This window comes from Lonchura striata, chromosome 1 (genome assembly GCF_046129695.1).
Source record: "Lonchura striata isolate bLonStr1 chromosome 1, bLonStr1.mat, whole genome shotgun sequence".
In the NCBI taxonomy this organism is placed as follows: domain Eukaryota; kingdom Metazoa; phylum Chordata; class Aves; order Passeriformes; family Estrildidae; genus Lonchura; species Lonchura striata.
In genome coordinates, this window is record NC_134603.1 from 114318651 (window position 1) to 114426062 (window position 107412).

General features: G+C 40.8%; 2 protein-coding genes across 7 annotated transcripts; one reads left to right on the plus strand and one right to left on the minus strand.

Annotated features, from left to right (window-relative positions):
* Nucleotides 1–7143: 7143 nt before the first annotated feature.
* Nucleotides 7144–39087, plus strand: CAPN7 (calpain 7). Of its 4 annotated transcripts, none has more exons than XM_021543359.2 (21): nt 7144–7364; nt 11254–11362; nt 12005–12162; nt 14362–14429; nt 15522–15722; nt 16123–16209; nt 16906–17032; nt 17361–17446; nt 19114–19207; nt 20706–20852; nt 22464–22570; nt 24122–24242; nt 24497–24641; nt 26154–26253; nt 27913–28048; nt 28476–28551; nt 30711–30856; nt 31575–31637; nt 34014–34144; nt 35308–35400; nt 35481–39087. In XM_021543359.2, exons 1-21 carry the CDS (start codon nt 7263–7265, stop codon nt 35623–35625), a joined length of 2442 nt encoding a protein of 813 aa, XP_021399034.1. In that variant the 5' UTR covers nt 7144–7262; the 3' UTR covers nt 35626–39087. The 4 variants fall into 4 exon arrangements, with proteins under 4 accessions (XP_021399034.1, XP_077643027.1, XP_021399035.1 ...); XM_021543360.2 differs by lacking the exon at nt 7144–7364 and adding an exon at nt 7664–7743; XM_077786901.1 differs by lacking the exons at nt 27913–28048; nt 30711–30856.
* Nucleotides 13699–91450, minus strand: SH3BP5 (SH3 domain binding protein 5). Of its 3 annotated transcripts, XM_021543364.3 has the most exons (10): nt 91354–91450; nt 89010–89072; nt 78934–79062; nt 59859–60023; nt 51735–51865; nt 47793–47835; nt 45661–45880; nt 42292–42552; nt 37361–37428; nt 13699–13735 (listed from the first exon to the last, which is right to left on the minus strand). In XM_021543364.3, exons 1-9 carry the CDS (start codon nt 91432–91434, stop codon nt 37388–37390), a joined length of 1134 nt encoding a protein of 377 aa, XP_021399039.1. In that variant the 5' UTR covers nt 91435–91450; the 3' UTR covers nt 13699–13735; nt 37361–37387. The 3 variants fall into 3 exon arrangements, with proteins under 3 accessions (XP_021399039.1, XP_077643036.1, XP_021399038.1); XM_077786910.1 differs by lacking the exon at nt 13699–13735 and having other exon boundaries at nt 36882–37428; XM_021543363.2 differs by lacking the exons at nt 13699–13735; nt 37361–37428 and adding an exon at nt 40160–41608.
* Nucleotides 91451–107412: the final 15962 nt, after the last annotated feature.

Genomic DNA, 107412 nt, shown 5'->3' on the forward strand with positions numbered 1-107412 from the left:
GTCTGAATGTTAATTTTTCTTCAAAAGGGAAATAAAATATCAGCCAATACTAACCCTTTAGGAGTTGCTTCTGGTAAAAATTTGATATCCTATAAAGAATAAGGCTTTCTTTACAGAAATGTTTTTCAACAGATGACAGAGACCCATTTGAGCATCTATTTTATAACTTTTCTGTCCTTGAAATTGAGAAAATTAACTTGGACTATGTTAAATATTTTGATATATTATTACCAAGATATATTTCTCTATTCCCTCTTTCTATAATAAGGATCACAGTCCCTGTCACCATGACTGTTTTGAAACAGATGCCACAAATTACAGCCCAGAAAACTGAGAACTAGTGTTTTAAAAGTGTAAGGAGGAACATTTTTCTTTTAGAAAGCTGTATAAACAAACAAATCAATTTTGGAGGACTGCAATGATCTCTGCCGAAACTGTGTTACTTACTAAAAAAATCTACAGAATCTATAGTAACATGATTTTGTATTTCATACTGCTATTTCTCTAGTGTTTAGGGGACAGGGGGACCCAATATTTCTGACCAGTCTGAATACTGGATGTTTGACTATAAAAAACAAATCTAATTCTCTGTGAGAGAGTGAAGAAAACTTCAAAAGCAAAATTAACTCAAGCAACTTTAACTACACTCATAGGTAAATCAGAGTAAAACTAAAAACGTATTTTTTCAATTCCTGTTCTTTTAACCATGCAAAAAATTCTAACTTCAATCTAATCATAGATGGACACCTAGTGGTATAATATAATTGATTCCTTTATTCAAATGGTTTCATAAATCTAAAGCAAGCCCTATGAATAGAAGGGATTTCTAGCATATTAAGAACTAAAATATCATATACAAATTTAAAGGCTTTATTTTCACCTATGTTTTCCCTGACTTCTTATTTTCATAAAAGTACCATCTGCAGCAATCAGAGATCTAGGTTCATATTCAGAAGCCTTCAATCAAGGAAAATTTAATTTTCTAGCGAAAAGACTTTAATATAATCAACAGGTAGGGGCTCAGTCCTGAAAATACAATACTTAGATAGCCTATGTAACAACACATTTGTGATACTTTGCACAAAAATAAACCAAGATCAGTTAGTCTGTTTAAGAAAACATTTTATGCACTGAAGAATATAAACAGGCTTGCTCTGGAGCAGCCAAGCAAACCAGGCCCATAAATATAAAGAGTTGCTCATGCATAACTGAAAAATATGGGCAAAGTTTCCCCAAATTATTGCAGAATCCATTTAACATTTGTGTATACGCATTCAACAAGTTATTGATGAAACAGGTATTGATATTTAAAGATGTTCTGAACAAACAGCAGCCATTCTTTAGTGAGCTATTTTACCTTCCTTAACTTCTTGTCACTTTGCTCCATACCTCTAACTCCTAGCTCTCCCCAAGTCTTTAAAATATAAACCATCGCATGTCTAAAATAAATTAACCTGATATTTACTGTATTGAATCAAACTGGAAAACACAAACCTATAATCTTTTAATGTAGGATGAAGAGATTATTCAACACACTTCAATTATAAAAATAATACAAATTACATTAAGGGGGAGGGGGCCAATGGAGTAGTGATTAGTTTTATTTATTTTATAGTAGTGACGACTACCATTCTCTTGCTGTACTTGGAACTATAAAGGAAGAGATTACCTATAGTCTGACTACATATGAAACAGCACAGACCATGGAAGCAATGAGAGAACACTGTCCTGGCTAAGCAACAGTGTCAAAATATGAACAGTACTTCAGGTAGAAGGTTTGGAAAGCAACTTGTAGAAGAGAGCACTTGGAAAGGATATTCATAAGAGAGAAGAAATCTGGAAGGCATTTCCATACAGGGACATTTATAGTTTCCCACACAGTGGTCTTCTTTAACAAGTAGAGGAAAAAGTAACCATTGATAAAATATATGGGATGCTGATTTTTAAAATGGCGAAGGGGGAGGCCCATATGGAATGTGAACACAGCATATCCAGCTTCTTTTCTGAACAAGGTGGTCATCTATTGCAAAAATTCACAGGTTACATAAAAATGGCAAGAAATAAAAAGGAGAAGAGCCAGTGCTGCATCAGAGGATGCAATTTGGGAGAAAATAAACACTCTTGCCTTTCAGCTAGTCCTCAGAGATCAGAGGTGCTGGGTGCAGGTAGTCTGAATTTCTGATGATAACCAATTTGGCCCTGTAAGTCTAGTCACATTCAATAAGAACTTTTACAATCACAAATTCTTGAATGGTACAGTTTATTGGAGCAACAGAAATAATGATTTGAAGTAGACATTGATAAATGCACTTATTGCATTAGTGATAAATATATGAAGGCTATCTGGTGATTAATTGAGCTAAATTAACAATTCAACCTAAAGCAACAAATTCAGCTTTCCACTAAGCTTAACTTCACTGCTAATTAGCTTGGTTTCACCAGAGTATGCTCTGACACAGTCAGCATTGCAAATCTTACCAAAAAAAGGCCTACCTGTTTTGGGGAGGAGAAAGGAACAAGCCTAATAACTAGTCTGTGAGCTGGGGTCATATTGTCATCCTCTCCATGGAGGATTCCAAATGTCAGTGTTATATTTTTGGGTAAAAAGGGGTGGGACTGTAGTCAAATATAACTGGTCAAATGTTGCTACTGATATAGGTGGGGGGGAAGCCCCTTTCTCATTTTCATATTGATCAGTGTATTTTTTCACATGAAAAGGAAGGATGATGAGAGGCTTTTTGACCTTTGGTCAAGCTGAGCTATGGGACTTACAGAAGAATCAAAGGCAGAATAGACACTTCAGCATTGCTTCCTCTCCCAAAAGTCAAAGTAGCAGTAAAGGCCCAGTAGTCTGCTCCCATCAGCATGTTAAAAACATACATAATTGTCTCCTCAAAGGACCAGATACACACTTCTAACAAGGCCTGTTACACCTGGGTGAGGAGGATTCACATCTCTGGGTCAACATCCCTGTACAGAGGTGTCAGGGCTCTTCTGTGCTTCACTGAGACAACTTTGGACTGGGAGGCCTCTGCTTCACCCCACACATTATGCTGGTAAGCCTTGCTCTATCCAGGTGCAAGACACGTGTCTCAGCTCACACTGGCTCAACCAGCCTCAACAATTCTCCACAGCAAGCCTGGCAATTTTCCACAGCCAGTGATAGTCTGGTTTGGGACAGCCTGGTACAGAAAATTGTGCAAGGATCTCCTGTGTATGTATTTAACAGCCTATGAAATTAAATGCTGTCAAATCACAGGGGAAAAAAACACATTAGGTACATAATGACAGATGCTGAACGATCAATCCTTTCTCAGAAAAGCTGAGTCATTCTGCAGAGTGCTCAGAACTTGGGTCAATGCTAACCAGTGGTTAAAAGTATAAATAGTGTTAGGAATCATTAGGAAACAGAATAAAACAATGCAAAAGGATACAAAATTAATAAGACAACTCTAATACTGCACACTATTCTGCTCACTCCATGTCAAAGGAAACATTGTGAGATTAAAAAGAGTTTAAATGTGTGACAAAATAAAATAATGGTAGAAAGATATAGTAAAGAACACAAATTTATGGGCAAATTGAAAAATGTGAGTGATAGGATCATAATTTTTTATAAGAAGGGGAGACAATGGAAAAACACACTGAGAAACAGTATGGAAGTTGGTTTATTATTTTGGTTTTTGGTTTGGTTTTTTTTATGGAATGTTGTACAACAAATTTAAACATTCCCACAAATATTTTGAATGCCAAAATCAAAATGTGCTAAAGCAACAACTACACTAATTAATTGAAAATAAGCCCAGCAAGCAGTATCAGAGGCAATAATGTGAGTTCAACCCACTGCCTACGGAAGCTGAGACAAAACACTACTTTGACTTTATCTTGTTCCTGTGCTCTTTCAACAGGCACCAACTGCACTCCAGTCAGAGGAATAAAGGACCAGAGTAACTCCTGTTCTGACTCTGTATTGCCTCAACAGAGTGAAAGTAACTGTGGAGGAATTCACAGACCAGATCATATCAAAGGTTTGTGTCTTTGGGGGTTCCAGTGCCGCACTGAGAGCATTATAAAGCATGAAAAAGCTTTGGCTGCAGTAAAATGAAAATAGGTATGGCAATAAGCAAAATTTAGGTAAGAAGCATCACCATCATGCAAATGTCTATCCCTATGAAAAAATGAGGAGAAGAAGAGGCAGAGAAGCAAGAATCAAAATCAGGAGGTAGGAAGAGGAGCTGGGAGAGTGCAAATAACAGCATTATATGGGACAAAAGGAAAAGAGGGACAAAAGTATCTTCAGAGGAAGAACAAATAAGAATGAACTGATTCTGTCTTGTTAGAAATGAAAAACTATGACACAGAAACAAAGACCTGAATTTGTTCATCTGATACTGCCTCTGCAAAAAGGCATGGGCTTGATGGAATAATATTAAGATAACACATAAAGCTATGATCTTCCCAGAAAATATTGACTGCAAAAGGCAGGCAGGAAGGAAAGAAAGCAAGCATAAAATGAGATTAGGAAGGAAGGCACATAAGGCAAGTAAAATGTGGGAAGTAGGGGTTACTCAGAAAAAATATCACCAAAGGGAAGAAGAACTGAGGCAGAAGAGGACCTGGATGTGGAATTGCGATTTGTGATAGTGGAAAAAGGGATTTAATAATCTTAGTGGAAGTGGTTTTCTGTACAGCATCTGGGGAGGCAAGAATTAACCATATAAAAATTTAACTGTCTAGGATATATCAACATGAATTGAAAGAAATTTTTCTTCCTCATCTAGAAAGAAAATGGGTCAATTTTAATATCTGGCTCCAAAAGTGAACCACTATGTGCAAAAGGCAAAAAAATTTATATATGTGAAGTCTTAGCTGCAGTCATGACCTTAATAACTTACTGTACCTTCTGTCCATTTAAAAGCCTTTTGCAGAATTTTAGAGAGGATTAGTAAGAAACAGAAACACACAAGCCATTTATTATCTGAAAAGGGCCAATCATAGTGACCATCAAACAGTGAAAAAATAATTCTTCAAAGTGACATTTTTGATTAGCTGGAAGAGGTCTTAGCTTATGTTACAGAATAAGTTGTTTTGGCATGTAGATTTAAGTAAGGAACAGCATTATCTGTGGTTTGCTCAGTTCAGCCTCCTTTTCATCATGCATGTCACTCTGAATACTGCAGAGTTGCATTTGATTAACGGTTAATCTGAAGCCATGATACACAAATTAATTTTAGGCTATGCAAGTTACACCACTATGTCTGAACACCAAATTGAAGCAGACCCTGACTGAAACTGCTTCATTTTCACAGTATCATTCAGGAAATATGGAACAAATAGAGCTTTATTCAGAAAAACCCTTTAGTGTAATGTGAATCTTTCCTGTGCTCAGACAAAATCCATGAAATATACTTTGAAAGAAGAAGAAAACTCAAAACAAGTAACTTTATAAGGAGCACAACCAAAAAGGAAAGCTATGAAGAACATAAAAACTTCCCCCTACATGGTAGAGCACAAAAACAAAGTTCCTTTTTGCACTAAACATTACTGTGTTTATATAAGTGCAGTTGGTAAAGCACAGAACGGCTAAGGAAGAGAAGATGGAATGGGAACACTTAACTCTGTATTTAAGAAAATTATAGGGAAAACAACAGATTTCAGTATTTCAAGTACCTAGTACTTCTGCATTTAGCTGTACCTCTAACTAAATCTATAATCAGAAAACAGGCTGAAAAGACACACACAAAAGGATAGCTGCAGAACAACTTGCCAGACAGTATTTTTATATCTCATGAAAACAGTGCCTTGCAATAGGCTGTATTTTCTGGCAGAAATAAAAGCCTTTAGAATTTTTCAGGTGAGAAGAAACTTTGTCCAATCTTCTGTGGGAAGGGGAGCATAGATGAGACTAGCAACCTGCCTATATCCTCTTGAAAACCTCCAGCAATGTCCCCAGGGAGGCTGTTCCAATAAATGGTCAATGCTTCGATAAAAATTTTCTTTCTTATCACAAGACGAAACCTCTCCCAGTACAACCTGTTCCCATTACCACTTGCCATGTCCCTCCCTTGTGGAGGGACTCCTCAAGAATCCCACCCCTCAGATTTCCCCTAACTGCCTCTTATGGTAGAAAAAACAAAAGAAAATCCTGGTAACATCCTAGCTATGCAATCTAGGTTACAAAACTGCTAACCTGTTTTTTTTATTGGGTTTTTTTTGTAATCAGGATTAGAACAATAAACACGGGATTTCTGTTTGCTTTCCATTTTCCACCTATATGACAAACAGATGCACACGGAAAATGCTCTCCTTTAAAGGATAGAAAACCCTGCCTCAGGGGGATTAACCATGTCTACCTCTATTAAAAATTGAGAAATGGAAAAAAAAGAACAATCCCACTCTGCAAACCCTGAGCTGCACCTGCTTCCTTCACCCGTGACTGACAACCATGGGAGAGAAGGGATGGTAGGGAATCCAGGGAAGTGATTCTTCACATGTACTCGGCAGTGCTGAGTGCTGTGTCCAGCTCTGGGCCCATCAGTTCAGGAAGGCATTGAGGTGCTGGAGTGAGTCCAGGAAGACAATGAAGCGATGGAGCTGGTGAAGGATATGGGACACAGATCCTGTGAGGAGCAGCTGAGGGAGCCTGCAGAAAAGGAGGAGAGCCTCTCCTCTCTCCGGGAGGACCTTACTGCTCTCTACAGCTGCCTGAGAGTGTATCCAGGCAGGGTCTGTCAGCGACAGGACAAGAGAATGGAGTCTTAACCTGTGCCAGGAGAGGCCCAGGTTGGACATCAGGAGGAATTTCTCCACCGAAGGAGTGATTAAACATTGGAACGGGCCGCCCAAGGAGGTGGCGGAGTCACCGTCCCTGGAGATGTTTAAGGCTGGACTAGCGTCCCAGTGTGTTTGACACGGTGGTGTTGGATCACCTCAGCGATCTTTTCCAACCCGATTCCGTGATTGTGTAATTCAGTAATCACCTCCGCGCGCGCACCGCCCCCTCGCGCCCGAGCACGCGCGGCGCCGCCGGAGCGCGCGGGCGCGCGGTGGGCGCGGCCAAGCGAGGCGGGCGCGGCCGCGGGCGCCACGGGCCGGCGCGGGGCGTGGCCAGGCATGGGGGCGCGGCCGGCGGGCGCGGTGGGGTCAGGGAGGCGGGGAAGAGGCCGGGCGGGCGCGGGGCTGCCGGCGGAGGCGGGGACAGAGGCAGGGTGGGCTCGGACGGAGCTGCCGCCGCTGCCGCCGGCACCGGGAGGGCGCTGGCCATGGACGCCACCACGCTGGAGCTGGACGCGGTGAAGTTCGCGAAGCTGGCGGTGCAGCGGGACCAGAGCGGGCGCTACCAGGAAGCGGTCTTCTACTACAAGGTACGGCGGGGACGCGCCGGTTCCCTCGGGGCGCCGCTGGCCCCTTCCCCTCGCCGCGGGCTGCATGATGGGCTTGGGCTGCGGGAGGGTTCGCGCTCCCCGCTCGGCCCCGCCGAGGCCGGAGAGGAGTGCTCGGCGCCCCGCGGCCCGGCACGGCCCTGCCGGCGGACAGAGACGCGCCGGGTCAGCGCGGCCGCCCCCGCCCTGCCCGGCGGGTGTGCCCCGGCAGCGAGCTGCTCGGGCCCGGGAAAACGAGGCGGTGCCCGCCCAGACGAGAGCGGAAGGACGGGCGTGAGCGTCGAAAGTTTGTCAGGGTTCGGAGGAGCCGCGTTCTTCGGGGCGAGTTGCGAAACGCCTTTTCCCTGCGTCCTGGTTTTAGGTGGGAACGAGCGCTGCCCGTGCGCCGATGTTTACCGACAGGCTTAGGGATAGCACTGCAGGCACTGCTGAAAAAACGGGAACGGGTGCTTCTTCCAGCCGCTGGAGACACAGCCCCTTCAGTGCTTCTGGGAAGATTCATCGTGACCTAAAAATGTCTCTGCCCCGCTGGTTCTACACGTTCGTTCCTGGCCTCTCCCCAAGCCCTGCCAGGCCAGAAAGACTGATCAGTTTTATGCTGGCTGTGTAAGCGCTGGGCATTTTGGAGACCCACGAGTGGGCATACTGCCGCTCCTGGTGTGCAGCTGGGAGCAACTCTCTTGTACAATCACCAAATAAATAGAGAGGTCTGTGGTGAAATATAAGATGCTCAGCAGTAAGACAGCTTCAGGTCACAAGCTATCAGTGATAGGCTTTTAACGTCGTGTGAATATTCTTTCCATTAGGAACCAGATTTGATTGTTCCAGTAGAGTTTCAGGTTGGTGTAGCTAAGGGTTTATTCAGATATCTATAGGCTTACTGCTAGTATTTAGAAGTTTTTGTGCAACCATTAGGCATTTTTCGCCTATGTAAATTGTCGCATTTTGTTGTTTTATGTGTCGTAAAGTTACATTAAAGTTCCCTATCCCATTGACTTCTTACCTGCAAGAAGGGATCTCTGAAGCCTCTGTTTATCCTTATCACAGTAATCATTCTTCAGATTCCATTATGCTGACAAAGTCATTCTCTTCCAATGACTTGTTAAGGGATCTTTAGTTGGCCTTTTATTTCATGAGTACAAGGTGTCTATGAAATGTTTAAAAAGCATAGTGTTACTATCTTGGTGGCCTATGCATATAAGTGTGAAAGAATAGGAAGAAGAGTTTTGGGGTATTTTTTAACCTAGTTGTTAATTTTGTGGGGGCTAAATTTATATATGTAAATGTTTTAGTTGCCCATAATAACACAAATAAGCTCTGTGTTCATCAGCAGCAGTGTGTGCGCATGGTCTGATAACCATGTGCAGTACTTCTTTAGTACTGTGTATTTCTCCTTTTATGTGGAAAAAATTACTCCATGCTATTCAGAATGAAAATATCTTTTTGTGTAAATAGTCACCCTTGTATGCTTTTGAACATACATGTGTGTGGAAAATATTTTTTGCATACTGTATACAGGTGATAGTCTTGCTAAGTGGAAAAATGTACCCATGGCATTCTTGAGGCCCTTGAAGCTATGCGAGACAAGAGAATAACCTAGATACATTTGGCTTTCTGGATGTTGCTTGAAGAATCACTGCCATGTTAGATTATACAAAATAGTTACAAAATGTCATTTATTATTTCAGGGATACTTTATTTATCTATTTATTAATTTATTCCAGCACAGTAAAAATAAGCTCTGGTCTGTCACCATCTTTCTTATCAACTGCTCTAAGAAGTTCAGAGCCCACTGGTGCAATTAGTAAGCATGTGGGAAAGTTTGGGTACTGACCTGGCTTCTGCAGGAGCTTGACCTTAAGGATGAAATATGGAAAATGCTACAGACAACACTAAAATGTGTGAATGGAGTTCCTATGGTTAGCAAGTGTGCTTGGCTTCCTGCTACCATGTAACTTTGATAGATGCCTAGCGGAGTGCTGCATGTGAGCCAGCTTCGGGCAGTTTGCTAATTAATTGTGCTCTGCAGAAATGTCAGGATCATATTTGGACACTGATGACTTCAGCCAAAACTGCTGAAGGCTGTTGCTAAGTCTGGCTGTTGACCAGTCTAGCAGCTTGCAGACTGATCAGTAGTTTTCTTAGTGTGACTGTGACAAACAGTAGTGACATTGGAGAGATCATAAATGCTAAGTCTGAATTGCACATCCATCTGGTCACTGGAAACAGCTGGCATGCTGGCTCCACAAGCATTCTGTCATCTGTTTCAGTCCTTTGCAGGTTTGGTTTGTAAAATACTTGTTTCCATTAGATTTACATCTTAAAACCAGGCAAAACCAATTGTGCTTGAAATCACAGAAGCAACATAAATTATACACTGGTTTTGTAGCACTGGTTTGGTGATCCAGATTTGTTCTTTGCCTCTTATGTAGACCACATACCTGTGTGATACAGCACCTGTTTTGTCAGTCTGTACTTGAAGTATGTCACAGACAAATCTACACATCCCTTGAGCACATAACTGTAGTGTACTTTTTTCCCCTGCAAAAAATAGTTGTGTGCTAGACATTAATGGTAGTTTATTGCTGCATATAAATGGTACTTCTGCTTACTGTTCAGTGGCTGTGAATGTTTTGTGTGATGTAACATGGAGATGGATGCTGGCAGGGAGCACGCAGTACTAGGTTCTGTGATGTTTCTCAGTGAAAATTCATCCTGATAAAAAATACAGGCTGTATCAGGATCAGTTTTAAGTTTGGGCAAACTCAACAGATGGATATGGGAGCAAACTGCTAAGCTTGACCAAAATAATGTCCCTAAAACACACAAGGGAGCCATGGCCATGGGTCTGTGCAGGACAGCCCCCCTGAGCACCATCTCTGTGAAGCAGCTCTCTAGTTACTCTTCTGCTTTCTGCCTTCCCAGCCTGCCTGCTACCCAAACACCTCCTCTGCTGCTGGTGGGAAGGTGAGCACTGCCACAAAAGTGGGGGTTTTCCCATGTCAGTAATGAGGACAAAACAAGGTTTCTGTGGTCATTTTTGTGGGGTGACAAATGTTGATTCTCCGTATGGTTCGGAGACTGTGTCAGCTCTGGCTATTTATTGCAACCCTGCCAACCCTTATGTGTTTTTCATAAATTCAGTGAAGGGATAGACAGCTTATGCAACTGAAGGCGTTTTTTCTTAATAGATTTGTACAGGATGGAAAAAGCCTTCATGTGGGTAATGTACTGTACTTCTGAGCCAGAGGCCTATGCTCTCTCCTGAAAGCAGACTTCCATCCAGTATTTTGTGTACCTACAAATATTTAAAAAAACAGGTTTGAGAAGCTAGGAAGCCTCACATTTGTAGATGTTTCAGATTGAATAGCTTTATCTGGAGTAATAATAATTTTAAAAAAATGCTTTCTAAACAAAAATTATTGGCATTTGATTTTAAAAAGCTTATATATTTGTTCACTTTTGTTATTACCAGATTAAATGCAAATAACTGGAATAGCTACTTCTTTCTCCTAACCTTAAATCCTCAGCTTTAAAACCAAACTGATTTCAGTCCATGCTTGAAGAGTTTTACTTAAAATCTCCTAATTTCATACATTACTATATAAACAGGCCTAAGATCTGATCATACAGAACTTCTGAATGTTTTTCTAGTCTTATAGGTTGTCCCAGTTATGAGAAATTAAACATAATTTAGCTTATAACTTGAAACTTTTTCTTTTGAGCAGAATTTCCCTGCAGCCACTGAGTCTTTTTGCAAATGTAAGGGCTTGCTTTCATGCAACTCATGGCTGCTGTAGGCCCTCTGTTTATGGTAAGTAATTTTCTAGGCAGCAAACATTAACTTTGTCTCCAATTCTTCTCCCTGCAGGAAGCTGCACAAGCCTTGATTTATGCTGGGATGGCTGGGTCCAACTTGGAAAATATTCAAGAAAAGATAAATGAGTACTTGGAGAGAGTTCAAGCTCTCCATTCAGCAGGTGGGTAAGGAGCTTTCTAATTAAACCTCTGCTTAAATTAATTGAGTTGAAAGTTGTTTGCTGCTGTGAAATACATATAAATAGTGTTTGCACTGTTTTTATTATTCTGATTTTCTTGTCCTTTGTGAAGAACCACAAATCCAATGAGCACATCAGTGCTTTGAATTCTGATGCATCATAAATTAAGCAGAGGCTGACTTTCTAAGGACCTGGGTGTGGGTGTTCTTTGCTTTTAAATATTCTGAGGAGCCACATCTATAGAACAAATGTGAGACAGGTCATTAATAAAGGTATTAAGTGACATGGACACCTAAATATATTGTCATAGGTGATGTATTTTCACATATGATCCAATATTTTCCATAATTAAACATCCTTGTTCTCCATGTAGTATGAAAGAGATTTTATTTACATTATTTCACATCTGAAGTGTCCTGGAAGCTAACCACTACTTCAGGGAAGTGTGATGGTGTTTCCTTGCCCTTGCATAGATGTTTTTAGCAAAGTTTAGAAAGATTTTCTTACCAGACAAGAAAGAGACATTAGTAATCTGATTAGAGCTGCTAATGTTGTGGTGACATGTTCAGGATGTTTTTGCATGTCTGCTGCTGTAGGAGGCTAAATACTGTTTTTTTCATTTAGTTCAATCACAGAAGACAGACCCTCTGAAGTCAAAACAACAGTTGGACTTGGAGCGTGCTCACTTCCTAGTTACACAGGCTTTTGATGAAGATGATAAAGGCAATGCAGAAGAAGCTATAGAGTTGTACACAGAAGCAGTGGAACTCTGTTTGAAAACAGTATGTTAAGCTACAGGTTAACTTGGTGGAATTATGTGATGGTAAGAAATTCTTCCACTCTCATAAGTGACTGACCCTTAAAGACTGGCTTGAAAATGGAGTACCTGTATTTGTAAAAACTACCTTTTAAGTTTTTTTGTTGTTGTTGTTGTTTCACTGTATTTTTTTTTTAGTGTTTCTTCCAGTCTTTGTTATGTTGCTATACAACACTGTAAATTTATAGGGACTTGTCATTTATGTGGGTTTTTTCTGAACTGGAATATTTTTCGTGTTGATTTTTGCCCTGGAGCAAATACCACAAAAACAGAAATTAAAAGCTGTTAATAATAAAGATGACTTGCCAATGTGTCAGCTGTATTAATTTCTGACTACATTAAAGGAAGTCATTTAAGGGCAGTTTGTGTGTGTAACATTTTCTGAAGACGTAACAGTCTGTTGATGCCAAAACTATTAAAAATACTACTTGATTACTCAAGTGTTTAACACTGAAGTTGTTATGAGTGAATTCAATTCACATTGAAATTAATAAGGATGAATTGGCCATTACATAAACAATGAAGAATATAATTACAGGTACTGCTTTTCTCCCTTAAGTCCAGTTGCCTTAACTAACTTATTACAAGAAGAGCTCACCATCATAATGTAACTCCACCAAGTCTGTTTTTCTTTCTCTTCTTTTCAATGTTATAATGTAAAAATATTTTTAGGTTGTTGAGGGTATTATATTACTGTTGCTACATGCTTGAGTAAATAATTTCCTCTGAATTATGTTAACAGGTTTTACCTAGGCTAAAACCCCTGGTGATACAGTGCAACCAGATCAAGAGTTAGTAGAGCTGCTCTAGTTTTTCCACTTTAGCTGTTGGAGCAGAACATTTTCATTTTCTTACTGCAGCGGCATGCTCCTTTTTCTCTATGTTACTCCTTCTGTTGTGTCAGTGCATGCAAATATTACTGAAGTTGGTCTGAAAATATCTCATATTAACAACTGCATTTATTGGGTATTTCATTACGTACAAGATACTGCTGAAGTTTCTTTTAATCTTGACTAGCATATTCTTTTGTTGACATGATGGTGAGGTTTGTTCCTTGGGGTGACCCAAAAGTACTTTCTTCTTCTCAGGATGAAAGGAAATTTAAGGAACTCTGTTATCCTGAAGCTTTACTCCTGTCTTTCTCCTCAGTATATTCAGGGGGAGAGATTTGTTTCTTCCTTACCCTTGAAGTACTCAGACAGCAACCATTACTCCTCTTCTGTGGCTGATTCCTAGATGAGTGTGCTGGTGTTCTATCTCCACTACTTACCTTCATAAATCTTTAAAAGTCTTTTCCAACCAGGAAACACAGAGTGTTATTTATTTGCATATAAAATTAGTTGCTTACAGAGGATGTTTCTAGTTTTGTTTCTTGGGGTGAGAGTATCTTGCTTTTTGTATCCTCAGTTGACATCCCTGACCTGGAATAATTGGTCAAGGTACAAAACTAGAGCCTGAAACCTGCTTGTGGGTGCCACAGGAGAAACCACACCTCATGTTGTGCCTCCTGCAGATTGGCTGCAGAAGCTGTGCTTCATCTGTAAGGAAGACAAAAGTATAAACTGTCATAGTTGACCTTCCAAATGGGAACAGAAGTTAACACTCTTCACATCTTTGTCATCCTCTCCTAGGTTATTTTATGCTTTTGATTGCAAGTTTAAAATGTTGTTCTTGCACCTTTATCTTGTTTGTTTGAAACAAACTTATTTTATGAAAGTAAATATTTACCTTTTTTTTTCTTAAGTTACCATGAGCATTTTAACACATTTGGGGAAAAGAATCGGAACACATCCAAGCTCAGCAGTATATGCAATATTTTGTTATGTCTTCTTTCTGCCAATAGTGTTTTAATACAATTAATTCTTCTGGCAATTCTTTTTGTATGCACTGTTTTCCATGCTGAAGGATTTTAGATATAACTTCCATTTTATCAAAATTGCACTAGAACAGCAAAATGGTATTTGCTTACATAATATGTTTTTTATGCTGAGTTAAAAAAAAAAAAACAACAACAAACAAAGCAAAATATTTGCTCATTTCAAAAAGAGAATTGGAAGAAATTGCTAGCTACTCTTTGCTGTAATCTAGAAGTATGACAACTGTGATTATAAAACATGTTGGTGGTTTTTGGATGTGTAGATTTTTCTTTAATTTTTCACTTTAGGCTACTGAAACCTCAGAAGCCAGCCTCCAGTCCAAACTGAAACAACTGGCTCGACAAGCACTGGATAGGTGAGTACTGCTAACATTAGTAAACATACTTGCTGTCAGATCTAAGTGCACCCTCTGAGCTGGGATTCTCAGTCTAACATGTCTGTGTGGATTCTGTGTAGACTAAGCTCCTGCAGAGTTCACCTTGGAGCTCGTTGCCAGCTGCTTCACTGCTGAATGTGGCAGCTGTTGTGACAGCCCTCTGGGAATCTTGGGACATGCAGAAATAGAAAAGGATTGTGTGCTTGTTAGAACAAATGCAGTACTTCAGAGATATAATCCAGAGTACTATAATTACTGGCCTCTATAAAAGATGCTGAACTCAGGCTAGCATGAAGTCAAGGTATCAGTGCCCCTCCATAAGGAAGACAGCTTGGAAACTGGGAAGCATTTTTCTTTACAATAGCAATCTAATTACATAGGATACATGCAGTGAAATCTCTGAAACAATTTATACAAGTATAAGGTCAATGTACCTCTTTTTAAATCGGCTCTATGATGGTGAATCCCAGGCTATGTTGGGCTAGATTTCAGTATAAGCTGGGTTTTTGCACTTCTCAGTCTGTGTTCAGAAAAAAATCCCAATATTTTGCATGTGTGTGACTATCCAGAACCTTAATGCAGCAGTAACAAAATATGGCTCCTGTATACACAGTGTTCAAGCAGTTGAGAGTCTGGGTTGTGAGAATACCCATGGGTTTTATTACCATTGTACCTGCTAGACTAAATAAATCTGGAAGGTATGAGAGGATCCAGATCATTTTTTTCTCAGTGTTTCAGTGATCTTGTTCTGAGATTCCATATAATGAAAACTAACACAAATTACCCTATTAGCATAATTTAGAGGCAAAAAAAATCTAATGGGTTCTGTCAAAAGTAGCTTGTATAAGTTGGAAATGCTATATTTTAATTTATTCAATAACAGAAAAATAAAGAAGTACCAGCATCAGAAATCGATTTTTTTGGTTTTTAGAAAAAGCAGTGTTTGTCAACTTGGGCATTTGCTCATTCCATTTAACATATGTGGGAACACGAACCAAGAAAATCAGTAATTGAACTGTAATTATATTTTTATCACTGTTCTAAAGAAAATGCATTCTTTATTTGCTTTAGAGCAGAAGCACTGAAGGAATCTATGTCAAAGTCATCACAGAAAGAAAAGTCAACTGCAGCCAAACCAAATCAGCCAGTCAGAACGTTCTTTCCATTGGGACCTGATTTTTCTTTAAATGATAAACCACAGACAATCAGAGCAGTACAAGCTAGTGAATCCCAAGGTCAGAGATACACTGCAGAGGAGATTGAAGTACTCAGGTAAGTCTAGGATTTTCCAAAATGAGTTCATGGAAGTCTGGCTCCGAGAGGCCAAAGTGCAAAGTTGTTTTTATAGATTATTCAACTGCTACTTCACTGGAAATAAAAGGAGCATAATATTTTATATGACTCTGCCTTCTATTCCATCCAGTTCCTTTTACTTTGCTTTTTATTGTAGGTGAAATAAGCTACAAATAATCCATAAAATCATTAACTGAAATTGTGACTTCTGAAAACTATCAAATATATACTGTTCAAGAGGTAGTGGTCTTGTTTTCAGAAGCATTGTGTAATACTAGTTTTTAAAAACCTATTTTATTGTTACCTTCTGCAAGTTAATTATCAGAAGATGATTGATAAGTTTGTAACTCTTTTTTGTTGTTTTTCTTTTGACTTGCAGGAAGACTTCAAAGATTAATGGCATTGAATATGTACCTTTCATGAGTGTTGATCTGAGGGAACGTTTTGCCTTCCCTATGCCTTTTTCGTAAGTATGCTTCAGTTACTGAACTTCATTTTTTGTTTATATTTTCAAAGCTTTTCCATATTTGGTATTTCTGTATTTTCTTTTTCAAGGTTTAATATTGTTTACATAGGCTTTTAAGTATAATTCAGGCAGAAATATTTAAATACTACCACTTCATTCTTCCACTCTGAACTTAAAACTTTATTGTAACCTGATCCTGCTCTGTAGTACTTTTGCACTGTGTCTTCAAACCTATAAGGATATTATATTTGGCTTTTTTGATTCTTGGGCTGGGCTGGCAGCTTGAGTCTGTTTTCTGATGCTGCTCCATGCTAATGAATTTAGCTCAGTTGCCTGTAAAATGCAGAAATGCAGGTGATAGCTGTTTCCTCTGTAAAGGGCTATTCCAAGGAAGAGTGATGTATAACAGCTAGATTTGCATTCATAAGCAATCATAATAAGATTACATAGCCATAATAGACAAAGACATTTGGGGTTGGTTGATTTTTTTTCTTTTTAACGTTTTTGCCTTTTTCGTCCTTAAAAATCACAAACTTAGAAGCAGCATACCTTGGAATAGCTCTTGTTTTACAGCTTTGTAATTGTTCTGTGCATATTTTGCACCATCTACCTGGCATATTTAAGACTGCACATACCATAAAAAGCTCTTCTAAACTGCTATTGATTTTTACTACTTTTTCTCTCTCTTAAATCTAGTGATAAGTGTGGGAAGCTACCATTATCCCCCAAACAGAAAGCAATGTTTGCCAAGTGGGTGCGACCAGATGACATAACAAATAACCCTACGATGATCTATACTGTATCAAGTTTCAGCATAAAGCAGGTAAATTGTTCCCAAGGAAAAATATCTGCTGCTAGTGGTTTTTCATGGGGCACTTCATTGTTCAAAATGGAATCCCCAAATATGAGAGTGCTTTCCTTGGCTCTTATGGGGTCAAATAAATGGAAAAAAAATTGCTCTGTAGGGGCCTCATTTTGAGCAAGCATATTTTTTCTGCCTCTTTATTAGTGGCTTTGCTTCTTCTGGTTAAAATCCTTCCCTTTTGAAGGGAATTATTAACTGACTGTTTTCCTTCCCTCCACACACTGCATTCATCTCTCAATATCTGAGTTTTTAGTGAATGTCCTCACTGGTTTTCTTTTCTTTATAGACAATAGTGTCAGACTGTTCTTTTGTGGCATCACTAGCTATCAGTGCAGCATATGAAAGAAGATACAACAAAAAACTGATCACGAGGTAAGTAGCTGTTGCTTTGTAAGATCTTTTCAGACTTAATACTGTCAGGCTTTTGCAGTATGTTCTGTGACAGCTGTACACAGTGAAAAACAGCATTTGTTTCACCTTCATCTCCCTTGGACTCATGGTTTCAGCACTTCTAAGCTGGTAGCCAACTTAATATTGAAACAAAAGGTTTTAGTCTAACAGCAAAAAGCTGTTAGACAAACATTCCTAATAAAAATTTTGAGTCAAAATTTGGAACAGATTGTGAATGTAGTCAACCTAGACGTGTTCAAAGAAACAACAGTTTTCAGACATTTACATACGCTCTAATATTCAAGATTTTTTATAGGTATTCCCAAAAGTCTGCCCAATTTATTGCATCATGCTATATGTGTTTTGTTTCTTTTATTACTACCAGAACATCTCATCATCTTTGTTTAATGGATAACCCAAGTTTTATCCAGCTAAGCAGCACTTTATTAAATTTGCTGTCCTGGGGAGACAATAACCATTGACTAAGTTTCCTGGGGTGTAACAAACCTATGAAGTGGCTCCCTTACTGTACCTGCAGTGTATTTATCAGGTTTTCTGGGGTGTATAGGCCTTTGACTCCTTAACTTGCTCAAGATAGCTTTCTTTTTCTATGACATGTTATTATCTCTAGTTATATGATAACCATTCAACAATTCTTTATTGAATTTTGTTCTTCAACTGTTGATTGCGTTCTCTGAGGGGTATGGGTTCATGGAGTTCCTTTCTGCAGGTGCTGTGAGATAGTATCTGAGGTTTTTCTTCTGATACTCAGCCAACACAAATTTAAATCAAAAAAAGCTAAAATCACAGTCAAACATTCCTTAACTAATTAAGCATAGTTCATTACACAATTCTTTTAAAATCACAGAACTCCTAGCTAAGATATAACTTCCTGTCAATATAGATTTGTATTCACACACTGGAGTCTTAACTTCAGATGTGCTTTGAGGAGTAAGAAATAGTTTGGAAGGATTTTTTGTTTGTTTGGGATTTTTAAAATATAAACTTTATTTATAATGCCTTCTGGTTTCATTTTTCTAATTTGTTTGCTGCTGTGCAACAGGTGGTCTATTTTACAACTCATTGTAGAATTAATGTTAACACTATCTCAGCTCCACTCAGTTGGCATCCTGTGATAAATTTGTCATGGATTTTCTGGACTTTGCTAGGATGCTGTTGTCAGACCAGTGTATGAATGTTTTTGGATTGTTTTGTTTAACGTATTCTTTTTGGAACTGAATTTGTATTTTTTTCAAAGCTCTGCACTGCCTTCTCCTTCAAAAGTTTGACTTGTCATTCAGGCAAATATTGTATTTATATCAGAGATTTGTAAATACTGCTTGTTTAATCATAAGATAAATTTGTTTGCCTTGCTTCTGTTTGAGAAACAGGTTATTTATGTTCTTTTTGCTACTATATTAAGTAGAAAGCTGCAGCAAGAGCACGTCCTGAAAAAATAAACCCTATTTAAACATGATTATTTTTACTAAATTTGAGTTGCTTTTCATTAAAATGCCATATTTCTGTTCGGTGTAAATTCTATAAACAGATTATGTTAATCCCACTTTTGTCATTATAAGTGTAAGTACAGCCAAGTCATTTATGTCATAATTTGCTCCTTTTTTTTTTTTTTTTTTTTCTGTTAACAGTATAATTTACCCTCAGAATAAGAAAGGAGAACCAGAATATAATCCATGTGGTAAATACATGGTGAAGCTTCATATCAATGGTGTTCCTAGAAAGGTAAATTTTTTGGGGGAACTTACTAATGTTACTGCATAAATCATGTGTTTTAAAGGTTTGATCAGTTTCACTATGAGGTACTTTAGGCAGGTGTTTATGGAAAGCAGTTTTTAATTGTTAAACCTTTTTGAGATTCATTTTTGGTTTTAAAGTATGCAACCACACACTTCTTCTGTCTGTACTTCTGTACTTCTATAGACATTAATACCAACAACCTTACATTAAATTAATGTAAAAATGCCTTATATGACTTAATATAATTGTGAAAGGCAAACAGGAACAAAGCTACGTATCCCATATTTATGAATTAGATGTGCACTTCTCCACTCTATCTTAGAATTAAAAAATACAGAGGGGGATATCAGGAAGAGCACAGATATGAAATGACCATAGAGAAATAACATAACTCATGCAAGGCCTTGCTCTGCAGATTTTTAGTAAGAGGAAATGCCTGAAGATAAAACTGCACAAACAAGTGCAATAAATAAGAACATAAAATAATGTGTTTCTCTACATCATACTTAATTGTAGTACAGATCACAATGACTGATGAATGCTTATGAGAGTTCAGAAGCTGAGGGGTAGTATTCATCGGGTGGGGAAGTAGGGGAAACTCCTCAAAGACTTTTAATTGTTAAAATATAACCTCTGGGTTAGGAAGTCCTTGAGTTGCAAAATTCCGGAATCTGAATGTTCCAGGAAAGTATCATTTTTGTATCTGCCTTGCTCTTAATATTCTTTCCAAAATATCTCCTAATGGCTGCCTTTTGTTAGGATGAATGGCCATTTGCTCTCTTATGAAGAGATCTATTCATTCCTGCTTAGATAGGATTTGACCAGAGAATGTGCTGTGTTGGTAGCCTGTATTTGTAATGGACCAGTGCCAACAGGAAACTGAAACATCTATTCACAGAAACTGTTTCAGATTACTGCAAATACACAGTAAGACTCTGTAATGATGAATATATATTACCTAATTTAAAGAAATGTTAATATCGTCAGAGCTGCTGCTTTGAGGTGTTTTTCAAAGAGAAGAAACTTAAATCTGGATCTAGAAGCTATGAAAGTGATATGACAAAATTTTTTTCCTTAATATTAATAAATATTTATTTCTCTGCTGGCTATCACATCATCCATGCTCTGATTCCTAATTAGATGAGGCAAATTGTTAGGCTTTTCTTTTTATGCTTGTAATTGCATGGAACCTTTCTGAAAGTGCCTTTTGCAGTAACTATTGCACACTTTATAAGAGTATACTGTCACCATCAGTCAAGGCAGCCACTCACATGTCAGCCAGTTAGACCGGTGTAATCAAGAGCTGGCAATGGAATTTTTTTCACTTGGGCAAACCACTACATAATTGATAGAGGTTCCATACGTGAGAATAATGGTCAGATCTGGCTGTGTCTGAAAAGCTTTGTATTAATGAGGATTTTGTTTTATTTTCTGATTGCTTTCAAAATACTTTATATGATGATTTTTCATTCATTTCACACAGGTAATCATAGATGACCAGTTACCTGTTGATCATAGTGGGGAACTTCTCTGCTCTTACTCCAATAATAAGAATGAATTATGGGTGTCACTAATAGAAAAGGCTTACATGAAGGTCATGGGAGGATATGATTTTCCTGGATCAAATTCTGTAAGTATGAGATTATTTTTAAGAGGAAAAAATGCACATAAATAATAATGGGTAAAATAATTTCATTCTAGTGAAATCGAAGTGAATAGCTTGGGAGACAAGTCTGTGGTTTGACATTTTCTTAAATATTTTTCTGTTTCTTTCACAAATATTTTTATCTGTACTTAATGAAATTATTCCATCAAAATAGAATGAGAGACATCTCGATGGTCAAAGTTAATCTTAGTTCTCAGACTTCAGCATTGATGCTTGTGGGTAGGAAGTGTTTATATAGAGTCTAGATGGAGGTGTTGGGTGAAGTCAAATTCTCTTTGCCTATATCAATGCTGCTGATTTTGGTTTCTAACTCTTTCAACAAATAGGGCAGTTTTCCCCAATTAGGTAATGGAGTCAGCGAGGAAATGAACAGTCTAGACATTTAGAAGGTCTACATAGAGGAAGCAAGTACTTTGATCTATGCAAGTTTGTCTATCAGATTGTTCCACTCGGCTCCATAAATATGCATTGGGTTTCTATAGTGTGGTTACTAAAGAAACAGTAAACATACATCATACAAGTGACACGCAAGTTATTCTTTTAAAGGGGGATGGTTTGCTGAAGTGAGTAGCCCACATAATTTGGTACTTGGGAAGCCTTTCAGATTTTAACTTTATACTATTCAAATTTAAATATTTTTTTGTAAATTCATGGTGTTAATTCGTGTCTTGACAATCACATTCTTGGTGGATATATTTGGTAATCATCACCTCTTGAAAAAGTGTTATGGAGACAAATGTGGCTTTTGTAAATGTGGCACTCATTTTTAAGTGTCAGGCTGCTTTGTTTTGAAGGACGAAAGCTGGTGAGAATAATGGTGTTTTATTCCCACTGTCATCCTCTAACTTGCTATCTGGAAAAACAGTTTGACTGGTGACATTTCATCTCCACTTTCCTGCCCCCTCCAGTTCCCACTGTATTACAGTTTCCTTCTGTAATCAGGGTTACTTACAATCAGGCTGTCTTGTACTTGTAACTCCTCAAGTTCCCACCCCCCAGTGCTTCAAGCATAGACAGTCTCTGCTTTTGCTTTGAGGAGTACAAAGCAAAAGAATAGGAATTAAGCAATATTTCAAGGAGTTGGGAGATTACAGCATATTTTTATGGAAATAGATGTCAGTGTCAGCTTTACCAAAAAGAATAAAAGACCCAAACCCTGAGCTTCAGAAATAAAACATAAATTATTTAAAATGCATATATAATAGCAAGGTACCAAATAGTGCTCCTGAGATACGCTTTAAAAATCTGTAAATCAATGAAATAAATAGAACACATCACACAATTGAGCATGACTGATGATTCTTGATTCTGATATGTTTCTGTTGCTCTGGAATTCCAGTTTATTTCATCAGTTCACTTTCCAGCTTTTTTTTTTTTTTTTTTTTAATGGAAATGTCCTTGTCTAATCAAAGAAATTTTTGTTTGTTAGTCTTAATCTTGACCCTTTTATGTGTAGAGCTGTACTGTAATTTGTGTACTTGATTTCTTTCAAGGTGTTTTATAAGTTGTGTACAGACATCATATGCTTATATATGGATTATCTGTTCTGATTTCTTTTGAATACTTGCATTTCAGAATATTGATCTCCATGCACTGACAGGTTGGATACCTGAAAGAATTGCTATGCACTCTGACAATCAAGCCTTCAATAAAGATAGCACTTTCAGAATGCTTTATCAGAGGTAGACATTTGTTCTTTCCTAAGTAATTAAAATGCTTGCTGTGTAGTAGCTGTTAGCACTGTAAAAGCAGTACAGTCACCACAGATACTTCAACAGCATTTTGGTACTGCTACAAATTGTGCTTTATAAAACCTCCATATGCTTTCTGGAAGAAGAAAAATTGAGGTATTGGTGGCTTTGTTAGAACAGATTAAAATACTGGGGAATTTTGTGTGATGGCGTTCTTCTTCTATATGTATGAATAAAAAAATAAACCTTTCCTTGATAAAGAAAATAAACTATAAAGTCAGAGAAGAGCAGTTTGGAACCAATATACCAGTTATATTCTAACTGGTACCAGTTATAATATATACCAGTTAATTGTTTAAAATTAAGAAAGGTATGTGTTCTGTATTTCCATACAGTTCCCCAGAACTATATTATATCTGCTTATATCTGCTGTCCTTGGCAAGCAGATACAATACAGTTTTTATAATTGTATTACAAGGTTATGCCCCATCAGTAAACCTCTTGGAGGAGCAGCAAAAGTCTATCAAAACTGAAATACTGGTTTTCAGACCTACCATCACAGTTGCATTTGATGGTCTTAAAGGTCCATCCTTAAAATAAATTATTCTATTATTTTGCTTATGGTGAAAGATACAGCTGTAAATTATAAATGCCAGGTATATCAACTACTTTGATTTCTTTCAAAATGGCTCTGTGCAGCCAGTGTCTTATGTATTTCAATACAGTAGAAGGGGGTTATTCTGTTGACTGAAACATCTACATCCATCATAAAAGAGTCTTTCTACAGAATTTTTTCAGTTGCTTAGGAGCTCTCAGAGCTGTCAACAATTTTTCAGATGTTCCTGTGTTGTAATTTGAAGATATGACTGAAGTTAGGATGGGATCTATCCATTGGAACTTTGCTATTGTTCACCTGTGCTAGAGGGAAAATATGTTGACCCATGCAGTCCAGGTGATCCTGTAATCTGTCTAGGGACACCGAGTATGGACTTGGATTTTTAGCGTAGGCTGGAAACATGTCAGTGTGTTTTCACAACAGTAATTGTTCCAAAATTAACAATTGCTATTCAGAACACTAAACTTGAGTATAAACACCTGCAAAAGTATAGAAGTGTCAATTTCTCCTTCTTCAGAATCCTGGGGGTGTGACAGACTTAATAATTTGCTATATGCAGTCATTAACTTAATGGTGAAAAATCACATTTGTGCTCAGCTGTGGATCTGTGAAGAGTATCTTAAAAGTGACACAGGCTGAGCTTGAGGCTGATAAATGCAGAATTTTGTTTATGAAGATATGAAATGATATTAAAATAATAATTTTAAATTGAAACTATATACTTAATTGTGAAAGAAAAATAGTTCCACTTTTTAAATTTTTTTTCAGGAGTGATTTCTGTTGACAAAAGCCCCTATATCCCAGCTTTTATAAAGCAGGTTCATGCTAATGGGCAGTCTACAACCATGCTATTGCAGTGTCTGGCAAATGTTAGATTGCAACTTGTGGGATTTAATTAAGGTATTTTTTCACCTCTTTTTGAACAGATTTCACAAGGGAGATGTCCTTATCACAACAGCAACAGGGGTGATGTCTGAAGAGGAAGGAGAGAAGTGGGGTTTAGTTCCAACCCATGCATATGCAGTCTTGGATATAAGAGAATATAAGGTATCAAATGAAACTGCAGGCATTTTCAAACTCCTGTTTGCAACCTACATGTGTTTCTAGGTTTACCCTAGATGGGTTGCTACTGACTTTTTTACTCTAATGGCTAATATATTTTATTTTGTCTTGGACTCCACTGGGAAATTTCAGAAAACTTAATAATTCTGTGTTTTCGTGATCCATATAAAAGCCACTTTCAATGTGTAAAAATTACCGTGACAAGATGAATTGACAATTTTACTTTGTGTTTGTATTAGGGACTTCGATTTCTTCAGCTAAAAAATCCCTGGAGCCACTTGCGTTGGAAGGGACGATACAGTGAAAATGATACAAGAAACTGGACCCCAGATTTACAAAAATACTTGAACTTTGATCCCAGAACAGCTCAGAAAATAGACAATGGTAATAAGATTTTAAAAGTCATTATCTTTTCAAATAGTATAGATCTTTGTTGTGTATCCCTGCAGGAAGGTGGAAAGGACTGCTTAAGCTCAGGGAGAGTAAAACAAATACTAGAAACTAAATAGTCCAAAAGTCTAGGAAGTATTTGTGTATTTAAATCTGTCATTTCAGGTTTGTCTGTGGTTTAAGTAATCTAGTTAAGTTAAATATATATCTCAAATTCATTGACAAAAAAGTACCTCCTTGGTTAAGTGTGCTGTCTCAGTATGTGGGAGTTCAGTGCAAAGAGAACATTTAATAAGCTGTGCAATGCAACTTTTTAATACGTGAATGGATTTCCTGTGGGTTTGTTCCCCCTGCAAAATTTTCAAATATGTATCAACATGTTTACTGTAATCAGTATTTAAATCAGTCTTTCTGGTACATCAGCTGCATTTTACTTTCAGAAAGATGTTTCTGCTTTTTACTGTGTCCTAGTTGCTGCCTGCAGATCTCTGAGGGAGTCCTTTTGTTCACTGCCACTGTTTTTACAACACTGTGCCTCCAAATCCTTAGATTATAGCATTTATTGATAAGCCTTGTGCAAATACTTGATGAAAACATTTGATTTAAACATAAAAATACCAGCTCTGGATTTGTGACAGTTACGAGATAATAGCTTGTTATTTATTTACCAATTCATTTAGTAAGTAATTTGTAGCATCTGGTTGTTAAAATTTCATATGCCATTACCTTAGTAATTCTAATGGAGTTCTTTCTTCTAATTGGATTTACACTTTTTTCTTCTTGTTTTTGTGTAATTATTATTACTGTTTTTTAGTGCTGCAAGATCTGCAACTGCCTATGTCAAAGACATCATTTATAAGGCTGCTACCATTTTAAAAGTTCATTCCACTAGGAATTTGTTGGTTTGCAGGCACTGTTGTTGGCTGGAGTTGCAATTAAGGGAACTATGGAGAATTAGAATAAATGCATGAGAATGTTGCAAAGATAAAGCAAATTTAGGGTGCAAAAACAAGTGACATAGGTGTTGGATGAAGTATCTTAGAAATACATGTAAACATACTCACATGTTGGTTGAATACTTGATTGTGCTAGATAACTGCTGAAGTAGGTTGTTGAATTGCAGGAACCTGTTTGACTCTGTATTTTATTTTTTTTTTTATTTTAGAAACCTAGGAAAGGGGAAATCAGGTCAGAATCGCCTAATGATGTCTCTTTCAAAATAGCAGATTTTCTCATACCTTCTGCTTAGTGCTTAAGAATGGCGAAGCATTCTGACAACTTCAGAAAGTCCCTGATAATAAGCACAGACTAATTTGTTTTTTCTTGCTTTAACTTGGTTTGGGGGCCAAGTTTAAATTTAGCAATTTAGGCAGTGTAGACATTACTACTACATTTTGCAGAAATGTGTGCTTATATAAGCTGTATCATTTGCTCAGAAAGAGACTTTTGAGAAACAAATAAAAGGTATATAGTAAGAAAATAATAATACTAGCATTTCCTTTTCAGGCATTTTCTGGATTTCCTGGGAGGACCTGTGCCAGTACTATGATGTTATTTATTTGAGTTGGAACCCAAGTCTTTTTAAAGAATCTACATGTATTCACAGGTTGGTCCAAAAGATAAAATTTTTGTTTCAAAATCGCAGTAAGTGTTCTGTTGTGATGTTTCCTTCTTTCAGTTCTTCCAGGTTACACCTAGGGGCTTGAATTCCAACCCTGTTCTTTTGAGCCTGACTTTACACTTTCTCAGCCCAGGTTTTGTTTTTGATTAATTCTGTAACATCAGTAGAGCTCAGTGACCCTTGTGACGTTTCTGTGAAACTACAGCTGTGTAACCAGATTCTGACCTCAGTCCCACATCTCCCTATCAGAATTAAAATCAGATTTTTGTTCAGTCCATCTCTAAGTATTGCCCAGAGAGTGGTTAAGTGACCTAGTTATTATTTGGAATTAATTTTTCTGGCCACTTGCAAATGAGCTGTGTGGCATGTGTTGTCTGTATAGGGTGTGTTCACTGACATTAGGGTAGTTCAACCAGTTCTGGGTTTTAGCAGTTGTAGTTATCATAAATAATCTTCCTTGCCTGCTGATTTGTTTTCTGAGTGTGTCTCTTACCAAATATCCATTACATTCAGAGAGTTTGTCTCCCAGTTTGGGGATAAGTGTGTAAGTGTATGTATCTGTGTCTTGGTTTTGGAAAGCAAGGGTTTCTGTACTTTTCCACTCCACTAGACTGCACTTTGACACTGCTTCCACACTGTCCCTGCATGTGTTAGCTCTGCACAAGCTCCTTCATCCACAGTGTGACTGCTGAGCTTATCTGTAAAGGCTCCTTCCATCTTTGCACTCCAGTTATTTCTAAAACACACTGTGGTGATGTAGCAAGATGAGATAATGTGTATGCTAATGTCAGAGCACACCTACTATCTGTCTGTCCTTACGTTGTCAGTGATTGTCTTCCCTCTGTGTAGGGAAAAGCCTTAGCACACTTGCAGTTTTCATAAAATGGAGAGTAGCAATGGTGATTATTTGAAACTTTTTTACTGCAACCTTCCACACATGCTGTTCAGTTTTACAAGTGTGAGAGGGACAAGGACACTTAGGAATAGCTGTATACACTTCTGTTTCCAGTGTGCCACACTTTGTGTTCAGTCATCATCACCTTTTGTTTTTTTCTCACTGTGTTTTTCTTGTCTAGACACTTCACAAGGCAACAGGCAGATTCTGCAGTAGGGCACCTCAAACATCTTTAACACTTCCTGCAGGGCACCCTTCTAAGCATGAAACAGGACAAATTTCAAAATAAAAATTGCCTCAGGATAAAAAAAGGAGGAAAAAATTTGGCAAGCTTTTGAAACCAACCATAGCAGATAGATAGATTTCTACAGTTACAAAAGTATGTGTTTTTCATTTGATATTGGTGTGTGCATTCATTGCTATGCTTGTGTAGCCCAGGCTGCTAAAATGGTTCAGCTTTTTCTGTGCTTTGTGTGGTTGCAGTCACCAGCCAGGCTGTTGGTATTTAACATTTTTTATTATCATACATGTATTGTAATGAACTTCTTTATAAAACAAGGTTCTAAGATAATGCTTCTGATATGATTGTGTTATGTAACCACTGCCATAGATTCCAGTAGAAAGCTAGGCTTTGGTAACTTGTTACTGATAATTAATATCACACTCTGCATATCTGTAGGATTTGGAGTTCGTTTCAAAGCACAAATTAGTTTCTTACTGGTCTAATAACATGTCTGTATCACTTCCAGTACGTGGGATGCAAAGCAGGGCCCGGTGAAGGACGCCTACAGCCTGGCCAACAACCCTCAGTACAAGCTGGAGGTGCAGTGTCCACAGGGTGGTGCTGCCGTCTGGGTCCTGCTCAGCAGGCACATCACTGACAAGGTGCTGGCTCTGCACTGCGAGCTCTGCCACAGCTTCTGTAAATTTATGTATTGTTAGATTCTCTTGTTAGTATATTACTGCCTGTCTTCAGCTCTGTATGCCTGTGTACATGTGGAATTTTTTAATTCAGCAGGTACATGTACCTCCAGTTGAAACAAATTAAAATTTGAGCTAACTGATTCTATTCCACTGTAAAGGTTCTGAGGTAACTTTGAATCCTGGGGCCTGAATAAGTTAAATTAGTGCATGTTTACTTGAGGCATTTGAAAAAGAATTCTGTTGGATATCCCAGTAAATATCAGATCATATTGTGTGCTGATCAAAAGGGATGGTAGAAGGTGTACTTGACTCTGATTAAGCATTCATGATGTTTCACAGAATTGCACAATTCTGATTTGTGTTTTTTTTGTGGGTTTTGTTTTTATAGGATGACTTCGCACACAATCGGGAATTCATTACAATGGTTGTATACAAGACTGATGGTAAAAAAGTTTACTATCCAGGTTAGTGTACCTTAATTGTCAAGAAGCTGATGTTATAAATAAATGACAAAGCACACAGAATTTTTTGGGGAGGAAAGGCACTTTTTTTTTTTAAACTAGATGCCTCATTAAGAGGTCAGTCTTCTGAAATCGTTGTCTTGCTCTATGTGATCCTACTTGAAGTCTACACCGAAGAAATAAGCCGTTCTAAAGATGCTGTAAGCACTTTCAAGAGGTCTACATAGTCCTGCTGACATTTAATTCAATGCAACATTTTCTGTATTTTTTTCTGGTTATTTTTCAGTGCCAGTAGTTAATGCTTAGAGTGCGTTAATTTCTCTGATAGCATAATTATTTCCTACATTTGTGAAATTATTTAAAGGTCTACAGCTTCCACAAAATGAAAATAATCAGGGTTAATTGTCTCAGGAACTTGGCTTAGTAAAGTACCTAACTTCAACATATTTCCAAGTATCATGTATGGAATGATAAAAATGTTCAAATGTTATCAAAGTCTCACTGTTGGTCATTATATGTCAGATTATTTCCATCTTGAGGAGAAGAGGTTTGCTGTAGCTGTGAAGTAGCCAAATATGCTTTATTTCAAGAGATAGCAGATCTGAGACACAGGGATAAATGTAATGCCCAGGCTGAATGGATAGACTGAAGCTTTAAAGTAGAGCTAGTAAGATCATATTTTTATTTATTCTGTCTGTTAAGTTAGAGATTGCTAGAAATATTCCTTGGAATTATTCAATGAAAGTGCATCCTAAAACAAGTGGGATTTGTCTGGTTGCTTTTACAGATAGGAACCTTTTTAGAACCAGGTTTGCATTCAGGTAACTGCTCATACAACAGCTCCCTTAGTAGATTTTTAAAGCTTTTTTTCACCAAAGAATGGAATTTATGGGATTTTTTCTATTGGAATGGCTAATAAGCATTGCATTGTTTGCATCTGATCTTGTTCAGTGAACTCTGGTGACCAATTCCCCCAGAATCCAAGCTTCCCTGAGAACCCAAATCATTCTGTGGAAAGATCTGTTGACACCTGACATCATCTGGTTTTGCAAGAGCTCCTCTGTGAGGAGAAATAAACGCCCAAGTTGCTTCTGGTGTTCCTGGTAGTTGTAGCAGTGCTTATTTTACACGTGTGTCTCACTGAAAATGTTCTTAACTGGGTAAACCCAAACACAATTGTACAGTAGAGGGAATTGTTCAGTAGTGCTTGAAGAAGACAGCCTGGCAAGTCCAGTAGGAAAAACTGAATGATTCATATGTTTTGTCTTGCTACACAAACTCCTTTAAAAACTTCTGATCTCACGAGCTCAAACTTGTTTAAAACCTTTTTCCATGGAAATAGATTGGTCAAGCTGCAGTATTATTTTTAACCATCTGTTAAAATGAGATGAGAACAAAGCAGCTTAATCCTTTGGCAGCAAGGCCGAGATTTCCCATTCCTAAGCTTCTTATTGTTTTATATTAATCCTTTCCCTTCTCCCATGTTGCTTTGTAGAAGAAAATAAAAGGACCTGATCCTGGGCCTATTGAACTAATTGGCTAGACTTGGTCCTGCTTCACTGAAATTAAAAGAAGTCTGGAAAGAACCAATTATAGGCCAAATAACAAATTACACTGTCTAATTATAATAAAAGCAAACATTTGGGATCTTTCTAAGTACCACATGTGGCATTGGTATTGGGGTGCAACTGCATTTGTGTAATGATCACAGGGATTTGAAGAGAGAGGGACAGAAAGCGTGTGTGATTTAGTTAAAGGAATTAAAATGTTTTGAAGTATTATTTACGAGGTGGCCAAAGTTTTGGCAGCTGGCATTCTGGAACTGTCCAGCCAATGGAAAAAGAGCAGACAATTCAGAGATTTTCAAAGAGTGCTTAAACATGCATTATCTTTCTCTTGAAATTTCAACATAATTACAGCAGTCTTTGAGTAGTGACACTGGTGGAGATGGATAAGCAGTCCTTGCAAGTCTTGGGATTTAAGCTGTACCTTCAAGAACAGAATTTGTGTCTTGTCATGTGTGATGTACCTCTCCTGAAAACAATAGTTGATGAGGCTCTCATCTGTTCAGAGCACTCAGGTCTGATCAGTCTAATCTTAGAAGTTTACCAAGCTAGGAGGTTTTTTGGTCAGGAAAAAATGTTCATCCTTTTCTTTTTTAGCTGATCCTCCTCCTTATATTGATGGTATTCGGATTAACAGTCCTCATTATCTGACCAAGATAAAGCTGACCTCTCCAGGTTCCCATACATTCACCTTAGTGGTGTCCCAGTATGAGAAACAAAACACCATCCATTACACCATCAGGGTATGTGCTCTTGTTTCATAATCACTGTAAGCAATTAAACTGTAAAGTGTTCTTTGTTTTTAAATTTGATTAAAAGGGTACTTCTGAATTAATATTGCTATCTTGGGGAGGGAAGCTATGAGTGATGGAGCAGAACCAGTGGATGATGTGTTTGATAATAGTCTACATTTATAGTAACATTTTAGTAACAAAATCAGCTGAAAAATACAATTACTTTCTAGAATAAAAAGTATCTATGTACAGGCAGATCATTGGCTCTCTATGTATCCAAAACAAACCTATTTTAGATCCTGGTTAAGATTCAAACGTTTTTTTGACTTCTCTAGGTCTTAACTTACGATTTGGGTTTTTCTGTTAACTGCTGAGTCAAATAATGATCAATGCTAGCTTTTTTTTCACTGAAAAAAAGAATGAAATGCAGATTGTTTCTGTTTTGCTTTTTTGGTTTTTCTGGTTGGGTTTGGGTTGGTTGGTTGGCTTTTTTTTGGGGGGGTGGGGAGCAGGGTTTTAAAGAAAATTAGGTAGAACTAAGTCTTAGTCCCAGCACTGTTCTTAATTTTGAGTTTGACACAGGGTCATCTGATGGATAATACAGACAAGTAGTGAACAAGTATCTAAAAATGTTGTGTAGACAATTCTGCTTTCTTTTAATTTGTCATGATTGCCTTTGAAAAGTGCAAGATGAATGTGTGACCTGCTGCTTCTTTTTACAACACAGGTGTATTCCTTGTGCAAGTTCACCTTTTCCAAGATTCCTACGCCTTACACCGTTTCCAAACGGGTAAAGAAACATTTTCTTTTATGCATCACTGGCTTGGCTTTTCCATATTTGAGATGTACAAGGTTTTTAAATATATTTTGATATTACTGCCCCACCTCCACTACAGAGTGTATTGCAGCTGTGCCATTGCAGACATGCTGCAAAGCCTTTGTAGAACAGACTGGCTTTTGGAACAAGAACACATATCCTAATAAGTCATCACTCTGCAGAAATCAGGTTGTGCTAGTAATGGTGCAGAGTGAAAACCCCCCAGAAGTATTGCTCATTTATCCTTGGGAGAATTGCATGATTTTCTTGGAAGAACTCCTGGCATGATGGGACAAAATTAGCAATGCCAAACCAAAGGCACCAGTAGCAAGACCATAAGAAACAAACTTAGGATGGCAATATCACAACACATAACTGTTCCTAAATTTTGCAAAGATACCTCAAGGGTCTGTAACAATTGGAATAAGCACTCCTACTCCCAGACAGGATCAAGGAAGTATATCCATTGTACATTTCCTGAGAAAGTATATCCCTCCCATTGTACGCTCCCTGAGAGTATAGGAAGACGGGGGAAGAGTAAAAAACTTGACTGAAACTAGGTCAGAAGCTCAGGCAGTGTTGGGGCCAGCTGCCATTCATACTTCAGCTGTCAACATGAGCTGCAGTTACACCTTCAGCTGAAGTATAAATATAGCCAAGAGCTCAGAGGATAAAGTAACTTGCATGTATTTTCATGTTTTAGCATTTTTATCCTCAGGAAAGAATAAACCAGCAAGCAGCTTTACCTCTGTACCTACCATGCATACCCTAGGGAATCCTGCTGTAGTCAGAAGTCTTCTGTCCAAACAGAAATTGTTTAGGAAGAGAGAAATAAGGGAGTTTGAGCCACAGTGGAACAGTCCATTTTCTAGGACATTTGTGCCTGAAGCCCAGGACTGCATTACTTGGCAGTGTGGTCAGGGGGACAAGCTGCTTGCAGCTTGGCTCTCGGGTTCAATGTTCCATACCAGCTGTTATTACTGGAACAGTCCCTTGAAGCCTGTTCTAGGGAATGGTGAGTGAATAGAGAGATTCCTGGGAACAGCAAAATTATTTGTTTGGCTCTTCCAGAAATCATTGTCCTATATAGCTATTAAAAACTGGGCTTACTTTGAGGAAGTGTTTTAAGAGGTCAAAAACATATTCAAGGTGAAAAGCCTGTTTGAGGCGGACATCCATTTTATGTTGTAATATGTTTGAAAAGAGAAATAGGTGTGTAGAAAACTCCTGTTGATTATTTGAACATGCCTAGTATGCAAAAAAAAAAAAAAAAAGGTATATTCTATCTATCCAATGCCAGTCCTGTCTTTAGGATTGAAGATTGAATACAAAAGGTTAGTTGCCTGTATTTAATGCCTGTTTGTGATCACTTAGCAGTCATCACACTCAAAAGCAAGCAGAGAAACAAATCACAGTTTAGCAGTAAAAACGGGTTCTGTTAGATGTCCTATACTGGAGTCAAGTGGTCACCTCTGGAGCTCACCAAGCCCTGATGAGATTCCTGGAATTAAGTGCAGCAGAAGTGGAAAAGGTCTAGAAAGCTCCACAGCAGACAGCAATTCTAGGTCCCTGGGTAGTAGCATGGTAGGGGGAGAAATTCCCCTTGGTTTTGTACTTACCATGTTTGAGGGGTTGGGCACTGATTGGAGAAATTAAATCAGAAGGGAAAATGATTTGACAGAGACAGGAAAGAAGCAACAAGAGACATGGATATCAGCTATAAATCTGTGGGAATGCCTGGCATGCCATATGATCTAACCTTTCAGTTTAATGACTAGCAAGAGGAGCTTGGAAACAGACGGCCTGCTTCTCAGTCTGAGCAGCACTTTTCCTCTTGAGTGTCTTTATCCTTGCAGAATCTGTTCTTGTGGTTATCTTGTCATTGCAGTGCTGGTTCACAGAGTGCATAGAGGTGATGGACAGGGCTGGAGGCAGAGATCTTTAAAAGCAAAAGCTACAACACTATTAGTGTTGTACTGCTTGTATTGCTGCTGTTTCTCATTTAACCCAACAGAGAGTGTCTGAGGACAAAAAAAATAAACTGTGTAGTCTAGTAGGCGTGGGACAGATGGGAATGTGGGTCTTCTGCTAGCTGCATTTTGTCGCAGTCATAAACAGTCACTCAGTGCTTGTTTAATGTAAGCTGGAAAAATACAGTACATTTATCAGGGATGTAAGTCTGATCGAGGAGACAAGACTTCATGAATGCTTAACACCATCTTTCACTTCACTTTAAAAATTAGGAGAGTCAGTAATCTCTAGTGAGAGGACCCTCTAACCTTGTTTGTGTGTATATATAAGCAATAGAAATCCTCAGGATCTGTTTTCTGTACTTTTGACTTCTTTCAGGTTAATGGACAGTGGAAAGGTCACAGTGCTGGAGGATGTGGAAACTTCAGAGACACCTACAAAAATAACCCCATTTATCAATTCCAGCTAGACAAGAATGGACCATTGCTAATTGAACTACGGGGGCCAAGGTTTGTAGAAAGTACTTATGCTTCAATACAATGAAGGCATTGCATGCCAAAGAGAAAGCTTTGTCAGTATCCCCTTGGGGAGGGTGGGAAGCTCATGGAAAATCCAGAAAAGGTGTTGACTCAGATTTACTACTATTTGTTTCTATCTTTACCACCAATAATGTTTTAAATCTACACATTAACTACTGAGGGAAATCCTTGACCTATAAGGAAAGCATCCTTCCTTTCTCTTTAAGTTTTGGGGTCTGAGCAGAGCTAGGGAAGAAGGTGTAAAGGATTGCTAATTAAAACTGATTATGATCATAATTCCTTTTATTTTGTAGTAGAGCTAATATGCAAGATACTAAACCCTTACAACTCTCAAACACCTCTGAAAGTGCATTTACTCTGCTACTAGCAGGACAGGAGAAGTGCTGGATGTCAATGTCCCATAAAATAGACTTATGCAGGCCAAATTCCTTTGGAACAATTAATGATTACCTCAAAATACCAGAATTCAGTACTTCTGAATAGCAACATCTGACCTGCAGTCAGCTGCTTATCTTTTGCAAAGCTGTACAGTGGGCCCTACAAAATGGCAACACTTTTCTATCTCTCCTACCCTCTTTGAGGAAACTCCTTCTCTCATGAAATGAAGATGAAGGCAGAGGCTGCATGGTTCCATGAATTAAGCAGTTCTTTGTTTGCCTTTTTCCCTGCACTTGCACATCATAGTTGGGTAGTTTGAAGGACAGGGGCAGTGGTGCCTGTCACATGCATTAACAGGAGCAGACGAAGTGTCCCAAGTTGTATTGCAACATGAGAAATTCTGCTGAGGTCACTGACACTGAGTCCTCCAGTGGCAATCTGATCACACCCCAGGATCTCTGCCATGTGGCACAGCAGTGTGTCACAAGCTTAACTACTTGAATTCTGCTTGAGTGCACAGGCAGGCTTCTGGCAGGCATTTTCCCTATAGTCTAGTTTTAAAACTGAACCGAGTTCTCTCTTCCTCCAAATACTACATTCATGTCATGGTAAATTTGACTTAACATTTTTGTCATAAATGTGGCAAAAGTTTTAGATGTCTTTCAGTTATACTGTATAATTTTTAATAACTAGCCCTCTTCAAGATAATCCTGATGACCCAAGTATCTAAAGCAAGTTTGTCATGTCACTTGCAGGCAATACAGTGTTGGCTTTGAACTTGTCACCGTCTCAACAGTGGGAGATCCTGGTTCCTATGGCTTTCAGAAAAAAAGCAGTGGTGACTACAGGTAACACTTAATGAAGTCTGTACAGAGGTTTGAAACATACTTAAGATCCCATTTCTAACAGGTAGTTTTCTTTATCATAGGTGTGGATTTTGCTACTTGGAGGTGGAGAACACATTTGCTGGAGTTTACAACATTATCCCCACCACATTCCTGCCTCAACAAGAAGGGCCTTTTTTCTTAGATTTTAACAGTACTACTCCTCTTAAGGTGTCACAGCTGCAGTGAGGAGACAGAACTGTGTAGTGTTGTTTAAGGAGATGGTTTTGATCTGTCCAGCAGCCTGAGAACAGGTGAAGAACCCTTACTACACATGCACAAAAGAAAATTACATCCTGATTTATAGCCAAAAGCATGGAATCACAGATTGCCAGTTAATTATGGCAGGGAGTTGGCTGTGGGTTTGCTGCTGTGGTCTAGGAGTGAGCACTGTTCAACAGGCTTGGGAATAGGCTAAAATGCATATATTCAAATGAACCAGCAGAACTCAATTTATTGCAGTTTTTCCACACTTTGAATCAAAGTCTACTGAGTTACAAGAAAAACTAGCATTGAAATTCTCTCCTCCCCACATACAAGGTATAGGAGCTAAAGATTCTATTCTTAAAAGTAAACATGTAAGAAAAAATATTCTTGTGTATTCTGCTTATTCAGTCTCAGGACCAAATAGCTTTTATTACACATTTGTGCTGCTATCTGTAATGTTTTCAGCACTGAACGGGTTCTCAAATCTAAATGTAAATGTACTACTGCTGAGTCAAGAGTATTCCATGTGTCATCTTATCTGGAATATGTATATAGGAATAAAGGAAAAAGAAGGTTCCAGCTTTAGCTATTTCTAAAAGCAAAGCAAGTGCTTTGCTTATGTTATGTGTACCTTGAGAGCTGTTACTTCATATCTGTATGACTTTAGCACATAATACAGCATGAGGTTCTGTGGCTTTCTTCCTGCTATCTGCCAGACCTAGGTTGATCCTGAGGAGCAGGAAAGACAGGAGATCATCCAGCAGTAGTGATCAGGCAGTGCAGCACAGCCTTCTATGAGCAGCTGTGAAAGGTTTTCATCTGAAGATCCCCTGTATGATTCACTGTATCCACTGAGGGTAGTCTCAGTTACTGGTGCAGGGAGATGGGGAACTGCCCACCATCAGCAGCTCAGCAAAGAAATGTTTTATTTTCATCACTTTTGTAAGTATGTGTCATGTAGGGAAGGATCATTTAAATCTCTCTCCCAATACACCACAGCTTCAAGGAAGGCACTTGCTGATTCAATTATACAAGACATCTTTGAAAATATACTTTTTTCCTTTTAAAATGACACCAGTGAAGGAATTGAGCACAAGGCCAGTGTCATCAATAGAAGCAGGGTCACAGTTCTTAAGAAAATAGTGGAGGTGGGATTAATGCAGAACAAGTTATTTTTTTAGAAGTTCCCCCTGTATGTGTTCTTCCTCTAGATCTGTATAAATTGTATCTGAAGTGAATTCAAGATGAGCAGCTTTTATTTAATACCAACTGCCTGACAGATCCCAAAATTGATTAAATTTTGTCATTTTTACAAAATTTACAGTATTTCACAGCTGAGGGAGAGGGTGTTTTTAAAACAGCCATGGGAATTTTGCTGCCATTCACATTGGTTTGGCAGTTTTCCAAGCAAAAAGGTAGCATTTAAATCTTGCTTTAGATTACAGGTGTCACTTAGCCACTGGGAAACTGAACATACATTCTACAATAGCACCAGAAATAGCTGTGGGCTAAAGTTATTCCCACAGAAATCTGCTGTTTAGTCCTCTCCTCTCCTTTTGTTTCATTTCCTTCATCAGACAGCTGCTTAACAAGTATCTGGCTCTGAAAGGGCAGGGATAGCTCCTGCCTTGGAAAACACATGCCTTGCTGACTGGAGTTCTCTCAGAGACCATCTGGGCTAGGGAATTCATGACAAGTTTGTCACAGAGTGACTTACCTTCTTTTGCAGGTAAGTCTCTGATGTTTAGTGCAATAAATCAACAGAAGGAACAGCATGGTTGCAAGCTGAGAAGAAAACAGATTAGGTTCTTTGTGGTTATGCTTGGCTTTTGGAGTATGTGCCAAGGACTGCTTCATCCATAAAATATGAAAATTTCATTCAACGCCCATTTTCCCTACAGATTTCTGTTAAGTTTTTAGCCGAGGCTAAACCAGAGTAGCAGGAGAGTCCTCCATCTTATCACCTCTAAAGTTGGAAGTAGTGGGGAAGTATGAACTGAGTATCTTTTTGGCAGTACAAAAGGCAGATGCCAGAAGTGCCAGCTTTCAGCAGCAATTTCTTGCACATTCTCTGCTGTTTGAGATCAAGCTGGTAGACTTGCCTACAGGAAAATCTGTTGTTGTTCTTCAGTAGTTGGTTCCTACTCGGAAGGAAGGAGTTTTCCTTTCTCTTTCCCCCTGAGCACAAGTTAGTGCCAAAGCTTATGCTGCATGAAATGAGCAGAAGGCTCAGCTTCCGTACTGTGCTGAACTTAAACTGAACTGAACTAAAAAGTAAGAAATGTACTCACTTTCCTAATGCCAGGCAAAAACATTAAGGCCAAAGGATCCTGTCCCCACCAGGATATGCCAATATTTCTTACGCATTCAGAACAGTCAGTGGATTTGGCTTATCCCCATTAGTGCATAGGACTTAATCTTACTGTCAATCTTATATATATAAAGCAAATTCTATTCAAATATTGCATCTGGATAGGCTACTAGAATGCCATCACTGTGCACTTCCCTTCAGATACAGGACAGAACACTCAGGTGAAGTATTTCAGAGGTACTACAAAATATCCATATAAATTGCAACCTAGGGATTCTGGTTATGGCAAATTTATTTTACAACGAAATTTTCTTGTCCTTTTTTCTTAAGAAAAAGCATTGATGTAAGCATTAGGATTTGCTTTAATATTTTCTGTCAAATATATACTTTTATATATTTTCCACAAGTAAGTCTAGAAAAATTATTGCAAAGTGAACTGATCCTTAGATTTTAACACAAACTCAGACCACTAAGTTAATATTTTCTTTTCCCTGTACTGTTTAGCACTTTTTGAACCATACGAGAGAGAATGTAGTTTGTTGTGTTAGGAAGACACAAGTTAGCCCTTGGTTGATCCGATCTCTCCGTTCTCAAAGATGCAGTGAGACATTGTACCATGGATGAATGGTATCAACACCTGCCCCAGACTGTGAGTCTGAGTTCAGTCCTAGTCTCCTGCTGCAAGCTTCATGTAACTATTTTGTACAGTAATTATGCATTTAACCACACAATGTCTGCAGCCTTTGAACAGCCACCTATTTAGATCTAAGTGTGTGTACATACAGTAGAGGTTTTCATTGCTTTATCTAAAAGGACATTGAAATCGTTTGATAATACCAAAGAGAAGTAGAACTCCTAGGTTAATACTGGCTTTATACATTCTCACATCAGGGCAGATGAAGCAATCATGTATACTTTGATACACCAGAGGCTTATTTTTATACCCATGAAGGCAGCTACCATCATGTTACACTTCAGAATCCACGAAGAGTTTAAGTAAAAACTAACTGGAGAAAGCTTGTTCCCTTACTTGTACTACATAGCAATGTGTGTTCATTTAAGTCTGTCATATTTATGATTATGGCTTTTATGAAGTTTAAAATAAAATGAGTTTTCCATTAATTTATTAGACACACAGTTCTGCCTGTTTGCTTGCACATTTGAAGGGTGATTTACATGCCAAGTCTGAGGCTCACCAAAGGACGAAGGCTGCACCACAATCTTTCAGCAACCCTTGCAGCAGGGTGGTAGAAAAGGGTGGGCAGAATGGTTTCCACACCCTTTCAAACTTCCAAAACAATGGTTTATGCAGTTGGGAGCTGAACCCAACCAGGACATAGGCAAGGCCACACACACACAAAGTGTGGGAAGTTTGGGTTTCCAGTCAGAACTGGCAAGATGAGAAGGAATTTGATAACGAGAGGTTAAAAAAATAAAAGGAAAAAAAAAAATCACCACCAAAGGAACCATTCAAAGAACCCAAGAAAATGTAACAGATGTTGACTGGGAGGTGTGCAAAAGTGAATTCAACCACAAAGACCTCTGCCAGTTTTTCTAAATGCAACACAGACAATAGCTTGGCTATGGAAGTGTAAATAAAACACTTAATACAATGTGCCACTCCTGTACTGCTTTTCATATTTAATACTGTCTATCCCAAATTCTTCCCAGGTAATGGTCACATCAGAAGTTGGAACCACAGATTTCCTTCCTAAGCATTTTCTGGGCCAGGGAACTGCTGGCAGTGAAAGGTTTCAGCCTTAAAGTCTTCAGAAGATGCAAATATATAAATGCCTAACACAATTACAGCTTAACAGCTATAATGTGATTAATCTATTTCACTATAAAAACAGGATTCTTTGCCTCCAATTCTGCACAGCTTTACAGCCAATTTCAGCAGCATTAGGTACAGAGGTCTTATGTAACAGAATACCTCCCTCCTCCTGCAGAATAAGGAGGTTTTGGAGAGCCTGACTGAAGTTGTGGTCTTGTGGCACAGTTCAGAATAAAAAGTGAGTCACATATGCAGGGATTTGGAAAGCTGGAAAGAGGCACCAGTTGCTCATGTACCACAATGGATTCTAACACCAGTGTGACCTCAGCCTGCAGTCTTCAGCTGGAAGTGTATATTTGTAGGCTAAACTTGCTGTGGGAGAAGATTGGTTCCTAGCACTTGAGATAAACTTCACTTGCACAGACTCAAAATGTGGAAAACAAAAATGTTTACTGTAGTGTGAAGAATTTTACATTAACTTTGAGAATAGATACACAAGCTGTGGCAGGGATGAAATACAACAGGACTGCAAAAACAGAATAGAAAATACTTTGGGCAATACTCAGATTCCCATCAAATTAACAATATAAACTGACATTTTAGAGAAAATGGTGCTTTCAGAAATGCTTAGTCACCAAAACTGAAGAGTCCTAGGATTTTTACTACCACTTATTAGCATAATTATCAGACACTACTACTGCCTAACAGCTGCTGGCAAAACATGCCCCGTGCCCTTTCTAGTTTTATTGAACACTTTGTCTAGGGCATACTAAAATCCCAAGTTCCTTTAACAGTTATAAACCCCCACACAGTACAACCTACAGAGAAGCTTAAGAACACATTGTCAATCTACACTGGCAAATCCTTTTCTTCATGCATATTTCAAGGGAAAACCCCTTATCATAATCATTCTGAAAACATCTATGACTCCCATTTTTGAGGAAAAAAAATACACTTAAAGTGCTGAAAAATAATTCTTCACTTCTCAGGGAAGCAGAAGGGCAAGGGGCCAATCAACTCTTTTTTGGTCACTGGAATCACCTGCAGAGTCCAAGCCAGACTCAGGAAGGTGTCTAGAAAGGGCCTCTCACTGCTGGGCATTACCATCCCCTTCCTGTCATCCATCTGTTTTATAGGCTTTTAGAGACATGACGCATTTTATCCTTTCTGTGAGCACCAAGGGAAAAGTGAAGGCTTTCAGACCCCACACATGCAACAGCTTTCCTGTATACAAAATATTTCTACAGTTTCAGCATAATACAGACCAATACAGATGTTTAAAGGTTATGCCACCTGTACTCAAGAGATTGGTTTTATCTAAAGAGCATTTCATTCTACAAAACCAAAGCCAAACCACTCTCTGCAAAAGTCTGGCTTGAATTTCAACCCCCGACTGGCATGAATTTACACGGGAACATTACTAGTTATTGCTTCAGCCAGGCTGCTACAAAAAAATTTACAAAGTCTGTGAAATATTAGCACAGCTTAAACATTTGATAACTCGTCCTGCCTACAAAGGATTTACTGAATAAAAACTTCAGCCCTCCACATCAATTAAACTTCTTAGTGCATTTTTAAATTCTCAGAGTAAACGCTTAAGATTTGGCATATATTATTGGCACAACGTTCTTCAAACACTTAGAAGTTCATGTATAAATATTTAGACTCCCATTATTCAGGCTGGGGCACGAGAAGGCCTCAGCCAATCTGGGCAGCTTTCCTGCCCGCACATATTCCCTCTTTGATTTTCATGCACTGAAGGGAGAGCTGCTTCATTCGGTTATCCAGAGCCAGCCCTTCCGTGGAGCTGCTCCTGGTGCTGCTCCTATTCTTGTTCACTCTGTCGCTTGTCTTGTTCTCAGCCCCTTCTGCCCTATCCCCTGCAAAGAAAGGATTAAACTGAATGTTAAACCCGGATTTCATTCTGCAAGTTAAGCTTCAAGCAGGTGCCTCTGCAGCTTCCTTTGCCAAAGCACACAGAAATTACAGGAGCAGGAGCAAGATGCTTTAACAAAACCAAGTTAGCCTTCCAAACCATGCTCATCTTGTGCACTGCATCAGCAAATTAGTGAGAACAGCCTTAAAATGGAGCAGACAAAGGCAGTGATAATCCTCTAGTCTGAATTAGTTAGCCAGGGCTGGCAGAGCCTGCAAGAAGCTCCTTCTGGCATGTAATTTTTTGTGGGGATTTTGGTTTGGTTTTCTTTCCCCTGGAAAGCTATATTTTCAAAAAGCAGGACAGTAATTTAAATAAATAAACTCAGATTTTCCTCCAAATAAATGTACCTTGAGAATCCCACTGATCACTTATTTAGTGAGAAATCTCAAACCCCTGCACTAAGACAGAACTGGGGAATGTTCCAGCCAGGAGAACAGTAATGAATACATTACAGACATCGCTGTTAACTTTGAGATACAGGCCCTTCCACAATTTTATTCCCCAAAGAAGCGGCCAGCAGCTCTGAGCATTCCCTGGCATATGCCTAGGGGAGCTGGGAAAGTTTTCCTGCTCCCTTTATGAAGGTGAAGAACACTGGCCCAGGGTGTATCCAGCTGTGCATACCTCTTTCAGCTTCACACTCAGGGGAGGAGGCCCCACTGCATTCACTCCGGGGGCCCAGGACAGGGAAGATCATCCCAAACTCAGAGAGGGAGACAGGGCTGGGCAGGTCCAGGCTTCCAGGTCGTGTCACAGGAGGAAACTGAGTGGGTACCTCACAGGGACTCGTAGGACCAGAGCTGAAGCTCGACACTGACTGAGTTTCTGAATCTTCTTCAGACACAAAGCTGCTGCCATTATCATCCTCAAACACTTCCGAAGCCACTGCAATGTTCAAAGAATATTCCAGTTAGTAATTTAGCCTCCCCTCCTGCACTTTCCCAAAGGCAGTTTTTCAGGTTCTCATCTTCCATACACAGACACAACTGCTAACCCAAGGGCTGCCCCTGCGCAAAGCCTTAGCCTGGTTCTGCCCTGGGCAGCAGCACACCTGCCAGCCAGGCCCTGCAAGGCCAGCTCTGCATTAGCTACTGCTCCTCATGCCAAGAAACTCTTGGATTTTTACTGGCCCTGCTGGCCTTGTTAATTTGTGGTCTTCAGTATACAACTTAGGTTACAGCCTAATTCCCTGTGTCTGCCTCCGCCAGTGCTACCTTGATCCCTGTGCAGCCTCCTGGTTAAGATGCTAATCAGAAATACACAGGTCCCAAGATTTCTTTTTGAAAGAGGATCACCAAACAACACCAAATTTAAAAAAAATTATTTTCCCTGCTTGTGTTTGCTCAGATCTGAATTCTAATTAAAGCAAACTTGCTCCAAACTGTCTTTCTGGATTAAGCTGCAGGGACCTTATGAACAACATGAGGAGAAAGCCACTAAAGAAGGCTCCATTTTGTGCAACACAAGGGTGTAGATTTTGCTGAAATTCAACACACTTCAGAGGCTCATTGCAGGATGGGGACCAAAGAATTCTGCACACAAGCACTCCTACTGGGATCAGAAGGTTCTTTATACACATCAGCCTCTATACCACACAAGAGTGCTGGAATCACACTGGCCTGAAGAAGTCCCAGACACAGCAAGATATCCACAGTGACCTGAGGTTATCTTCAATTCCTCCTCCTTGTGATTCCTGGCTTTGTTAGTGAGGCTCAGAACTGCCCTGGAAGAGCAGCAGGGTCAAAGCAGCAGCATTAACAAAATGGCTCAAAGAAGAAGCCTCAAAGAAGTTCTCCTGCCACCTTGGCAGCCTGGGGCTCACAGGCACCACTTGGACACAAAGGTGCCAACAGAGGTTGCTACTGCCATTTTTATGGCAGAGATGTTCAGCCTCTTTCTGCTGGACTTGCAGATTGCAGAACTGCACTTACACATTGCAAAATTGCCCCAAAAAGGCTTCAAACATAAAATGGGTAACAACACTATCCCACCGTCTCTCCAGGGCACTTCATACTCAGAGACAGCTTTTCTTGCAGTTTGGATTTTGTTGTCTTGTTTTTAATTAAGTCAAATCTAAGACTGCAGAGGGGCTTTTCTTCTCACTTGCTGCGTTTCATCAATATATGGTGAGCAGTACAGATGACTTTGTGGGGGGTGAAAGCAATAAAAGGTTTGGCAAAAAAGATGTTTCCAATTAGAGTCCTCTGCTTGGCAAGAAGCACTGACATCAGGCAGTCTACACGAGGCACAACTTAAACTGTAACTTCCTTTTCACTGTCTAAATTCACTGTAACGCACAAGAGCATCTGCAAGGGCCAAGAAACTCCTGCTGATGACGAGGTGTTTTATACAACTCCAGCAGACATAAATCAGGATATAAAACGACCTTGGTGGAAACCTTCCCGCACATTACAATGAGAATTTAATCCAGGCTGCTAGTCCTGCCCTGTCATAACCCACTTCTGTGTTGGCACCAGACACAAGCTGATGTCCTTCCACTCTTGCCAGACTGTGCAGTTCAAAGAGAGGGATGAGCCCACACTGCTGGTCCTTGCCTGCAGCCTCAGGAGCAGCCAGGGGAGCCAGCAACTAATACTAATTAACATTAGCTTTTCTGGCTCTTTCTGCCTCTATATCCTAAGTCCCTGAACTCCTTCTGCACAAAATACTCTAAAACTCAGTTATACCTAAAGCTTTCAGGAGGCCTTCCGTATGAGGAGGGGGACTTGCAGGTATCTAAAAGAGGCAATTCCTGCCTAGGTTAGAAAAGGTCCACCTCAGGAATTAAGGGTGGCAGAAGATAAGCAGCCATACTGAAAACTTGGCTGCATCAGCTGTCCAGACACAGCATTCCTTTACTGCTGCAACTCAGGTCCCAGCTGCACAGTACTGAGTGAGAGCTCCAACACAATGTGCAGAAACTCCTGCCATTGCAGAGGGTGGAGGCCAGCCCAGGGCTGCTTCCCTGCTCCCACAGCTCACACAAGGCTGTACCATGGACCTACAAAGCCTCAGTGCCAGTACACACTGGTGTTTATGGGGAAATTGCATCTTCTGCCTTTGGGCACCAGGATTGTGCAATCATGAACTCCTGCAATCTTGACCTAGACTTTTCCCTGCAGAAATGTAGTTAAAATACAAATTAAATTGGAATTTGTGGGACTGGGCAGCAAGAAAAAGACTTTCTGCATCAAGAGGGGGAAAAGGTGTCCAGGAAGGAGGCAAAAGTAGGCCACATGTAATGTCCATCTATCCACTTTCACCCAGAGCCAGGACAAATGCAAACTCACTATACAACAGACTTTGCAGCACAAGGTTCTCATGTACCACCAGAAAGCAGTGTTTACCTTACTTGTTTGGAGTTTCCTTGGAGGTTGTTGCCGTCACACATTTTTCCTACAGAGCCTCTCAGCACACTGCAGCAGCATATTGCTGCTTCTTCACAGCACACATGCTCTGCTGAAATCACACCATGGCAAAAGACTGCAGCACAAAGGAGCTTATCTCTACACGCTTCCCTGCGAGCATCACACCTTTCTGTACTACTGTAGCCACAACTTTAGCTCCCTCTGCCACAGGCCCAGCACTGGAATACAAGCACTTGATGCAGAAGGTCTGTTCCCAGATTGGCTGAATGATCTGCCATAGCCTGCAACCACCCCAGGTGAGTCACTGCCAGCAGCACCACTGGTGTAAAATCAGACACACGCTTGGGAGCGTGTTAATTTGCTCTTTCATACAGCACTGTGCAAAAAATTACAGGGATGTTAAGGGAATGGCTGATGCACTTTAACTCATTACCCTTTCCCTTGAAAACTGGCTATTAAAGAATGTAATCAACTCCTGCAATAACAAGAAGCATCACAACTTAGCCACAGTCCCACAACAGCCAGCAAATTTCAAAACTGCAGAATATACACAGAACAACCCTAACGTCAGCAATTCTTACAATGCCCATGGGATGTTCCCAAGCACAAAGTGCTCTGTACTCACTGGAGACGGTGTCTGACTCTGCTTTGCTTGCTGACAGGTCCTCCACAGAGGCGTTGCTCCCCTCGGCTCCCACGCCACATCCTCGGGGTCCCATGGCAGTGGATCTTCTCCTCTCATGAATCTCATCTGAGATCATCTCCAGATTTTTCAAGGCAGTCTTATACTCTCCCTTTGCCAGGGCCAGTTTGGCCTGCAGGTCATCCACTGTTTTCTTCAGTTGCTAACAATGCAGACAGGTATTAGATGGACCTTCACTACAGACAAGGCACAGCACACAATTCCCTGTTACATGCCCAGGTGCCCTGGCTGGGCACAGGCAAGCACAAACCAGGGCTGGTATCTAGGGCATGGGAGAGTTCAGAACTCAGAAGCACCGTGGCCCAAGCAGCACCACTTGTGAAGGAGACAACAGCAAAGCAAACCACAGGAGCCAGGGGCTGGAACTGCCTCTGGAGTGTGGTTGTAACCCCTGGCAAAGCACAGAGCAGAGGCCCTGTTTAGATGGAGCATGCAGGATCTCTCCTTAACAGGAATGCAGCTCTCAGCTATGCCACTGCTTATCCCAGAACCATCCCTAAGGGTTGCTGGCAGCCCTGGTCTGCAGAGCACAGCAGGGCTGGGGGTCACCCTTGAGGGGGCTGAGCCTCAGTCTCTGCTGAACACCAAACCTGTCACTTCTGCTCACTAAAGCTGCAGAGCAGAAAGCAGCAAACCTCAAACCCTGACAGCTGTAATACAGCAGTTCCCGTGTCCCTAGGCACAAACACCACCCTACAGCAAGGGCAGAAGTGTTGTGCATCCTATTTCCCAAAGGGGAAATGCTGCCTGTGTGTCTGTAGTTCTCTCAATGCCTGCTTTTAATACACAAAAAACCCATCTGTGCTTTTTTCATACAGTTTACACAATCACCTTGCTTCAGGAGGGCACTGAGCCATGGAGAATCAACAGGCCCACAAACAGTGCGCCTTTGCCCATGGAAAAAAGGAAATTTCTCAAAAGATGCTTATAGGCAGCAGGGATTATTGGCCTGGCACCCAGCCCAGGGCAGGCAAGGGTTCAACTTGATGCAGCAGCAGCTGCAGGCAGGCAAGGCAGAGGAGAGCACGCCCAAGCCAGGAACCTGGCAAGGAAAAAGGTGCACACCAGAGGGTCTGAGGCTTACAAAATGCTGTTGAATCTCAAGCAAGAAAGGGCTCACAAAGCCTTTGTGGGATATGCCCTGCACCCCTGACAAGGAGTGGGAATCCTTTTCTAGCTAGGGTCCAACTGACCCAGCACCCCACTGGAGCCTTCCTGCACCTGTGGCCAGCAATCCCAGGCAATGTGCTCCACTCAAGCCCTGTGCCCATCCCACACACCAACAGCACCAGCCACTACCCTGCAACTGTGAGGAGCCAGGCTCCCCATTTTGGGGGCCACATGCAGCAAAAGTCAATCAAGTAGAAGGAGAGTGATTCTTCCATTTGAATTTGTAGGGCTATTCTGCCCTCCCATCCCTAGGAGCTCCAAGACTGGCTGTAACAGCAGGGATTACCATCCCACACAGAACTGCCATGCCCACCCAGAGCCACTGTGCCCTGCAAGGCATGTGCTGTGCCCAAACACTGGCCAGACATCACTGCACCACACACAATGCAGTGCAGAGATGCCAAAAAGCCCTGGAAGCCTATCCAGCCAAATCCCAAATCCCTCTTATGCCAACCCCAAATCAGAAATTCACATCTGCATGATATTTGAGTACTACAAGCAGGTTACATATTCTGTTAATTGATCCAGCCAGTGAACATAAAAGAGCATCCCAAGCACAGTTAAACTCTGAAGCACAAAACATAGGGGGAAGAAAAATGAAACCCACAACAAACAAATAAATCCCAGACACAAAACTACAATAAGCAAATTTAGTCAAACTGTACTCTTTTGGTTCTGAGAGAGTTCAAACACTCTTATTTCACACAAGGAAACAAAGACTCTCTTAGTCTTTTATCTTTAAAATGTGCTTAGCAAATTGCTCAAGAGCTTTTGAATTGGTTTTGTATAGAAACACAACATAGTTGTCAGAGCACTTTAGATGTAACTTCAGTATTTACTGTAAGCAGTAAAGAGTTTCAGATGGATCTGAATTACATACGTACCTCTAGTTGGACGTAGTACTTTGCCTTGAGTTCAAAATAAGGTCTGTGGAAAAACAAAGAACAGTTGTTTACAATCACTGGGACTGAATGCCATGTACTGGCGTGGGAGTTGCTCTCTTTGTAGCATTAACACAGCTATTTTGTGTATCACTGCAATCCCAGGAGACCACTATCCAGATGATGGAACACCTACACATGCTCTCAGTGTCTCTCTCTTACTCCCTAATGCATCTATTTCCCATGGGTCCTTTGACCTAAATACAAATTGCAAAATTCCAGTTTTTGGAGTTGACAGCACAATTCCTCCAGGCCTAGATTCTGCAAGATATTTAAATGTAACATCCAGCTTCAGGCATAGGCATCCTCTCTCTACCCAGCTAATTTCTGAGCCCAGGGCACATGTAAATTCCTACAGAAGGTGAACCTGTCACCTGTGTTCAGGTGTGGGGGATGGAGGGACAGTTCTTGGGTTTTTCAGTGGAGAGGGTGTGAAGAGAGGTCAGAGCACTACACACAAGGGCACAGCACTTCCCAATAGTGGCCCACCAGGCACTTTCTACACTTACAACTTGCTTATAAGGTTGCAAGAGGACAAGGGTACAATAGGTGCAGTACAAAGCCTAGAAACCACTTTCCACCCTCAAAGTTTTGAAACCCACAAGCCAATACCATCTGATACAACTCTGATCAGGAAAAAAAAATAGCCCTGTTATTTAGCACAGCTCATTACCCTCCTCCACTCTCAGAAGCTCTCCGGGAAAGTAGGGGAGAGATAAATCAGATATGCCTTTACAAGAAATAGAATGTGAACTACCCCTGTTGCACTTCTCCTCTGACAGCAAGGTTCTTCTGAGCCCTACTGCAGCTGCATTTTGGACTGTGCACTAGAATTCAGGAGTGCGACTGTGCCTTTCTGATCCTATATTGTTTGAAGAGTTGAATTCACTACATGGTCACAGACAAAGTAACTGAGCTGTGTTTCCATTTGAGTAGGTTATTTCCAGTTCTGGTATTTTTAAGCACCCTCCCACCATCACCAGGAGCACACAGCCAAGTCTCAATCCTTCCAGTGACACCGATCCAGCCAAAATGCACCTCTGCCTTCCCTTAGTGGGACATCGCCCTGCCAAAGGCCACACAGGTGCACCTGCCAGGCCAAATGAAACACTGCAGCTGAGAATTTGGATCCAACAGATAAAGGACTCCTACAACTGTACCCCAAAGCAATGGTAGCACACAGATACTGACAGAATGGTGTGCCAGGGAAACATGCACAGGGAAAGCGGTGAAACCCACTCATCTCAAATGACCTGATTCTCAACATTCCTTACCCTGATGCCAGTTGGAAGGGAACAACCAGGCTCAAGTCCTAACCTCACACCAGCTTCCACAAGCCTTGGGAAAAGTCGCCTCTCTATCAGCGACAAGCACAAGTGTTGCATGGTGTGAAAAAGCAATCCACACATGCACGTGTGTGTGCACACAAACACACACCCGTGCACAGAGGAGCAGGAATGTTTACATGCAGCAGGGGAGAAAAACACCACCTCAGCAGCAGAAAGGAGAGCACGAGCCTGATGTGCAGGAGCTCGCACATGAACACTTCGGCTCACTCACGGCTCACACACAGCTGGGCGCCTGGTGCCAGCTGGAATCAGGGCACTGGCAGAGGAGGCACACCTATGTCCCAGGGTCCCTTCATTCCCTAACGTCCATGGCCCTGTAATCACTGAGGGCTGGTCTGTAACTCAGCAGGGCACGAGAGCTGCTCACTGTCCTGCAGCAGCGGCTGGCTGAGCCCAGGGCACTGCACAGACAAAGTGCTTTTCAAGTCAGTGATAGGAAGAGCGAAAGGCACTTTGCCCAAGTCACTGGAGCAGAAAGTCACTTTAAAAATCAGCTAACACAGGCAAGTTCATTATCCTACAGCTCAGAGGCACTGAGCCAGAAGATCTGGTAACTGTTAAGAACATGCAGCTGTATGCACATTCATAGATCACAAGCAAGTAAGCACCCAAAAACTAAATTAAAAGAAAAACTAAAACAAAACTATCCAATAATCCTTTGCTTATCAACTTGACCAAGCAAATAATCTAAATGACTTTCCTCCAGGATGTCCCAGTCTTGCTTTCAAAATAGTAATGGTTTAAACATCCTAATCCCAACTGAAGCAAGGAGCAAATGCAAATCATTTTCTGCCCAAAAGAGAGCAACTCATTCAGTGTGTCTATCCACAAGTTTAAAGAGATAATGAACGAAAGGCCAGAAAGGCCTAAGTGTTACAGTGGTGCTGCCACACCACCCAGGGAGGAGATCAGAGCAGGATGCTGGTGTTAAATCCTTCCTGAAAAGCAGCTAGAGGCCAGCTACACCCTACAATACAAACAGCTGCAAATTCAGCAGCCTCATTTCCCAGTTTCTGCGGCTGCTTGACACCACTGGTGTTTTCAGCTCAGCTGCAATTTCCCTTTATGTAAAAATTGCAATGCTGGGAGACACCTGACCTTTCCAACATCCCTATATAGCATAACTTCAAAGACATCCACAACTATTTGTGCCACCAGGCATCTTTCACATCAGTACTAGGTTAGAGGTGGCATTTCCATACACCCTTTATTAAAGGATCTCCTGAACACCCTACCTAGATGGTTTATACTGCAATAAGCCCTGCTGTGAGACAAAAGAATATACTGTGATCCTTCCAGAGAAGTGGAAGCCAGCTTGGCCTGAGGAGGATGACACAAGACACCCCTCTGAGGGTAGTTCCAGCAAAGAAATGAAAACTCAGAGGCACGTCACACAAGAGGCAGCTGGGAAACCAGGCTCCACACCATCATAAAAAACTATGTATGACCCCCACTGACAACTTAATCATGGTCTTTATTTTAAATTTTATTACAAGGAAGGAGCTCCCAGCAGCCAAAACTGTTCTCAGATATTGCTCTTATCCAGATCTGTCGTTTAGTGATCTGATGATGGATTTCACAGCCCTTGTGCAGTGCTAGACAAACAGCATGCAGCCCATTCTAGGAAGTCACACCACTATACTCTTTCAGCAAACATGCTTGAATTTTGTTTGAGAAGTGCTAATCCTTTCTTGAATTGAGCAAACACCAATCAAAATGGAGTTTTAGTTGACTGATTTCACCAAAAAGTCATTTTTAGATGGAGGGGATTAAAAGCTAAGTACAGCAAGCAGATTGTTTAGACAAGCCACAGTCTGGAAATACCAAAAAAAAAAAAAAAAAAAAAAAAAAAAGACTGTGAAATATAAAGAGGATTAAGAATTGGTTGTAAACAGGGCCAAAAATTTAAACAGGTTCTGGGCAAAAAGCTGTTTCACTTGTCTGCAACAGTGCCAAACTGCACAAGAAATTCAGACACAATTATTAATGACACAGTCTGCTTAGCTATGCCTTCTGAAGGGTGTTTCCTTCCCCAAGAACAGCTCTCACACAGCTTTGCCATGGCAGCAGCAGGAAGTAAACAAGCCTCGTGTACAGCACCTTACACCCATGCAGTCTCACACCTTTCAGCTTTCTGTCACTATCTTTGTTACTCTCCTAACTAAAAATAAGAACCGTGAACAATCCTAGGCTGTGAAACATCCACACAGAGCTCTGCAGAGAGCACTTGTGTGGATCCCATGTGCCTGTTCCTCAAATCATACACCACCAAGGAGTTCAGTGCACTAGAACAAGACCAAGATACTGCTTGGAAAAGGTTTCTTATCCCAGTTCACCAATCCATCCAGTCAGATGTTTCAAAAGACACTTAGAAGGACAACAATGACAAATACCAGTACCAACTGTGCTGTGAGGCTGCTACTCACAGAGAGGAACCCAAAGAGCAATACACTTTCACAAGTCCAAAACCCCTGTAGAACAGGTATTTCTCCCAACAGTTTTCACCATTAAACTCCTCTCCAATCATAAAACATACTTTGATTTATTGATGGCTCTTTTCAGCTTCTTCTCCAGTTGTTTCATCCTTCCCATGGCAGCATTGTATTTGGCTGCAGTCTCCTTGTGAACCAGCTCACTTCTTGTCTTGGTCTGTTCCGCCTCCATGACCTTCAAGAGGGGAAGAAAAAAACAGGTTGAGCATCAAGACACAATGATCCACTTCTTATCATTTCAATTAACAGCAACTTTATAATCTCTCCAATCAGCTCAAGTTCAGATAGTGAGGGTATAGAAAAAATTACTTCCAGTGAACCTACTTAAAAGTCTTGCCTGAAAGGAGCAGCAGCTCTTCAAACACTGTTTAAATTATGACAAAGGTGTTACAGCTTGTCACATAATCTCTCTTACATGAAGTTTAGAAGACCCTCAGCTTTTTGGAACATCCATTTTTTAAACCAGTTAGATATTCACAAGTGGAGCAACACTAGCAGAAGTCACCCAGTTACATTCAACAGCAATGTTTCTGTTTCCTCCTGCTTCTCTCCTGGAAACCCGACTTGCCCAGCAGAGTTTGCTGGTTGCTCAGCTCCCGGCTGCAGCCCCATCACTCTGAAAAGGGCTGGACACCAACCACAGCAGAGGGAGGACTCCAACACAGTTTGGCCTGAATAACCAACCATGAAAAACTGTGTCCAAGATGGCTCTTCTCTTAAAACAGCTGACTTGCCTGAAATTACAGTTTCAACACTGAATATGCAAGGTTCAAGCCCTGAGCTGACACTCCCACTGTGCAGACAAGAAGAGCTATGCTGATGACCAGCCCCCTGTCCTCATGTATATAAAGATATCTAGAACACAAGTGTGATAAGGAGCAGCTGAGGGAGCTGGGGGTGTTCAGCCTGGAGAAAAGAAGGCTCAGGGAGACCTCATTGCTCTCTAGAACCCCCTGAAAGGAGGGTGTAGCCAGGTGGGAATCCGCCTCTCTCCCCCAGTAACAAGCTACAGGAGAGAAGAAAGGGCTTCAAGTCTAGATTGGATATTAGGAATTATTTTTTCACTGAAAGGGTTGTCACAAGCACTGGGAGATTAGCTGCACTGTTGGTATCCCACAGCCATGCTTTACCAGTAATTTTATCCAAGGTACTTTTATTATTCAAATTTGAGATGTCAGAGAGGTAAGACAGAAAATGTGTTTTATTTGGTGCACTAGCTATCAAGATCCAGACAGGGAGGTGACTGATTTTTTTAAAGTCAGAAAAGTGGTGACACTTCTTTGTTGGTCTGGCAATGAGGGGAAAGCAGGTGATTTTTTTTTTTAAGCTTCTTGTTATGCAGCTATGAAGGTATTCATACAAAAAATGGCAGGACTTGATTCTCTCCAGTACTGGATTTTGAAATGCCTCAGCTGTGATACCAACTACTGCACAACTTCATGCAAACTTGCTCTACCTAGCTCCCACCATCAGCTCCCACCATCAGACTGTGCATCAGCATCTATGCAGAGACAATATTCAAAATATCTTGATTTTAAATAACCTCACCCACAAAGTTATATTTTTTTTAAAAAAGTGTGCTAGCCCTCCCAACGCTCAGGCTGAACTGAACATGGAAGAGATGGTCAGCTCTGACTTGGATTGCTGTTCCTCTCAGGAAAGCTGTCATAGTGTCCTTTCTGATGCCTAAATGAAAGAGTGAAACTGCCAAAGGCATCAGCATCAACTCAGAGCTCTTGCTGCTACAACTGGAGGCCACTTTTTGCTCATCTGCACACATCACTCATTATTAAAGAAAGGAATTACTAGAGAACTTTAAACTATGAGAAATAAAGATTTTCAAAGGATCTTCTGATCAGATATAAAATAATATACTCAACTCCAAAACCCTTCAACTTTCTCATATATATAAGGCATCCATTTTCAAAGAAAGGGAAAAAGAAAAAAAAAAAATCTATCAGGCTCATAATATATTCTCTCCTGCATCTTGAAAAACAAACTGCAGCCTCTTATCTGAAGCATCTGCTTCAAAGTCAGTTGGTGCAATGACTTGCCTAAGTGAAACTTGTCAGATAAGGCTGGTTTTAACGTGGAAGTCTCTTAAACTAAACTGCAGTCTCCAAAGACTGCACAGAAAGTGGTTCATCTTCCTTCTAGTGTGGCAAGGAAACTGCAATTTAAAAACGCCGTAAGCTACAAAATAATGGAGCAACTGGAATTTGCCAATGCTCAGCTACATGTCAGTCCCTCACATCCATTCTTGAGGCAAAATTAGCATAAACTTTGATATCTGGGATAAATCACATGGTAAGTATGACCAACACCAGGGTTGTAAAGCAGGTTAGGTGTCCAGTACTGTGCTGATTTTTCAAACATCTCATATTAAATGTAACAGAAATGCTGAACCCTGCAGAACTGGGATTTGAGGATGACACATTGCAAACGCCTCAAAATATCTAACAAAATGTGGAACTTGCTGCCATCCTTATATAGCCCCATTCATTACCTTGTCCAGAAAGAAAGGGAAAAAAAGGCTATATACTTCACCCTTTGAGAAACCAGTGATGAAAGAAAATCTCTCTCTCCCCCCACAGCTTTGCTTCCCTGTGGGAATTCTGTCTTCATGCTCACATTATCCACACAAGTCTGCACAGACAGCCTGTCCCCTTTTCCTGGGACAGCAGCTCAAGGTGCATGCCCAAGGCTATTACCTGGGGGATTGTACTTCTGCAGAGATCCATCACCTGCCAAAATGTGTTTAAGCACTTCATTCAAACAAGAAGAAACGAGAGATCATCCACCCCTCCACAAAAGCCAAACAGCCTTTAAATGGAGAAGCTGTCTATCAGGGCTGGTGGACAGAAACAAACTGCAAATGATGCTGCCACCTCTGCAGCTGGGAAGTTCAATGAAGGACCAGCTAGCCTAACTCCTCACCTCCCTAAAAAGGCTTAGAAAATCAGAGACAGGCTTGTGTAGGAAAGTACTTTTTATTACAGCTAATAATACATTTGGTGAAAAAATTGCAGTGTCATACGGACTTGTAAACAATCTCTTGGTCACAGTTCCCAAATAAGCTGGTTTGTCTTATTCAAGTACTTCTACCACCCACCTTGCTCTGTAGATGCTCCTAAGCCATCACAGATGCAGCAGCATCACTTAGAAAAAGGCAGAAAAAGAAGTGAGGATGACACCTCTTCAAACAAAGGCTGCTCAAGACACATCTCACCTCCTGACATTGTACCTGCCTTTCAGCTTACCCTTGGGGTGAGCAGGGGACATATTCTTGGACAAAAACACCAGGATGGATGAATTTCCAGGATACACACACAACCACCAGACATTCCTGTAGCCCTTGCCTGTCCCTAACTACTGGATTACCTACCCTAGGTAGAAATCACTCTTCCAGGTAGCACAGGCTACAAGATACAAGTAATGGGAAACAAAGCAGGCAAAAACCCCCAACACAGGGATGGATGAATTCCACTTCTCCCCTACCCTCTATTTCCTACCCAGTTGTCTGGAAAAAGGTCAGTGTAAAGGATATATTCACCATCAATAGGTCTGTACAAGTAGCTTTGTTCTACCTAAAACATTTCCATAATCAGAAGAAAAAATGGACTCCAGGCAAAATTTCAGTAACAATAACAGATGCAAAGAAAACCCCAATTTTATCAGTAGAGCTGAGCAAAGCTGACCATCTAAGCCAGAGAATTACTCTGAAGGACTGTTTCTTCAACAAAACATTAAATGGATTGTTTGTCTAGGGAAAGAATTAAAAATAGAAGAAGAAAGAGACAATGCAGTATCAGTAAACCAGGAGGAAAGAATCAATGATACAAGGGATTGCAAAAAATCACTGCATTTCCAGGAGAAAGTGACAGAGAGATCAGGACATGGCAAGATGTGGTTTGTTGTTTCTTTCACAGACTTTTCCTCTCTCCTTTTTCCTCTAAGCTTTTCTAGCTGCAGGAAGTATCTCTCTTCTCTACATCACGAAAGCACCCACACATTTTACACTGACAGATGGTACTTCACTGTGTAATATCAAAGGGAGCTTCACAAGCCAAATTAATCCAAGAGGGAGCATGCCTCCTCCCTCTTTACTCTCCCCTCATCCTCTCCTTTTAAAAATGTCTCATGATCAAGAGCCAAAACATTTCTTCTCCCTGCCAGAATTTATGAACTCAACATATCTCAGGAAAGACTGTAAAAGCAGAACCTTTTTAAGACTGCAGATTGCATCAGCAATTAGAAATTAGCAATTTTGCTTGAAATTCATGAAGCGTCTTCCTTTCTGCTCCAGCCTGTGTCAAACTAGATGCAACACATCTGTCAATAATTTCCTTTTGTACAGCTTTATAAATTATTTTCAATAGGAGCATAGATGTGAAGATCTTTTTTCTCCACCCTCCAAAATTCAATATCCTTTAGTCCTATCACAGGACTCTCTTTCACAGCTGTGCTCTCTGCACCCCAAACTGCAGCATTACAATCCAAGGTACGAACAGGCTGGTACCCACTAGCAGAAACATCATCTCCAAATTTTAATGAGACACTGCAGTTATCAAAATCCTGGTAAACCAATGACTAAGAGTGAACAGTATTCTTCCTCCCCAGGCAGCTTAAGAGTTCATCAAGCCTGTCTACATTTCCAGTGTAATCAACAGAGAATTTACCTTACAATGAACTTGCCCCTCTGGCCACATGAATTGTTCTCCAGACACCACTTATTGATCAGACTGCCTTTCATCATAATGGAACTTTTGGCAAGTAATGGTACACAGTCAGGTTCTAGACACGACACCATGAGCTAAATGCCAATCTAAGTGCCATTACACTCCTCAGATCTGTGGAAAAATTGACATTTAGGTAAAACCCACAGGACTTTACACCAAAATACATCAAGTTAAGAGTAGAAGTGGGCAAAGCAGCTGGCTGACTTGCAGGATTGCACCACAGTCCAGTGCTTCTCGTTGTAAACACTTAGCTCAAGCACAGACATTTGCAGGGATTAGTTCCATCTTCATAGGCAGGTGGGCAGGAATCCAGCTCCTATTTATGCTTCCAGCCTCCTCTGGAAACATAGCTCAACTGCAAGGTGCAAAGAAATTTCTGAGTGACAGCCTATACTCCGTGTACATATTCATGCTGGTTCTGCCTGTTCCATGAATAGAAAGATTTTCCACATGTTATGCTCCCAGCTCACCCAGGAAAAACAAAATTTCAGTAACTGTCCCATTTTGCATCAGTTGAATTGTACGATTTTCTAGATCAGTGGCTAGAAAAGTCTTGTCTGCAGAAGCCCAATAGCTCATCACATTAAAAATAGTGTTAATAGCTTTTCAGACTATCAAGACATCAAAATGCAATTACAACACACAACCCTTATCTCTCTTTCCTCCCAGTGAGAGTCTGGAAACAGCATTTTCTGTTTGGTACCCTGGAACCCAAGTCTTTGTCTATATCCATTAGGTCATGTGCAAAAGTAACCTTTTGCAGTATTTCTACACACAGCTGTATAAGAAATCAGTTTCTCTTTTGTTCTCTTTGCCTACCCTTCCTCTCTATGTTTTCTGTGTACAGTGTTTGTCAGGTACCAAGCTGCTACAGGGCTCAGCTTTGGTTCCAAGTTTCAGATTCATTCAGTAAAGCCTGCTCCCTCTACCTAAGAACAGCAAATAAAACACTTGACTCTGGCCTGATATTTCTATCAGAAGAGAAATAAATGAATCAGTAGTCTACTTCTAACATTTAGCTCAGAGGTGTTTTTCTGCACTTGAGTCCTTGCTATAAAAAGCCTGGTGCAAGACTATTCTCTGCCCATTACAACCCGTCATCTATAAATGCACGCAAAAAAAAAAAAAGCAAGAAAATCCAAATAACAAGAGTGCAAAAGCTTTCTCCAAGAGCAATTTTGTACGTGTCAGTAGAAGATGTCTGTTTCTTAACCCTCGGCCTTCACCAACAGAAACAGGTTTTTTTCCATTAGTGATTTCTAATGTAACTCATAGTTAATGATCTGAGTTGTCAGCAATGCTGGCAGTCAAGGAGAACTTCTGTTCTAAAAGATACCATGCCATAACCTCTTTTCATCCACAGCTTGGCAGGCAATGCCAATGTTTCCTCCTCCCGGAGATCCCAATCATTCTGCTTGCCTCACTGAACCCTGAGGACTTCATTAATTGCATGCACTGAAGCCAAGTGAAGCTTTCACCCCGTCTTAGAGAAGACACAAAACTCAGTCAAGCACTCCAAACAAACTAATGCTGGGGGTGTTCAGTCAGGACCTCCAACAGCATTTTCACCCTTCTTGGCTCTGGCCTTAGCCCTAAGACCCCCACCACAGTCAATGAAAATCATGAGACAAACTTCCATGGAACACTCTAAAAAGAAAAGAACACCATGCTCATGTTCCATGCTGCACCATGGAAAGGTGCAGATAGGTGCTTTCTGGGAACTGAGTTCACCAGACTATTTTAAGCACCAGGAATTACTGGACAACAAGTTTTCCATTCATGGAGCCTTCAGCTGCTCTGTACAGTCCACTCAGTGCCTAGGAGATTTTACAGCTGCAGTGAGTACACCTAAGTGCCCCATTTACTGTTCAGCTGTGACAAATCGAAGACAATATGGCTTGAACCAGCCCCCAACAAGCAGGTGTCCTGCAATCACTGACAGTACCTATCAACACCACCAGCACAACTCCACCAAACACTGCCAGCAGCTGCTCTGAATCACTGGGTTTGATCTTCTCAGGTGCACACCTCTCACAGACTGATTGAGGGTTTTACAAGGATGCCTTTGAAACAGCCAAAGAAAAGAAGAATCCATTGGTACACCCAAGTTGCCATTGTTTCTTTTGTCACCCAACGCAAGTTCTTGTTCTGCCAGCTAGAGAAAGGTAGGTGGCAGATGTGATTGCTGCCACTGTCCACCAAAACTCAGCAGTTTAGCAGTCAGGAGCTCTAATCATCTCCTTAAACACTTCTGGTTTTCTCATCTATCAATTCTGAGAATCAAAAATTATCTACTTCTGGATTTCGTCCATACTGAGCAAGGATTACAGCTAGGGAAAATGACAGCTGGCACACACACACTGCAAAGTGTGTAAACACAGAGGTCACCACATCTGCAAATTATAACAGGGACAATAACACAAACAGTACCCTGGAGTTCATTTTCTCATTAATATATACCAGGTTGTCTATCTCTCCCCTACACATAGCCAACATCCTTTCTGTTCCCTGTTTCTTCATCAGGCAGCTGGATTTTAAAATTCACTCTGAAATTGAGGCTTTCTTATGACTGAGAAGCTTTTGCAACAGAAGAGAGCAACTGTTGCACTGAGGACAGCAAGACAATATGGGTATTGTATGGCATGATAGCATGCTTGGAATAGCAAGTTCAGCTTCACTGGCACATTAAGGAAATTACAGAACAAAGGCTTTTAACTAGGATTTTTGGTTCTTTTATGTTAAAAAAGCAGAAAGGTTTATTTTAACAGAGAGAAGACAAATGACAGGAAAATTCTTCCTGACATCTGCTAGAAAGAATACTGTCTTTCTTTGTTAGTCATCTCTTCTGTAGGTTTAAAAAGACTTTACAAAGGAAATAGGACCTTGTCTAAATTCAAAGTTAATTCAGGATAAAACAGCATTCAAGCTTAAAATGCAACACACAATTTTAAGTAATTCTACATTCAAATACACATTTCTGAACCAAAGTGACTTGTTCAATTTAGTCCATACTAAGAACAGATTATACTAAAACTGGAACATGTCCCTGTTTTGCCAGGGTAAGCACTCCCATTACACACATATTCAGGAATAGGTATCCCCCTGCAATTATTGTGGCACAACTCCAAATGCAGATATGACTTAAGACATTGTTTATCCCTGTAAAATAGACAGTAATAACTTTTTTTATTTTCTGTAGAGAGCTACTCCACTACTATAGCACCACCAGACAGAGAACTAGAGTTAGCCCAGAAGCAGCCAAGGCCCAGACTGTTTACCCTTAGGCTTCATCATTTTCATAGCTTCGTTTCCCACATGTCATGTATCTGGACCGAAAGGAAAAATCTGGTCTTTCAGAAACTAGGCCTTATACACCACAGGGGAACACAAAGTATGGAAGAGGCAGATGCTGGGGTAAGTTTGCATTACCCTCTGAGTAGCATGGTTGAGCATCTCTTGCCAGGCAGAGTCAAACTGGCGCTTGTCATCTTCCAGCAGCCTCTGCTCAGCGAGAGAAATGGTCTCTTTTGCAGCACGCAGCACTTCAGTGGCCCTCTGAAAGTCCTGAGTCGCCCTCTGAGCCTCCAGCTGTGCCTAAAGGGAAAAAAAAAACAAAAGCCTGGGATTAGAGACGAAGGAATCCTCACAGGCACATTTAGAAGACCTAGGACACTAATCCCAAATTACAAAGAGTCACACTGGCATCACTGTTTCCCAAACTTTTACTTGAAATGATATATTTTTCACTGCACTAAGTCTGCTAAAACAGCAGTTCCCACCAAAGAGGTCATTTGCCAAGAAGTTTAATTTGTAGCTGATGGCCTATAAATAAGCACCTGGCTGAGAGATAATACCAAATGATGCAGGTTTAATCACTGATAAACCAAAAGAAAGTGAAATAGCAAATTAATGGCAAGTCAAGAATACACTAAGAATAGCACTCCCTGAGTTTAGTCATGGTGGATTTTTATCTGATACACCATTGATCATGCTGAGGAAATATTCTGGAATTATTACCTTGCTATAAAGAATAAACAAGTTCCCTGAGATGGTGACCGCTTCATTCTTTGGGTGTTTTTTACTTTGCTATTGCTAGTACACAACTGGTACAGCACACAGACACAAGAATAACTAAGGGAATTTTAAAAAAAAATCTTTAACTGAATTTTTCTACATTATATATTATATATTTCATATTTTTATTTAAAAGAGTATTTTTGAGCTGTTTTGCTCAGAAATGCAACCTTTCCACTATAAGCCTCACATACAATTAATTGAACATCCAGCACTGTGAAGACAGTTTTCATTTACACTTCAATGATTTTTCAAATATAAACTAGAATTACCTAGTCCATACCAATGAAAAATGTCTTTGACTAGCCATGACTGACAGAACAAAATAATGAATAAAACTTCATGTATCATGATATACGCAGAAGGAGTCTGAGAATCAAACATGAGAAAGGACTCTGACATACGGAATACTACACTGAGGAAGATAAAATCTTACGAATAAAGGAAGAGGTTTTAGAGTGAAGAAATGGTGGCCATTTGGGATGTGGCTAAAAATTCCTGATACAAAAGTGGAACAACAGTGCATTCTTCAGCAAACAGCTGGCTACACCCCCTCAATACCAGTTGCAAATACCTCCACACTTGAGACACCACAGTTATTTGTAAAGGCAATTGAAAAAAAACTCCCTCTCTGCCCCATGGCAGGGGAGATGGATTCCTAAGTTAAACACAAGTCTCAAAAGGAAACAACGCACACTAAGTTTCCCTCTCCATGTCCTGAAATAGCAGCAAGCTCTTCTTACTTCCTTTCCTCTCTCATATGGAGGTACTTCACCCCAAGGTAACCATGCAAAAATAGGAATTATGTGTCAGAGGTCCTTCACTTACTAGCTAGAGAGGGAAATCAAAGTCATCACAATCAGAGCAGTAATTTCCTTCCAACCAAGGTCCCTGATGCATTTCCCTCTGAAGTGGCTGGTGACGTTTTCCACAGAGAAGTTCATCTAACCATGCCCTTTGCTGTTTTCAGGCAGTTTACACCATATCACCCAGCCTACAGCCTTTGTGAAGAGCCAGGGCACTAAAGTGTTCATTTCCACACAGAACTGCATATTCCAAGGCAGCACAGATCCTTTGGCCAAGGTTAGCGGATGCACAGAACCCTGGTACAAGTTCAATGACAACATGATCTCTCCTCCTCTCTGAAAAAAAACCCCCACATGTTACATCTCCTCATCACCCAGTCACCAGCTGACTGTTTCAAAATGTATTAATACATTTTATAAATTCAGAATAAGCCTAACTATAGAATATTTTTATTTAGCCACTAACTAACCTAAACCATGATACCCAGCAAGTACAAAAATTCGCCAATAGCAAAAAAAAAGCCATCCGAGGATCTTTAAACAAGGCTCAACCTGGGCTTCCAACAAAGAATACTGCAAAGAAGTCTGAATCTGGTCTCCAAAATATGTATTAAATTTTCTAAAAATTCCCAACTTTTTTTTTTTTGTCCGGTAAGTAAGACCTATGCTAGTAAAGGAATCAAATACAAATAAAGGCTAAAAGTTTCCCATAAAAGTAGTTTCAGATGGGATTTTAAGACAGGATGCAAATAAAATGCAAGACTCCAGTAAGAGCCTGCACCAAGTACTGCACAACGATGCTGAGGATGTCTGGAGGAAAAACAAGACCAATTTTCATGGAAAACTCTACAAGAGGGAGCCAGGTCCCCGTAGTTTCCAGCAATAAAGCTGTGAAGGCAGCTTCAGCTCCTTGGCTAACCCGTTGCATGAGCAGGCCTGCCCATGTGAGAAATGAGTTACAAACACACAAAACCAGACTAGAGACCCATTCCTAGCACAGCCAGAGCCTCCTCAGCAAGCAACTGCTTTCGAAATTCAGTACCAGCAGATCCCAGGGGCAATGCAAGCACAGAAGTACAGTTTTCTCACTGTAATGCATCAGCACTTGAAAGTTTCTGTTGGCACACATACCTGGGTCAGGGATCAAGAGCTAAGCTAGCAAAAAGCCTGCAGAGCATTAGGAGCTGAGATACTTAATCCCCACAGAAAACAACATTTAGTGGTAGCTTGCAGTACTAGTAGCTCTTCTGATGAAGGCCTTAACAGACAATTGACTCTTAAACAGGAAAACTGTCTTTATGATAAAAAAACCAGAAGCCAAATTTACAATTCACTTAGATTTTTGCTTGCACCTGGACCTGCAGGACACTGACAGCTGGAGCTGTTACCAGGCAGGCCCACAACCCTAGGCCCATAATCCATTCCAATTCATGCCCTCTAACTCTATGGGTAAATGGAAAACTGAAACAAAACCATACCTAAACACTCTCTCCCAGCTGCATTTGTTGAATACTACTCTGCAGCAGCAATTTAGAAACACTCTTTTGTTTCTGAGCAACATAGTTAGTCCAAATAGCAATTTAGCTTCAACAGTTATCTAAAGTCAGTCTACAGTCTTTAAGCAGCTTACTGCAAGTCTGAGAAAGAAAAAAACAAACGCTACCATAAAAAAGGATACATTAGTCATTAGAAAAACATCAACAGATTTGTGGCTTTGCCAATATGAAGAATACTCAAACACTTTCTTTTGTGCTCTAGTACAGTTACCCAATAATTAGCCTTCATTTAAAACTCCCTCCAGCACATACAAGTTGTTCTGCACCATCACCAATGGGTTGCTCTCAGTCCTAAGCCCGCAGGTCACTCCACTGGAAAAGAGAGTAGCCATGTTCTTTATGTGCTTTTAAAACCACAGAGAAACCAGCAGGAGCTTGTCTCCATCCAGCCTCCTTATATTGCACACAAACGTTACCACTTTAGACAGTGGCTGTTTCTCTCAAGACTAAAATCCAAAATTCAAATGAATGGCTGAAAACTAGGTTGTCTCTCATCACAAACTTGTGTTTGAATTGAGAGAGGTTTAGCCTTGGGGTAGAATGAGAGAAAATGTACTAGGGATGAGGACAAAAATTGCTGAAGGAGGTTGGAGGCAAGCAGGATGTCAACTTTCTGCTTGTCATCTGTATCACTGGTGCTTGATGGAGTCTACCCAATACAGAAGTAAGGATCTCGTTCACTGTAGTCAGAAGAGCCAGTCCAGTGAAGCCTCTTTTTGAAAATAAACAAGTCCTGACACCTTGGGAACTGGGGGACCTGTACTCCAGCTCCCACTGCCACAGTGACACTGCTCATTGTGGTTCATGATCAGTACTTTCTGCCAGGAAATTCAATTGAATGTCTTCACCATTGCAGATCCTTCCTGCATCAGTGTAAAATATAAAATGGGAGCTCTAAAGAAATATAATTAGACAGCCACAGAGATGGAAGCAAAGGAGAATCCCACTGTCACAGCACATCTGTCACAGCACATGCTGTCCACCCAGAGCATCAACTCTTCCTGCCACTCTGTCTCTCCTCTGCAACTCAGTATTCTATAAGCAACCAGCTACAAACACACTTCTCATTACAGTAAATCCCTTCCTTACAACCAGCAGCACATCCAGAAATCCTGCTCTGCCCACTCAGCCCTCTCCTCATGGCCAAGAGCTCTCTTATTCCTCTATCCACCCTGTGCTGTTGTGTCTGTGTGACCTCCTCTCACCAGCTCACCCACCTCCCTGCTCTCCCTGGCTCTGACAGCACAGCCCTGAACTTCCCAGGCAGCTCCCATACACTCAGAAGTGACATGCAGTAGCAGCACTCACAGAAGCAAATCATGCACTGTGGTATAAAACATGTCAGCTTAGAAAATAAATTATGTCAAATTAAAGGGGTACTGGCAGGGTTCATAACTGCAAGCTATTAATATATTGCCGAAAGATGCTCAGTCCTGACAAATCCCTTTTGAGGGATAAAAGCTGCACCCCCACGGGCAGTCCCCTGCTTAGCCTACACAGGGCCTTGCACAGAAGGGAACCAAGCACAACAGACAGATTATGTTGTCAGCCAGAAATTAAAAAAGCACTAGGCCATGGCAAGCTAACAGAAGAAAACAAAACCAGGCACTTTTTAAATGTAGTCCTCCTGGAACTGACAGCACCATACAGACATCTGCTTGTCCATTCTCAGAGCAGAAAACCGTGCATTCTTTAATTATGAAATACAATTTTCTGATCAGTCCACATTACTTCTATTGACCCAAACCCTCTTTGTAGCCAAGACCTTGCCCAGCTGCTAATAGAGGATTCTTCCCCACCCTCCCATATATACCTTGACCCTACAACATATTTCCGTTTCATCTCATCTCCTCTCTGTGTTTTTGTTTCTGCACAGTATCACTGACACTGAAACATGGCACCACACAGCTATAGCATTCCTCTGAGGTTAGCCAATGTCTAATGTACCCTGGCAGGCACTGCTCAGCCTCTGACACATGAACGCACCTGCACACAGCTAACAGCCCAGCCAGGCTTCCCCAAAGAGATGCAGAGGGCTCATTTTGTGGAGAGAAGCACATGCAGAATTTCTCCCCTTGGCCAGCCTCACCAGAGGCCAAACCTCAAGTATTGATAATTAATAAAAAGGGCATCACAACACAACTAGAAATTTTCCCACTAGAAATATCAGTCAGCAAAGATCAGATATTTTCCAAATTGCCTTCTCATTACCAAGTGAATCTATCCCATCTGCACTGCCAAAGCCCCGACATCCACTTTATTTCAGCATCTCTGAGTTACTGCCAATGAAAGACATGACAATTTCTGTTTATGAAATCACCATAAGCTGGAACGTGAAGGGAACACACAGCTGCTGGTCAGAACAAGGCACCAGCACACCACGTGCTGGCCCAAGGCCTTTGCTCTAGAAAGCACTTGTTTGTTACTGTGAAACCAATGTTTCTCCTGCCCATTAATCTTTTAAACAATAGTTTAATTGCCACCAGCAAACATGTACTTGCTTACTAGCAAATAATGATTAACTGTGTTCCAGTCCCACTCTTCAGAAGGAATCAAGTTTCAGCTGTTTTCATTCTGGCCCCCTTTCCTTCTTGTATCAACATTCCACATTAATTTGCTCTGCAAAGTACAACAGAGAACACATTTTGAAACAAGAACTTTACTCCATCAATCTCCCACCAGAGCTGTTGTAGCACTGCCTGTCCTCAGGGTTCCCTCTGGTTGCAGGGACTGCACCAGGGCATTCTGCACAAGCTTCTGGCAGGAATGAGGACAGCAGGATCACCACTCATTGACCACAGCATCCCCATCTCACCCAGCCCTTCAGTGATTCAGAAGCGCCCAAGCGGAACGCAGTTGAGTGCTCTCTGCACCTCTCACAGTAACCAGCCACTGAGTGCTGCTATTTCAGCTTCAGTTTTCCCCAACCTGTTTTAATTCAGCTGGCAGGAAGGAACAAGAGCAGCAGCCTAGATGTCAGCACAAGGGCTCATAATGCTCAACATTCAAACAAACAACTTTGGCACTGGCACAGCTCCATCCATGACAAATCTGCAAATGCCAGTAAGTCAGGAGGTGGCTGAAAAGGCAAAACCTCAGCCTACATGGACCTTGGGAAACTTGACTGGGTCAAGAGACACTTTACAACAAGGAAACCTGTGGAGTCCTGCACTTGGGGTGGAACAATCCCATAGTCAGCCCTGTCTAAAAGGAACTGCACACTACAACAGGTGTCAGGCTGAGAAAGCTGAGAAGGTGCAGATCCAAACCATATCCTAGGCTGAACTAAGAGGGCCACAGCTGGCCAATCCTGCAGACAGGTTACACAGAGAGGTTTCAAATCCCCATCTCTGGCAATCTTCAAGACTTGGCAAAACCATGACTGATGCAATCCAGCAATGTGACAGTTCTGCTTTCAGCAGAAAGTTGGGATCTGATGACCTCCAAAGGTCCTGCACAACAAGCATTTCTATCAAATACCATCATATTTTTCCTAGTTTCTCAAAATCTAAATAACATTTTTGCAAAAACTTTGCAGTGATGCTGAATGTTCTCCTAGCTACTCAGATGTATTTATTTTCCTAAACAGACTAGTGGTGCAACTGGGGGGGGGTGGGGCGGTGTAAGGGCTCTGTTTGCTTTTTTTAAGAACCATGAGCTTCCTTTCCCCTCTCCCTCCAGCCTAAAAACACTGATCCAAACCAGAACTGAAAAGTAGTAAAAACACCCCAGAAACCCCTCCTAGCTATACTTTTATAAAAATTTCTAAAATCCAAGACCTTGGGAGCGACTTCATTTTGACAGATCTATGAGCCCTGAGCTATATAATCTATGATGACTCTTTACATCAAAAAAAGAGAGTCTCTCAAGAGTCTGAGATACCCTTGTGTTCTTTAAGCAGTTTATTATAAAGTTATACAATTGAACATGGGTTAGGAATTTGTTTTTTCAAAAGTAGATTGAAAACTTTTTAACTGTATGGAGAAGGCAGAGGGGAGGAAAATGTGAAAACAAGCCCTGGTAGAGTTTTGTGAAACACAAATCATTTCCTCCCTTCACTGCATAACTATTGAAATGCCTATGGAACACTAAAACCATGTGAAGCTTAGTCTCTGCTTTTGATTAGGTGTTTTATTCTTGTGCTGGGTTTTTTGGTCCCCTACGTGCATCCACCTCTTCTCTTCTAACAGCCAAATTGTTGCAGAACTGACCCAACTTCTGGTTGTGTGTTACATTCCTATGTAGTCTATAAAAAGGTTCAGGAAATAAGAGCAGACCTACAAAGCATGCTGTGCTAAAGTTAGGTGGTATGTGTAACTCCTTTAAGACAGGATTACTAATGTGCTCAAAGACCCAGAAGGTTCAGGGCACAACCAAAAGCTCATTCATTAGCTGCTTCTTTCACCAGCATGCAGACAGCTGACTCCTCGAAGGCAGAATCCCACCTCCCTTCTTTGGGAGCTGTGGAAAGAAATAAAGAAAATATCTGAACACACAGTTCCCTTAAACACTGTTAAGGCCAGTGTTGGACTGGACTGAACAATCAACTGCCAGCCCTTCTCTGCTTTCTGGCAGCTCCCATCTAGACTGTAACCAAGATCTTGTGAAATGAGGGCAAGGAGCTGATGGAGCCACGAGCCCTATGATCCCTGTCACTGTGCAGTCAGTCATCTGAAACCGGCTGCTCTCCTCCCTGGTTTTTATTGATGTAGCTCCTTGCCTTACAGGAACAGGGAGGTGATGCTCACTTGGGAGCAGAGATTGCATGGGAGACATTACCCCAAGCCTTCTTTGCCCCTCCTTTGTTTTTCATGTGGTTGTTGAGAGATGCTGGTGCGCCTGAAGTTACTCACACTAATTAACAAGTCTGTGGCACCAGAATACGACAAATGGTTCAGTCTAATACCATCCAGGCACAGCCTTCTTGGGCATTCACTGCCATCTGCTTGTTAGTTGTGCAATTGTCTGTGGCCAAAATTATTAAGCTGCTGCTTTCTGGAAGAGGGGATGATAAAATATGTCCAGGTTTCCATCTCAAAGGTAAAGATCTTATTAAGAGAGAAAAACACTGAGATAAATCCTCCCTGCTCTATGCACCTGTATTCTGAGAGCTTAGGCAGTGAGTCAGCAAGTCCAGGGCTTACAGCTGGTTTCCAGAGGCTCTACATGCTCATCTGTACCTGGCAGCAGCCTGCTTTGCTGGAATTAAATATAGAAGCAAGGAACAACTCCCATTAAAACATCCTGGAAGAGGTATACCACCTGCATTAGTGGCTTTTTCTAATTATCCAAGATAATCAACATTCACACACAGATACAACAGGTATGTTCAGGAGAAACACCGGATCATTGTCTCATGCAATCACCACCAAAGCAGTAAATGTTTTTAAGCAGAAGTTTCCAGAGTGCTGGCAAGGGATTGGCAGCCTGGTTCTGAAAGCACATCTTGTGCATTCATACTGGCATAAGCAAAGACAAGGCATGTGAGTAGGAGTTTCACCTGGCTGATGGGAGGTTCTGGACATGTTCTCCCAGTTCCCAGAAAGCCCCACACCCACCAGCCTGTCCTCAATACCAGGAATACACTCTGGAAGAAAGTTCTAGGCTGACCTTGTCCACCTCTGCATGCTCACAGATACTTTTTGAAAAGTCATTCTCCTAAGGGACATGTTGAAGATGACTATTGACCCTTCAACATTTTTTCCCAGTCAAATTACACAACTCCATAGCACAGGTGAGTAACAGGCTTGCTTCACTTAATCAGAAAAGTTGCAGGTGGTGTCTTGGACTAATGAAGGGCTAAATCCATTCCTCGAAGGAAATAGTCTAGATAGCAGCAGGAATAGGGAATATGCCAATTCCACTTCACAGCAATAAAATCCTCCTTTGAGAACAAGCCATTAGCACACTTCACCAAATTAAAAAACTTACCAAGACAAACCAAACAACAACAACAAAACAAAAAACAAATAGCGACCAGAAGCAGACAAAGCTAAAAGAGGTGGACACTTCTCCCACATCCTGGCAGCAAAATTTCTTGTTGAATAGTACTTTTTGTTTGCTGCAATTGGGATATATTTCTTATAGAAACTAAGTCAATGGAGAGGCATTCCAATATGCTAATTTCCTAATACAGAAATTAGAATCTTCAGATAATCTTTTCCAGCAAGAACAGACAAAAGCTCCAGAATTCATTCTGTTTTACTAGAAGTCATAATGAAACCCATCCAGAAGGCAGTAACCAACATCCATATCATATCTGTTTTGGCAGCAGACCTCAGCTTGAGTATTTATCACTCCAAAATAAACTCCCACCTATTTAGACCACTGTGCACAATAAACACTTGGTTGGCTGAAAAAATTCCCCAAAGTTGCAAGACTTGTGCTGCCTTCAGAAGTCACCCCTGAGCAATTACCACTCAAAACAGGTACACAGGATATCACCCTGACCTCAAGTCACCCAGGCTCAAATGCCAGCTACTATTTTTAACAGATTATCCTGTCTGTGGTTTACAATATCTTGAAATAGACTTTACTAGAGGCCAGGGAAAAAAACCAGGGGAGAAAATGGTGAGAGGCAACAAAGCAAAGCAACCTTTCCTTTAAATTGTTCTTTTTTTTCTGTAGATCAGCGTTCTGGCAGTAGCTGTGCAAGTGCTGCATTCACACAAAGGAATACACAACTTAATCTCTCTGGGTTTTCCAAATTGAAAAGGATGCAAAATGATGTCACTCAAATCTTCATACAAGAGCAGAGGGAAAAAGGGATTCTGTTCTATTTTCACATTCCAGCACTCTTTAAGAGCTGCTTTCACCTTCCTGCCAGTTCCAGTATCCAAACTGCATCTGTAGCTAAACATAATAGCTAGATCACCTATATCACTTCTTGCTGCCTAAATCAGCTGACATCTATCAAAAAAAAAAAAAAAAAATTCTGCACCAGCCTTCCCTTTGTTACTCCAAAGAACTGAGGATATTTCCACACCAACTCAACCCAGTATTCCATTACTTCAGACCTACTTGCACAATACTTTAAGTATTTCACAACAGAAAAAAACCCCACACTCTTAAAGGTAGGAAAAAATAATTAGGTCATTTGATTCCCAGCAATTAATGGAGAAATTGAACAGCTATCTGGCTTTGATCTACTGCCATCCACTATGACTGAGAACTGATGGAGGCTTTGTAGGGTTGGAGAAAGTGGGAGAAAGAGACACCAAAAGAGAGAGTAAATTTTTTTCATCTCTCATAGATAAATTATTCAAAACAGAATTTACAGTATTTTCTTCTGTGAAGTAGTATTTTCTTTTCTGCGAAGAAAATCAGAAGAGGGAAGAACCTCTAATTTAAAGTGCACAGTCAACAAATTTACATGATGGAGCCCTCCAAGGCACATCAGCAAATAACCACAAGAAAACACTTTTTGTATCAATAGCTTATACAACCATCCTTCAACAGAACAGAGCTCATACAAACCAGAAATGTAGGGTGTATGAATACCAGCACAGAATAACTAAACCCATTCATTGATGCACAGAGGCTCTGAGAGGTACAGGCGATCTAACTTTTAGACAGGGACACACACAGAACTTACTGACACAGGTATTTCAACAAGCAAGTGGTTAAAATTAGTTCCCACTATCTAAAATGTGCCAAGAACATTGTACTTGCAGATGATATTGTCACATATGCCACCTCTTCTGCAGGAAATAAAAGCAACAGAGCACTAAATTTGAATCAGGTAAGGATTTTTTTTCTGTTCATCTGAGAAGTAGCAGTTGTCAGTGTTCCCAAACATGGGACAGATTAAGAGGGTAAAAACCTGCCAGCCACACTAACCTACTGTCCTATTAGTAAGTTTGATAGGAAGACAAACACATTAAGGAGCTTTCCTTCACAGATCAGATCTTTGGCATAACTTTCCCAAGCCAACCAGGCAACATCTGTCATCTTCTCGACAGTTTAAGGACACCTGGTTTGACACACTCCAATATCACACTGTTCAACCAGGTGACAGAGCCAGAACACAAAAGTCACATTAAGTCAGGCTTTAAGTAAATAAATAAAGTTAATAAATCAGCCAGGCAAAACCTAGCTTGTTGACCCAGGTAAGTGACCCTGAGTTCCTTGCTTCCTAGGCTTTGTTGCTGCTTTGGCCTCAAGGAAAATGCAACAGAACCACGTTTCTAGACTTAAAATACATTTTTCAAGTTCTAAGCATTCAGGTGGAACAAACAGAGCACACCAAGCACAAGCTCTGTGCAGCAGCAGTGAGACACTGAGCACTGATGGCAGGGTAGTGACTCCCACACACTGCTCACAGGGTTTCAGATCCCAACTGTGCAAACATGACAGAAGAGCATGAGAGGCACTCCATCAAACTTTGAGCATGGCAAAACATTTGCTTGACTGAATCCCAAGTACATCCTGCTTCAGAAAAAGCTTACAAAATTCAGTGATTCCCTGGTGAAAGTCCAGGAAGTGACTCCTCACTCTCAATAACAAAGTTAGAGGTTCCCTTGCTTGGCTTATGCCCTCTTCAGCCCCACTGCCAGGCACGCATCGTGTGGGAAGGAAGATTAATACAGTGAGAATGTCCTTTGGTGTCACAGCAGTGGGAACTCCACATTTCACCACAGTACTGACGTCACATCTACATGGTTTCCCCAAGATTTAATGATGTGTTTTGTAATAAAAAAAAACAAAAACATTGGTGGGAAGAAGGAGGTCAGACCTAGAGCAGACCCACAGGGAGCAAAAAGGTAAAAAGGACATGCAAAACTTCACAGGCAAACAGGTACTACACACAGCCTCAATGCTTCGTATTTTCAGGCACTTCTTGCACAGCTCACCTACGTTTCATTCCTTTACCATTTCTTCACAGCACTGAGCTCCCAATTTCTCACACAGCAAGTTCCATGTCTCTTTTCCCTTCAGAACACACCAGTCATCTGTCCCAGGCAAGGCTTGTGCTGCCTGTCTGCCTCCCTCCCATGCCTGGCCTGCCACAGCGCCAGCCGAGGCCATCACATCAGCCTCCATTCCAGACAGGTTGGGAGCAAAGTTCAGGAAGGGAGCTGCTCCCCTGCCTCTCCATCACGTAACCTAAAAATCACAGCCATTTCCATATGGTTGATTTCCAGACCCAGGGAGAGTGGCTTCTCATGCCATACACCCCACCTTCCCAATCCAGGCATCATTCCCTCCCATCTCCCACTGCCAAGAGGCTACCCTAGACCCACCAGGGCAGCTGCAATACAGCATCCTCAGTTAAAAGGGCAAACAGCACAGGCAAGGCACAAACAACACTACACTGCCAGCCTAGACTGGTTATTGTAAAAGGCCAGAGCAGCAACATCCATCCAAACAACAAATAATACAAAATTCAAAAAAAAAGTCCTAGTGATCAGACAAGGGGAACAGTTTAAAACTAAAGGGGAGATATTTAGATTACACATTAGGAAGAAATGATTTACTCAGAGAGTACTGAGGCACTGTATCAGGCTGCCCAGAGCAGTTGTGGATGCCCATCCCTGGAAGTGTTCAAGAATGGGATGACTTGGGCATTGAACAGCCTGGTCTAGTGAGTGGCACCTATGCCTATGGCAGGTGGGCTGGAACTTGTTGATATTTAAGGTCCCTTCTAACCCAAACCACTTCATGACTGTATGATTACTTAACAATAACAGCACTGAACTACAGCTACAGAAAGTAGTTAAGTGCTCTGGGTGTTTGGTTTTTTCCTTAAACTGTTGGGAGAATTTGCAGGTGGTTTGCCAAAGTTTATTTCCAAGTCTCTGTATTTCTTCCCTTCAAAATGTGAATCTACATGATAGTTATTTGGTTTATGAACAGTTAATCAGAAACACTCCTTCAGCCAGGAAAGGTCAGCTGGTTGTTCCACTGTAACTGTGCCAATAATTTTGCTTTTTACTAGCTCCATGGCAAGTCTCCAAACAGGAATGCAAGTCTGTCACAGTTCTGCTGACATTTAATTTTTGCTTCTCAAGTTCCTTCTCCCTCCACCTATTTTTTTTTTTTTTTGCCAAGATAGGCTTACCAGATTAGACAAATCAGTCTTAACTCCTTGTTGTCCTAAACATGAGCATCAGAACTTCAGCTCCTAAAAGTAGGATGGAGAAGGAGATCCTTATGACATGGGAAGTCAATATATGGATAGATAACACATTTAGTGCCTAGGAACCAGAGGGAAAGACCTGGATATCTACCACTGTTGGAACTGGACCCAGGAGCTGCCATGTACACTCAGTGGTGCCCTCCTTTTCCCAGCAGAGCCAGCTGGTGCTGTGATCCCATTAGCTCTCACTGACTGAGTGAATTTGGATAGAAAACTTGGGTGCTATGTGAATTGACACTGGCAAGACCACCATTTCCAGCTCCTAATTAATCTTTAAGGATGTTCAGCAGTTTTGAACCTCCAAGTTACATGAATTTAAAAAGCTTTTGTTCCCTGAGCTAAGGAAGTTACCAGCTGTAACTTTCCACACTTGCCACACTACTTTCAGACATCTCAAGCCGTATACTTAGAAGCTGAAATGCAGTGGCCACCTCAGAAAGTTTTGTTCATTTACTGCCTTGATCTCTACAAAGAAGGGTATCAGTCTCATCTGCTGAGGAAGAATCTTCCAGCTAGGTAGGTGTGCTCTTATCTGCTTACACCCCTCCCACCTTTACCACCAAGTGGTTCAGTTCCTCCTCCATTCCTGTTCTGCAAGATTACAGCAGCTACTTTTCATCCTGATTCACTTTGAATAAAAAAATTCATTGAATCACATCAAAATTCATATTTGAGAGAGGAATTAATTTCCCAATAGTAACTGGGCTCCCCTAAGTTTTGTGAAGACAAGCAGAATGGAGGTGCAGGATCTGAATATCTGAAAGCTCACCTCTAATAATTCTTTATTCTCTCAGCTGATTTCTTCACACATATGTGGCAATCCAGTTATAAAATATTACCTGAGCAAAAGATCAGTGAGGTGAGAGAAAGGAGCTCTACAACATAAAAAGTTGCAGTGAACAGGACGGGACATCTGCCCCTACTTGTCTATCAACTGCACTTCCTCTTGGGTATGCCTGGACATCAATGGAGCTTCCATTGAGAAGCAGAAGAGAGAAGAACCACTGTAAATACTCATTCCAGCAGGTATTTCCAAGCCTTTTCAGATAAAAGAGTGCTCCTTAAGTATGAAAACATCATAAAAAAAAAATTACTTGTAAAACCTAGGAAGACTGACCCAAGCAGAAGTAGAACATGCATATCCTCCAACACACTGCTGTATGAACACATGGTACATGTGGGTCCTTTACTGAGACATACAGACAGGTACAACCTAGCATGGATCTTTCATCTATTTTTGCCTGAAGCAAGTTTTTTGACACTTTTTTGTAAAAGCTAAATGAGGCAGGGGGGCAGAGAGGTGAAGGGGATATCACAAATCAAAACCACATCTCTCCCAAATAGGCTCAGAACTAAAGCTGAACAAAGCATCCTTGCCTACTCCCAATCTGAGCTAATAAAATGCAACCCCTCACCCTGCCACAAAACCAAACCAAACCAGCCCACCACCAAACAAAAACCAACCAACAAAAAAGAACCAAAAACAAACCAAAAAATGCTGAAACTCAATTAAAAGCAATACTCCCAGGTCTTTTAGTCAGGTTACGGTCACTAAAAATGCATGGATTGTTTTATTTGTAGGGGTGGGAACACACTTTTATCAGATCCTTTTTCTAGCAGAAGCAAAGCAGAAAGGCATGTCTCCTGTTCAATCTGTCTATGGGTTCACAAGTGATGATGTATAGACAGCAGTGTTTTAATGGCACCTCTCACCCAGTGACCCCAAAGTGCTTTTACTTCCTTTAATGAACTCAGCTTCACAGCAGCATGACAGCTTCATTTTACATGGGAACTGAGAGACATGAAGTCATTCATCTGTGCCATGCAGCAGCACAAAATCAGCTCCTGCCAGCCCAGTGATTTATGCATTAGACCACACTTGCTTTTGCACAGCATCCTGTCACCAGGGCTGTCACTTGCTCTGTCACTTGCTCAGACACCACTGTGAACACTATTGCACAGGCACTTTCCAGCCCCAGCCCTGCAAAATGTTAAGTCAACAGTGACTTAAGACACTCCTTACCTCAGAGGCTCAGGACTTCTGTTTACATTATTAATGTTTCCTGACAACTTCATCCTTCTTCCCCATTAGCTTTGGGTAAGAAAAGTCTAATTCTTTGACTAGACAACTAGGGAAGCAGCTACTAGTAGAAAAAAAAAAATTAAAAAGAATAAACCACCATCCAAACCAGACAAACATATGAAGTTTGATCTTCTGAACATTTAGAACCTGAGTCACCTTCTGTATTACAGGAATTTCATATTGCTTCAATGTGGGCATTGCTTGTGTACATGCACAATCCTCTACCAAGGTTCTTCCACTGAACATGGGCATTACTGCATAAGTTAAAGAACAACATGAAAAGACAATATGCCAAACAAAAGATACTCTCACAGCAGAAGTACTTCAAAATTTAATTAAACAACAAATTTGAATCAAAATCCTCCAAAACAGTAAGGTGTTGTCTGCAATCAACACAAAAGGCACACTGCTGTACCAAATGAGGAATCACAACAGTTCTGTCTTGGCAGAAGTTACATGAAATCTCCTTGAACATGAATATTAGCTAGATCTCACTTGAGTCTCAGCAAAAGCCAAATACTACTGCTTTGGTACCAACAGACAGCATCCTGACTGCCTGTGCCACCATTTCAGAGGGCAAAGTACTCAGACCATAACACTCAGGGACCAGTGTTCTGGTGAAGAAAAGTTTGACCCTGAGATAGGCCAAGCCACGGCTCTCTCAGCAAACATTCCACAAACAAGATCCTACAGGACTTTTGCATAAGAGAGTTAATTTGTTTCAAATTCCCTATCTTCTGCCAACACAGGATTGCACAAGATCGGGATAAGGGTGAGTAGACAAAAGGGTTCAAGGTCCTAAAGCTTCTCCAGTATTATACTTCAGTTGGTGACCTGGTTTTTGGTGACCCCACATCACTGCCCTCATACCTTTTTAATGGATTTTACCTTAATAGATGAAACACGTATTTCCAAAAGAGACTTGTGCTGGTGCCATGTGAAAGCAAACTCCTCAATGTGACTTACTACAGCTTGCATCAGGAATTTACCCTGCAGCTGACATCTTAAACCCAAGTAACTCTGGACAACTCCTGCATTTCTGCCAAACTAAGTCATTAATTATGCAATTCTGTATTTCCAAAAGGCTTAAAATTTACAAGGTCATAGTTTTACTTCCCTTTAGTGAGAACAACAAAGAGGAATTTACACTTCCCTTTCACTTACCAGTAGAGTCACTCAATTTTCCCTTATTGTTTAATTAAAGCTGTTTCAGGCCCCAAAAACCTTGTGCCTATATTTTTGGATGCAGCCTGATGGCTCTAAAATAAGTGAAAAGAAAGAAGGAGGTAGACAATTCTTCATAGGTCAGATGATGTTAACAATTTAAATAAAAAAAAATAAGCTCTTCCCATGATTTCTCTACAGTTTTGCAAATCAAAGTAAAAAAAGAAATGCAAATTGACACCTAACCATGTTAATACTCTGGTACATTCCTCTATTTTCATATTTCCCTACCTATTCACTCCTTCTCCATAATTCTATCATTGTGGATTTGCTCCCAGTTAAGTGGAACTTTTCTAGATTAAATTAAAACTAGAAAAACTCTTTAGGCAGATACTTTATTGATTAATGGTACCAATCTTTCCAATCTCCCAGCTTCCAGATAGACTCACCATTGTTCAGTGCTTGCATTTTTCTTGCCCTCACATTTTCCATTTTAAGATGTTATTAGACAAAGGGCAAAAGAGAAATCAGAGATCATCTTCTGTCTCTGTCTGCTGAGCAGATACAAAGTGGGAATTCTGTTCCATGACCAGATCCATTAAACAAAATGAAAAAAAGTGAAATGAGTGGTTAGAAGGGCAACCCCTCTTTAAAATAAAATGCTATCAATGAATTAAAACACAAACAAATGTGTAGCAAATAAACAGATCTGGGATAAATAGCATTTAAATCTAGCTAGTGACAAAACAGATTGGGAGAAAAATACCATTCCCTCTAACAAGTCTACTACTGGAGCAGTGATTCTACTACTTTAAGGACCTTCAGAAGCTTGGGTTTCTTAGTGGTCTTCCAAAGTACCTTTGAATCAGAATGACTGAATGGATTTCATGGGTAGCAGAAACATAACAATATAAAATTCCATTTCCAGAACATAATCTGCTGCCAGCTTCAGGACAGAGGGCAAAGTTTACTGCTCTGAGTTTGTGATGTTACAAACCTCCAAGTCAATTGATATTTTGATTTTTTTTTTTAGGGTTTTTATTTGGTTGTGGGTTTTTTTGGTTTTGTTTTTTTTTGTTTTGTTTTGGTTTTGTTTTTTGGTACTGCAAAGTGTGTGCTTCTACCATGAACTTTTCCAAGTGTAACTCTTGAAGTCCTATGCATGCTGCGCCTTACCCAGCTATTTATAGTAATAGAAGTATAAGATCATGCTCAAGGCAGGGTTGCAGGGATTGTTTATCCAAATTGCACATACTAGTTTACACAATTACTAACTTCTGTAGCTCACCACTGGTTTATCTCTAGCACACACCGTAGTCCTCATGAGCAGGGTTTCAGAGCAGTTACAGATGAGAGGTAGATACTCCAGAGCACAGCAAGCAGGGCAGAGTTTACCTATTTGTCACACTGCTTCTAGTCTGCAGGATTAAGCCTAATAGCCCTAACAGCTCATTCCCATACTGAGACATAGCTCCAAAAAAATGCTATGCAATTTAAAGCATCAACATAGTCACATATTATCTTATATGCCACATCCCATCAACCCAGTTCCTGCTTCACATTACAACTAACTTTCAAGGCAATGAAGCTTGTTCATGCCTCCTTTTCCTGTGTGCTATTCTGAGGACACATTCTCGTCCCTCCCCTTCTCTTACCCTGAGAGTTTACTCCTCCTGGCACACACCTACTCTACTTTTCCCATCCCTCTACCTACTTTTATGAACAAAATCATTCTGCAGTTTTCATGTATTTCACACATGCCACCCCATCTCTCACTCTCCCCTTGAACACAATCACATCCCAGCTACCCAGCCACAGACAACACCCCACATATCCTTCCAGCCAAGCACAAAAGTAGCAGCTCTAGGCAGTTCTTCCTGCCTCAAGACAAAACAGAAATACCAGCCAGCAGGAACACGCTTCTCTTGGGGAAAAAAACAAAAAGCCTCAGCCACCAACAAGCCCCACCACCACAAACACCCAGCAGAAGCACTGCCTAAGCCACCACACACTCAACTCTCAGCAGCTTCTTCCATAAAATGAGATGCTGCCTGACATGTCACAAGCTTTCTGGCTTTCTCTTCATCCAGCAGGTCACACTCTTCCTTCCACACCTCATCCCTCCCTGAGCTACACAGGCCTAACAATAATCAAGCAGTAGTTGGGGCATGGGAAGTAAGGCCCTGATGAGAAAGCCGAGCTCAGTTTGTCCCTAAACCAAAACACTCTAGAGACACATTTAGCACATTCCTACTTCAGCACTACCCAATCAGCACCAAACCCTGCCCCACTCCAGCCTTTTTCCCTGCAGCTTCCAGCTGCAGCCATTTAGCTGCATTTATCTTTAAGAAGAAAAACCACATACACAAAGTCTACACTGTATTTTCAAATAAGTACAACTACTGATAGGAGAGAGCTCTGAAAGGCCATTTAGAATGAGAGAAGAGAGCTAGTCTTTTGCTATTGTGTCTGCTGTAGATGTTCTGGGTTTGAATAGCATGTGCAGCTGTGGCTGTGAAGAAATCCATTTTGCCATCAATTCCCATGGCTGACATGCAGCTGAAGACACAGCCCAGTGTCAGCCAAGTGCATATGCTTAGGATATCATTAGTAGCAGGAAAGCAGCACATCAGTGTGTGCCCTCCAACTACCATCAAAAGCTTACAAGGCAGAAAGTTCTTACCTGCCTGGCCACCCTCCGAGCTTCCCAGTAAGGTTTAGAGTCTTCTACAGCTTTTCCAATCTTCTTTACCAGCTCATCCAGTTTCACTGTAGCCTCGACCAGCACCGAGCGGAACTTCTGGCGTGCATCCTTCAAAACATTGCAGGAAGGGAAGAAAGGACAAAGGCAGATTAGAGCTTTAAAAAGTATTTCTACCTGTTTGTTCTTACCTTCAGGTTCCTCTTCAGATTCACACAGGAGCTGACACATTCAAAAGAGTTACTGGCATTTGGACTAAGAATTTTTCAGCAGAGGAACCCTGGAAGCCAGAGCCAAATCCTAAAGCTGGCATCCTAGACACCAAATCTTTGTCTTTCAGTGACAGCTTTTATATAAAACCTACAACAGCCTGTTCTGAATGTTACCTCTGTCAGGGTTTCTCAGAGAGGAATTGTTTGTAAATTACTCACTCTGTGAGGAGACTAACAGCAGTGTAACAAGCTCTGAGAGGGACTTCGATGGCAAAGACACCACACATACATAAAGCTAGAATGGTGCTAGCAGGCAGGCCAAACCTCCACAGCAGGCTGGCAAATCAGCTGGAATTGGCACAGAATGCCCATCTTTTCAGCTATGGTTTCTATCAATGGAGAAGGGCACCTACATTCCACTTTGCTGTTAATATTTTCTGTATTTTAAAATCCAGCTACTTCCAAACGGGATGTGTTGTGCTACTTACATGACTAGCTAAAGCAATTAAAATATTTTCTCTGTTCCACTGAAACTTCCACACATGTAAGAAAAGTGATTCTGATTTCAATCTCAGAATCCACCACAGACTCTAAATATATGAAATTATTATTGCAGATTGATGCAAATTCAGGCTGGGACCTGGCCCAGGATTTAAGGAGATGATGAGGAAGGGCCATGTGAGCTCTCAACAAGGCTTGTAGTTCTAATTAGAGTGCAACATTTATGCAGATTGCTGAAGTGACATGTTAATAATCAGGAAGCAGCTGGCTTGAAGAAGTGCCCTAATTCAGGAGGGTTTTGTCATTATTGTTGAAATTTCTATAATGCAAAACTGCTTATTCACTGGAAGATTTAAAATACATTCCAAGCTGCCACTATGCTCTCAGAAGTGGAAAAAAAAATGCAACAATACATCAATTTTTACAGAACAAGCAACATACTTCTGTAAAAGTTTCTTTGCTTCCTTTTTAGTGTTATGTAAAACTTGAACCAGCATCAGCATTATCTTAGTCCTGGGCAAATAGCTTTGGATTCTTAAGGTGCTCCAATTTATTCTAAGGAATTATTCAAATGGGTAACAAGGTCAAAAATGGAGAATTAAATGGACATTAACTTATTATTTCATTAACTCAAATCCAGTCAATAATCTCATTTCTCAGTGAAAGCCTGAAATGTATCATTGAAACAATATTTATTGAATCAATGATTTTCTCAGTGAGAAGAATTTGAATATTTCCAATTAAATTACTGGACCATACATGGTTCACAGCTCAAAATTAGTTTCATAAGTAACTGAAAAAAAGACTCCAAGCATGATGACTATATTGCAAGAAAAATATTAAGTGCTGAAGTATATTTAACAAAGACAAAAATTCTTTTCAAGTGTAGGAACAGAATTAAAAGCTCATTTCTAAATGAATGAGCCAGAAGATTTCTTTTCACTCTCTTTGCGAAAGCTGCATTTAAGGATATTAGTTAGGCAAAGCAAATAGTTTAAGTAAAAAAATCCCTATGCAGTGATTCATCCAAAAGTTCAGTTCCCATGTTTGTAAGATAAGCACTTGGAACGAAGAAATCATCACTACAAATCTGTGCTTGGAGACCTACCCCAAATTTACTCATGTAATAATTATATATAGTCTTATCCCATGGGAAAAAGATGACTAGTTCCCACTTGGAGTTTAAAAAACAAAAGAAAACAAAGGACACTAAGAACAAAGCAGTCAAATTAACAGCAACTTCTGTACCCATTCATCTCCCTTTAACTCTGAAGCAGATAAAAATTACTGAACTGCAAGTGCTCCTCTAACTGCTGCCTGAAGCACAGGTCTTACAAGTGGTAAAACAGACATTTGCCCATGAGCAAACTCCCATCCACACAGTAGTCAGCTACACAGAATACGAAGCTTCAGCTGAAGAACACACTGGTGTAAAATTCCAGTTTATCATTTTCCCCCAAAGATGACTGGTTCTTCTTTCAAGGCTTAATTTAGGTCTGACCACCCTCATTCTTGCAGTGAATAATAATGAAAACCAAAATATCACAGAACTTTGTATCATCCATCACAACTTATTTTAAGTGACATTTATTCTCAGGCTCCTGACTGTCAGGAACACAAGCCTGCAGGCTCCAATACCTGCATGACAGAACAAGCAGCTGCTCAATTCTCTGCTGGGATTAGTCCCCCAACCAAAGGTTTCCAGCCATCCCATTCAGACCCAGCAGCAGGATGCCGAGGACTCTTGAGGTGGGATGCCAAACCCACGCCCTCTGCAGCCCTACACACAGCACTTTTACTCTCCACCAGCCCCAACTACAAAAGCAAACAATCCCACACTGTGTGTGTGCTCCTGTAGGAACCCAGTGCCTTCACACCACCCAGTCTCCTCACCCCAAAGTGCAGGGGCACAGCTCCCCCAGCAAACACTCAGCCACGCTCCTGGATCCAGGGTGTGGGCCCTGCCACGTGCTGGCAGAGCACCTGCAAAAGACATCACCCTTGGGACAGCACAAAACTCCCCTGGCAGGTAATCCTGGGGAAGGCTGAGTAAGAACTACAGCTGCAGCAGCTATTTTTACACTTCATGTGAAAATGAGGAGGACAGAAGCATCAAGGCAATTGCACCAGTCAGTAGGACTGGGTTTGGTGCACTTACTCTTTATGGGACATGAGAAGCACACCTGTTGCCCATGGAAATGAATGGGCCTGTGGTCAAGGCAGTAAAATGGGAATTAATTTAATTCACTGCTCTATGTCTGGCCTCCCACGTTACTGTCAGTGAGACACTTCGACTCACATGTGAAGTAGTTGAAAGCTACAAATCCTCCTAACGCTGATTTCTGTAAGGACACATCACAAACTTAGAGGCTCAGAACAGCAGATCACTTCAGCTCATTCGTGGTCCCCAGCAAAAGGCAAGTCCTACATCCGTGTTAGAAAGACAACCATGACATTTTCAAGCTACTTATCAAATCCTCTGGTGTGACTTGCCCCTCCATACAAGTGTTACTATTGAACTGCCAAACTCCTGCTTCATTTAGATCTTTATCTAGCACACATGGATAATAGAGAAAGGAAAATACGTCAATTCCTGCAACTTGCTGTCGTGAGCAAAATCAAGACAGTGCAGCATATGCCACAGAAATTTTCTAGCACAGTCCTCAATCTCTAGTTTCTGTATTTCAGTTTCTTGAAAGATAATTCATTCCAGCAGAAATGCTATTCATTGATAACAGCAGCCTTAGGTAATGTGAGTCACTCTCACCATTTCTGGGCAAGTTTCTATGTTTTGGTTTTTTTGTTTTTCTCATCACTGCAGTGAATACATACACAGACTCTAACAGAAGCAATGCAATTGACATGAGACATCTCAAACACCCTGGAATTGTTAAAGCATGTTTTCCCCTCTACTCACTCCTAATCTTCTGTGATCATTTTTAAGAACACCTTGCTTTTGATTTTAGAAATAGAAAGATGACATTGAAAATGTTAGCCAGTCAGCTTTCAATGTTTTTTTCCCCTCCTATTTGCTCAAATAGGATGATAAACCTTTTCCAAGCTGGACAAAAGCCAATTAAAGCATTTAACCTCAATGTGTGTCGCAAGGTTAAAAAAAAAAAAATTAGCAGGAGAAGCTTCTCACTTAAATTATTTAAATTACAGCCTTAACAAGTAGGCTCTCACTAGCTAGCTGTTTGTCATACACACACTCTATTCAGGCAGAGCACTTAGTGTAGCACTGGACAGCTGCAGTTTACTTTTCAACATCTTTTTCTATGGCTGCAAGAGCTCCACGCTCATCAACTTTCTTCCTGGAAATCCTTAGCACTTTTATTTCAAAAGAGATTTCACTAGCACTGTCTTAAGGAGCATGCCAGACCTCTACCCCATATATGGTTTAGCTGCAATAGTTCATTTTTAAAAGCAGACTTTGTTTCCAGTGACTTGCTGCTGGGCAGCTTTTTGATACTGCACCAGAAAGAGGAACCACACTTAAGGACAGGTCATCCTTACAGCAGCATTTTGAAGATCCATTCTCAAATGTAGGGAAAAAACTAAAAAGCTAAAATACAATTTTCAACCTATAGAGCACCTGTCAGAGGAAAAAAGCATGCCTGTTTTTCTCACTCATGAGTGATGGTGATGAGCTGGTGTTAGATGCCAGATGACAAGCAAATAACTATTTCTGCCCATCAAATGAAACATGTATTTTTCAAATAATTTTATTTTTAAAATTAGCTTTACATATCAACCATGTCTGAATCATCTTAGTACCCAGCACATCTAAATTTAATTTACAAAGGTTGTCTCATGACCGTTCTGCCAGTCTGGCATGCAGAATCTCTGGCAAGCATGGGAGGTGCATGGAAATTGAATTGCTGGCTGAGACAGGCTTCATCTCTTTCCAAGAGGCTGACAGGATGCATACCCATCTTCTCTGCTACAAAGACCTACTAGCTCCAAAAGCTCATCTCCAAGCTAAGCCAGCATCAGTATCATACATTCACACCAAAAAGATGTACAAGGTGTGCTCAGAAAATGCCCTTCAAGCATCAAACCAGTTAAAGACACTTTTAACGTCTCTTTGGTACCTGAGTAGTTCAAGTAAGCCAGACTGGCAACCTAATCTTAAAAACAAAGTGCAAGGAAGGGGATAAGTAGTGTCTCAATTTTTAAGAGATAAGAAAAGTCTTCAGTTTGTTGTTTGTTTTTTTTTTTTAAGGCAGCTACTAATTTGCTATACAAGAACAATTAAAAAATCAGTACCTGAAAGTTGCTCTAACCTCCTGCTTGCAGACAGTTACAAACTGAGACTACCAATACTTTTTACTATAAATGTTTTTTATTATCTTAGAAAAAGAGAGAAGAAAGCAGGCATGGGAGAGTATTGGGTGTTCCTTCCAAAGCAAGATTCCTCCACCTAACCCTTCCTCTCTCAGGCTGGAAACCCATCTTTAAGTCAAGAACATGAATCAAGTAAAGCCCTTTGACTCACTTGGTTGACAAAATCTTTCCAGAGCCACAGCAGAGGAAGAAGCCTTCCCTTACTCATTCTTGAATGAAAGCAGAAGGCAAAACAACAAGCAATTCACACACAGGAGCCATTTCCTATGGAAGCAAGTAGATCATAAAGAAATGTGGAAAGATTTGTCCTGATAGTGCTGGATGAATCCATCACCCATGTACATCTTCCTCCAAAAGCCAGCAGGAAGACCAGCCAGTGAACTGCTTGGCCTTATCGCTGCATTCTTTTGTGGACACTGGAAAATGCTGCACAGGGATACTGATAAGGTGGCGGATGTTTCCAGAGATAGATGTTTCCTCAAGCCAAGCAGGCATGCTCAGAATGAGATTCCAGACACTGAGAGGTCATTTTTCTAAAACCTGAGAAACGGAAGATTTTTTGTTTTAAATCTACTTACATGTTTTATGTGTGACAGGGTCAACAGCTCAAGTTTTTTTTTTTTCCTAAAAACAAGTATTTTAGTGAAAAAGTAAGAAGCAATTCTAAATAACTGGTGAGTATCCTCCTGCCAGTGGGAAACAGAGAATTAATTCCATGTTTTGCTTTGCTTGTGTGTGCAGCTTTTGCTTTACTTAACTGCCTTCATCTCAACCCGTGGGTTTTCTCACTTCTACTCTTCTGGTTCTCCCTCCCATCCCACAGGCGGGGAGGGAGACAGGGGCTGTGTCATGCTTATCATGCAGCTGGGGTTAAACCACGACAGAAAGCCCTTCCCCTTCTGAGAGGGGTTCAACTGCTGACAAGGCTCCACAGCTAATAAACTCCTTTCCTTTTATCCAACAACAACCCAGCGTGACCATTATCCAGGACTAAAAGCAAGATGAAGTCTTGCAGATCAGGAATAGAGGATCTAGGCAAGCACACAAGAAGGATCCCAACCAGGCCCTCTGCTAAGGAGCATGGCTGGAAGCAGCACTGTTCAGCTCCAGCTTTCCTGTGCACTATCTCCCATGAACAAACATTGGCAAGCTCGTAGCTCCAGCAACACAAAAAACTCTCTAACAAAAACCACATTTGGGATAGCTGGGATTCCAGTGGTAACTTTAATGGTATGCGCTGCATTTCCTCTCCCCACAAAGCTGCCAGAGGGTCCCTGGGTTAATTTGTTACATCTGAGTTGTACTTTCAGAGCCAGCCCAAGCTGTGCGTGAGCTGGCTGGACAGACAAATCGTGCACGTTTGTCAAGTACATTCACAGCTCCTGATGCGAGTTCAGACGGAGATGCACTTCCAGTAAACAGGAAAAAACCTCTTGCACTTGGCCAAAACACACTTGTATCTCCCCTGCAAGACGTTTCCCTCAGCCCTTCACGGACACTTCAAACATAAACAGGGACATTAGCCAAGCCAAGTGTTAAATCCCTCAGAGAACCCTTATCGTCCTTCTGCTGTGTCAGTAATGCTCAGTGTTGCACTTAGGATGAGCAGCATTATGGATTTTAAATCAAGTCTAATCAAAGATTCATTAACAGGCAATACATTAACGCAACATATAACCACGAGCCACTCAGTGCCCTTCAGCCACTCTGCAACTCCTGAACAGGCAGAGAGTGTCAGCAGGTCAGGATATTTCTTCAGGGTTTAATAGGATAGGTCAAAAGAGCAAAAAATTAGTACTTCTTCCAAGTAAAAGAATAGATGTAGCCAACTTCAGCGTATCTATTCAAGTCATGCCATGCATGTATATCCCGTGCTCTCACAGGCAGTATGGGTGCAGAACTTATTTTAAAAGATTAAAAAACCCAGACTGTTCAACTTAAAAACAGATCATATGGCAGTTTCAGAGCAGAACTTAAATAAGTGGCAGGCTGATCAACTTAAAACAGAATTCCCCATTTTATCATCTCAGTAAGCAGTAGACACCAGTATTTTCTACATTGCTCAAACAAGGATATTCCTGTGGCTACACCTAACCAGTGCAGTCTCAAAATCCCAGAAGCCTCTACTGAATTCAGCCCCATAATATTTTCCACTGGGTAACGCAGCATTATTACTTCCATTCTGCAGATGCAGACCTGAGGCACAAGAAGAACAAAAGCAAGGGTTTAGAAGGATTTAACAGCCTTTTTTTTCCAGTTAATGGGAACTGGAGACAGTCAGCAGTCCCACTTAGAGCAACTCACACAAAGCTACATACAGGAAGTCCAGAACAGTCTTGCAGCACTCAGATGCCACAAGGTTACCCTTCCTGCTTATCAGAGAGTACATCAAGTCACAAAAACACGGGTGTCTTTTTCTGAACTTCCTTCAAAGAAATATACCTTCTACTCAAACACTCCCATTGCTTTTCGAGATTATTCTGGGACAAAAATAACAGTAGGAATGTACAGACCACAAAGTAATATTACAGAAATCTGGTAGTCAGCAACTTATGCTCTAAATAATGTAATGATACTTTTATTTTCCCATTAAAGATATTGAAAAGAAGAAGAAAATGATACTAGAAAAACAGGATAAATATAACTCCATTGTCTGGTTAAAAAACACCCCCACACACCTTTCTTCCACTGAAATATAGCAGGAACCCCACAAACTAGGCAGGGGTAGCAAGAGGGACCCAAAGCAGCTAATAAGAGCCAAAAGTGCAAATCTTCAAGGGGAAACTCAGCGTGGCTCTCCCAGAAGCTCATCTTTTCAACAGCTTTCATGAATTTTGGAAGGCTTTGAAGCAGAATGATCCCAATTCCAAATGCCTCCTTCCAAACTTTCCTATGAAGCTGTTTGGCAAATCTTTCTTTTCTTGTGCAGAGTATGAATGCAGAGATTTTCTGCTAACCACAAGTGTTGGTTGTTGTGGGATCTTTTTACCCCTTTCCCCTAGAAAGGTTTTAAGTCCATTTAAAATGCATTTATCAACCTGCATATAAATTAAGCCTTGCTTACATCATCCAACCGCACTTGTCCTCAATATTTAAGCAGATCAAATGTAATGAAAATCTTTACGGATTAAAAATTACGCAGTTGCACGATACCACAAAGTGGCATCCATCCAGTAATAAGATTTTTGGATTAAAAGTGAAGAGGAAACATTCAAGAAAGCATACTCTTGGTGGTATTTCACCTTAATTACATCAAAAACTGCTTACAGTAAGTACTACAGACAGATCTGCAGTAAACACTTAATGGCAAAGTGCAGAGAATGATTATATGATTTCTACCTAACACCTGGTCTTTACTAGGCTGAGTAAGCAACAATTTAAGACCAAGTCAATGTGGAAATTCTGCTATTTTATTTACAGTTATATTTCCAGGAGCCTTTCAGCCTCTACAGCTCAGCATGTGCCACACACACAGTAGCTACAAATCTGCAGGCTTGACAAACACTTGATCACATGAGTAATTTTAATCAAGCAGCAAAATCCCATCTTAAAGTCACTAGGATTTATTTCATGAGGATGCCTTTGCATTATTATTACTACTCCATCTGCTTCATAGCATGTCCTCTGTGAAAGGTTATGAAAAAATTAATAAAACCCAGGCAACTATCCATAGCACCATCTTTCAATTTCAGTACCTCAGCATGAAATAAGGAGACTGAAAAGATACATATAATGATTTTTTTCAATATATCTATATAAAGATTCCTGAAGTCCATTTAATTGCTACTGTTGCAGACTAGACTACTGATTTTTAAAGTTCACTCATAAAATTTAAATCATGCTAGTGACACTGAACAGTTTTCACAGCAAAAATACTGTTTCATTTTGTATAGCAAACAGTTCCCCATTTAACTAATTTTATTAACCAACAAATTCATGATCTACATGCCACAAATGACAGAATATGCAAACAAGTGGAGATAAGAAACAAGCTACAAGACATAGCATGTACAAAGACCATAACCCCATTTTCTGTTCAGTGCTTTCAATGGATACTCCAGTATTTTAAAATTCTACCAAGAACCACACCATGCTTGAGCAAAAAAAAAAAAAACAACCAAAAAACCAAAGAATCAAACAAACCATATTTTGACATTTTGAAGGTACAGACAGAAATCTATAGGTGCACTTTTATAGTATGTTCCTCACTGCAATCTCAGAATGTTTCAATACAGTATTCAAAACTTTGCAATATCAAAATTATTTAGGATGTCAAGTCATATTTTATGCCAGTCTTTTTAAGCACATATTCATCTTGTACTTGCACTGGCTTTATCTTCTTTTTTTTTCAAATAAAATAAAATTTAGATGTACACATAGGATAGTTCGTTTTGCTTCAGTATTAGATCAATAATGTTGAGCCTTCCAACATAATTACCAAGATGAAGCTCAAATTTAGGGATTTAGAAACAATTTCTTCAGAACTTGCTATTAGATTTATAAGTATTCCCGAAAACCTCTCTGTATAACCAGGAAGTCTTTTATTCCAACTTTCCTTCACCACCTTCCTTGCTCAGGAAGTGATGACAAAAAAGGCAAAGATAACAATCTAAAAAAACCCCAAAGAGAAGATCCTATCAGATAGTTGTATGGCAAAAACCTCTTAACCAAATAACTTTCCCTGTCTATAATCAACAAACACAAAACAGCGACTTGTAAAAATAAAACTTCTCTAAGCTTAGTGTCAAAACCTAAAAATAAGTTCTGGCAGTGGCTGTGTGAGAGGTTCTCCACACAGGGTTTTTACACTGTCAGCATACCTCTACCTTTTCAGCTGTTAGGTCAATTAATATCTTTAAAAACATCATCACCAGACTCTTGCTGTGAAATTACCATTCAGGATGCACAAATTCAGAAGGCAACCTACACAAAAACACTGTCCTTCTGTTCACAAAATCCAGCATGCACAAAAGGTAAATGTAAGGATAAATTCTGTACCTCCAGCTCCGTCTCTCTGCGATTGATATCATCTGTAGATTGATTCAGTTTTTCTAGCTCCCCCTAGAAGGAAAGAAAGTCAGATGCATAGTAAGAAATCAAGTGAAAAAACACGTCTGAGAAGGCTCATTCAGCATCCCCACAGAAAGCTCACAAGAGCTTTGGGTAATGAATTTAGCGAAAAGAGGAAACCTTGAGATGTTCAGCTTAACTTTGCCAGTGGTCTTCTCCTTTGCTACTTAAAAGAAAAAATAATCAGAGAAGGTCTATAGCTTTATGTTAAGGCGACACATTTCCTATTCTGGCTACTTCTTTTCTATTACAAATAAATACAAAGTACAGTATTCTGTCTCATTAATCAATATAGCCAGTATCAGTGAGGTACTGGGGAGACAGACACACCCACGCTGAAAGATTAGCATAAAGTTTGTACTATCACAGGAGACACCCAGTGAAAGGACAGAACTGATAAGAAACACATCTTGGCGCATGAGAGGCATTTTATTTTGGATTTTGGCAAACCATTTATTAACCCAACCAGTCCAGGGGATGTACAATTATGTTCACATAATTTGCCTTCCTGCCAACATTTTGATCCCATAACAGCAGAAACAAAGGTGTTAAATACCTTGAATAAATATGTAGCAGAAGTGCTGCTGGCATGAATGAAGTTAGTGTAAAAATAAAGCTCATTCTTACTGTCTTTCTTATCTCAAAAAGCAACCCTTAGGAGGAGACCTGATAGCTTTCTTTATCTGAGCAACATGTTCCTTCATGTGAGATTATAAGATTTTTAACAGGAATGTTCTCCAATTGAAACATTATTTAATTGTCAACTGGTGTAACAGAACACGCCATTAAATGTTTTGCTGTACAAACCGAACGCTGTAAATTGATTGTCACTTGAGCAGTTTCCCACTAGACTACAAGAATTACTCCAGTTACAACCAGAAAGGAATTAATTACAACAGTTTAGCTCTCTTAGCCTCAGCGGTCAGATTTCGTTTCCTTACTCCTAGGACTTGGAAAACACCTATTTGGGTGTCCATGTTGTCTGAAACAAACACCCATCCAAAAATTGCCTAATTGTCTCTTACTGTAAGGCTCTAAACCTCATGGCTCTGCGGAAGCAGGCACAGCAGCCTGTTTTTCAAACCAAACAGAAAACTGAACAAAAACAATTGTTTTGCCAACAATTCACAAATCGTATATGTGGAAACGTGTTGCAAGCTGAAGAAACTAAGGCCGAAATTAGATCAATAGATACCAACCAAGCTCAGCCTCATAAAATCAGGGCAGTACCAGGCTAGCTTTTGGCTGAGGGCCTCGCTCTGTGTAACCATGTTTTGAGAATTTTGCAATGGCTCTGCACAGCCCTGGAAAACAAAATGCTCACGATGGAGAAAAGAATGACAATTACAGCGCGCGGGGACCTGCGCCAAGGATCCTCTCAGCAATGTACACACGTGTTATATTCATTCATGACAAACAGGACCAGCAATGCTGGAGGCAAAAACCATAAATCTGCAGAGTCCTAAAAATACATTTCATTTCAGGAACCACAGCGTGCTTCAAGTTTGCACCACACTATTGGTCGAGACACGATTTTGGGGAGAAAAGCTTTGTTTAGAAACCATGCAAGAATAAAAAGCATTGCAGAAGGCATTCACCTAGAAGAAGCACCATATTCCACTAAAGCTCCTTCTTACGAGACATAAAAAAAATAATGACAAAAATAATGAAATAAAATTTTAAAACCTATATTTTCCCGCATTTACGAATTTCTAAGCACCAGCCGCGCTCCACGAGCAAGGTCACGCTGTCATGGTCAAAACTAAAAAGGGGAGGGGGGGTGGATTTCAGCAGGAGGAGGAGAAGGAGGGACGCCCAACAGAGCCCGGAGCGATGCCCGGGGTAACAAAGGGCTGGGGCGCTCCGGGGGCGCTTCCCCCGCTCCCGGCGGGCACAGAGACACCCGGGGCTACTCCGGGAGAAAAAAAAAAAATTTATATATATATATATATATATATATATATATATATATATATACACACACACACACACATCTATATATATATATATATATATATATATATATATATATACACACACACACATATATATATATATATGCATGTTTGTATGTATATATGTGTGTGTATATATATATATATGTATATATATATATATATACACACACATGTATATATGTATGTATGCATGCGTGCACATACGCAGCAAAACCAATGAAATAAAAGACACAACCATTGTTACACACAGCCATAACACACACATTGAAACGAACTTTAAGAAACGCAGCCGCCCCTCGGCGGCAGGCCCTCACCTGGATGCGGGGGTCCACCTCCTCGTCGTCGGGCCGCGCCGGCTCCTCGGCGGGGCGGCCCCGGCGGCCGCCCGGCTCCATGGCGGCCCCGCTGCCGCCGGCGCCGCCGCTGCCGGGCCCGGCTCCGCCGCCCGGCCCCGCCTCCGGGGAACCCCTCCCTCCCCACAGCGCCCCCGTCTCTTTGTGCCTTCGCAGCGCAGCGAGGGAAACGGCGAAATTGCGGGGTTTCGTTTTTTTCCCCCCCGCTTCTTTTTCTTTCTTTTTTTTTTTCTTTAACCCTCCCTCACGCCCCGTTTTTCTGGCGTGCTAATTCCTGGTCCCCCCCGCAGCGGCGCTGCGTGAAACCAGGATGAGTAGTTCCAGGTGCAGGGAAACGCTAAGGACACCTTGCTGGCTTTTTTTAATTTATTTTTTCCTCCCCTTCTTTCCTTCTTTCCTCTTTTTCAAGCTCTGCTGGAGGCTGACATGCCCATGGAGAGGAAAAAAAAATGTATAAAGCGAGAAAGGGAGAAAAAAAAAATTACTAAAGGCACTTCCAACAACCTTGAAAATTCAAATGCAACCCAGATTTCTACAGTGTGGCAGCTAAGCGGGCAACTATTGTACCTGCTGCATGCAGAAGAAAAAGACATACTGAAAACACATCCCTTTGTTGTCAGTAAAAAGGAACTTCGAACAAGAACTATGTACATGCATGGCCCATGTCTAGCAGAGTTCTTCAGATTAGTGCCTGCCTAATCACAGGGGTGGATAACAAGTAATTTTGAACAGATGAGGAATATATTTCCACCTTTAAAGTAACATTATTAATTTAGCCTCATGTTTTTGTTTGAAAAATCCTCCAAAGGTAATAAAAAATGGAAAATTTAGATGTGGTGAAGAAAGAAGCTTCCTTTGTGAGACTAAAGGTGAAAAAGAATCTCATATCTCTTTACAAGATAAAAATAAGGAGCTAAAATAAGAAGATAAAAATTAACATTGCTAAGGTAACTAAGGTTAAAAGGGAGGCAAAACTAAAGCAGTCAAGCTCTTCCAAATGCTATAAAGCAACCGAGGGGATAAAAAACAAAATATGGGAAGAGAGTGACATAAACATTTGAAAATGGTATAAACATGCAAAGTGACACCAACAAACTAAAATAATCAAGGAACAGAGGAGGTGTTGCAAAAACGCAGATGGGTTGTTTGCAACATCTTCACTGCTCACAGCAGAAAAAATCATGTAAAGGGAGGGAAAAAAATAAAAACAAACCAAAAACCAAATTAGCCAAAGCCAAGTGTTTACTCTTACTGCTGTCTTTTAGGGGATTCTGATGTGTACATACAGCCAGATGTTCCCAGGGCCCTGGCATTTCTCTTCCCTGGTGTGCTCATGCCAAGACTGTAGACTATAGACTGGTCAAATAGTCAACACTCCCATCATCAGCACAGAAAACACAAAGCTGCACATGGAAGACTTAATGTGGATAGTCCTGCTGTTGCCCCTTTGTTTTCTAAAAAACAAGACTATGTAAAAAATTCACTGCAGCTATGCCCTGTTCCTCCAAATCCTGCACAGGCTTACCCATGGTGATGTCACAAAAGGCACTGCCCACCGCTTGGGATACAGAAGTGCTCCTGCACACACATGCTCTCCCAAAGATATTTGTTATGTTTGCACAAAGGACCCTCTTCTTCCATTACCACTGTAACAATCCCTGTGATTGTTGCAGCTCGAAAACCTCCAGCCAAACTCATCAATCTGCTACCATCAAGGCAGAGCAAGCTGTCTCTCTCCTTAGCTGCACAGTGGATTTAGAAAGCTGGGAGAGCTGCCTGCAGAGCTTAGCACTGTGCAAGAGATGGTGTGTATACACAAGCCCCTTTTCCCATGAATCTGAAATCTCTCACAGAGCCCTGAGGACATTGAGATCATTTTATATCAAGCCAGTATGCTGGGAAGATCTGGATATAATAAAATCAGTGAAAAATGCACATCTGTCATTACTGCAGACATCATTAAGGCATTAACAGAAAAGTGGCCTGAGGAAAAGATTTGACGGAACAGGGAAATGGGAGACTATTCAGTACAAAAAAGATCAATAAAAGACTCAAGGCTATTATTTACATGTTCATTTTCTTCTCTTAGCCACAGAATGGTTTTTGCTGAAACTGCTGTCCCATGCAAAGGGCAGCAGGACTTGAGAAATACCCGAGGAACAAACTTACATATCACATAGGCAGGCCTCACACACGGGCATGCTCTACACAGGATTGTTGGTGACACCAAGCTGTGTGGTGTGATTGACAGGTTGGAGGGAGGGGACCTCATCTAGAGGGACCTTGACAGATGTGAGAGGTGGGTCTGGGCCAACCTCTGAAAGTTAACAAGGCCAAGTGCAAGCTGCTGCACCTGGGTTGGGGCATCCTAAGCAAAAACACAGGCTCGTTGGAGAAAGTACTGAGAGCAGCCCTGAAGAGAAGGACATGAGAGTGTTGGTTGACAAGAAGCTCAACGTGACTGAGGAATGTGTGCTGCAACCCTAGAAAGCCAACCACATCCTGGGCTGCATCAAGAGAAGCACAAGCAGCAGGTGAGGGAGGTGATTCTCCTGCTCTGATCCACTCTGGTGAGAGCCCACCTGGAATGGCATATCAGATGAAGTTCTTTACTGTGGGGCAAGTGAGGCACTGGCACTGGTTGACCAGAGAAGTTATGGATGCCCCATCCCTGGCAGTGTTCAAGGCCAAGCTGGATGGGGCTTTGAGCAAACCTGGTCTAATGGAAGCCATTGTTGCCCATGACAGAGGGATCGAGCTAATCTAGATCTTTCAGGTCCCTTCCAGCCCAAACCATTCTGTGGTTCTATGCCCCGCTTAGGTCAGTCCTGTGCAAGAAGTGAACTGCAGTAGATGGCATTTGGGTATTATTTTTGCCAAATCATGAGTGATCTCATCCCAGCAAATCCCTCCTACACAATCTGTTAAAGGCCAGACTGCTCCCCAGCCCCACCCCAGCCAAGAAAGCCAGTCATGCTGACCTTTTCCTTCCCCCACAGGCCCTGCGTGCGCCAAGGCATCTGAGCAAAGCTTGCACGAGGCCTGACCAAGACAGTCTGTACTTTCTCCTGTATCAATATTTCAAAACCCTAGTCCCAAGTATTCAATATTTGAACAAAGCACTCTGAAGTCAAGGCAGGAAGAAACCGCTTGCTCTTTCACTAATGGGATTCCAGAGTGGCCACAGCAGAGAATTAGTCCAGACTTGTCAGGCTGGGCTGCAACTTAACATGAGCTATGCTGCAAAGGATAAAGCTCATCTAAAAAGCACAAGGAGAGGTTCTGATGCAGGAAAAGCCATGATCCAAGCTGCTTCAGCAACTAATTTAAATGTACCAGGCAACACCTCTGCCTTGTGGCATTACGGTAGGTTTTTAGGGTGGAAACTTTACCGTTAACATCATGCCCTGGACAGAAATCCCTAGGCAAGGGTGATGTTCTGGCTGAGAGAACTGCTACAACTCTGCTTTTGGGGGAAGCTGCTACATAATCACGTTATCTGGTCCCACAGAAATCCTCAGTGTACAGGCAAGGGAAAGATTTGGCAAGAGAAAGATTGAAATGCTTTGAGGAAGGAATACAGGGAAGAATTCTCTTCCTCATTCTGGAAGATGGCTTGTAGATTCGGTATTACATTACTGAATAGCCATTGGGGAACTAGAACTTGCATTTTAAGTAAAATCAGCTGGGAAGAAGAATGCATCAGTGAAGAATCGCCTGAGGAAACATCCTAATGACTACAGTTAATTTAAGGATAAAATTCAAAGGGAATGGAGAGTGTAATTTTACATATATTTGATAATGCTAGGTTCTGAATGGATTTTAAGGAAGATTTTTTTTTCAAAATCTCATCTTACATTCAAATTTCTGCTCATACTTGCCCTCAAGGCTTGCTTCTGCCCCAGCACTAGAGGCAAGAGCCTAAAATACAAATCAAAAGTTGTATTTCCTTCCTCATAAACATGTAACTTGTCTTTCTGAACATAGATAGCAAATAAGCAGAGTTCAGGACTAATTAATGCATATTTGATTACTGAAAACACATTTCAGCTCATGGAAATGTTCAAGGAGAAAACAGCCTAAGAGACAGAACCCTGCTTACAGAATACTGCCCCTCTCCTCACGGGGACTGGAGAAACAGTTCTGCTCTGAAAAGTTCTTCTGCTTCTATTGATGATGGTGCTAGAGGCTAACTTTCAAATGGTTTCAAATGTTGAAGTGCTGTTGCAATTCACTTTTAAATAATTTACCAACAAATGAACACAGAAGTATAAACAGTCCAATTCTGAGAAGTAACACAGTCCCCAAAATACATTTATGAGCATAAAATCTGTTGCGTAGCTTCTTAGCTGAATTAACCCTGAAGACCAGTTTACTACACTGACTTTTGCAATGTTACACCAGAAATTAGCTTAACTCAGGGAATGTCTCAGTTAAACACAGAGCCACCACCTCTATCTTCCAAACTGCAGCAAAGACATTGCTCTGCCAGTGTTCAAATCTGGTATACTTTCCTGGTTTTCAGAAGTCTACTGCACATGTTGGAAACATTTATAAACATTAAGTGGGATCTCACCCACAGTTATAGTACATTTGAAGATCTGGGCCTCTATCACTTAATCTTTTATAGGAGGCTAAGCACAAAATTTTTATGGAAGATAGGCACTGCATTTATTGAAGATTTTAAATTTCTTGGATGCATATGCAGGGTATTAAACACAAAGTGGTCAGAATCAAAACTTCCCCCGGCTTATTTCTCAAGCAATTTTTCACGCTTCCATACCCACAGTGGTTGTGGCATGTTTGTGCTCTGCATTTCAGAAAGCACTAAAAATCAATTATCTCTCCTACACCAGTTTGTAAGATGGTATCGCCTTGTGAACTTGCACACAAAGAAATATTAATGGAGCTTGAGCATCTGTGGTACAAAAATCTTGTAGATTTCCCCACCTACAAGGAATGTATTTAAAGAAAAGACTACATTCCAAAATACCCTTTGATTTCACTTCTTTTTAACAAGCACCATTTAAAATTAAAAATAACCTCCAGGCTTCACAGGGATACAAAGAAAGAAGGCTCATTTTAAAGAGGTACAATCTATTTTCAAGCCACACTAATCATAGTATCTTCCATAAAAATTAAATACAAAGATTATTAGCAAAATTATCTGCTGGGCCATTTTCTATTTTATATACATTTATCACCCACCATTTCATGAGATACTTTTCTTATTATTTTGAAATGCGAAATTGATGATGCTTCATACAGAGAGTGTGAATGCACTGTAGTTTTTTATACATACACTTAGACACACTCATATGCACTATGCTCTATATATGTGTGTGTGTGTGTGTGTGTGTGTGTGTGTGTGTGTGTGTGTGTGTGTGTAAAAATGCATGACTAACAGCTTGATGGATTTCCCTGCTTGTTCTTATTTCATTGGGAAAGAACCACCATCATCACAGGAAATTATCTCCTCCTCCAAGCTGTCTTTTGGCAAGGCTGGTGGTGGTGGAATTTCCCACTGGAAAAAACCATCCATGCAATGACACTACACTTGCAACAGTCCTGCTGTTCCTCTGGCCACAAAGCAGAGTGTGCTGCTTTTGCAGATTTAGAAAATAACATGAGCCTCTGCCTCAGATCTGCTGCTGAACGATAAGGAAGATCCCTTTTACAATGCTTCATACCTGAACAGGGAAAAACCCTATACTGCATCCTTTTAAGTTGAATATATCCACCTAGGTTCCCAGTCTTGCTCTCTACTTTCCTTGATAAGCAGCCTCACATCAATTTCAATGGCAGAAGGATCAAATGCAAAGGTGTTAGTCTAAACTCAAAATGAGGCCTTAGACAAGAGGTATTGGCTTGTGAGAGCCAAAATGAGATGCAAGTGCCATTCTCCTCTACTCATCTTGGCAATTCACTAAGGCTTTGCAGTGGTGTGGACACATCATTGCTATTCAGTACAAAAACACCCACCTTATCTTTTATTCTTTATACTTAGACATCTATGCAAACTACATCTAAAGCATTTATTTAAAGAACCACCTCTGACTCTCAAATAATGTCAGTCACATGCAAGAATACATCTCTTTTCTTCAGCAGTGTGCTTAATGTTCAAATCATTTCCATCTTTGTGGCTGTTTAACTGTATCAGTAGATTTCTCACTAATAAATTCAAGGATAAAATCCATTCACAAGTTTCTTGCCATCAGCCCATACTGCTCATGATACCAAATGCAACACTGACAGATGAAGGTAGGAGTTCCTATGAAAATGTAAGGACATACAAGAAACTCCAGGTAGTGAAGTGCCTGTGGGGCTGGTTCGGGGTATTCGTGTGTCTTGTGCACTTTCTGTGAGAGATCCAGGAAGGGCTGCTTAAAGCTGGCAATTTCCACAACCCTTCCCTCATGCAGCATGGCTACTCTACGTATTTGGCACATTCCAGCTCAACAGGAAAGGGTCTCCATGTGCCTCCTGGTCCCAGGCAATGCTCCTGACAGATGCTTTGTGACAGCCACTCCTTGCCATGAGTCATCTCTGATGGAGCAAAGGTACCTGTGTGTGCGGGCTGGAGCACAGCTCTGTGCTAAGGCAACCAGGTGACAGCTGAAGGCTCTCTGACCACAGACTTTGCTTCCTACTAATCTTGTTATCAGGCAGGAAATTCACTCATATCCTATTTTAAGCTGCTGAACACACAACATCAAAATCTTCACCTTCTGTCAGAGATCTCAGAGCATTCCTTCAAGCACCAGCTATCCAGAGAACCTTTCCCTTTGGTTTCCAGCACAAATCCTGTTTCTTATAAGTGCCAATTGATTAATAGAGGGAAAGAGCATAGACATTTCAAGTAAAAGCATGGCCCAGAGGATGAGGGAAACAAATACCTATTCAAAATGAGCTTCCAAACAGGACTGAGTAGACCAGGTAGCTACAGGAAGATTTGGGATCTCATTATCATCATGAACAGCTCAAGTACAAAGAAAAAAGGCAGAATCACGGTCTGTATCTAGAGGAAAAAAAAAAAAAATACAGAGATGGGCAACCAAAGGGTAACTCCTGCCTGTGACTTGTGAAGGCAGACTGGCAGCCAAGAGTGAGACAGCTGGGAAGCCCAGAGATAGGGACAGGCCCTTCCACAGCCAAGTCTCATTAGCAAGATATTAAGAAAGGTCTTTACACTGTCTATTTGCTTCCTAACCACATTTGACTGCCTATAAGCAGTGACAGGAGAAATAGGAAATGTTTTTTATGCCCTCCTCTTTAGTTTCCTTTCCAGGCTGGTTATAGACTATTTTACCTTGTGCCAGAAAAGATGAAGCTTATGAAGTATTTAGGCACAGAAAAAATTGTCAGTCTAACAAATCTGAATTTGATATCTGCAAGATCCTAAATATCCACACTTCAAGTGTGCCCTTCCATATATATATAGCAAATTCAAACCTTTAAAAATATCTGTCTTAGATTTGTACAAGTGAAATGCTTCCTGTGTATGAAGCCCCTTTTTTCCCTCTCCCAGCATTAATAGCTAGATTTTCTACTCTGGCAGAATAAGACTTTTCAATGCTTCCTGATACATTAAAAATGGAATGATTGAGCACATTGTGTGTAGGAGTGAAGCAGAGTCTGTTTTAGCATCCAACATTATATGTCAGGAGAAGTAGTGATTAACTGCGATCCCTCTCCTGCCTTCTCCCATGCCATAACCTGCAGGAGCATGCTGCTGCAGAGTCACATCCCTGCATTTCCATCTTGGTGCCCAAGAGCAGCCTGCAGCAGCAGCGCCAATGCTGTGAAACCAAAGGCAGTCACCCAGGGCAGGTTTTGAAGCCTCCCTGGCACAATCATGCTGCAGCAGTACCTGACCAAATGCCTCACATCTCCTAGAGATTAATAAACATTTTGGATTGCAATGCAGATCTCACCTCTGCTCCCCACTCCTCAAGTCTGTCATCTCTACTTCTCCCTCACCATCCAGCTCAGCCTTGTTTATTCCCCAGTCTCACTATCTTCCCCTTCTTTCTACTATTGCAAGTGTCATTTAACCCATTCTTTCCCTCCTTCCTTAATTTGTCTTTATCTTTCATTTCTCTTTTCCCTTTCTTTCACGTATGAACTGTTACAATAGCAATTGCCATTAACTATGCTAATGGTTTAACACCACCATTTATCAAAATGATGCAGCTTCACTATTTCACATCCTACTTTGGGGTTGGGTTTACTCATCTGTTGCAGAAACTGAAAAACTTTTGCAGTTCCATTTTGAATATGTTGATCTCCCCCAGAACAGAGTAGTCTCTTTTGCCACAGGAAACATACTCAACCCTAGCTGCAAATTCCTCTCCACTGAAGTCTCTCCACTATGAGGGCAGTTTTGCAATCCCAGTGAATAAGAGGTCATAGGGACAGAAATGAAACATTTTACTTTGAAAGTCCCTGCAACTCTCCAGTGGTTAGAAATTTTTCTTTTTTTTAGATGCCCTCTAGACCTCCAGAGTGTGATTCACTTTGTGCAGATAACTGGATTAAAAAACTACTCCCTTTTGTCTAAAAGGGCATTCATTCTATGGTTTTCCTTGTTCTGTTGACACAAGAAGGTAAGATGACAATTCCTTTATTCTCTTCTAGTGACTATATCAGAACAGCAATTTTCCAGCTCAAATTGCAGGTATATTTCCTAGATGTAACAGCCACTACATATCTCAGGAGCAAGTTCTACAACAGCAGGAAGAGATAAGGGAACACACATCAGCTCTTTGGAAAATCCTGCCCCAAAGGATCATGTTGAGCCTGACAGATTGTCCTTTATTAAGATGCAGATAAACACAAATCACTCCACACTGGGGACTGTGTTCCTCTGATCTAAAATGTGACCCCTGAGCCTCCTTTTTAGCTCCTTGGCCTTTCCTCCAATTTCCTCCCACCCTTTTTTTTTCCTGCCCTCCCACAGGGTAACTCCTTTCAAGTGAGCTGTTTACACCAGAAGCCACAGATACACCCCTGCATCCACACTTCTGTCAAGACACCAAGGCACAGACAAATCTCCTGTGATGCAAAGCATCTGAATTCCCTGGAAGCGTTAGGTATGCTGAATACATGGGGGAGATTCTGAGTAGGACAGTGGGATTTTATATGTCTAAAATATTATTTCGTATGTCCAAAAAAGGCTACCTTCATTTCTCTGAGTTTTTCACATTACTTTTTGTGAAAAAGGTGTTCAGGTCTTGAAAATAAAAAGCTGCCTAGGTGATTTGCTGTCAGGCTCATTTCAGCAAATGGACTTAGGAAATTCATGTGAAGGAAAGTCGATGAAGACATTTGCATTTGATGGATGTGTGAGGATCATCCAGCCCTTATTTGGAGAAGGATACACACATTGCAAAATAAGCTGAGAAGATGTTTGGCATATCAATCTCTCAACAGCCAACCTACCAGAAAGGAGAGGGATCTGCCTCCTTGGTCACAAGAATGTTTGGTGTGCTCAACTCCCTGGGGACCCAGAAGGTGTCTGTCAGATTTCCCAGACAAATTGGGAAAACTGTCAATAAAGCAAACAAAATGCTGATACACAGGGACAAAAGCTGCTCCAATGCAGTCTGGCATCCACACTGCTCCCCAGTCCCAGCAAACAGGAGTGGGAGAGCACTCCAGTAGAACAGCAGGGGCAGACTCAGTATTCCCACTGCCATTGCACAGTGCTGGGATGAGCAGTGGGATACCAGCACAGGAACACCCTCTCCAGACAGCAGGAGATGAAACTGATTTTCAGGTGCAGGCATTCTGCAGACAGAGCAAAAGCAACAAAGCAGATGTCAGGCAGTCTGCAGTACAGCTCTCCTCTTGCAGGCACCCCTTTGGAGCAGCAACTCTTTCAAGGGGGGAAGAGGAGAAAAACCAGCCACCCAGCAGTGTGTTAATCTTCACAGATGGAGCAGCTTTAATGCTGTCTAATCCTCCAGAGGGAGGAAACAGCATTTCCTTTGTGCCAAGCATATCAAAATGGTTGAAGATGGCAATCTCCATTGACATTAACTTTATTAAAGGAGGGGTAGTTCCACGAGCTCTGAGAAGGCTTGATCAAGAGCCAGCTGGAGATGCACTCACTGCATGTAAACATCTACTCATAACAACAGAAAATAGCAGGCAGTCAGGAATTCCTGGAAGCATATATAGGCACCAAGCATGTACACAAGCTGGAGATTGCATGTCACAGCCACACACATCAATTATACAGCTATCAAACAATTGCATAGCAGCAGCAATGTGAGAAGGTAGTTACTGCTTTTTACTCTTCTTTAATTTGGCTCCTGTATAATTTTGCTGCATCTATATAACCTACTTATACTTTGAAGAGGGAAGTGGTACCCCTGGATTGTCATACCAAGAATACCAAACCTTCTTGAGCCACTTCCTTGGCAGTGAATGATTTTTACATGTAAATTGGATGCAGAAGTAAAAGAAAGGATAAGCTTTCTCAGTAAATTTTGAGTATCAGGAGCCAGCACTTAATTAAACTTTAAATAACAGTAGTATTTACATTCCACTAATAGATGCTTTCTTGCATCTAAATATCAAACAACTATCACTTCACAATGGCATTTGATATAAAGTCAGTTCTTAAAAGAGTTTAGGTAGTGCACAATTCAAACATCATCTTGGATGTCAGTACATCTCACCCAGCCTGCTTGGCAAAAATGGAAAATTAAAGCTCTGAATCAAGGATCTGAAATATAAAGCTCTACTATTGTAACGGAAGCAGAAAATGCCCACGCATTCATCTCCCCTTCCTGGAGGACAGTTCAATTATCATCATGTCCCCAAGCAGATTTTGCACTGAATCACTGTGACATCTGTTAGGGAAATTAACACAAATCTATATCTGCATGCAGCAAATACATTGGCAAGGTTGCAAAGGGGGGGAAGGGAAATAAATGCCACTTTTCACACAAACTAGAAAATGACAGCTTGTCACATCCATGAGCAGAAGTGAGAGGAGGCAAGATGCTTCTTCACCTTTTCCCCCCTCCACAGCATTACAAAGACACAGATTAAGGACAAAACTAGGGCTTCTTCTTCCTTGCCTACAGTAACAGCATCTGGACATCTCACCATCTGGGAACACTAACAATAATGGACCATATCTGCCATTGGCACAGGTTAGTAGAGCTCCCCTGAGTTCAAGGGAGATGTGCCTCTTTCCTAGCTGAAGGGCCAGTCCAACATGGCAGAGACTTTGGAAACAGAAGCTGGAAGAGCCCCAGAGAGTGAGAGTGCAGAGCAACCTCCTTCAGGTCCCTTCTGGCAAAGAAGACTTGCCCATTGCCATTGCCTTGTCAGCAGCAAGGGACAACTTTATGATACAGAAGCAAGGGGTTTAGTCATGACTTGCATACTTGTAAAAATCATGATGTAAGGGAGTACAACTCTCTTTGTACAGATGGAAAAAAAAAAAACACCTCAAAACAACAAAAGAAAAAGTATAAAGTTAGCTTGAATACTCCTGTATTTGCCCAAGGAGAGGAGTATGCCCATGGACTACTGCTTCCAAGCCATCCACACATTATAGCTGGTCTGTCTAAGCCCATGGGCACCTTCATATCTTCTTTCAGTCCAGCACACGAGGCTTCACCCGTTGCATCACATGGCAAGGCACAAAATTGACTCCCAAGTGCAGGATGGAGGAAAGGCCATGATATGAGGTTACTGAGAGAAAATCACCTTCTAGCAAGAGATCCCTTGGCTCCAAAGCCTAACACAGCTGCACCATAACACTGTGACCTCTCCTCCACTGCAGTCACACACAAGGCTGAAGACGAAGGCAGCACAGACAAGCACACCTGAGACTCAAATATCTTAGTCTCATGCAGAATGTGCAAGATGGGTCTGACTTTACACACATAGAGGAAGCAGCAGCATCATTCTAAGCTCCTTTTAAGCTAATGATACCTTTTACACAGGGTTACAGTAGTGGCAGCTGTTTTAGAAAGAAACAGGCTCTCTACCAAAAATACACAAATGGGTACAAAACCTTTGCATATCACGCCTTCACCTGTAACAAATGTATTGCATTAACATTTAACAGTATCTCACTACTAGAGCAGAGCACCCTTTCATCAATTATGGCTTGTTTTCTGGTGCACCTTCTCCACACCCAAAAGCCTGTGTTCAGACATCTCTCTTCAGATATTCCCTGACTCAAATAGCAAGATTAACATGACTGTAAAAAGAGTATCATCAAAATTTCTTTTTAAAGAGATGTACAACCTTCCGCCCACTCTTTCTTGTGCTTTTGCAGCAAGAATTTTATCCTAATTGGCATCCAAGTGTGCAGTCAGATTAATTTCTCTTCAAAAAAGAGTGCTGCTTTTTATCCAGATGAAAACAGATACTAAAGACTTCACTTACAAGCTCTGATTTTAAAAATTACTCTAATCGGACTTTGATAGAACCACTCTGATAAAAGATGTGTGACTAATGTGTGTCCTGATGTTATGATAATTCAACTACTAAATAATGGTTTAAAATAAGAAAAACTTTAGGAATTTGGACAGTGGCAATGAATGCCTAATTCAGAGTTCAAAAGTCTTCTCTGAAATGTTGTTAGTTCATATCCTCCTACTTCTCCATAATCCTGATCTTTAAAACCTAGGATAAAGAAAGGTTTGAAATTTGGATTCTTGATCTGAATACACTTTTTCATGTAATAAATAAACTTCAACCTTTCAGGAGTTACATATTTAGCATCTGGTCTCACAATAAAGAACTTTGATTCTTGTAGTCAGTAAAAAAAATATAAACAGTTTCTCTTGAAAACTGCATTGCATAGTTTACAACTAGGAACTGCCTGGAAAAAAAAAAAAAAAAAGGAGAAAATAAAGACTAGAGGATTTTTTAAGCTGTGTAAAGGAAGGTTATTAGAACTGCCAGAATTCTTTACATTGGCATAATGCAGTAAGAGCACTGAAATACTTCTCTACTAAATTGTGGTTTTCAGCCAGGCACTTTAAATTGCTATTTTCACAAATCCACATAGTCTAACTGAAGGGATGCTGGCCAGAGCCATGCCACTGCCTGTTCCAAAGCAGAGGTGGAGAACAAGTGCATGATCTGCCAGGTACCTCTTTTGGGCTTGCCACAGCCTGACCCACAGCCAGGCTGCTGCTGCTGCTGCCACCCCTGCCCCAAGCACTGCCATGGAAGATTGCAATATGAGCAGGTACAGAGATAGCAAATCAATACCTGTATGCCCTGAAGGGGAAAAAAAAATACAAGCAAGAAAGAAAACGTCAGGTTTAAAACTGACCTTCCTTCCAAAAGATGCATTAAAATGGTCTCACAGCTCTCTTACACACAGACCTACAAGCAATAAAAAAATCACCGAGAAGTTCAAAAGACACTGGTTGCTTTTATCTGCCACACATTTTACTTTTGAGCCTGCAGTTCTGTGGGGTTTCTCAGATGAGCAGACCTCTCTTCTAAGTATTTCTAACATACTTATTGCCTTAGAGTCCTATCCTGCAAATCCTAACAGTCATTACATGCATGCATTCTTGTCTGCAGTATGAAAAATGTATTTTATATCTGTTTTATCTATCTACTATGTATTATATCTAGGACATCTTCAAAAATTACAAGCACATGAAAGACAACATAGTTTTGTAAAGTATTTCTGTCACAATACAAAAAGTCCAGCAGTTTTTAAATCAAGAAATCCTAGATAGGTTTCCACCATCAACCCCAGGTAATCTGGTACATTTCCTACTTCTTCATCTACAAGAACTGTAAGTGGGGGAAGAGAAGGAAGAGAATTCTGCAGCTTCTGCATAATATAATCATATATCCTCCTCCTCCTCCCAAAATGGCTTAAAATAGATTCACAGTAGATTATCCATTTGAGGGTCTTGCTATCATGCCATTGTTTCAAGCTCTCCAACTCAGAGGACTGGGAACTGAGGTTGAATTTCTGGTAATGGGAACCGAGTCTGTAATACAACAGCCTGAACCAGTACTCCAAGAAGAAAAACAAAACAATGAAAGTGGGAAGACAGCAGAGAGATTTGACATTGCACACAAAGCCTTATTTCCACACTCCTTGCTTGTTTTCTCTTCTGCTGGTGTCCCAGTTGAGTTTTTGTCTTTCTTCTACTGCATGTTTTCCCTACTTAATTTAAGGCTAACTGAGCAGCTTTTCTTTGTAGGGATTTGAGGAACTCAAAGCAAGACAATGAAAGCTTTCCTGAGAGCTAAAGCCAAGCCATGCCAAGTGAGCAGTCCTTACTATTTATACTGATTAGGAGTCTGAGCCTCTCACTACTGTATGGTAAGTTATATCAAGAGCCTTGAGTCAGAGCTGCTTGGGAAAAACAAGAAGAAGGGAGTCACCTCTGACTGCCTGAAGCTCTCAGTCAGGTCTCAGATGAAGACTTTCTCGATGCTCTGCTCTGCCTCAGACAACAGAGCTGAAAGCAAGCAAACACAGCCAAGAAACTCCAGCCTCAAGGAAAACCAGAGCCTACCTCCCTCTGGTCCTCTTTTCATATCCTAAACAAACTGCAAGAGTGACCAAAATACATCCAGAGGTGCCTAACTCAGCATTTTCTTCTTTGTCTATGCCCCTATAGCCATTTGGCCCTAGCTAGTCTCAGTATCTAAGCTCAGCGATACAAATCCCTTAGTGAGCCTGTCCATCACTCTCTACTACTTAATCCTCCTCTGCCTCAAGAGATTGAGGATGGGACTTGCAGTTTTAATTTTCTCCAAACATATTTTCTGTGTGTAAGACACTACCATGCATTTCCAAGCCAGCTTTATGAAAATCCAGTGCTGTCCAGGTAACTCTAATGAACAAAGCAAACTGTTTGGAGAACAGATAGCAGGACCACTTATGTTGTCTTGTAACCACTGTTGACCTTTGTGTTCATGCCATAGTAAGGATCCTCAACCAAATCAACTCTCTAGGCAATGATTTGCTTTACCTGTGCTTCTCTGCTGGTTAAAGATTCCATGGTTTTTGTTTTTTGGAATCAAAGCAGAAGCCCACCAACCTCTGTGCTTTTTCTCACACATGTCACATGTGGGAAATGGATTTGTAATTTAAACATAATTCTCCTCCCCTCAAATCTCTCACTTCTTCACTTCAGCTGGACTGCTCTTCCTCTCATGCCTACTTTCTGAAGGGAACATGACCCAGAAGTGGGAAATAAGCACTGGGACTGGATCTAAAGAGCATAAGTGCTTTCTTTGCATAAATATCTGTAAGCACCACTTGGCTAAAAGAAATTAGAACATTAGTTTATAGGGAATGAGGTTTTCCCTCTTTCTGTGCAGCCTCACAAACCAGGCTGCATTATATGTCAGCTCACAGACCAATTAATGCAATTTAGGATCTTTTTTAGGCTAAGAACTTGCTGAGATGGGAGCAAATGGCTGAAGGGAAGAGGCTGGATGACATACTCTGCTGAGCTGTATGTGAAGAGTGATGTGAAACTGTTTGAACTCACTAGTCAGCAGAACAAGACAGAGAAGGCTCTTGCGCTCATATCAGAAAAATAATGTGAATTGTCTACATTTTTGTGAGGGCTTAACAGAAAAATGAGGAATTAAAAGAAAAACAAAAAAGAGGGTCATTGAATAAAGGTATAATAAAGTGCAATTAACTCCATGTTGTGTGTAGAGCAATTTCCTCCAACGCATCCTCCACGCAAATGAGGCACAGCAGGAAGCAAGGCCAGTGGAGGAAGCAGTGCCTTTTTACAGAGCATTTACCTGTAGAACTTATCTTTTATAAATCATAAATAAGAATAAGGGTGACTAAATCCTGATCGTTTCAGCCCATATTTGGATTCTGCTGTTCTAAGTACTACATAAACATACAGGAAATCAAACTCGCCCTCAAATATCTGCAGTCTAAAGACAATAAGCTAGAGAAGGAAGGAAATGTTTAACACATACAGATAACACGTAACAAGTGTTAGTTACGTGATAGCTTGCAACACTGAAGGGAGAAAGCCA

Coding starts and splice junctions, on each gene's coding strand:
- CAPN7 (XM_021543359.2), top strand. CDS start 7,263: ATGGACGCCACCACGCTGGAGCTGGACGCGGTGAAGTTCGCGAAGCTG. Junction 12,163..14,361: donor TGGAACTCTGTTTGAAAACA/GTATGTTAAGCT, acceptor TTTTCACTTTAG/GCTACTGAAACCTCAGAAGC. Junction 17,033..17,360: donor CAAGTTTCAGCATAAAGCAG/GTAAATTGTTCC, acceptor TTTTCTTTATAG/ACAATAGTGTCAGACTGTTC.
- SH3BP5 (XM_021543363.2), bottom strand. CDS start 91,434: ATGGAGCCGGGCGGCCGCCGGGGCCGCCCCGCCGAGGAGCCGGCGCGG. Junction 47,836..51,734: donor AGAGCCATCAATAAATCAAA/GTATGTTTTATG, acceptor GTTTTTCCACAG/ACCTTATTTTGAACTCAAGG. Junction 45,881..47,792: donor AGTACTACGTCCAACTAGAG/GTACGTATGTAA, acceptor CTGCATTGTTAG/CAACTGAAGAAAACAGTGGA.